This window comes from Schistocerca serialis, chromosome 6 (assembly GCF_023864345.2).
Source record: "Schistocerca serialis cubense isolate TAMUIC-IGC-003099 chromosome 6, iqSchSeri2.2, whole genome shotgun sequence".
In the NCBI taxonomy this organism is placed as follows: Eukaryota; Metazoa; Arthropoda; class Insecta; order Orthoptera; family Acrididae; genus Schistocerca; species Schistocerca serialis.
The window spans coordinates 423,656,267-423,800,445 of record NC_064643.1 but is presented as its reverse complement, the minus strand read 5'-3'; positions in this window follow the sequence as shown (position 1 = coordinate 423,800,445).

Sequence of the window (144,179 nt, the reverse complement as noted above, 5' to 3'; positions counted from 1 at the left end):
TTCTCTAAGTCTGCAAATGCTAGAAACGTAGGTTTGCCTTTCCTTAATCTTTTTTCTAAGATAAGTCGTAAGGTCAGTATTGCCTCACGTGTTCCAATATTTCTACGGAATCCAAACTGATCTTCCACGAGGTCGGCTTCTACCAGTTTTTCCATTTGTCTGTAAAGAATTCGCGTTAGTATTTTGCAGCTGTGACTTATTAAACTGATAGTTGGGTAATTTTCACATCTGTCAACACCTGCTTTCATTGGGATTGGAATTATAGTATTCTTCTTGAAGTCTGAGGGTATTTCGCCTGTCTCATACATCTTGCTCATCAGAAGGTAGAGTTTTGTCAGGACTGGCTCTCCCAAGGCCATCAGTAGTTCTAATGGAATGCTGTCTACTCCTGGGGCCTTGTTTCGACTCAGGTCTTTCTGTGCTCTGTCAAACTCTTCACACAGTATCGTATCCCCCATTTCATCTTCATCTACATTCTATTCAATTTCCATAATATTGTCCTCATGTACATCGCCCTTGTATAGACCCTCTATAGACTTCTTCCAGCTTTATGCTTTCCCGTCTCTGCTTCGAATTGGGTTTCCATCTGAGCTCTTGATATTCATACAAGTGGCTCTCTTTTCTCCAAAGGTCTCTTTAATCTTCCTGTAGGCATTATGTATCTTACACCTAGCGAGATAAGCATCTACATCCTTCCATTTGTCCTCTAGCCATTCCTGCTTAGTCATTTTGTACTTCCAGTCGATCTCATTTTTGAGACGTTTGTATTCATTTTTGCCTGCTTTATTTACTGCATTTTTATATTTTCTCCTTTCGTCAATTATGTTCAATATTTTTTCTGTTACCCAAGGAATTCTACTAGCCCACGTATTTTTATCTACTTGATCCTCTGCTGCCTTCACTACTTCATCCCTCAGAGATACCCATTCTTCTTCTACTGTATTTCTTTCCCCTTTCCTGTCAATTGTTCCCTTGTGCTCTCCCTGAAACTCTGTACAACCTCTGGTTCTTTCAGTTTATTCAGGTCCCAATCTTCTTAAATTTCCACATTTTTGCAGTTTTTTCAGTTTTAATCTACAGTTCATAACCAATAGATTGTGGTCAGATTCCACATCTGCCCCTAGAATTGTCTTACAGTTTAAAACCTGGTTCCTAAATCTCTGTCTTACCATCATGTAGTCTACCTGATACCTTCTAGTATCTCCAGGATTCTTCCATGTATACAACCATCTTTCATGATTCTTGAACAGAGTATTAGCTATGATTAAGTTATGCTCTGTGCAAAACTCTACCAGGCGGCTTCCTCTTTCATTTCTTAGCCCCAATCCCTATTCACCTACTATGTTTCCTTCTCTCCCTTTTCCTACTCTCGAATTCCAGTCACCCATGACTATTAAATTTTCGTCTCCCTTCACTACTTGAATAAGTTCTTTTATCTCATCATACATTTCATCAATTTCTTCATCATCTTCAGATTTAGTTGGCATATAATCTTGTACTACTGTAGTAGGCGTCGGCTTCTAGTCTATCTTGTCCACAATAATGCTTACCCGCACTCCTATTTTATTATTCATTATTGAACCTACTCCTGCATTACCCTTATTTGATTTTGTGTTTATAAACCTGTATTTACCTGACCAGAAGTCTTGTTCCTCCTGCCACCGAACTTCACTAATTTCCACTATATATAACTTTAACCTATCCATTTCCCTTTTTAAATGTTCTAATCAACCTGCCTGTTTAAGGGATCTGACATTCCACACTCCGATCCGTCGAACGCCAGTTTTCTTTTTCCTGATAACGACTTGCTCCTCAGTAGTCCCCGCCCGGAGATCCGAATGGGGGACTATTTTACCTCCGGAATATTTTACCCAAGAGGACGCCATCATCATTTATCCATACAGTAATGCTCCATGCCTTCGGAAAAATTACGGCCGTAGTTTGCCCTTGCTTTCACACGTTCGCAGTACCAGCACAGCAAGGCCGTTTTGGTTAATGTTGCAAGGCCAGGTCAGTCAATCATCCAGACTGTTGCCCCTGCAACTACTGAAAAGGCTGCTGCCCCTCCTCAGGAACCACACGTTTGTCTGGCCTCTCAACAGATACCCCTCCGTTGTGGTTGCACCTACGGTACGGCTATCTGTATCGCTGTGGCACGCAAGCTTCCCCAGCAACGGCAAGATCCATGGTTCATGGGGAAGGAGCTTTGTCTTAAAGGTCATGTACTTTGTGTAAATAAAACGACGGTGATTTGCGTACGCCATGATGGCGCTAGGTAGCCCAACCAGTCCCTTACTATTTAATAAAGCGCCTCTGGTAACTGAGACATAAACCTGAGTTCACTAAATGCTCCTCAAACCCCTGTAGCACGGTTCTGGCTCCGAGACATGGATAGTTACACTGCGGATGGATGATATCGCCGTCGTGGAAGCCATCAAGCATGAAGAGTTGCATGTGGTTCGCTGCTGTCAACGTGTTTTCGATTACTACCAGATGTCCCATGCAAGCTCGGGAAAATGTCTGCCATAGCTCGCGTCTAGAACAGCCATTCACTTCGATGATGGCGTTTGTGGAGACATCATCCACCTAACATTGTTACAATGTGATTCATCCGAAAAGCCGTTGATCGATGGTCAAATTCCGATGGTCTCGAGAGCATTTCAATCGTAACTACCATGTCTTTGGGTCAACTGTCATCACGTGGGGGTGGTGTGCTGTGTAACTCCGTGATCAACAATGTACGATAAACCGTGTGCTCCGAAACACTCGTGCGTGCACCAGCGTTGTGCTCTTTCAGCAGAGATAGCACAGATCACCCTCTATCCTACTTTACTGTGTAGTCAAGCCTCCGAAAGTCATTTTCTGTGAAGAGTCGTGTATGTCCAACCATTTAGTGCCTAGTGGAAGTTTGATTGTCCCCCTGCCTCTTTCCGTAGATGCTCATGACAGTAGCATGTAAACATTGGACCAACTTCACAGTTTTCGAGGAATTCGTTCACAGCCGCTGCGTAACAAAAATTTGCCCTTTGTCAATTTCACTTATTGCAATGAATTTCCCAACTTGCAGTCCATATCTTCTGTAGAGTGATCTCACGTCCATGTTTGCTCCATGTACAAACTTTTGTTAAATGCAATTGGAACGCCCTATCCTGACAATGTTAAATTTAGTGACTTGGCTTCCATGTATTTCAGAAACCACTGTAGCCATTGGCATGAAACTTTCACAGGACATCAAACTGTGTGTTCTGAGTCTACTGAACTATAAAATTGCATTTTAGACACTGTTTAAGGAAATACTGTAATTTAATTACACGGTTAAAATTGTGTACTTTTTCTGTACATTGTGCAAAATACTTTTAATTATACGTAACATTATGATCTTCTTTTAATTTAGTAGAATCAGGATACGTTTCTTATTACTCTCTGAAAATTTGAATACTCTACTCGAAGTGATTCCTGAGATTTACGGGAAAAACCAACAGAAAATGTAAATTTTCAGGAACCGCTTTTAAAGTTTCAGAAGACTGTAACTCAATACAAGCTTAATTTTTTTTTATTTTTAGTCACTCAGAAGCACCCTGCACTATACTGTGTATCATCCGCTTGATATTTGTCCAAGTTTTTATTCTTTTCTTATTCCTGGTCTCCTTAGTGGCCAATTGCGCTGCCTACTCTGCTTTATAAATGCGAACCTTGTCCAAACGTTCAAGTTCTGTGATGAAGTTTGCTCCAGGATTCATTCCCATATCCTGTAGTACTTTCACCCTACCAGTGTTGCCATCATTAAAAGCAATAACAGCATCACTGACCCCACCGTTTAGTGTCTTCATTTCAACAAATACATTTTTTGGTAAGCGAGTCCATATAAGATTATTGAACGACTCGTTGGGATTTTGAATCTGACTAAGCAGACAATTCTTCAGTAATTCAGGATTTGGCAGGTCCCTGTACATAGGTCTTATGATATCCACAGCTGCTGCTGGCATGGAATGTTTTTGGCTATACGAACGGTTTGAGTACTGGGCATTGCGGTAATTGCACCATGAATCAGGTCCAGGAGGGCAAAGAATGTGTACTGGTTTTTTATCACTTGGCCGCCTGTGGAAGAAGGTAGTCCATACCGCCTACTCCATTTTCAACAAATCCTCTGTATTATTTCTGAATTCTGTCTGACAGCCTGCCTCTTTTGGTTTACCATCAGAAAGTTTCTTCTCTTTCAAACTTTGTTTCAGCTTCGTCAACCTGGTTCCCATCATCTTCTGGACATGACCAACACTTTCCAGTTTTATGTTAATCTTCTCACCATAATTTTTAGCGGCTACTACAATGTTATATGCTTTTGAGTCTCCATCACTTAATAACTTAGTGTAACACTCTCCCCTTTCGTTCAAAGATCGACTAAAAATTTCAGTAGCTGAAGAGGCGTCCATACCGCCACTTGTTCCTTCATAATTTCTGTCACATATATGCCCTTCTTCATTCCCTGATTTACAGTTATAACAATGTTTGTTTAAAATTCGGAAATATATTAGCTTTCCAGTATCCACACCTATCAAAGTAGCAACGGAGTTCTTAGAATTGTAGCCTCGCTTCTGCCAAGTGCCATCAAAAGCTATCGGTATGTCAGCCATACCATCATTTATTTCAACAGCTTCCTTTGCTGCATCCTTCACTGACTCACATGCAACAGATTCCAAAGCAGCTCCAATAAATCCTGGGTACTTGTGGATTTTACAAGGTGGTCGTAGCGTATTCAACACAGCACACATTGTTTCTGCTGCAGTGTGTCGTTTGCCAGTAGCTCTCAATCAATAAAACCACCTAACATTTACTTCAAAATAATTATCTTCACACTTATCAGATATCCATAAGGAATGAATATATCTACAACTGGCATAATTAATAAGTTTCCTGGCTAATCCATTTGATACCTCGCTGTCTTCATGTAAACTAATCGGCCCTCCACATATTTTACAACACACATATTCCCATAACACCCTCCTTAGAACATGTAAATCTATCTTCACACTTATCAGATATCCATAAGGAATGAATATATCTACAACTGGCACAATTAATAAGTTTCCTGGCTAATCCATTTGATACCTCGCTGTCTTCGTGTAAACTAATCGGCCCTCCACATATTTTACAACACAAATATTCCCATAACACCCTGCTTAGAACATGTAAATCTATAAGAATATAGCCTAATCAACCATTAACATCACTTTCGTTTTGGGTAAACTGTGTATCGCAACATTTTATTTTAATCTTCGAAGCACTGATGGGTGTTTCTCTAGATACTGACGAGTTTGCCTGTTTTTCATTGTCTGTAACGCACTGTTTCATAAAAACATTAGTTTTGGAATCATAATTTACTTTTTGAGAGATTTACCAATCTATTCGCCACTTTTCGACGAAAAATGTTAGCACTTGCAATGCGTGTTCATACCACGAACTGATACGATACTGTTTTTGCTAGTGCTTCCAATACAAACACGTGATTTAACCTTTATTACACAGCAATCCACAGCCTTCTATGTAAAAATTTACCGATTTTACTAGATCTTGAAGTAACGCACGTAAAAATTTAAAATTTTCAACCGGTGTAGATTAGATTTAAAAAATAAAATACTTATATATACATAGTGGTCCATTGATCGTGACTAGGCCAAATATCTCACGAAATAAGCGGCAAACGAAAAAACTACAAAGAACGACATTTGTGCAGCTTGAAGGGGGAAACCAGATGGCGCTTTTGATGGCCCGCTAGATGGTGCTGCGATGGGTCAAACAGATATCAACTGCGTTTTTTAAAAATAGAAACCCCCATTTTCTATCACATATTCGTGTAGTACGTAAAAAAATATGGATGTTTTAGTTGGACCACTTTTTTCGCTTTGTGAAAGATGGCGCTGTAATAGTCACAAACGTATGGCTAACAATTTTAGACGAACAGTTGGTAAGAGGTAGGTTTTTTAAATTTAAATACAGAACATGGGTACATTTGAATGTGCACCTCTGGCGGTACTTTGCAATTAGTACCGCCCTTCGATTCGTGCCTGTCACTAATTGAAGTGTTAGGGTTGCAGGTGTCACCCAGCCAGCCAGCCAGCAGCAGTCCAGCCAGCCAGCAGCGGTCCAACTGAGCAGCAGCAGCAGCAGCAGCAGTAGCAGCGGTCTAGCCAGCCAGCCAGCCAGCCAGCAGCACCAGTCGAGCCAGCCAGCCAGCCCGCCAGCCACCCAGCCAGCCAGCCAGCCACCCAGCAGCAGCGGTTCAGCCAGCCAGCCAGCAGCAGCGGTTCAGCCAGCCAGCCAGCAGCAGCAGTCCAGCCAGCCAGCCAGCAGCAGCAGCAGCTGCCCCAGCCCCGGCCCCATCCGCGGCAGCAGCAGCTGCAGCGTTCCTGCCAGCCGTCGCCTGCGCCTGCAGCATGGGACTTTAGTCCTCGTCTTCATCCATCTTCATCTGCCTTCGTCAGTCCCCAGTTTTTTCTCTCTCTTTTTCGTCCTGTACTGTCTTAGTTCCTCCCTGTCGTCATGTCAGCCCCCACCACCACTGCCACTACTACCACAACTGCCATAGTTTATACTTCGCCCTCTGCCACCACCACCACCATTACATGATGTGCCCAGTTGCCCGCCCCCCTCCTTATACCCCTGCTCTTCTCTCGCTCCCTTCGCCCTCGCTCTTTTCCACCCCCTCCCCAGCTTCTTCCTCCTGCTCTTCTACCTCTGATCCTTTCCCCCCACTCTCCCAGGCTGTCACTGCAGCTCCGGCTAGGGTGGTGGCCCGACAGGCCACCAACCATGCCCAGCTCTCCCCATCACCTTCGCCATCACCATCATCGACGTCGCCGTCTCCTTCACCATCGCCATCTCCAGCGCTGACTACTGCATCCACGCCGGGACCTGCCACTTCCCGCCACCTCCCTGTAGCTCCCGTCCTTCATGTCACCACTCACCCTTCTGCCACCCTTAAACGCCCTAGTGACACCACCACCTCCTCCACTCCCAAAAAGCCCTGCCCCATCTTCCTTCCCCCCACCCCAGGATGCCATGGACATCTCCCTGCCTGGCCCTGCTCCCCCCGCGTCCTCCTACTCCCCCACCTCTTCCTACAAATACCAAATACCTCCTCTCTCATCCCGATCCTTCCCTCCTCAAGGCCTGGAACCTCTCCCTCCTCCTCCGCTAACACATTCCTGGAGCTCCCATCTCCCTCATCACTCCCAGAGGGGACTCAGTTCTCATCTCCTCCCCCAGCCCCACCCTCCATGCTGACATCCTCTCCCTGATCCCCATCACCCGGTTTGGCCCCAATGCCTCCCTCACCCCTGCTCCTTCCCTGTCTCCTACCCGCCAACCCCAACCCCCACGTCGCCCGCCGACCCTCACCGCCGTGATCAATCGGCTTAGTCTGATGATCTCGGAGGAGGAGGTGTTGGCGGAGCTCAAGGCGCATCCGAGGAGTCGGTGGTCTGCCACATTTCTAACTCTGCCAGGCCCACCCGCCTTATGCGGGACACTCCCTCCATTGACTGCCTCCTGAAGGAGGGTGTCATCCTCTTCAACCAGAGATAAAAGGTCTACCCCTCCCATTCCCCTCCTCACTCCCTGCACTGCCAGAGGTGTCCACACTACAAAGCACACACAACAGCTGAGTGCCACAAGGCCCCCACCTGCCCACATTGTAAGAAAGCACACTTCCTCTGGCAGTGCCTTAACCTTCAGTCCCCTCCATCCTGTAATACCTGTAATCTCCCACATCCCACCTACTCCCAAAAATGTAAAGCCCAATCCCCTCAGACCACTCTGGAACTCACTGTCCCTTTCCGCCCTCCCTCTGGACACCCCCACCCTTCCTGGTAATTCCCTTCGTCCCCCCCTCCCCACCGCTGAGACATCATCAGGTTCCTCACCATTGTCCTGCAAAATGTCCATCCTTTCCAGCGCCCTCACACCCTCCAACAGATATCCCTCGCCGCCCATTCCATCTTCCACCTAAAAATGTATGCCACCTACTCCCACAACCAGGCCCATTTCACCTTCTCCCGTCTTGACACCCTCGTCTAAATCCCTGTCATGGTGGGACAGCACCGTATCCTGTTCAACAACATCTGTTCCCTTCCTGCCAACAAGAACCTCTTCATGCACACCCTTGCCACCCACCGCGTGGATGCCTTCCTCCTCAATGAAACCTTTCTTCAGCCCCACCACACCCTCCACACTTCGCCCTACCTCCTTCACCGCTCCAACAATCCCTTTCTGATAGCACGTGGCAGAGTTGCTATTGGTCACCACCACCGATCCCAGTTTGGCTCCAACCTCTCCTTCCCAACCCCACTGAACACCTGATCCTTGGTCTCTTCTTCCTTGGCCTTACCATCACCTGTGACACCATCTATGTCTACTCCAACACCCCTATTCCTTTTGACTTCCTCTCCCACATTGAACATACCTTCTCCTCCTATGTGATCGACGCCAACCTCAACATCCATAGTTGTTCCACCACCCAGTTATGGCAGTGGCATCAGTTCTTCTCCTTCCTCCAAGGCGACCTCGTCCCCATTCACCAGCACACCTGCCCCGAATGCTACTCCACTCTGATGTCATCCTCTCCTCCCCTAACCTCCTTGACCGCATAACGATGGATGTCCTCGACCCCTTTGGTAGTTACCATCTCCCTGTCCTCCTCACCACTTCAGACGGTCATCACCCCCACCCTGACCCCCTTCATGACCCTCCCCCGAAGTTCATCCATGATTATTCCTGTGCTGACTGGAATGCCTACCAGGATACCCTCTCCACCCAGGTCGACGGTCACTCATTCACCTACCACCACCCTGACGATATTACCCATGCCACCTCCTTTCTCCAGCAGACCTTGTCTGAGGCTGTGGTGGCCCACATCCCATCTGTCACTATCCACCCCCACCCCCATCCTACCTTACCCCCGCAGGCTGTCCTCCTCCTCCATGAATCCCACCATCTCTACCGTGCCTTCCTCCGCACACCTGACCCGGTCACACTATGACGCCACCGGCAACTCCAAAGACACATCCGTAAGTTGCTTGCGGCTAAGAAACGCCGGGACTGGCGACAGACATACACCCATTTAAACGCTATCCTTCCTATCAACTTGTCCAAGTACTGGTCAGCCTTCCGCCACCTTACCGGATCTAACCCCCCCCCCCTACTATCCTCTCCTTCATGACAACCAACCCTTCCCTGACGCCATTAGTAAGGCCAATCACTTTGCCTGCTACCTCTCCGATGTCTTTACCATCCCTGACGATCCCCAGTTCGATTACTCCCTCTTCCTAGATGTCCGTGATCAAACTGACACCTCTATCCCTCCTTTTGCACCTGGTTTCCAGTACTTGCACAACATTGCACACACAGAACTCAATGCCCCTATCACTACACAGGATCTCATCGCTACACTCCGCACGAAATGCAACACCGCTCCTGGTCACGATCGTGTCACTGATCGCCACCTTCATGAAGCTCCTGCCTCTTACCTCTCCACACTGGCCAGACTCTACAATGTAGTCCTGTCCACTGGCTACTACCCCAACTTGTGGAAAATCTCTCGTATTCTGATGTTCCTTAAACCCGGTAAACCGCCATCCGCTGTCTCCTCCTACCGTCCCATCAGCCTTACCTAGGTCTTCAGCAAAGTCCTGGAAACCATCCTCACCCAACGCATCCACCAGCATTTCCACCAGCACCGCCTCCTTCCTGTTACCCAGTGTGGCTTTCGGCCATCCTTCTCTTCCGATGACCTTCTCCTTCACCTCACTCATCTCCTCTCCGAACAGCTTAATTGCCATTGTTCCGCTATCTTCCTCTCCCTTGACCTTGAACGAACTTATGACCACGTGTGGCATTTCACTCTCCTCTTCAAGCTCCAAACCTTCGCCCTTCCAATTAACTACGTCTGTATGATCGGCTCCTTTCTTTCCCAACGTCCTTCCTACTTCACCATCCAGAACATGGATTCCTACACCTTTTCCCCCTAGGCCGGTGTGCCCCAGGGTTCCGTCCTCTCCCCTCTTCTGTACCTCTTGTATACGCCGGACATACCACTGCCTTCACCCTCCATTCACTTCCTCCAGTATGCCGATGACACTGCCTTCGTTGCCGTTGCCCACACCCTACTGCGCTAAAAACACCTTCTCCAATCTCATCTTGACCGGTTCATCGCTTGGAGCAACCAGCAGTTGCTTGAGGTCAATCCTGCCAAAACCCAGGCGATCATAGTAGGCAAAACCACCCTTACCTTCCGCCTCCTCGATTTCTACACCACCATCTATGGCCATCCTATCTCCCTCACCCCCACCCTTAAGTACCTTGGTGTCACCCTCACCATCGCCTCTCCTGGACCCTCCACCTCCGGACAATCCAAGCCAAGGCATGCTCCCGCCTCTGTCTCCTCAAACTTCTTTCCAGCCGAACTTGGGGTCTGGACCCCTCTACCATCCTCCATACCTATAAATCCCTCATTCACCCTATCATTTGCTATGCCCACCCTGCCTGGATCTCCTCTCCCCCTACCTTTTACAAATCCCTTCAGATCCTAGAACACAATGCTCTTTCCCTCGACTATCGCATCTGACTCCCCTCGCCCACAAAGATCCTGTATGACCTAATTCCCTTCCCCCACCTCCTCCTTTTCCATGAATGAATACGGATCCTCTACACCTCCCGCAAACTCGATGCTCCTCACCTGCTGGTCTCTCCAATCCTCTCCCATCCTCATCTGCTGCCACGCCTGTTCTTCCATGTCCCACCTGCTCTCCATCTCTCCACTCTCCACTTCCTCTCCCAAGGTGGCTTCCACCAGCTCCCTCCTCCCCTGAATCTACCCCTCCTGCCAACTTTGATCCTCCATCCCTTTCCTGCATTCCTCTGGGCGCCCTCTCTCCCTTCTCTCCCCCTTCCCTCTATCCTCCATTTCTCCCCACTCCTCCCCAGGCTTCCCCTACCCCCATCCCTCCACTCCTCCTCCCATCTTCTCTGCCATTGGCATCTTTGTTCTCCCCTCTCCCTCTCCCTCAGGCTTCTTCCCCTCTTGGCAGGTCCCCGGATTAGCACACGTTACGTGGAAATTCGCGCGTCGTGTTTTGTGTTTAGTGTTCACCGTTCGCTTCATCGTTCACATGTGCCATCGAAATCATCTGTGTTTGTGCGTCGTGTCAACAGTTTGTAGCGTGTTTTATCATCGAGTGTGAACGACTCCATGTTTTGTATTTTATGTCTACTGATTTTTACCCGCCATTCTGTCAATTATGTGTATTCTTTCTGTTCTTCTCATTGTCTACTCTCAGGCTGAAGAGCGGCGTAGAATGCTGCTGCCAGCCTACCTGTTGATTGTATCAGGTATCAAAATTACAATAAAGGAAATAAAATAAGTTTGAACATTTTTTTTTAGTTGTACCAATGTGATACATGTACCTTTGTGAACTTATGATTTCCGAGAACGCATGCTGTTACAGCGGATTACCTGCAAATACCACATTAATGCAATAAATGCTCAAATTCATGTCTGTCAACCTCAATGTATTTGGCAATACGTGCAACGACATTCCTCTCAACAGCGAGTGGTTCGCCTTCCGTAATGTTTGCACATGCATTGGCAATGCGCTGACGCATGTTGTCAGGCATTGTCATTGGCTCACGATAGCAAATATCCTTCAACTTTCCCCACAGAAAGAAATCTGGGGACGTCAGATCCGTTGAAGGTGCGGGCCATGGTATGGTGCTTCGATGTCCAATCCACCTGTAATGAAATATGCTATTCAATACAGCTTCAACTGCACGCGAGCTATGTGCTGGACATCCATCATGTTGGAAGTACATCGCCATTCTGTCATGCAGTGAAAGATCTTGTAGTAACATCGGTAGAACATTACGTAGGAAATCAGCGTACATTGCACCATTTAGATTGCCATCGATAAAATGGGAGCCAATTATCCTTCCTCTCATTATGCTGCACCATACATTAACCCACCAAGGTCACTGATGTACCACTTGTCGCAGTCATCGTGAATTTTCCGTTGCACAATGGTGCATATTATGGCGGTTTACGTTACCGCTGTTGGTGAATAACGCTTCGTCGTTCAATAGAACGCGTGCTAAAAGGCTGTCATCATCCAGTAATTTCTCTTCTGCCCAGTGGCAGAACTGTACATAACATTCAAAGTCATGGCCACGCTATTCCTGGTGCATAGAAATATGGTACGGGTGCAATCGATATTGATGTAGCATTCTCAACACCGACGTTTTTGAGAATCCCGATTCTCGCGCAATTTGCCTGCTACTGATGTGCGGATTAGCCATGACAGCAGCTAAAACACCTCATTGGGCATTATCATCTGTTCCAAGTCGTGGTTGACGTTTCACATGTGGCTCAACACCTCCTGTTTCCTTAAATAAAGCGAACGGTCCGAACACTTGCATTATGTCGTCCAGGATACCGAGCAGCATACATAGCACACGCCCGTTGGGCATTTTGATCACAATAGCCATACATCAACACGACATCGACCTTTTCCGCAATTAGTAAACAGTCCATTTTAACACAGGTAATGTATCACGAAGCAAATACCGTCCGCACTGACGGAATGTTTATTTTTTTCCTTCTTTAATGAGTTTCGAATCCCCCCGAAGGGGGCGGGCTGACAGCAGCTTAGTACGTCGCTCTTCAGCCTACAGAATTTGATTTAAAAAGATGAAGACAATAAATAATAAAAACATGCGTTAAAGTCGAAGACTTAGATCGTAATATTTCGGAAAATCGTGGAACTTAAAACATAGAACAAAAGGTTGATGATGCTAATAAAATACATATGAAGCAGACAGGTAAAATAATAGACAATTAAAAAAACACGGTGACAGTCTGGTTTCTGTTCGCAAGAGACATAACATTCACATCCAGCAACAGCATGATTTCTGTTCACAACACTTTGGAAAGACGAACAACACTTAAAATTCACTTGAACACTACACAAAAAAGTTGGCACAAATATGACATACCACAGCCGACGGCAGACGGGGGGAACCTGGGGAGATGATGGGAAAGAAAGGGGGGGGGGAGGGACAGGAAAAACGAAGAGGGGCAGGGGGGAAAGGAGCCGATGGAGGAAGAGGACCCATAAGAGGGACGGGGTGCTGGGCAGACGCAACAAGGAGTAGGGAAAGGCAGAGGAGGGAAATACAAAAGGACTCAGGGGTGTACAGAAGGGAGGCAGGGAGAGGTTAGGCATGGAGAAAACAGGGTGGAAGGGATGGAAGAGAGAGCCCAGGGAAAGGACAGATGAAAGGTGAGGGGGGGGGGGTTAGCTTACTGAGCCCGCATTTATCGCGAATCTCTTGCCCAAGGTAAAGTCCCGAGCGACTGGAAAAAAGCGCAGGTGACGCCTGTATATAAGAAGGGTAGAAGGACGGATCCTCAAAATTACAGACCAATATCTTTAACATCAGTTTGTTGCAGGATTCTCGAACATATTCTCAGTTCGAATATAATGAATTTCCTTAATACAGAGAAGTTGCTGTCCATGCATCAGCACGGCTTTAGAAAGCATCGCTCCTGCGAAACGCAAGTCGCCCTTTTTTCACATGATATCTTGCGAACCATGGATGAAGGGTATCAGACGGATGCCATATTCCTTGACTTCCGGAAAGCGTTTGACTCGGTGCCCCACTGCAGACTCCTAACTAAGGTACGAGCATATGGGATTGGTTCCCAAATATGTGAGTGTCTCGAAGACTTCTTAAGTAATAGAACCCAGTACATTGTCCTCGATGGTAGGTGTACATCGGAGGTGAGGGTATCATCTGGAGTGCCCCAGGGAAGTGTGTTAGGTCTGCTGTTGTTTTCTATCTAAATAAATGATCTTTTGGATAGGGTGGATAGCCACATGTGGTTGTTTACTGATGATGCTGTGATGTACGGGAAGGTGTCGTCATTGAGTGGCTGTAGGAGGATACAAGATGACTTGGACAGGATTTGTGATTGGTGCAAAGAATGGCAGCTAACTCTAAATATAGATAAATGTAAATTAATGCAGATGAATAGGAGAAATAATCCTGTAATGTTTGAATACTCCATTAGAAGTGTAGCATTTGACACAGTCACATCGATTAAATATTTGGGCGTAACATTGCAGAGCGATATGAAGTGGGACAAGCATGTAATGGCAGTTGTGGGGAAGTCAGATAATCGTCTTCGGTTCATTGGAAGAATTTTAGGAAGATGGTTCATCTGTAAAGGAGACCACTTATAACACATTAATACAACCTATTCTTGAGTACTGCTCGAGCTTTTGGGATCCCTATCAGGTCTGATTGAGGGAGGACATAGAACAATTCAGAGGCGGGCTGCTAGATTTGTTACTGGTAGGTTTGATCATCACGCGAGTGTTACGGAAAAGCTTCAGGAACTCGGGTGGGAGTCTCTAGAGGAAAGGAGGCGTTCTTTTCGTGAGTCGCTACTCAGGAAATTTAGAGAACTAGCATTTGAGGCTGACTGCAGTACAATTTTACTGCCGCCAACTTACATTTCGCGGAAAGACCACAAAGATAAGAGATATTAGGGCTTGTACAGAGGCATATTCGCCGTCATTTTTCCCTCGTTCTTTGGGAGTGGATCAGGGAGAGAAGATGCTAGTTGTGGTACGAGGTACCCTCCGCCACGCACCGTATGGTGGATTGCGGAGTATGTTTGTAGATGTAGATCAGAGGGGATAGGAGGAACAAATGGAGGGAGAGAGGGCATCATCCATTAGGCGGAGTTGACGGAAGCCACCTTTGGAAAGGAGATGAAGGGTGTAGAGATGGAGGGTAGTGGGGACACAACAAAGAGAGTGTGGCAGAGGGCGGGGATGATAGAGGAGAGGAGTAACTAGGGGTGAAGGGGATCAAGGTGGCAGGAGGTGTAGAGTATGCGGATATGTTAGAGGAACAGGAGTGTATGGGGGAAAGGAATAAGGTCGTAGAGGAGCCGCGTGGGGGACGGGAGGCATATACGGAAGGCGAGGTGGGGTGCGTGGTGCTCGACGATCTGGAGTGACTTATAGAATTTGGGGATTTCCAGGCAGGATTGGCATAACAGAGGATGGGACAGATTAAGGATTTGTAGTTATGGAGGATGGTAGAGGGGTGCAACTCCCATGTCAGGAGTTTGAAGAGTTGGAGGCGGTTGTGGGCTTTGGATTGGATGGAGTGGACATGGGGGATCCAGGTGAGGTGACGACCAATGGTGAGGCCATGGTAGGTGAGGGTGGGATAGAGGTGTACAGATCGGGTGCAGATGGTAAGGGAGAAATCCAGGAATCGAAAGGAGCGAGTGGAACGACCAACAATGATTGCCTGCGTCTTGGAAGGATTTATTTTCAGGAGCTAATGGTTATACCATGTGGCAAAAAGGTCAAGGTGATTCGGGAGAAGGCTTTGGGACCGTTGGAGGGTAGGAGTGAGGGCAAGCAATGTGATGTCATCGGCATACTGCAAGAAGTGTACTGGAGGGGGTTGGGGCATTTCTGCCATGTACAGAAAGTAGAGGAGAGGGGACAGGACAGAGCCCTGGGGCACACCTGCAGAGGGGTACAAGGTGCGGGAATTGGCATTATGGATGGTAATGTAGGAGGGGCGGTGGGAGAGGCAGGAGGCCATCAATTGGATGTAGTTCACAGGAAGGGTGTAGGTTTGGAATTTAAACAGGAGACTGGGATGCTAGACAAAGCCGAAGGCCTTTTCGAGGTTGAGGGAGACAAAAATGGTGGAGCATCGGGAGAGGGAGAGGAGATGAGTGAGGGGTAGGAGTTGGTCATCGGCAGAGAAGGAAGGTAGAAAGCCACATTGGGTGTTGGACAGGAGGTGGTTTCGGTGGAGGTAGTGATGGATGCGCCGGATAAGAATGGATTCCAAGAGCTTGCTGAACACGAGGTGAGACATATAGGACGATAGTACGAGGCATACAATAGAGGCTTGCTGGGTTTGGAGAAAATCATGATACGGGAGGTTTTCCACAGGTTGGGGTAGAAGTCAGTGGCAGGGATGACGTTGTAGAGGTTGGCAAGGACTGCAAGGAAGCAGGGAGGGCAGTGTTTGAGGTGGCGGTAGGTAACGCGGTCGTAGTTGGGAACAGTGTTGCGTTTAGTGCGGAGTGCGAGGCTGATGTCCTGTGTTGCGATGGGAGCGTTAAGTTCAGATGGTGGTGTGTGGCCCAAGTACTGGAAGCTAGGAGCAAGGGGAGCAATAGAGGTATTCGTACGGTCGATGACGTCAGGGAAGAGGGAATAATCCCACTGGGGATCATCTGGGATGGAAAAAGCATCGGAGAGGTGAGAGGCAAAGTGGTTGGCCTTACTGAGATTGTCAGGAAAGGGACGGTCATCAAGGAGGACGGGGTACTGGGGGGTGGGGCGGTTCCCAGTAAGGCGGTGGAAAGCAGACCAATACTTGGAAGAGTTTATGGGCAGCGTGGTGTTGAGTTGTGTTCATGTCTGGCGCCAGACGTGGCGTTTCTTTGCAGTAAGCAGGTTGCGGATGTGTCGTTGTAATTGCCGGTGGCGGGTACGTTTGTCCCGGTCACGAATGCGGAGAAGAGAGCGGTAGAGGCGGCACGGAATGTTAAGTGATACCGCGTACTTATACGTTTGTGACTATTACAGCGCCATCTATCGCAAAGCGAAAGAAGTGGCCCAACTAAAACAATTATATTTCTTTACGTACTACAAGAATATGTAATTAAAATGGGGGTTCCTATTTAAAAAACGCAGTTGATATCCGTTTGACCTACGGCAGCGCCATCTAGCGGGCCAACCATAGCGCCATCTGGTTTCCCCCTTCAATCTAGACTAGTTTCGTTATTTGTAGTTTTTTTCGTTTGACGCTTATTTCGTGAGGCATTTGGCCCAGTCACGATCCATGGACCACCCTGTATAACTCACATGGGAAATATTTTATTTTATTTTTTAAATATAATCTACACCGGTTGAAAATGTTAAAATTTTTACGTGCATTACCTGAAGATCTAGTAAAATCGGTAATTTTTTATATAAAAGGGTGAGGATTGCTGTGTTATAAAGGTTAAATTATATGTTTGCATTGGCAGCGCTATCAAAAACACTATCGTATCATTTCGTAGTGTAAACACGCATTGTATGTCGAAGTGCTATCGTTCTTCCGACGAAAGTGGCGAATAGATTGCTAAATCTCACAAAAAGTAAACTATGATGCCAAAACGAATGTTTTTAAGAAACATGGGTTTCGTGGTAATAGATTTTCGAATTTGGCGTGTGAAGTTTTATTCGGAAAACTGCAAATTTTATAATGAGTTAAAACTCCGAAAATATGAATTTTTTTCCGTTCTAACTTTCTAACTCCCCTTAACGCCTCACTTGCCTGTGAAGCTACCGGGTGGAGAGCAGTGGTCATACGTCTTGGCTTTCAACGTACCTTTCCTATTACGTGGAATAGTTCGCACAAGGTTGGCTCTCCAAAATCTCTTAATCATGGAATGCCAGCGGCCTTGCCGCCATGGTAAGATCAGTTCCATTCAGGTCACCGTCCTGTCGGGCTTGGATAGCTTTGAAAGTGTGACCATCCAGTCTGCCTAGCGCTGTCGGCAACTGGGGTGCAAAAATGGTTCAAATGGCTCTGCGCACTTTGGGACTCAACAGCTCAGGTCATAAGTCCCCTAGAACTTAGAACTACTTAAACCTAACTAACCTAAGGACATCACACACATCCATGCCCGCGACCATAGAAGTCGCGCGGTTCAAGACTGAAGCGCCTAGAACCACTCGGCCACCATGGCCGGCAACTGGGGTGCACTCAGCCCTTTTGAGGCCAACTGATGAGCTACTTGATTGAGAAGTAGCAGCTCCGGTCTCGTAAACTGACATACGGCCGGGAGAGCGGTGTGATGACCACCTGCCGTCCATATCCGCGTCCGGTGACGCATGGGCTGAGGATGACACGGTGGCAGGTCGGTACCGTTGGGCCTTCGAAGGCCTGTTCGGACGGAGTTTAGTTACGATGATGGAAAGTTGTTCACAGCAGGTGCCTTGTTTTAACATTGGTCTTTTTTTGCTCGGTAAAATTCTTCTCTTCTTATCACGTTTCGCATCTCTCCTTCATCTATTTCTTCTTGCCTGTATATAAATTTGTCTTTAAATACGTATTCCGTGTGAAGAAATTCCGTATATTCATTCTAAGAATCAGATATCATTTCTTTGCTCAGTACTGGCTTACCATCTGAGCTCTGAATATTCATATAGCTCCCTCTCTCTTCTCTAAACTCTCTCGTTTGCCCATAGGTGTGTCTATCTTTCACCTAATTATACGTGCAATAACGACTGTACATTTGTCCTATAAACATCCCTGTTATCCGTTTTATCCTGAGTATATTTGGGTAGTTAATGTTTTCAGTGATAATGTTTCTATACAGTAGAAGATTTATAGATTTATGTGCGATAGTTACATTTATATACGTTCACGCCAACCTCTCAATCACTGCACCTATCACCAAGCTTCCGTAGGTATTCCTAAAATTCGCTACAACTTTATTACAGACAACTGCATCATCACTCAACATCTTATGCTTACATCTAAACCAACGTCCAGCTGTACAATTGATGCCAGAAGTGGTGGGGGGTCGGAGGTGGGGGAGTGGGAGGTACATTGTAGTAGTAGTAGTAGTACCGATTTTCTTTCTCATTTCACTCCAGCATACTGAAACAGGAGAAACAATATTCTATACGCCTTTATTTATGCCCTAATTTCTCTTATGATCGCTATGGAAGTTATACGACGATGGTGACATAACGGAATCACAATCGCTGAATGCGTTCTCTCTCAATATTATTTCGTGAAATGTACGTCATCTTTCTTACGTTACTAACCCATGGATTACACATATAGTCTTGCACAGTAAAGCTATACCTACAACTAATGTCCATGTATCTACGCGTTTTTTTATGATTGTGACTCACCCTTCCATGTGGTGTCCCCAAAAATTCCATAGGGTTCACGTTGCCCCTCTATCTGTGTGCCTGTGCGTGTGAGTGTGTATGTATGTGTATGTGTGCGTGTGTATATGTTTGTGTGGGTGAATATGTTGTTACAAATACTACCACCTGTTACACAACAATATCTAGGTTACATGAAACAGCAGGCAAAAGAATGCGAAACATTTAGAAGAAGTATGTAACTATTAATATTGTTTGTCCTTGTCCAGCACATTGATGTCGTATGGGAAGCGTATAGGGTAGGCTTCATAGAGAAGGACAGAACCAATATACATCCCCCGTCATTACATAACTCGCAGTTACACATGCTCTATAAAAAACGTCCTAGAATACATTATTTTATACAAATGCACCAACTATATGACTTTGTGTCAACACTTCAATGGTAATCATATCTGGCGACGTAGCTCTCAAGTTATTGGATCGGGAGGCGACACATAGTGTACCGTTACGAAAAAAAAGGTTCGACAAATACTCATAAGTTATACAATGTGATACGTGTTGCTGTGACCCAATTTATGAAATATGTGAAAATGTGATAAATGTTCGAGCCGTGCGCGGCTCGTGTTCATGCCATTTCTTGCTTGACAGCTCCTCTTTACGGAACTGTTGCCTCGTTTCTTAATCGAGTTACTGGCGTCACTAAGTTGCTGGCTTACCTGTCCGTTAGTGGTAGCAGCAGCGCGTATCGATAAGAGCATTGTCGTATTATCTTTGAAGCGACCGCTAATATTTCCGGCTCGTCGTGTGTCGGGTTCAGTGGGGACGCAACGCCAGTGAGGTCCGGACAGCCAGTAATCACCAACCGCTTGCGACACACGTGCACTGTCCGACGGAAGGAGGATGGAGCGGGAACGACCATTGGTTGGTCGTTCGGTCGGTCGTCTCATCGGACGACGTATATTTGGTCGCCGACCTCTTCGGGTTCTCTGTGTGTGTCGACTTGTCATTAGTCCTGGTTGTAACACAGTGATTCCTTTTACGATTGTTCGAGTTCTTGTGGAAGTATTTTCGTGGACCTGTGTCTAGCTGTGTAAATTCGACTGAGCAGTAATGTTAACGCTGTCTGCGTACTGGAGTAGGCAGTCGGTCGGTTGGGACAGTGCAGCGACGAAGTCTCCGCGACGAGGGCATTAGCGTAGTGTTCTGCAGTGTGTTTTTCCTCGGAGTGTTGATGCTGTCCGTACCACGTGTAGTTTGACAGCCTTTGGTGGTGTTCATATTTTTGAGTGGTTATTGTGCCTTGGCTGTTTCTGGAAGCCAATTTTGAAGACGTAGTGCTGCTTGCATCTTCGGCCTCGGCTGATATTTTCCGTTTTCTTGCCGTTGGTCGGCGAAGCGGATTTGATTACGTTGTTGGTCGGTCCTTCAACAGTCCCTGGGTCGGATTGCCATCTGATTACTTAATGTTAGTCTTGGCTGCCTATCTCACCTAACCTGACATTAGAGTTACCTCCTCGGGCTCCCTTGCAGCACTTATGAGCACGTTTGTTTTAATTTTGAAATAATGCCTTCAGCCGTCTTAAGTTAAAACTTTGAAGATTCTTGTTTGAACTAAAAATTTTTAAAACAAAGAAGAGGAATTTTGCTATATTGCAAATCCTAGTTACCCAGGCCTTAAGCTGTGAGCTGTTCTATGTTCTGTGTGTGGCCTTCAGCCGAGCTTTTATGCCAAATATTTTTAAGATAAGGCCTTCAGTCGTCAAATTAAAATTTGAAAATTCACTTGTTTAAAACCTTTTAAAATTTTCTTCTCTATTGCAAATTCTTGTTATTCAGGCCTTAAGCCCCAGTTTTTCTGTGTCCAGTGTGTGGCCTTCAGCCGAGTATATACGTAAGATTTTCTTTTTTAAGTAACGCCTTTAGCCGAGTGTATTCCTTAAAGCAATTGTAACAACTTGTGTTCGGGCCTTCAGCCGTACTGTTTTGAATCCTTTTAAACACATGTGTGATTTAGTGCTTTTAGGAAAATAAAGTTTGTGTGTTTTGTGCAACTGACAGTAACTGATTTTGGCCCCTTTCCACAGCCATAACCTGATCCGCTCTGTCCTGCGAAACAATATTTCAATGTATTTAATGACATATTGACAAGAATAATGCATTTGAAACTAAGAATAACTATGTTGGAATGTTGCAGAATATGGACAGTGCTGTCGTTGTCAGAGAACTGTGTGTATGTAATGCAAGTAAATTAATTATAATAATCTCATATATTACAAGTTGCTGTATGTGTGGTATTTCATCACACAGATTATTAGGTTTTCCTGGGTAAAGATGTGACTCAACAGAGCTTAACTGTCTTTTTCATTTCCGAAGTAGTGTAGCATGTAAGCATGTAAACCAGTTAGTATTGCAACATGCCACAGTGCTACCACATTTTATTACAGGAACACTTAAAATAAAATGTCTGAAGACTGCTAAAGAGAGTTTGCATACATTATGTTTACCATTGTACGCATACTGATACCCGCAACCCCAGTCGTTTCAGTAAGTGAACCAGGTCCGTACTGCATCTCTTTTTTTTCAGTTTTCTCAGTAGTTTGATGCAGCCCGCAATGAATTCCTCTCCTGCGCCATCCTCTTCATCTCACAGGTGCACTTGTAACCTACAGAGTCAATTATTGGGTGAATGTATTCCAATCACTGTCTTGCTCCAAAGTTTTTACCCTCTGCAGCTCCCTCTAGTACCATAGAAGTCATTTCCTCATGTCTTAACAGATGTCCAACCATTCTGTCCCTTCCTTATGAGTGTTTTACATATATTCCGTTCGTCTCTGATTCTGTGTAGAATCTCCTCATTAATTACCTTATCAGTCCACTTAATTTTCAACATTCGTCTCTAGGACCACATCTCAAGTGGATCGATTCACTTTTGTTCCGGTTTCCCCACTGTACATGTTTCACTATCATATTTTGCTGCGACCCAGACGTACATTCAAAGAAATTTTTTCTCAAACTAAGTCCTATTTTTCATACTAGGAGACTTTACTTAGCTAGGAATGCCTTTTTCCCACTGCTTATCTGCTTTCGATGTCCTCCTTGCTATGCCCGTCACTGGTTATTTTGCTGCCTCGGTAGCAGAATACCTTAACTCAGTCTGCTTCGTGATCAGCAATCCTGATGTGGTTTCTCGCTGTTCTCATTTCATCTATATCTCATTACTTTCGTCTTTCTTCTGTTTATTCTCATATTATATTCTCTACTAATTCTACTCAGATGAGCCTGCAATTCTTCTCCACTTTCAACTGAAGATAGCAATGTCATCAGCGAATCTTATCATTGAGATACTTTCACTTTGTATTTTAATTCCACTCTTGAAGCCGGCCGGAGTAGCCGTGCGGTTCTAGGCGCTACAGTCTGGAGCCGAGTGACGGCTACAGTCGCAGGTTCGAATCCTGCCTCGGGCATGGATGTGTGTGATGTCCTTAGGTTAGTTAGGTTTAATTAGTTTTAAGTTCTGGGCGACTGATGAACTCAGAAGTTAAGTCGCATAGTGCTCAGAGCCATTTGAACCACTCTTGAAAATTCCTTTCATTTCCACCGTTGTTTCTTCAGTTTATAGATTGAACAGTAAGGATGCAAGACTACGTCTCCGCTGTACATCCTTTTAAATCGGAGCACTTCATTCCGCTCTTGTTATTCTCTTTTGCCTCTTGCACATGTTATATACTCCATGTCGCTTCCTTTGATCCATTAGCCGTTAAGCTGATTGTGCGATAATTGTCGCAGTCGTTAGAATTGTTTAGATAACGTTTTACGAAAATCTGATGGTATATCGCCGAACTCATACATTTACACACCAACGTGAACATTTACTTCTTTGCCAGTTCCCCCCATGATTTTAGAAATCATGATGGAATGCTGTCTATCCCTTCTGCCTTATTTGATCTTAAGACTTCCAAAGCTCTTTTAAATTCTAGTTCTAATAATGGGTCCCGTATCCCATCTCTATTGACTCCTGTTTCTTCTTTTTTCATATCAGAGAGATCTTGCTCCTCACAGAGGCATTCTTTCCACCTATCTGCTCTCTCCTCTGCATTTAACAATGGAATTATCGTAGCACTCTTAATATTACCTTCCTTGCTTTTAATTTCAGCGAATGTTTATTTGACATTCTGTACGCTGAGTCAGTCTTTCCCACAGTCAGTTCTGTTTCGATTTCTTCACATTTTTCATGCAGCTATTTCGTCTTTGCTTCCCTGCTCTTCCCATTTATTTCATTCCTGAGCGCCTTGTTCTTTCTGTATTCCTGAACATTTTTGTGCTTCCTTGTTTCATCGATCAACTGAATTAATTCTTGTTTTACCCATCGTTTGTTCGAAGTTATCTCCTTTGTAATTATGTTTCTCTTACCAGCTTTTGTGATTGTTCTTTTTTAAGGATGATCATTCCTCTTCAACCGAACTTCCTACTGAGCTATTCTTAACGCCACATCAGTAAACTCAGAAAACTTCAAGTTTATCTCGTCGTTCCTTAGTACTTCCGTATCCAACTGCTTTGTGCATTGATTCTTCATGACTAGCTTCAGCCCACTTTTCATCACTGCTGAATTGTGTATTGAGTCTATATCTGCTCCTGGATACGTTTTACAATCCAGAAAATGTATTTAGGAATCTCTACCTGACCGCGATGCTATCTATCTGAAATCTTCCAATATCTCCTGGGCTTTTCCAAGTATACCTTCTAATCTTGTGATTCTTCAACAGAATATTCGCTATTGCAAGCAGCAATTAGTCTTGCGCCTCTCTCGATACTAGTACCAAGTCCATATTCTCCCGAAATACTTTCTTCTAATTCTTCCTCTACAACCGCACTCCAGTTGGCCATGACTATTAGAATTTCTGCTCCCTTTACATACTGAATTTCCTGATGAATGTCCTCCTCTGAACTCTCTTTATATCCTCATCTTCGGTTTGTGACGTCAGCATGTGTATCGGAACAATTGTTGTTGGTGCTTCTTTGCTGTCAATTCTCATGAGAACAACCCTATCACTGAACCATTCACAGTAACACACTTTCTGCCGTACCTTCCTATTCATAACGAATCCTACTCCCGTTATATCATTTTCCTCTGCTGTTGACATTATCCTATACTCATCTGATCACAAATCGTTGTTTTCTTTCCATTTCACTTCACTGAGCCCTACTAGATCTAGAATGAACCGTGGCATTTCCGTTTTCATATTTTCTAGCGTTGCTACCACGTTCAAACCTCTGACAGTCTATACCCCGACTCGTGGGACGGTATCCATTCGTTGTTTATTCCATCTTTCCCTCATGACAATTTCCCCTTAGGAGTCCCCTTCCAGAGATCCGAATTAGGAACTGTTCCGGAATCTTTTGCCAATAGAGATACTTTTGTAATTATAGGCCACATTCCTGTGGATGGAAGTTATGTGTCTTTAATACAGTGGTTTCCATTGCCTTCTACATTCTCATCCCGTTTATCGTTGTTGTTTCTTCCTCCTTAAGGGTCAGTTTTCCACCCCAAGGCCAAGGGAGTGCCCTCAACTTCCTTCCGCACCTCTGCCCGCTTAGACACAGCCGTTGGCAGAATGAGGGTGACTTCTTATGCCGTAAGTCTTCGGCTGCCAATGCTGATGACTGTTATTCAGAATTTAAGGGGTGGCGGGGTTCGATCCCTGGGCCGAGAACGTTTTCATTACCAATCAAAGACACTACCCCCAGATAACGGGTCTTGCAGAACAGTTAAGTTATGACAGTAGTATTGCACATAAACTTTACACTCGCAATCTTTAACAGTAATGAATTAAGTCTGTTCCTACATTTATTGCTTTTCTCAAGACCTCTGGGAAAACATTGTTTGTAGGAAACAGCCTTAATTCGTTAATACCTATTGACGACGTCATGGCGAAGAAATGTTTCTCCCAGCAGATTAAAACTGTGTACCGGACCGAGACTCGAACTCGGGACCTTTGCCTGCAAGGTTCGCAGGAGAGCTTCTGTGAACTTTGGAAGGTAGGACACGAGGTACTGGCGGAATCAATGCTGTGAGGACGGAGCGTGAGTCGTGCTTGGGTAGCTCAGTCGGTAGAGCACTTGCCCGCGAAAGGCAAAGATCCCGAGTTCGAGTCTCTGTCCAGCACACAGATTTAATCTGCCAGGAAGTTTTATATCAGCGCAGACTCCGCTGTAGAGTGAAACTTTCATTCTAGAAAGGGTACAATAATTTATTATATTTTATTTGTTGTTCATTTTATTCTTATGTATTTATTTGTAATCCTTTTTTGTTCTATTTTTCATTTTATCGTGGGTGTTCACAACAGCCAGATGGCGGGATGTCCTGGCCGCGTTCTCCTTCAACGAGTGTGGAACCACCTAGAATTACCATTGACGTCTCTGATCAATCCATCATCTGCAATCTCTCATTCTCTTCTCACACTTGGTACATCACAATGGTCTGGAGGGCGCGTAAACAACGACCCCAAGTAATTCGCAAAGAGCGTACCATACGAAAGCACTGCGCTGTAAAATCGTGTAGTTACTTGTTAAATAGTTCCATAAATCTAACAACCCTGCAACACTCTCATTAAAAAAGTATGACAATGCCATACCCTTAACCCACACCGTGGTATCATGACAGGGAAGTAAGTGACGTCGCGATGGATAAGCTCGGTGGGCTCTACGGACTGAGGCGTCCGTCACAGCAACAATGCCAACATGCGCCGTGTAAGGAGCCAGCAGTCGGCAGCCGTGAAACAAGTGAAACGGTGCATGTCGGTGACGACAGTGGCGCATCTGGGCCAGAGAGGATTCTCGGCAAGATGGATCATGGGTAAACGTTGTCGGGTGGGGAATTTTTCAGTCGTTATCACATGCCACAGCGCCCTGACCGTGGTGGGAAGGAAAGGGGAGTGTATGTTACTCCCCACCAGTCTCCAACCAACCGCCGGATGTCGACGTTCAACAACATTAGCAGGCAACGTCCGTTGAAAGTAGCGATAGAAGTCCTTGGTGCTAGGATCCCGCATGATAGGCAGGGCATCCAACAGGTAACTCAAAAAAAAATGGCTCTGAGCACTATGGGACTCAACTGCTGAGGTCATTAGTCCCCTAGAACTTAGAACTAGTTAAACCTAACTAACCTAAGGACATCACAAACATCCATGCCCGAGGCAGGATTCGAACCTGCGACCGTAGCGGTCTTGCGGTTCCAGACTGCAGCGCCTTTAACCGCACGGCCACTTCGGCCGGCCAGGTAACTCATGTCGACCAGATATGTGGGAGTGTGACACAGTGCTGGCGTGATATGTCCAACAGGAATCGGCGGACGGAGGGATTGAGGCAACACCTCCTGAATCAGTGGACCAGGGAGGGTAGCCTTGTCCGAAGTACGTAGGCGATGCATCGTCCGCAGGAAGAGAGCGCACATCCTGTTGCGTACGTTTATCATTCCAATGCCGCCTGCGTGTGTAGGCAACGTTAGCGTCTCGTAACGGTCTTTGAACACCCTACTCTTGCTGAAAAATGACCGAAGGCCACCTGGAACTTGGTAGCTGCCGTAGCTGCCATCGGGAGAATGTGTGTGTAATGATTGTTTCGGAGCGAGGTAGACGTTGACAAAAAGTACCCGCATGATCAAATCAAATGATAGAAAGTTATGGAGATGAACTCGGGTGTGGATCACATCATCTGCGATACGCGTATGCTGCTGTACGCTGCACATTCCCATGAAAAGTCACTCCCAAACACTTCGACACTGGGACTTTGGTAATGAGCACTGGCGTACTCATTTGCTATGCTCTGCCCACATCCATGTAGTGCGACTTTGGCAGGTTGATACGGTTCCCGGCCACCTCTCCGTATTGATGAAGCCATGCGATCGCCGTACATATATCTTCTGCCGACATCGCCAGGAATACTACATCGTCCGCATAGGCACAACACTTAAAATGCACATCGCGGAGGCGAATTCCCTCCAAACGCTGACGTAGACCATGAAGTGCAGGCTCGAGGGCGACGGCGAAGAGGAAGCCTGACATGGGACGTCCCTGTCGCACTGAGCGCTCAATAGTGAACGGTGGCGAGCGGTAGCCATTGACCAGAATTGTGGAAGGGGCTCCGTGGATGAGACGGAGAAGCACACCTGCCGATATTGCGGACGGTCCCATCTTCTCTAAGAAAGCCTGCAAGAAATGGTGTTCAGCTCGGTCAAATGCGTGGTCTAGGTCAACCGCCACGTGGGCGCCTTCTAAGCGGCATGCCGACATGAGCGCCACCACATCTCTATAAGAGCTTAATACCTTGTGTATATTACTGCCACCTCCGAGACATGTTTGGTCGGCATGAAAGGCATCTTTGACAATAGCGAGGAAGCGAGCATGAAAAATGCGGGCGAACAGCTTGTAATCCGAATTCAATAACGTCAACGGCCGGAAGTCTGGCGGTCTGCACCCCCCGTTTGGTTTTGGCACGGGGATGCTCATGTCCTCCCAAAATTGGGGGACGGGTGGGGGGGATGGCGGTCGGGGGAGGGGGAGGGGGTGCGGAAGTTCGGATCCAGGAGTTTTCAGCACATCTGCCATCAAACTTCTCCAATCAGGTCAGAAAAAGTGCTATAAAATTCAAGCGGAAGATCATCAGGTCCTGGTGATTTGTTCTTCGCGCCCCGCGACTGGGCCATGCGCATTTCTTACCACGTGACGGCCTCCAAGAATGCAGCTTCGCGTTGCGCCCTATCCGAAGGAGGCAGGTCGTGCAGGACGTCCTCAATGTCATCGTCACGCCGTTGGTCTGCTATATAGAGAGTGCGGTAATAATCTGTGAGGGCACGGGATATGTTGGTGTGTGCCTCTGCGCGTTGAACGTCCGCAGAAATAACTGCCGTGATGAGTCGACTCTTACGGTGTCTCCGTTCTCTGACGATGTGATAAAGAGAGGCACGTTCCTCTGGGATGGAATCTTGCAGTCTCGATCGAACCCGCTTGCCGTCCAATCTGTCAGCCGTGATCTGCAGAAGCCGTACCTGTGTCCGGTGGACGGCCATTTGGCGCTGTGGTGAATGTTGTTGCGACGCTAGTTTCCACACGGCCGTGTAGTAAAACTCAGAGGTGGAGCGGAGCCAAAGCGCCCTGACACGTACATATGCCATGAGCGTGCGTTGATGAGCTGGTTTGGCGCAGTATGTCCACCATCGTGTCGTGGAATCATAGGTATGACGTCGTCGCTCACATTTGTGCCAGGTATCATTTACGACTATACGGCAAGTCTCTTCCCGGAGAATGTTAACGTTAAGAGTCCAAGGTCCTCTACTACGGCTCGTCTGTTGTCGTGGCAGAGTCACGGCGCAGCTGAAGCCCTGATAGTCTGTGAATGCAGTGGGCCACAGCTCAGCACCGACAGTTGCTGCCCGAAGACCTCGGGAGACATAAATCCTGTCCATCTTGCTGGCCGAGTGGCTGGTGAAGTGTGTATATCCGCTTCGGTCACCGTGGATTAGCTTCCATGCATCATGCAAAGCGAGATCTCTGACAATAGCATGTAGGGCTGGACATCGGACATGGTGAGGAATCTGATCCTCAGGGCGCAAGACGCTGTTTAAGTCCCCGCCCACCAACAGGTGCTCTGTAGCACCTTGAAACAATGGATCTACGTCAGTGGAGTAATAGAGTGTTCGCTCTCGACGCTTCACTGTACCAGACGGGCATACAGATTCACAAGAGGGACCACGTCGATGGTGAGCGCAATGCCTCTCGCTGATGGCAAAAACTGAATATCCGTCGGTTCGATGCCATCGCGTAGTAGTATGGCCGTACCACCACCACCGTCGAAAGTTTTATTGACGTAAGACGCGTATCCATAAACATCCAGGCGCTGATCAGGCCGTACCTCTTGAAGAAATACGTTATCAATGTGCACCGCTCGAATCATGTCCTTGAACAAATGAGTTTTGATCGTGGAGCTAATGCCGTTGACATAGACTGTACCTATCCGATGCACCTGGGTCATTTGATAGTACGATGACGTGTCCTACAGTCGTTTAAGCCAGTATGCACCGCATCGTCCGTCCGACCTTCCCTGTCACCCGCACCGTATATGTTATTGATCGGCTGAGACATGATGTCCGTCCGACGATTCACTGGCTGCGGAGTCTGATATCACTCTTTCCATCTCCATCTCGGATGCCCTATCACCAAGTTGGAGATGTGGTACGTTAGGCGACGCATGACGTTCTTCCGATGTCTTAGCCGGCAAAATCTCCAGGGGGCTCGTCGGTGAGCTGAGCATCGTCAACTTGACTTTGTCCTTGGCTGACGTTACCAGCAGCGAACCAGGAACCGTTGGTGTGAGGTCCACAGCCCTGGCCGCAGACGGATTTTCCTCATCCTCCTGCAACGTGTCACCATCTCGAGAATCATTTCCTGCAGACAGCCTTCTCTTCATTCGTCGCTTGGGTGACATCTGCTTGAATATATGCGTGTCCGCGTCCTGTGGTTCACGACAAAGAGTAGGCACCACCCACATCTCGGTGTCCGAGCTCGAATCGATTTGCTGATGCTCTCCTTCCTCACGCGGCTGAGTTGCAGACGTAGTCGCTGCTATCGAGCACGGTCACGTTTTCGTTGGGGGTTCGTCGTTGTGGGCCCGGAAACCGGGCCCGCGGGGATCGGCAACTGGAAGGGAGCAACGTCCACGTCCGACATGTTCCTCGCTACCTCAACGTATGTAATAGGCAGCGTTGTCGGTTGCGATATAGGCGTCGTGTCTGCACGTGGTATCTGGACTATGCGTCACTGTCGCACCATGAACAAGTCAGCGGTTGACCGTCATAAATGTCGATCGCTCTACAGCCACCAACGGACGCATACGATTGGATGGGTTTACACAATTCGATTCGCACCTGTCGCACTCCATTCGGTACAGGATACGTCTCGAACGTATTCCACTTTTCTTCCACGGACTTAGTACTTCCCCGTAAGGCCGCAGCGCGTTCACGACAACCGTGGGCGGAACTCCAAACGGTTGGTTCAAATGGCTCTGAGAACTATGGGACTTAACATCTACGGTCATCAGTCCCCTAGAACTTAGAACTACTTAAACCTAACTAACCTAAGGACATCACACAACACCCAGTCATCACGAGGCAGAGAAAATCACTGACCGCCCGCATCTCGTGGTCGTGCGGTAGCGTTCTCGCTTCCCACGCCCGGGTTCCCGGGTTCGATTCCCGGCGGGGTCAGGGATTTTCTCTACCTCGTGATGGCTGGGTGTTGTGTGCTGTCCTTAGGTTAGTTAGGTTTAAGTAGTTCTAAGTTCTAGGGGACTTATGACCACAGCAGTTGAGTCCCATAGTGCTCAGAGCCATTTGAACCAAATCACTGACCCCGCCGGAAATCGAACCCGGGAACCCGGGAACCCGGGCGTGGGATGCGAGAACGCTACCGCACGACCACGAGCTGCGGACAACTCCACACGGCAGTTCGAAGATTAGTAGTCTGTGTTCCGAACGCCGAGTCCAGCGTGGTCGACAGTCACCAGACCATGTCCATTATAATTATCCGGGCTGTTATGCCATGGTCGGTTGATGAATTCTGTGTCGATTCCCAACGATTCGTCTCCGACTGCGGGAGACATCTTCAAGGGGGTCCGTAGCTCAATGGAAGGTCCAACACACCCACTGGCTCGCTACTGACTGCCGCTTAATCCCGTGTCCGCGCGCTCCCACGCCGCGGCGTGACGTCACGTGTTTTGAAAACATCAGTGTAATTGGCCGCTATCCGTCGCCGTCGGTCACCGTTGCCATCACCCAGTAGTGGGCGGGTGGTACACATCTTCTTTAACACCGGCATCCATATGCCGTTTAATTTCACACCCTCCCCCTTACGGTTGAAATTATTAGGGTGTTTAGCGATTTCGATTGCCTCCCTGTAGAGCCTTTCGTAATATCCGCTTGTGGCCGCTAGTACTTGCGTCTCCTCGAAACGAATATTGTGGTTCCCTGGCTGGAAAGCGTGCTCTGCAACAGCTGATCGTTCCGTTTCTCCTCTTATGCAATTTCCCTTATGCTCTTCCAAACGTTTAGAAACTGTTCTTTTAGTGGTACCCACATAAACATCACCACAGCTGCATGGGATCCTATACACTCCAGCTTTTTTTCCAGTGGTTTGCGAGCGTCCTTGGCAGGCTTAAGGTATTCCTGTATCTTCCTGGTGGGCTTGTAAATTACGGTAATATTCCGCTTCGTCAAGATCCTCCCTATTCTTTCCGTTACATTTTTAACAAACGGCAGGAAAACCTTAGATTTTGCAGTAGCCTCTACGTCAGTATGATTTCTGCGTGGGTGCCTCAACGCACGTTTTATTTTGGCGGACGAATATACGTTCTTCATTAGTGCGTTGTGGAGATGTTCCATCTCAGCGTCGAGCAACTCAGGTTCACAAATATTTCTAGCTCTGTCCGCTAACGTCTTGATAATACCCCGCTTCCGTTGTGGGTGGTGGTTCGAATCCCGGTGCAAATAACGGTCCGTGTGCGTGGGTTTGCGGTATACTGAGTGGCCCAAACTACCATTTTCATTTCTAAAAACAAGCACATCGAGGAAATGTAACTTGCCGTCTACCTCCTCCTCCATTGTAAACTGAATTCTCGAGTTTATACTGTTCAGATTGTCGTGTAACCGGCTTAGTTCCTCCCTACCATGTCTCCACAGCACAAACGTGTCATCCACGTATCGGAACCATACATTTGGCTTTTTGCTGGCAGTACCTAAGGCCTGTTCTTCGAATTTCTCCATAAAGAAGTTTGCAATTACGGGACTTAGGGGGCTTCCCATAGCCACGTCATCCATTTGCGCATAAAACTGTTCATTCCACTTGAAGTATGTGGTCGTCAAACAACACTTAAACAGTTCTGAAATATCGGCAGGAAAAATTCGATCCAGCTGTTCCAATACATCATTAAGTGGAACCATGGTAAACAGCGATACCACATCGAAGATGAGGACCACTATGCCATTCAATCTGCTGATGAAATGTGTCGAATTCTTCATATAAGAGTCCGAACGGCCCACATGTGGTTTTAGCAGCGTTGTCAAAAACTTGGCTAACGAGTAGGTGGGCGAACCAATGGCACTTAGTATCGGTCTTAAAGGCACATTTTCTTTATGAATTTTGGGCAATCCATAAAGCCTCGGTGGTAGCGCAACCGAATTGCAGAGACCTTTCTGTACACTCTCTTCAATGGAGGACTTTTTTTTATTAACCGCGACACAGTTCTGAGAACGCTGTTAGTGGGGTCCTTATTCAGCATCCTATATGCTTGCGGATCCAGCAGATCAGTAATTTTACTCCGATAGTCGGCCACATCCATAACCACCGTTGCGCTTCCTTTGTCAGCTGGGAGAACCAAAATACTATCGCCGTCATTCAGGAGTTTTAAAGCTCTTCTCTCATCCACAGTTACATTACTTTACGGCGGTTTTGCATTGGCTAATATTTTTACTGTTTCTATACGGATTTCTTCAGCTGTTACAGAATCCACACTGCGAATTCCTGCTTCTACACTGGTTATAATTTCTTCCGTGGGCACAAAACGCGGACTAACAGCGAAATTTCCTCCCTTGCCAAGTACAGATGTCTCATCGTCAGATAACGAACGTTTGGACAAATTGATAACGGTCCGGGAAACGTCTAAATGCCGAACAGTCTGATTAGGTTGATGAATTCTGTGTCGATTCCCAAAAACGCTCTACTTTGTATGCCTTACGTCGTGCGTACTAGGCATCGAACGATACTTTAATCGTGGCCTTTCAATAAGAAAGCGCCATCGTCGTTCTAGGTGATCTGTTGACACTACAATACCACTACCCGCGCGAGTAAACACGGCCCGCTGGCGGAGTGCCGCACAGAGCCCCGCGCGCGTCCTCTCCACAACACGGCTGAGAGCCGATTGTTCTGAGCCACCCAAGCACGACTCACCACCCGTCCTCAGCCTCAGTTCTGCCAGCACCGCGCTGTGAGGACGAGTCGTGAGTCGTGCTTGGGTGGCTCAGTTGGTAGAGCAATTGTCCGCGCAAGGCAAAGTTCCCGAGTTCGAGTCTCAGTCCGGCGTGTAGTTTTAATCTGCTAGGAAGTTTCATATCAGCGCGCACTCCACTGCAGATTGAAAATCTCATTCTGGATGTTTCTCCCACTTTAATATAGCACTTCCGTGTTGCCAGCTTCTAATACAGTTGGACAGTCCTTCCACAGGGACAAGCGTGAACAATCCAGCACATAGTTATAAATCATACCTTAAAATCATGTGCTTCACTTCTGAAAGATGTAAAATTTTCTACCAAATGCCTATCAGAGCATATATTTATCCGCAGGCACTTTATCTGATATAAATTATTTTATATGCACATGCGGAAAAGAAACTCAGCACCAAAAAAAATATTGTAGAATAATGAAATTTCGTGAATGACATTGTCTAGGTAACGTTACAGGATCACAGGTTAATGTGAGCGTGAGAAACGTCTTTGCCAGTGTGAAATGCTGGTGCATTACTACTTTGTGTAATCGCGACAATGTTGAATGCAAACATGTTAACATTGATACATTGTGTTGTACAGATGCCAGATATCAGTTTATGGAACGGAATTCCATGTCTGTTGCAATTGGTCGGACAGTACAGGGATGGTTAGTGCTGTTTGTGGATGACGCAACAGTGTCGTCCAATAATCTCCCATGTGTGGTCGATTAGAGACAGATCTGATGATGGAGCAGGCAAAGGCAACATGTCAAGACTCTGTAGAGCATGTTGGGTTGCAACAGCGATATATGTACGAGCTTTCACCATTTGGAATACAGGGTGAGTCACCTAACGTTACCGCTGGATATATTTCGTGAACCACATCAAATGCTGACGAACCGATTCCATAGACCGAACGTGAGGAGAGGGGCTAGTGTAATTGTTTAATACAAATCATACAAAAATGCACGGAAGTATGATTTTTAACACATACCTACGTTTTTTTAAATGGAACCACGTTAGTTTTGTTAGCACATCTGAACATATAAACAAATACGTAATCAGTGCCGTTTGTTGCATTGTAAAATGTTAATTACATCCGGAGATATTGTAACCTAAAGTTGACACTTCAAACCTCCGACGTTCAGTTGCATGTCGTAACAAACACGGGCCACGGTCGGCGAGCAGCACCTGCAGGGACATGTTTACGATGACGACCGTGTTTACGATTGTGGCTGTAGTGCACTGTTGTGGTTTGGTCTAGCTGCCGCAGTGTCCCCATGTAGCGCTTGCTGTTATTGTTATTCTGTATTCGTCTCCGGACGCAGACCAACTGTAGTACACCGTGTTACCAGACGTCTGTGATAGTGTAGTGTTGTAGGAACTGTGACCATGGTGTATTCGAACTCTGAAAAGGCGGAGATGATACTCTTCATTGGCGAGTGTCGACGAAATGCAGCTGAAACCTGCAGGGTGTATGCAGAACGGTACCCGGACAGAAAGCATCCAACGTGCCGCACATTGCAAAACATCTATCGCCAACTGTATGCAACAGGTATGGTCGTACCACGCAAACGGGTCCGTAACAGGCCCGTCACAGGAGAAGCGGGTGCAGTTGGTGTGTTAGCTGCTGTTGCCATGAACCCACACATGAGTACACGGTACATTGTGAGAGCCGGTGAACTGAGTCAAAGAATTGTCATGCGCATACTGCATCGTCACCGCTTTCACCCGTTTCATGTGTCGCTACATCAGTAATTACATGGTGAAGACTTTAATCATCGAGTGCAATTCTGTCAACGGGCATTAACAGAGAATGCGTTGCAGTTCTACCTGTTTACCGATGAAGCGGGTTTCACAAACCACGGGGCAGTGAATCTACGGAACATGCTTTACTGGTCCGTGGACAATCCTCGCTGGCTCAGACAGGTAGAGCGGCAGCGAGCGTGAACTGTAAATGTATGGTGCGGAATCGTTGGCGACCACCACATTGGTCCTCACTTCATTGCAGGGTCCCATACAGCTGCAACATACATCGCGTTTCTACAGAATGATCTGCCAACGTTGCTCGAAAATGTCCCACCGGAAACGCGTCGACGTATGTGGTATCAGCATGATGGTGCACCTACACATTCCGCAATCAACACTAGGCTGACTCTTGACAGGATATTCGACGGGCGTTTCATAGGACGTGGAGGACTCATAAATTGGCCAGCCCGTTCTCCTGATTTTACATCTCTGGATTTCTTTCTGTGGGGTACGTTAAAAGAGAATGTGTACCGTGATGTGCCTACAATCCCAGAGGATATGGAACAACGTATTGTGGCAGCCTCCGGCGACATTACACCAGATGTACTGCGACGTGTACAACATTCATTACGCCAGAGATTGCAGTTGTGTGCAGCAATCGATGGCCACCACATTGAACATCTATTGGCCTGACATGTCGGGACACACTCTATTCCACTCCGTAATTGAAAACGGAAACCACGTGTGTACGTGTACCTCACCCCTCATGGTAATGTACATGTGCGTCAGTGAAAAAGACCAATAAAAAGGTAATATTCTTCTCGGGTATGCAGCCGGATCATAACGTCTTCATGACACAATATTTCCGCGGTCCAACTGGCCGCCATCTTCAGGTGAGAGGGCTGGTGCACGATCTCGCCGGAACTGACTTCCTAGCGCAAGCTGCGGCCCCTATATAGGCCGCAGAAGACCCACAACGTGTGCGCGAGAAGGTGCCGTAACTGCCCTCTAGCGCAGTAAACATACGGCGCCGCCAGTGGTGGAAATAGGCGAAATCGAGATATCACTGTCAAAAATTAAAAAATTTTTATTCCGACGATCTAAACACAGATCGTTGTTTTTTGATGTCAGATAACACCAGGTCCCAAGTCTTGCTTAAAAGATAGCCCTTGTCTCTATTAATAAGATTGTCAGATAAACGAATCTCTATGGATTCTTTTAAAACACAGTCCCAATAGCGAGATGCAGGGGCAACCATTTGTGTCTTGTCATAAAGCATTCTGTGTCCCTCGGTGAGACAGTGCTCCGCCACTGCAGATTTCTCAGGTTGAAGCAGCCGTGTGTGCCGCTGATGCTCAACACATCGGTCCTGAATGATCCGGATTGTCTGCCCAATATAAGCCTTCCCACAGTGGCAAGGGATCTTGTACACACCGGGCTTCCTCAAACGCAAGTCATCCTTTGCAGAGCCAAGGAGCGCTCTAATCTTGGCTGGCGGACGAAAAATACTTTTTATATGGTATCTTTTCAGAATTCTTCCTATCTTCGAGGAAATGCTCCCAGCAAAAGGCAGAAAAGCCACCGATTTGCAGGTATCTTCTGGTGGTTCAGGCGAAGGTCCAATTTGGAAAGCACGACGGATCTGTTTATCTGTATAGCGATTCTGCTTGAACACAATCTTAAGATGGTCCAATTCTTGTGTCAAGCTTTCTCCATCTGAAATGGCTTAAGCTCTTCTCGCCAACGTCCGCAGGACCCCCGTACGCTGGAACGATGGATGACAGCTAGAAGCATGCAGGTAACGGTCCGTGTGCGTAGGCTTTCGATAAACACTGTGTCCCAGTGTCCCATCATCCTTTCTGTACACCAGAACATCCAGAAACGGAAGCTTTCCATCACTTTCTACCTCCATGGTAAACTTGATGCTAGGATGCAGGGAATTAAAATGATCTAGGAGGCGGTCAACAGCTTCTCTCCCATGAGGCCACACCATAAATGTATCGTCAATGTACCTCCAGAAACAAGTTGGTTTTTAGGACGCCGTTTTCAGCGCCATGTCCTCAAAATCTTCCATAAAAATATTGGCGACTATTGGGGACAATGGGGTCCCCATAGCTACTCCGTCAGTCTGTTCAAAATATTTGTCATTAAATAAAAAGTACGTCGACGTCAGCACGTGGCGACAAAGCCTGGTTGTTTCCTCATCCAGTTTCTCACCAATTAATTGCAAGGATTCTTCCAGAGGAACCCGGGTAAAAAGCGACACGACATCAAAGCTCACAAGTAAATCTGAGGGACTAAGAGACAAGGACTTCAATCTCTGAATAAACACCATAGAATTGGAAATGTGATGTTCGCATTTACCGACGTGAGGGCCAAGAACAGATGCTAAATACTTGGCTAGCTTGTAGGTAGGAGCACCCAAATTACTCACGATCGGACGAAGCGGGACCCCTTTCTTATGAATCTTGGGTAGACCGTATAATCTCGGTGGCACGGCAGCACCAGGACGAAGTTTTTTGAGAACGTCGTCAGGTAACGAACTCTTCTTCAGCAGTGAAAGCGTCTTCCGTTTTATCCGTTCAGTTGGGTCGTCCTGCAATGTTCTGTATGCTGAGTCTTCAAGTAAGAGATCCATCTTTCCCAGATAGTCATCACGTGACAGAAGAACCGTTGCGTGGCCTTTGTCTGCTGGTAGAACTATCAGATCTTCGTCTTCGCTAATGGACCGGACGGCTGCCCTTTCGAGAGAGATGTTACTCCGTGGAGGCGGCGCCCGCCGCAATGTATCTCTTCAGCTTTGGTCCTCCGCAATGCTGGACACTGCTTGTTCGACTGCGCAGATGATTTCGGTGATAGGCACATTCCTCGGTGTAGGGGCGAAATTCAGGCCTTTCTCCAACACTGACAGCGTGGCGTCGTCCAGTTCTTTCCTCGTGAGGTTAATCACTGTCCGTCGACGGGTGTCGTCATCAGATGTCGTGGGTCGAGAAGAAAGCCGTTGAAACTTCGAAGACTGTTTCATGACGGCGCTCCTATGCGTCCAATCTGATAGTGCCCAAGAAGAACTATCCACCCATTCCCTGGATGCGTCCGACAGCAGCGACTATAACTCCAAGTGCAAGAAAAGTAAATCCTTGGATATGAGATCCAGTTGTCTTCGAGTGTGCCGGCCGGTGTGGCCGTGCGGTTAACGGCGCTTCAGTCTGGAACCGCGTGACCGCTACGGTCGCAGGTTCGAATCCTGCCTCGGGCATGGATGTGTGTGTGATGTCCTTAGGTTAGTTAGGTTTAATTAGTTCTAACTTCTAGGCGACTGATGACCTCAGAAGTTAAGTCGCGTAGTGCTCAGAGCCATTTGAGCCATTGTCTTCGATTGAAGCGAATGCGCTCCTTGACTAAGGCGAAACTGGCACGCTTCTTGGTGTTGTTGGCCGTTTTCGTATCAATACAATGCACAAATCTAGCAAACTTAGGTATTACTCTTCCATCGCGGCATCTCAGCAAAAAGGGGAGGGCACTCAGCAACTTGCCCTTCTTCTTATGAAGTTTATCAAACTTCTTCACACGTTCCACCATCTCCTCCCCGTAGAGGCTTCTGATGTGACTACAAAGGCTTTCCCGGCGTAATAATTGATAATATTCTTCTCGGGTATGCAGCCGGATCATAACGTCTTCATGACGCAATACTTCCGCGTTCCAACTGGCTGCAATCTTCAGGTGAGAGTGCTGGTGCACGATCTCGCTGGAACTGACTTCCTAGCGCAAGCTGCGGCCCCTATATAGGCCGCAGAAGACCCACAACGTGTGCGCGAGAAGGTGCTGTAACTGCCCTCTAGCGCAGTAAACATACGGCTCCGCCAGTGGTGGAAATAGGCGAAATCGAGATATCACTGTCAAAAATTAAAAAATTTTTATTCCGACGATCTAAACACAGATCGTTGTTTTTTGATGTCAGATAACACCGGGTCCCAAGTCTTACTTAAAAGATACGCCTTGTCTCTATTGATAAGATTGTCAGATAAATGAATCTCTATGGATTCTTTTAAAACATCAGCGGCACACACGGCTGCTTCAACCTGAGAAATCTGCAGTGGCGGAGCACTGTCTCACCGACGGACACAGAACGCTTTATGACAAGACACAAATGGTTGCCCCTGCATCTCGCTATTGGGACTGTGTTTTAAAAGAATCCATAGAGATTCGTTTATCTGACAATCTTATTAATGGAGACAAGGGCTATCTTTTAAGTAAGACTTGGGACCCGGTGTTATCTGACATCAAAAATCAACGGTCTGTGTTTCGATCGTCGGAATAAAAATTTTTTAATTTTTGACAGTGATATCTCGATTTCGCCTATTTCCACCACTGGCGGCGCCGTATGTTTAATGCGCTAGAGGGCAGTTACGGCACCTTCTCGCGCACGCGTTGTGGGTCTTCTGCGGCCTATATAGGGGCCGCAGCTTGCGCTAGGAAGTCAGTTCCGGCGAGATCGTGCACCAGCACTCTCACCTGAAAATTGCAGCCAGTTGGACCGCGGAAATATTGTGTCATGAAGACGTTATGATCCGGCTGCATACCCGAGAAGAATATTATCAATTATTACTCCGGGAAAGCCTTCGTAGCCACCCAATAAAAAGGTGTTAGCATGTGGACGTAATGTGCTGTTCCAGTCTCTTCTGTACATAAGGTCCGTCACCGTTCCCTTTGGATCCCTACGTAATTCGGTGCTCTCCGATACACACGATCGAACAGCGGAGGAGTGGTACTCAAGCGTCAACTTTAGGTTACAATATTTCCGGATGTAATTAACATTTTACAATGCAACAAACGGCACTGATTACGTATTTGTTTATATGTCTAGATGTGCTAACAAAACTAACGGGGTTCCGTTTAAAAAAACGTAGGTTTGTGTTAAAAAACATACTTCGTGCATTTTTTATGGTTTTTATTAACCAATTACACTAGCCCCTCTCCTCACGTTCGGTCTGTGGAATCGGTTCGTCAGTATTTGATGTGGTTTACGAGACATATCCAGCGGTAATGTTAGGTGACCCACCCTGTATAGTCCCTGTTAATGAATAGCAGCGCAACAGGTCGAATCACCGGAGAAATATAGTTTTGCAGTCATGGTGTAGTGGATAATCACTAGAGTGCTCCTGCTGTCAAACGACGTCGTACTGCAGACCTTAACTTCAGTGTTAGGCCTAGTATGTCCAGCACGCAGATACGTTGGTTGCAGGCCCTCAACTGGCCTCCTTCTAATCAACACACGGCCATCACTGGCACCAAGGTAGAACCAGCTTTCATTATAAAACAACACAGAACTCTACCCTGCCTTTCAAAGAGCAAACCGCTGAAGTTTGGTGTCAATGGAATGCACGCAACAGGACACCTGTCCCGGAGCTCTCCTTGAAGTAACCGATTTGCAAGAGTTCGTTGTGTCACTGCAGTGCCAACTGCTGTTTAAGTTTCTGCTTCCGATGCAGTACGACGCGCAAGAGCAATAAGCCGAACACAGTGGTCTTCCCTCTCGGTAGCGACACGTGACCATCCTAAGTTCCGTCTTCTTGCGACCTTACATTCTCATGACCACCGCAGACACCAATCACGTACAGTGGTTACATTCCTGACAAGTCTTTGAGCAATCTCGCAGAAGGAACATCCAGCATGTCGTAGTCCTACATACCGCTTCGTACAAACTCAGTCTTCGTCGACTTAAAGGCATTCTTGACTAACGTTAAATTATCAGGTCCAGTCTCAAATGTGACTAAAGCTGTCGACCGTTACAGAGTGTATTTGAAGCAAACCAGTTTAGCATCCCTATCAGGGAGCTACTAGCATTACTCTTATGCGACTGGCACGAAATCTGAATAGACATCATCTTTCAGATGTAGAAATACGGCTACTAACTTTAGTCTATATCGAACCACTCTTTCTCGGTGTTGCGATTTTTTTCCGTCGCTGCATTTGGAGCTCGCCCACGTTACACAGCCTTTACAATAACTTTGCTATTGGCCTGGCTGTCTCCTTCTCGCACAGAGAATTCGAGTATCGATACTGATAGTCACACGTATCCATTGTGTTATGATTTTTTATCAATTCTTCCGCTACATCCTAATCCATAAGTTAATAGACATCTATATGACACTGATGCAGAAGTCCATTTTAGCGGTAGCCAGTTCAGCTATATATGGACTTCTAATATTTCCTCAAAATAGGCTCCTACGCTCCCTAGTTAATTTTCCCAAATATGCCGCTTGCTGCTGCAGTATTGCTCCTATGTTGAAGAAATGCTACTTTCGTCAAGACACGTTGCGTGTAGAACGATTTCCCAATCAAACTTCACGCACGAGGTGTCATCGCTCTGCTGTATCCACTACTCATATTCAAGTCCTGCAGCGTCTGCAACAAATTCCGATTACTCCCTTCACAGATGCTTTTTTAAATTTCCTTCAGATTCCGCAGCAAAAACCTGTTATGAAAGTCCTTCATCTTCTGCAGAAAATTCAGATTACTCCGTCCATATGCTGCTGTTCTATGAGTATCTATAAATCAGGTTGTGCTACGAACTGTAATTGTTATGCAACAGAGTCGGCGAATTTTCCATGCAAGAAAGATTACGCATTTCATTTGAAACAATATAGAGACAAAATGCATCCAACGACTACGATTCCATTACGTTGCCACCATCGTGTACCCAGCGTACTGCCCGTAATGCGTAATGCATGTGTAGATTAATACAGTATATCATTTTTTTCCTCCATCTATATGTTGGAGTTTAACGTGAAAGAAAATTGACAGTGCTGACGAGTTCAGGCCCAGAAGTCGTCATTGGAAAGTGGCGAGTCGGGTGACACGAAACGTGTTCTTCTTGACTGTCAATGTTGACTGTCAATGCAAGGAAACAGTTTGTATTATAATAATAATTGACACCTGGAAAAAGGATGTACTCTTATGATATGAGAATAATAATTGACACCTGGAGAAAGATAGTAGTCTTATGATGTGAGATCATTCTGTAACCGAACTGACAACTTACAAATGATTTAAAAGGCTGAAAAATGTTTACAAAAGATTTCATTAACAGGAATGGGCGATTATGTTCTCTGTTACCCAATAACACTGTAAATGAGATAAAAATAGTTATTGTTTTACAAAATAATTAATTTTCAAAATGATACAACTTCTAGCAGCGAGGCTTGATGAAGAAAAAGAAACTCCTGATAAATATTAGATATGTTACTTTTTAACAGAAGAAAATAGGAAAATACATAGACAATTAAGAGACTAGCAATAAGTTAATATTCTGTGATTTTTTCAGTTCTTTAATATCGTTGAACCATAACATTTTGGTTCAGCAGACATCACACATAATAACCGTTTAAATATTTCCACTTGACATTAAGAATAAATACACGAAGTCCACAGTGCTCAATATGAAAAAATATGTAACGGGTGCCGTGTTTCATCATTTACAATCTTGAATAACACGCAGGATTCCTAAAACGATTACGATAAATGATATCATGTTATACGGTAATGATGGAATTTTAAACTGAATTCTGAAGCGTCGTTCCGACTTGATAAGTGAAGTCCTTAGTGATATATGTAATGCATCGCTGGTACAATGAAATATTCTGCACGGATTAAAATATGTAACTGCTGAACCTCTTCATAAGATATGTCAGACGAAAAATAAATAATTATCTTCCATTATCATTACTGACATGTTTTTGCAAAATACTGGAAAAAGCAGTGCAGTCAATCGTAGTCGAAAGCTTAAGTAGAAACAATTTACTAAGCTCAACGTAGTTTTTACCTCAGAAGGTTTGCTCCACTGATAATGCTATTATACATTCATTCATCAAATTCCACGTTAATAACAAAACACCGCTGATTGGTAATTTTTGTGTTCTTTCCAAAGTGTTTAATTTTGTTAGTGGTGTTGCATGCAATCAAAACCTGAAGAGTCATAGAACTGATGACTTTACACACAACAGGCTTGAATCATGGCGAACAGGCAGAATCTAAAAATAAGTGTTGAATAACGGTAGAAGGGTAGAAAATTTTGTGACTGTGGAGAAATTACAAAGGGAGTCACACACGATTGAAATTTGGGACCACTAGTATTCCTTAAATTCTTGAATGACCTTCCCCTTAACATTCAACATTCAGAACTGTTACATTTTTGAGATTATACTAGAAATTCTACCAGAAAAAAAGCCATATAAGAGTTTAATAATGGTGTTCTTCAAAGAATTCTTAGTGGTTCTCAGAAAATAGGGTATTGTTCCAATTTTAGTGTGTATATATTGATGAAAACTTGAATTGGATGGGACATATTACTGAATTTCTCAATCAATTAAGTAGAGCTGCTTTTGCTTTTCCAATAACTGATACTTTGGAAACAAATGTGTGAACCTACTGACAGATTATACATAATTCCACTCAATAGTGTCTTAAGGAATAACTTTATGGGCAATTCATCATTTCGAAAGTACTGATTTCACAAAAGCGAACAGTAGGAGTATTATTTTTTTCTCACTCACAGTCGTCATGTAGGTGTCTGTTCCAGAAGTTAAGCATTTTCTCTGCTCCGTCACGATAAATATATTCACTGATGAAATTCATCCTAAATATGCCGTCACAGTTTGAAAAAGACAATGATGTCCATAAGTACAACACAAGAAGGAAAATGGCATTTACTACCTATTATTAAGGCTGTCAGTGGCTCGGAAAGTGGGTCAGTATACAACAAGAAAAAATTTTGATCATTTTCCACACAATGTACGAGTAAAATGTTACTTTTGCGACTCAGGTCAGTACTGTTGTTCCAAGCGTCATCATCGTCATCCGGATAGTGCATTATCTGAAAATGGCCTACTACTGGAGGCCGAAACTGGTATGTTTTTAGTAAATGACTGTGTGATCAAGATGGTTTTCCGGTAAATTTACTTTAATAACAGATGGCTGTTCCCAATAATGTCACTGTAAAAAAAATACTTCATTAATTGTATCTGTATGCACAGGAGTAAAAAATAGTGTGTTCAATACTGTAAACACTCATCAAGTATACATACACTCTACACTAACTGTTCTACATCATTTTGATAAAGGAAGCGTGAAATGATCTATGGAACATATATTAACTAACTAGGATATCACGCTTGTCTCATGCATCTTTCATATTAGATGGAATAGTTTGTACATGGTTGGCTCTCCAAAATCTCTTAATGATTTTGATGAAATGGAGTTTCCTCCACGTGCGTTGTTTTAACTTTGGTCTTCTCAGATTATCGTATGTCTTCTTCTTCTTCTTCCCTGTCTATAAATGTGTCTTCAAGTTCTCTCCCTGTGGAAAGCACTCCTGCATATTCGTTGCTTCGTAGTGGCTTGCCATTTGTGCTCTGGATATTCACATCACTTTTTCTCTACTGTGTAAAGAATCTCTTTCGTTTTCCCATAGTTGGATGTATCTTTCAGCTAGCTATACATGATGTTACAATTTTACATTTGTTCTGTAATCATTCCTGCTTACTAATTTTGCACTATCTGTCAGCATCACTTTTTAAGTGTCTGTATTCCATTACGGCTGCTTTACTTCCTTTATTTTTATGGTTTCCTTTCCTTTAATTAAATTAAATATCCGCTTTTTGATCCAAGGAACTACATTGTACTTTTGACTATTTAAACCTCAAGACGATCAGAAAATACTTGTAAAAATTCCTCTAATAGTTGTCGTTTTGCCGACTTCTTTCGTAGATGATGATTTACCTTCCCCTTCTAAGATTCCTTCAAATAAATCCGACCCCCGAAATACGCTTTTAGCTGATTCCACATCCTTACTTCTGGGTATTTTCTTGTAGTTAATGTTTCCAGCGATAGTGTTTTTACACAACAAAATTTTGTACTTTTATATACGCTCAGCCCAAGCGCGAGAACAGCCAGTCACAGCATCTGTCACCTGTCTTCCAAAGGCATTCCTGCAATTTACCACAGCCTTGTTGCACACAACCGCATCATCGCTCAACTTCTTACACCTACGTCTAAACCAATGTTCTGCTGTACAATGGATGCCGAAGGGTATATTGCACTAGTAGTACTGATCTTCTTCCCAATTTCGCACAAGCGTACTGAAAGTGGGAACACAATAATCTACATGCTTCTGCATATTCCCTGCTTCCTCTTATGATCGTTTCGCCGATTACGCGATGGTCACTAAATACATTCTCTCTCAGTTTCGCGAGATGTACGCCAGATTTTCTACGCTAAAAGTCTGCGCATTAATATTACACATTTATCCTTGCACAGTAACATATACCAAATTTTCATGTGTCTACTACATTAACTTTTATGTCCGTCATTCCCGTACACACAAATACCCACGCCTACTACAGTAGTACAACAAGTTTATATGCCAACTAGCTCCGCAGATGACGAAGATATTGTTGAAATGTACGATGAGATAAAAGAAATTATTCAGATGGTGAAGGGAGACGAAAATTTAATAGTCTTGGGAGATTGGAATTCGATAGTAGGAAAAGGAAGGGAAGGACACGTAGTAGGTGAATATGGAATGGGGGTAAGAAATGAAAGAGGAAGCCGCCTAGTAGAATTTTGCACAGAGCATAACTTAATCACAGCAAACACTTGGTTCAAGTATCATGAAAGAATGTTGTATACATGGAAGAAGCCTGGAGATACTGGAAGATCTGAGCTACATAATATAATGGTACAACAGAGATTCAGAAACCGGGTTTTAACTTGTAAGACATTTCCAGGGGCAGGTGTGGACTCTGACCACAATCTATTGGCTATGAACTGCAGATTAAAACTGAAAAAAAACTGCAAGAAGGTGGAAATTTGAGGAGATAGGACCTGTATAAAATGAAAGAACCAGAGGTTGTAGAGAGTTTCAAGGAGAGTATTAGGGAACGATTGACAAGGATGGGTGAAAGAAATATAGTAGAAGAAGAATGGGTAGCTTTGAGAGATGAAATAGTGAAGGCAGCAGAGGATCAAATAGGTAAAAGGACGAGGGATAGTAAAAATCCTTGGATAACAGAAGATACATTGAATTTAATTGGTGAAAGGAGAAAATACAAAAAAGCACTAAATGAAGCAGGCAAAAATGAATACAAACGTCTTAAAAATGAGATCGAAAGGGAGTGCAAAATGGCTAATTAGGGATGGCTAGAGGACAATTGTAAGGATGTAGAGGCGCATATCACTAGGGGTAAGATAGGATACAGGAAAATTAAAGAGACCTTTGGAGAAAAGAGCACCACTTGCACGAATATCAAAAACTCAGGTGGAAACCCAGTTCTAAGAAAAGAAGGGAAAGCAGAAAGGTGGAAGGAGTATATAGAGGGTCTACACAAGGCCAATGTTCTTGAGGACAATATCATGGAAATGGTTGAGGATGTAGATGAAGCTGAAATAGGAGATATGATACTGCGTGAAGAGTTTCACAGACCACTGAAAGACCTAAATCGAAACAAGGTCCCACGAGTAGACAACATTTCATTAGAACTACTGACAGCCTTGCGACAGCCAGACCTAACAAAACTCTACCATCTAGTGAGCAAGATGTATGAGACAGGCGAAATACCATCAGAATTCGAGAAGAATATAATAATTCCAATCCCAAAGATATCACGTGTTGACAGTTGTGAAAATTACCGAACTATCAGTTTAAAAAGCCACGGCTGCAGAATACTAACACGAATTCTTTACAGAAGAATGGAAAAACTGATAGAAGCCGACCTCGGGCAAAATCAGTAAGGATTCCGTAGAAATGTTGGAACACGCGAGGCAATACTGACCCTACGACTTTTCTTAGAAAGTAGATTAAGGAAAAGCAAACCTACGTTTCTAGCATTTGTAGTCTTAGAGAAAGCTTTTGTCAATGTTTACTGAATACTCTCTTTCAAATTCTTAAGGTGGCAGGGGTAAAATACTGGGAGCTGAAGGCTATTTACACTTTGTACAGAAACCAAATGGCAGTTATAAGAGTCGAGGGGAATCAAAGGGAAGCGGTGGTTCGGAAGAGAGTGAGACAGGGTTGTAGCCTAACCCCAATGTTATTCAATCTGTATACTGAGCAAGCAGTAAAGGAAACAAAAGAAAAATTCGGAATAGGAATCAAAATCCACGGAGAAGAAAAAAAACATTGAGGTTCTCCGATGACATTCTATTTCTGTCAGAGACAGCAAAGGACCTGGAAGAGCAGTTTAACGAAATGGACACTGTCTTGAAAGGATATAAGATGAACATCAACGAAAGCAAAACGAGGATAATGGAATGTAGTCGATTGAAGGCGGGTGATGCTGAGGGAATTAAATTAGGAAATGAGACACTTAAAGTAGTAAAGGAGTTTTTTTATTTGGGGAGCAAAGTAATTGTTGATGGTCGAAGTAGAAAGGATATAAAATGTAGACTGACAATGGCAAGGAAAGCGTTTCTGAAAAATATAAATTTGTTAAAATCGAGTATTGATTTAAGTGTCAGGAAGTTGTTTCTGAATGGCCATGCATGGAAGTGAAACGTGGACAATAAATAGTTTGGACAAGAAGAGAATAGAAGCTTTCGAAATGTGGTGCTACATAAGAATGCTGAGGATATAGATGGGTTGATCACATAACTAATGAGGAGGTATTGAACAGAATTAGGGAGAAGTGAAATTTGTGTCACACCTTGACTAGAAGAAGGGATTGGTTGGTAGGAGATGTTCTGAGGCATCAAGGGATCACCAGTTTAGTATTGGAGGGCAGCGTGGAGGGTAAAAATTGTAGAGGGAGACCAAGAGATGAATACACTAAGCAGATTCAGTAGGATGTAGGTTGCAGTAGGTACTGGGAGATGAAGAAGCTTGCACAGGATAGAGTAGCATGGAGAGCTGCATCAAACCAGTCTCTGGACTGAAGACCACAACAACAACAACATTCTCCTAGACACGTGGTACCCCACCAAATACGTGGGGAACATGTAGCGTTTGTGTGTGTGTGTGTGTGTGTGTGTGTGTGTGTGTGTGTGTGTGTGTGAATGTTCTGCTAGAAATACTGTCACCCGCTACACATCAGTGTGTTGAATATGTAGAACAGCAGGCTAAAGAATGCGGAACACGTAGAAGATCTATCAGACTACGAATCTTGTGTGTCCTTGTCTAGCATGTTGTTTTGCACTATGGGAACCTTATCGGGAAGGTTACATAGAGACGGACAGAACCAATATACAGCTCCATACTTACGTAACCTACTCTTACGCATGCTCTGTGGCAAACGCCAGAGAATACATTATTTTCCACGAGTCAACCAACTACATGACTTTGTTAACCCCTTCAGTGATAGCCTCATTTATTATCACAACTCTCAAACCATTGTTGTTTCCGTAAGAGCGTGCAAAAATTGCACAGGACATAGAGGTTGCTCCACTGACCAATTTGAGGCAGGGAACCTGGGACGGAGAAGCCAGTTTACATAGATAATAGGAATAAAATCACAGTGCTGTGTTTACATTAGTTACAGCTAACTGCAAATACCATTGCTGACACAATGACCGTAACATTTGTACCTTATCTTACAAAATGTGCTGACACTGACGGCCACCAACCTCAGTGCAATCATGACATCGGCGAACAAGATTCATACTCATCCTGACAAATGTCCCTGGTATGTTACGAATCACATTACAGGCAGCTACAATTCTGGCAGCTAACTCCATCTCCCAATCCACTGGGGTCTCATATACAAGCGACTTTAGATCTCCACGAAGGAAATAATCAAGGGGATTCAAGTCAGGTGACCTCGCAGACCATGGAACTAGACCTCCTCTTCCATTACTGTGAGCAGAGAATCCTTCCTGCTAGTTAGGCTCGTCCTCCCTGTTTCCTTGCAGAAAATAAAGAATGTACATGTAAATAAGCATCACAGTACACGTAAACTAGCACGCATGCTAGTTTTAAATAAGCTGGAAAACAGTATTAATAGACAAAGCTGTAGACAAATTTACTTCCACATCTCCTTACGCTGGCTACCTCAAATTTTTCATTGGAGGATTCCCTATGTCCTGCTACATTTTTGCACACTCTTACAGAAACACCCTGTTTAGTGTACTGTTAAACGAAAAGTGTTACAAACATCCAGACGTTATACCATGTGATATATTTTGCTGTTGACCGAATATATACAGTAAGAGAAAATTTGAAAAAATGTATTCAATTATATTTTGAGAAGTATAGTGCATGTGAAAAGAAGAACAATGGCTTTGTTGTAATGTTGCGGTATGTGGACAGTGTTGTCGCTATCAGAAAACTGTATGTATGTATATTGAATTAAATTACTCGTAATAAATGGATATTATCACAGTTTGCTATATGTGTGAATTCCATGAAACAGATTATAGTGTTTCCCTAGGTATGGATGTGTCTTAACAGAGCCTCATAGTCTCTTTCATATCAGAAGTACCATGTAAATTAGCTAACATTGCCAAATGCCACAGTACAGTACAGTTCCTAGCTATTTAATAAATAATTTGTTGTATTCAGAGAGACCCAAAACACTTCCAAGCGACGAACTGGGAACAATTATTGATAAACTGAAAAACAGTGCCGAAGAGACTGCCTCTGTCAGAAGAAGAAAGAAACATGCCTTGTGGAATGAAGAATGTGATAAAGCAATACAGAAAAGGCACAACGCATCGCCGAATGACCAGTAAAAGAAAACTGAAAAATCTCGAGAAGAGCTAACCATTGCCAGAAGACAAACGGCCAAGTAAATCAGAAGAATCAGACCATCAAAAAGAAATCCTAAACATCATAGAGGAATCATTCAAATAACATAAAACAAGGGACTATTATAGGGCATTCAGAAAATATCAATTTAAGTATACTCCAACCACACTCATGATGAAAAATAAAAATGACAAACTACCGCACAATAATCAAGACAGTGCCAACATTCTAGCTGATCAAAGAATTACTAAATGTCGAGGAACCAAAAGAATACCTAGATTTCGAACTACATTCAAAAAACAAATTACATCCACAGAAGATTACACCAGCAGATCTCAGTGAAGTTATCGAAGCAACTAGGTGGCTCACGAACTAAGAGAATCAACTGGTCGCAGAGCTGTAGAAGAACGCTAATAAACAAACACTTCAGAACCTCCATAAGCACATAATAGACATCTGGAATTCTGGAAAAATGCCAGAAGAGTGGAATACAGCTATGATCCACCCAGTACACAAAAAGGGTGATAGATCGGATCCAAACAATTGTCGGGGGATTTCGCTGCTTGCTGTCACATATAAGATCTTATCTAGAATTATCTTTACGGGAATTCAGGAACAAATCGACCAAGAACTTATAGGATATCAAGGAGGATTTCGTCCTGGAAGAAGCTGTGCAGATCAAATTATCAGCCTTAAGTTGATCATGAAACATCAAAGAGTGAGAAACAAGAATTTGTTCACCACTTATGTTGACTCCAAAAGACCACATAACCTCGTGAGTCATTACTTAAAATCCTCGCGGAATTTGCATCGCACCTGAAACCTGTTAATCTTATTCTACTCACCCTTAAGAATACTAAATCGCAAATTAAATTGAGATGGGAACTATCTGAATCATTTGAAATCCGGACGAGGCGACAGGGGGATGGTTTCTCACCACTACTATTTAACCGCGCACTGGAGAAAGTCACGCGAGATGCAATACTAAATGCTAACCAAACATGAAGATTGCCAGAAATATCAAACTCAGTTTCCTGGCCTTTCGTGATGATCTATAGCTGCTCGCAAATAGCGTGGAAGAGGCTAAACACCAAATTGAAGAACTCGAGAAAATAGCAGCAAAAGTCGGACTACAGATTTAGTTTGAAAAGACAGAAATGATGTCATCGTTCAAGATTGAAACACCAGCCATTATACTGAATGATAACAAACAAATTCAAGCTGTAAATAAATTCAAATATTTTGAGGAGGTTACAAGTTGTCATTCAAACGAGAAATGTCAGTAGAAAGCAAACAACTAACCTGAAACAAGCGCAAAGCATCACCTGGCAACATACAAGAAGAAATATCCCTCGATAAATGCAAAACTCAGACACTACCACTCTGCTATTAAACCTGAAGCAACCTATGCTAGTGAAACGCAGTTCAAGATGGACACCAAATCAGCCACTGACAAACTACAGAAGGCAGACAGAAGAATCCTAAGAACAATTATAAACAAAGAATACCAAGTAGAGAGACAGTGGTGACTATTACCTAACGAAGATATATACCCAAAAACTGAGTCAATAACTGACACAATGCGGAAAGGGAGGGTTGCTTTTTTCTGCCACAATTCCAGACTACCAGAAACCAGGCTACTGAAACAACTGTGTACCTAGTTTTGGAAAAGTTCCATGTTCAAAGACGTCCAAGGCGATTTGGACGATATAGGCTTGAAAATGCAACAAATTGAAGGCGGAGAAGAGAAGAAGATCTGGAAACACAGTGACACGAGATTTAACGAAGGATATTTACATGCAAAAAATACACGATAACTGATGAAGAAAGGACAACCAATTTTTGTAATTTTTTTTTATTTGCAATCAAGACGGATTTTAAGTAACAAGGACAACCAAGTCGGAAACGTTGAAGAAGTCTTGGAAACAGAAGAGGAAAGCCAAATCTACAACTAGTATTAAGACTTAAATGTATATGTGCTGAAGAAAGTGCTCCAACGTGCGCGTAAAATACGTAAATAAATAAATAAATGCAACAGTACTACTGCATCTTATTATAGGAATACTTAGGATAAAATGTATGACATCTCCTAAACATAGACTACATACTATACGATTACCATCTTATGCATACTTACATCCTCTACACCACTGGTGTCAAATCAAATGGCTCTGAGCACTACAGGACTTTTAAGGTCATCAGTCCCCTAGAAAGTAGAACTACTTAAACCTAACTAACCTAAGGACATCACACACATCCATGCCCGAGGCAGGATTCGAACCTGCGACCTAGCGGTCGCGCGGTTCCAGACTGTAGCACCTATAACCGCTCGACCACCCCAGCCGGCCCCACTGGTGTCAATAAGTGAACCACGTGTATTTCTGTACTGAGATGGAACAGTAAAGTTATTATTGTAGTGCTACATATATATTTTAGGCTCAGAATCCCCAGTAGTGAATGAATTGTCTGTTCCACCCATTGGTACCTTTTCTTAAGACCTTTGTAGTAATATCGTTTGTAGGAAACAGTGCAAATTCGGAAATTAAAAAAAAAAGTTTTCCTCACTTTAAGATAATACTTGTATCTCAAGTCTCTAAAACGTTTCAGACAGTCCTTCCCCAGTGTCTAACACGAATAATCCACTCCATATTAATGCACCTTAAAACCACATGACTTACTCTAGGAAACTGTGAAAGTTTCTACTACATGCATATCAGAGGATATTATAAAATGATTAGCACACTTCCGCGTTTTACTATCCGTCTAGAGTAAATTTCCGCCGTATTGAGTATGGATAAAAACTGTGATTCCTGTATTCAGATGTGAGCTGATTTGGTAACCCTTCGCTTATAGTTCAAGATGGTGTTCACATTGGTCATGCAGCTTGAGACTGTTGCCAATGGGCATCACTGCGGCTCAAATTAGCGGATCCGAGGAACGTCAAGCACATCACATGTGATCAGTCCACTTCTCCAGCTGTCCCATGCGTTTTCCACCTTAGGTTGCTTTACACGTGGTCGAGTGGAAGGTGGTTCCAAGATGTAGCAGACAGCGAAAGACTTCCTGAGGGATCGATTAGAAGGCGCTCCAGGATCGTCTGACGCACAGGTTTCTATCTGTGGCTGAGCTTCATGCAGTTGCTCGACCTTTTACAGAGGAAGCCTATTAGCCTATAAGGTCTGAGCATTCACACAGGGTAGGATTACTTGTGGATGGGAACTCCAACGTTAGGCACGTAATACAGACCATTAGGGGTATACCTGCCACGGATGGGAAGAAACCAAGTATGCATTCCATGTGCACAGTGAGAGGAGTCATTCCAGATGTGAGATGAGTGGTTCCAGATGCCATGAGGGACACAGGGTGCAGCCATCTACAGGTGGTGGCTCATGTCGGTGCTAATATTGCATGTCGCTTTGGAACCGTAGAGATCCTCTCTGCTTTTGCTCCATTAACTGAAGTGGTAAATACAGACAGTCTTGCTGGCGAGATGAAGGCAGTGGTCATCACACGTACCGCCATCGACAGAACTACTACGGTGATTTGGCACAGAGCCGAACGGATGATCTGAATCAGAGGTACAGACGCTTCTGAGAATGTGTAGGCTGCAGATTCTTCGACTAACGCCATAGTGTGGTGTTTCTCCAGGTTCCACTTAATAAGTCAGGGGTCCACTACACACAAGAAGGGGCTACATGGTGAAGTAGGTTCTATGTGGAGAGGAGTTGGGGATGCTTTTACGTTAGAGGGTCTCGATAACCTTCAGACAGAATGTCAGTATAGAAGAGTGCAGGGCAAGCACAAGACGAAAGCAACTAGCAACAATCGGTGTCTATGTGATCAAACCACCTGGCTGAAAATAACTTACAAGTTCCAGGCGCCCCCCATCGGTAATGCTGGACTTCAATATGGTGTTGGCTCACCCTTAGCCTTGATGACGGCTTCCACTCTCCCAAGCATTTGTTTAGTTAGGTGCTGGAAGGTTTCTTGGGGAATGGCAGTCCATTCTTCACTTAGGGCGGTACTGAAGAGAGGGATCGATGTCGGTCGGTGAGGTCACGATTCTGTGCAGATCTGTCCATTACAAGGAAGTTATTTTCATGTAACCACTCCGCCACGGACCGTGCATTATGAACAGGTGCTCGATCATGTTGTAAGATGCAATCGCCATCCCCATATTGCTCTTCAACAGTGGGAAGCAAGAAGTTGCTTAAAACATGAATTTAGGCCCGTGCTGTGATAGTGCCATGCAAAACGACAAGAGGTCAAGGAGTCGTCCACGAAAAACACGACCACACTATAACACCAGCGCCTCCGAATTTTACTGTTGGTACCAGACACGCTGGCAATAAATTGGCTCTGAGCACTATGGGACTTAACTTCTGAGGTCATCAGTCCCCTAGAACTTAGAACTACTTAAACCTAACTAATCTAAAGACATCACACACATCCATGCCCGAGGCAGGATTCGAACCTGCGACCGTAGAGGTTGCGCGGTTCCAGACTGTAGCGCCCAGAACCGCTCGGCCACCCCGGCCGGCAGACACGCTCGCAGATGACGTTCACGGAGCATTCGCCATACCCACACCCTGCCATCAGATCGACACATAATGTAACATGAATCGTCTCACACACACACAACATTTTTCTACTGCTCAATCGTCCAATGTTTACGCTTCTTACACCAAGCGAAGCGTCGTTTGGTATTTACCGGCGCGATGTCTGGCTTATGAGCAGCTGTTCCACCATGTATAACACTACCGTCTGCTACTGCTATGTCATAACCTTAAAAGTTAGAGGCAGGTCGTGAAATAAAACTATCTTGTTAAAGCTATTATGGTATAAAGCAACAGAGCAGTGTTACCCTCTGAGAGGAATTTTGTTACGTTGACCGTGTTGTACCTAACGAAGGTGGCTTATCGGAAGTGAAAGTCAGAATTACGTAAATATGTGAACAGTAACAAACAATACTTTTGCCTAGCTATACTTTTTAAAGAATAAGGAAAACGGTCGCCAGCCTAATTAGGCAAGAGAAAGATTAACGTTCTCGTTTAAGAAAGTAGGTATGAGTAACTTTAACGGACAAACCAACCTATACTTGGCCACACGCGAGTGCAATGAACTCTGACACATACGTATGATTACGGTAAGATTGAAGCTAACAGCTAGAGCAGCACAAACTATTTGCAAAAATATAATAGATACCGAAACACACTATTACTTTCAGGGATTGTTCAAACTGAATGGTCTTTATAACATTACTATTAACATTCATGCAGGATCAAAAATTGGACATAGGTTAAGTCTCTCTGAGTTAAATATTTTACTGTTTAAAATGAAAGTCAATTGGAATCCATTAACAGGTTGCTTCTCACTATCTTTTGAATAAGGAAATTATGGTTTTCATAGATAGTGTCTTCCCGTTACTTGTTACCTCGCATTAGCTCAATAGACAAACTGTGGATCCAGTTATATTATTAATATGCACTTCCAATACACAAGAGAGACAAACACTTAGCAAACATGAACATATAATTTTCTGCTATTGCAGTTATCCTTTTTTACTACAATGAAACACAATGTTGACAAATTTGCAAGAAACTGATTCACCTTTTAAATTTTACTATAGGTAGCACTATGATCATTAACTAAGCAAACCTTTATAAGCCTCAATTTTAAGAACTTTAATTTATAAAAGAAACAGCAAATTTTTTTTATTACCACAGTCTTCCACTTTGAAGTAAATTATTAAACAGGTGACTTTGAAACTTCACAAAACTACATTTACTGCCTCCCACAATTTCACTAAATCCACAGTAAATTTGAATATTCCCTTTTCATCAAAGATCAGACAACATTGTGTAAATAACTGTCTAATTTTGCGGTTTTTATTTTTTCCACAAAATAGGACACTCGGTAATCATAGTTCAAATGGAGAGGAACCTGAGAGGTGTTGTGATAGGGAAAAAGTCAAGGTAGGTACATAAATTCATTTATAAGTTACCTTATATTTGGGCATACTAAATCACCCAATAAGCTGATCCTTCACTATACATGATTATAGTTCTCCTGTACAGTGATTGCGCAATGTTGTGGCTACTGCATTTTGGCAGGCGGATTTGCAGACAGAATTTCTGGACTCCGGCCCTTCTTGGTGGCGATGATGAATACCAATTCCAGAACCGTTCCAGCTATTTATCCATCCACCCGAGGCATTGGAAAGTAGCAGAAAAAGCCACTCTCGCACGCGTTACACAGTTCCGTTCCCTAGGGGAACCACAACATCTTTTACATCAACATTACTAAGAATCCTAAGTGAAGGTCAGCAGTTTAAGTAACAGTAAACAAACATTTTAAATAAAACAGAATATTTGCACATATAGGTATTTCTACAAAAAATTATTCATGCAGAAATTGCATTTATATACAGTGAGTTTTGTTCCCTCCAAATGGGACAAAAAAATTAAATGACATATATACTACATTGCATAGAATCAAAGCATGATACCAAAGTTTTAACAAAGAAAGGAGTATACAATTTTATGTTTATCAATTCAGTCAAACACATTTACAGAAGCTCAACGATGTAACATTAAATAAAACAAAAGGCCAAATAAATCAGTAGAGTATTAGAGCTATGGTGTTACACATGAAATGCAGGTTTCCTCACATCACACCTAACTGTCACAGTACTTGCAGTGGATCCTGATGCAGTTTGTAATTCCTGTGTGATGGTCTGGATAGATGTCTGCCTATTACACATTACGACCCCCTTCAACTGTCGGCGGTCTGTGTCATTCAACATACGAGGTCGGCCTGTACGCTTTTGTGCCGTACGTGTCCCATTATGTTTCCAGTTCACTATTACATCGGAAACGGTGGGCCTACGGATGCTCAGGAGTGTGGAAATCTCACGTACAGATGCATGACGCAAGTGACACCCGATGACCTGATCTCGTTCGAAGCCCGTGAGTTCCGCGGTGCGCTCCTTTCTGCTTTCTCACGATATCTAATGATTACAGAGGTCGCTGATATGGAGTTCCTAGTAGTAGGTGGCAACACAATGCACCTAATACGAAAAAGTATGTTTTTGGGGGTGTCCGGATACTTTTTATCACATAGTCTAGTTGTAAATGACGTAGTTTTGTTGGGAAGAAATTAGAACACAAAATGCTATTAGAAAGCACTGAAGATACAATCGTTATTGGTACAGAAACCAGGCTAAGGCTGGAAATAATTTGAGCCGAAATCTTTACGAAGTACCTAACTACGTTCACAAATGACAGAGTAAATACAGTTGGTGGTGGAGTGCTTATTACTGTTGGAAGTAGCTTAACTTGTAATAAAATTGAAGTAGATACTTCCTCTAGGTTGATATGGATCGATGGTATAGTTGAAAACCGGAAAAAATTAATAATCGTTTCCTTTTACCGATAACCATATTCTGAGTTGCTGAACAGTTCCATGAAAACGTGACTCTTATTTCAAACAGGTAATTCCCTCATACCATCATATCCACATCTATATCTACATCTACATCGATACTCCGCAGGTCACACTTCGCAGAGGGTTCATCGAACCACCTTCACAATAATTCCCTGTAATTCCAAACTCGAACAACGTGCGTCGAAAACGAACACCTATATCATTCCGTGCGAGCTGTGACTTCCCTTATCTTATTATGATGATCATTTCTCCGTGTATGGGTAGGTGTCAACAAAATATTTTCGCATTCGGAGGAAAGAGTTAGTGACTGAAATTTCGTGAGAAGTTTCCGCCGCAACGAATAACGCCTTTGTTTTAATGATGTCTACACCAAAACCTGTGTCATGTCCGTGACACTCTCCCCTATTCCGCGATAATACAAAAAGTGCTGCTCTTCTTTGCTTTCTCGCTGTACACCGTTTACTCTATTTGGTAAGAAACCCACAATGCGCAGCAGTATTCCAAAAGAGGACGGAAAAACGTATTGTAGGCAGTGTCTTTAGTAGATCTGCTATATTTTATAAGATTTCTGCGAATAAAAGGCAGTCTTTGGTTTGTCTTCCCCACAACATTTTTTATGTGTTCTTTCCAATTTAAGTTGTTCGTAACAGTCTTTCCGAGGCATTTAGTTGAATTTACGGCCTTTAGATTTTATTGATTTGTCGCATAATCTGAGTTTAACGGATTCTTTTTAGCGCTCATGTGGATGTCCTCACACTTTTTATTATTTGTATAAATAGCAAATTTTCGCACCAAACACATATCTCTTCTAAATCGTTTTGCAATTTGTTTTCATCATCTGATGACTTAAATAGACGATAAATGACAGCATCATCCAGAAATAACCGAAGACGGCTGCTCAGATTATCTCCTAAATCATTTATATAGATAAGCAACATCAGACGGGCTGGAACACTACCCTGGGGAACGCCAGAAATCATTTTTGTTTTACTGGATGACTTTCCATCAGTTACTCCGAACTGTATCCTCCATGATAAGAAATCACGTCTCCAGTCACATAACTGATACAGTATTCCATAAGCACGCAAATTCACTGCAAGTCGCTTGTGTGGTACAGTGTCAAAAGGTTTCTGAAAATCAAGAAATACGAAATCAATTTGAATTCTCTTGCCAATAACACTCAGTACTTCGTGTAAGTAAAGAGTGAGTTGTGTTTCACGAGCACGATGTGTTCTAAATCGTTGGTAATTGTGTGTCAACAAACCGTTCGCTTGGAGCTAATTTATGACGTTCGAGCACTATATATGCTCCGAAATTCTGCGACATATCGGTGTAAATGATATGGGCCTGCACTTTGGTCGATAACTCCTACTACCTTTTTTGACCATCGGTGTGACTTGGTCAACTTTCCAATCATTGGGTATGGATCTTTCGTCGAGTGAGCGATTGTATACGATTGTTAAGCATAGAGCTTCTCCATCAGCATACTCTGAAACAAAACTAACTGGTTTACAGTGTGGACAGGAAGAATGGCTTTTTTTAAGTGATCTAAGTTGCCTCACGATTCCGAGGATATCTACTTCTAAGTTACTCATGTTGGCAACTGTTGTTGATTCATGCTGCTGAATATTTACTTCATCCTTTTTGGTGAAGGAATTCCAGAAGTCTGTGTTTAGTAATTCTGCTTTGGCAGCACTATCGTCGATAGTATTTCCATTGCTATCGTGCTGTGAATGCTTTGATTGTGTCTTGCCGCAAGCATACTTTAAATACGATCATAATCTCTTTTCATTTTCTGCCCGGTTTCCAGACAAAGTTCAGTTATGGAAAGTATTATAGTCATCTGGCATTGAAGTCCGCGCTAAATTTCGAGCTCCTATAAAATCGAGTGTTGAAGATTTTGCATTCGTTTAAATTTGGCATGCTTTTTTCGCTGCTTCTTCTGCTCTGATGTGTTTTGTGTACCGTAGGAGATCATCTCCGCCAATTGTTAATGGTCTGTTCTTACTTTATTAATTTGGAAGGAGTGGAAATTGTCTCTCAAGAAGGGATCAAGAAAATTTTTATCTGGTTTTTCAAGTAGGTATGTGTTTCGTTCACTTTTGGAGGAGCTTTGAGTTACAATATTCAGTATCGCTACGACAACCCAGTGTTTACTAACCCCTCCATCCATTTTGATGCTGGTCATTAGCTGAGGGTTATTTGTTGATAAGTGGTCAAGTGTTTTTCACAACCGTTTGCTACTCGCGTGGGCTCTTGAAGTAACTGCTGAAATAATTTTCAGATAATGCATTTAGCACAATTTCGGATGATGTTTTATTCGTACCTCCGGATTTAAACATTAATTTTCGCCTACACACCACCTATAATTGTATGAGTCGGGTACGTGTTTGATATTAAACTCAACTCTTCTTTGAATATTCCAGAAATTGTATCATCTGAGTTGGGAGGTCGGTACAAGGATTCAGTTATTATTTTATTTCGGTCGCCAAGAATGACTGAATGATCACTGCCCATACTAACTCACAGGAACTATTTACTTCAATTTCGCTACAAGATAAACTACTTCTAACAGCACGCTACCGCCAACTGTATTTAGCGTGTCCTTTCGGAACACCGTTAGTTTCGTCGCAAAATTTTCGGCTGAACTTATCTCCGGCTTTAGTCAGCATTCAGTGCCTACTACGATTTGAGAATTGGTGCTTTTTACTAGCGCTTTGAGCTCTGGTACTTACCCAACACAGCTTTGATAATCTACAACTATTATACGAATGGTTCCGATATCTACGTTCTTCCTGTATTCGACCTGCACCCTTGGAGACTGAAGCCATTTTTGTGTTTCCCCGAAACCCTCTAATCTAATTAACCGCCCAGCCCAGTCCATGCTGCACAGCCCGTGCTAATTGGTGGTAATTTAACTAAACTCGACAAGTTGTCGAAAATACATATTTAAAGTCGGTGGTGGACGTGAAACGTCGTCCTAAAACGCACTGAATGCCTTCTCAAAAATCTGTTTCTGACAATTAGTTCTGAGCCCATTTGAAGTGTAAAGGTTTGCGAAAACAATTTCTTACTACTAAATAATCCCAAGCAAATAGGGGATTAGTGACCACAGGAACGTTGCACGGAGAATGATTATTATAACATCCAAACCACCCAAACGTAAATGGAAAATATATCTGCTTAGAAAAGCAGGTAAATTTCATTTGACGCCTTTCTGCGAGACAGTTTCAAATCCTTTCATTCTGGTCATGCGAGCGTAGCCTAGAAGTGGTTTGGTTCAAGGAAATAGTATCGACGGCAGTTAAGAGATACATACCGAATTAATTAATTACAGACAGAACTGATCCCCATTCGTACACAAAACAGTTCTGAACACTATTGCAGAAGCCACAGAAAGAGAATGTCAAATTTAATGCAACAGAAAATCCCCGAGATTGTCAAACTTGTACAGAACTTCGAAATTTACAGCGAACTTCCATGCATTGTGCCTTTACAAATTTCCACTATGAAAATGTTTCGAAATACGGCAGAAAACCCCAACAGTTTCTTGTCACATGAAAATTGCACCAGTTGCAGATTAGTAGCAAATACGTTCTTGGAAGTGTTGTTATAAATGATTTTGTAAGCATTTGCTACACGTTCCAAGAAAAATTACATGTTCCAAATACCCAAAGCTGTCATTGACAGCACACTCGATGGCCAAGCTGGCGCACCTCGAGTTTTTGTTCCTGCTAGTGTGAGCACTCTCCAGTACTCTCGCCGTTGTATATTTTCTTAGGTAGTCACAAATATCCCATGAGGCTCTCTTGGGGAATACATATTGCATGAGAGCCTCGTGGGATATTTGTAAATTTTATGTTTAGAGTTATAAAGAAATTAATATTTTTTTGTTATTGATAAATGTATTGATAATTATTTGGCTCTCATACCATAGATTCATTAGAAAAGTATTTAACACTGAGAGACAAAAGAAGATTTACACTTTCGTTTATTAGTTTTAGTAATACTTACCTTTCGTTGTTCTCATATCCTGCTGATAAGTCGTATAAAAGAAGCGCTCTGTAACTTCAAGTGAAATCGTGCTAAATAATGAAGCAACTTCTGAAACAATACGATTTTTTCAGTTACGATACCATGGATCCCAGCTCCTGTAACTCTGGAAGATTATTATTATTTTAATTTTGTATTTAGAATTTAGTTGGAGGCGATGATCTTCACGACGACGCTGCTCAACAATAGAGGTACGTGAATGTGTTCATCTCTTTCCCTTGTGGTCGCCAATGTCAATGTCAATATTTAGGACATATCTGCCACTGCATCCAGAACCTGGAATCTTTCTTTTCATTTAATTACGAACTCCGATTATGTTCTTTCTCAGATGAATAAATACATTTTAACCGCAATTCTGTTTAAACAGACCACGGGATATGATAATACTTAGAACGTAGGTGCCTCTATCCCGATCGTACGTTCGCATACAGCTGAGTGTGTAGCGACGTAACTATACTTACGATCCATTTCTCTAACAGCATTAATTCTTATTTTGAACCACTCGCTCGCGTATGTACGTGCCCTCTTATTTTGCGTAGTCAGTTGGGTGTATTCCTTAATAAGGTTACTTTTAATATTCAGTGGCTTAGTTTCCACAATTGAGCTTTGCCTCTGTAGCAACGGCGCTTCACGCGAAATATTTATTACGTACGTTAATACTAATCCTCATTTCAAATTTACGACATCGGCTGACAAGTTGTTAACAATTTACCAGGGCGATTACACAGTGCAGTTAATACGTACCGTCCGCAGCTCGTGGTCGTGCGGTAGCGTTCTCGCTTGCCGCGCGCGGGTTCCCGGGTTCGATTCCCGGCGGGGTCAGGGATTTTCTCTGCCTCTTGATGACTGGGTGTTGTGTGATGTCCTTAGGTTAGTTAGGTTTAAGTAGTTCTAGGTTCTAGGGGACTGATGACCATAGCTGTTAAGTCCCATAGTGCTCAGAGCGATTTGAACCATTTTTTGGTACGTATCAGTACTATGCTAAATGAATACATAACACCTCCACAGCATATAAGATACGTAATAAGAGTGTATTTGTTTAAATATTGTCCTGTGGGAATTGTTTTAGATGAGATATATGGTTTCAAACCATAGTCAGACTGTGTTTTGGTGAAGTCAAAAGTGTTTTACTACGTTATTTGTGGAAAATACTTGTTATAGTTACGTGTGCATCACAACACCTCAGCTTGCTGCGGAGAATGAAAGTGCTTGCCACACGAAAACACGACAAGCTACCTGTACTAATTAACACTCAAGTGATCCAGAAAATTCGTGGACACCAAATGTAAAGAATAAATAAAGGCGAAAACCCACTGATGATGGCACAGTGGTGTCGAAACATGTTTGGGTACTGAGAAAAAACCGTGTTTTGCATAACTGGCAGACCTCATATCCAACAGTTTTAACTGCAAACACGACCAACACAAGGAGCTGCATATCAGAATGATGTATAAATTAGAGCTTTGGGAGCTCGAATAATACGCGAAAGTCGTGAAAGATAATTTTTGACAATTATAAAACAAGAGCAATTACCATAAAATTAATGCATATTTTACATAATGATGATGAAAGCTGACAGAAACGAGGCCGCCCTTGTAAAATCTTAAAACTGAATCACAGAAATCATTTACCGGATAAGCACGAATCGTTCCAGAGACCGTTACTACCCATAAAGTTTCTTTTTAGACTTGCACCAACAAATAATTAGCATAAATTTACAAGTTCACTTACACTGTTACTGTTACGCTGAAACTTGTGATGTGTGACACATGCTGATAGTACGTGCAATTGTTATACTTAAGTGTTCTGCTTTCCTTTACGTATGTTTCCTACACTGCTTTTGTGATACCAACTCTGTCCGAGATTGCATACACTACTTCATCAAATTATACGGATATCCCTGCTAATGCAGAACTGACCTCTAGATGTCAGCAGAGGTGGACCCATCTGATTAAAAAGGCGGCAGGGAGTAGTGTGTTGTTAGTAAAGAAACAGTAAGAGCAGAGTGGCTAGGTCAGGAGAGCTTAGTGCTTCGAACGTGGACTAGTCTTTGAATGTCGCTTGTGAGCCTTGAGCGAGTTGCTATCGATACCTGCCTCTCATTAAACTTCTGTGTAGTTCGCATCATAGCAACGAACTCGCTGGCATCCCGTCTAAGGCAGGGCAGCCCTCACCTACTATATTTAACCTCGATTATCCTTTCAGCTGGGGATTGTTTTGCTTGTTGATCGACGTGGTAATTAAGTTTTTTTCGGTTCGTTACGTTACGGATGGTGACCGGTAACTGTGAAATTTGTGCCTAAAACATTCAAATACTTACTGCCTCCCACTGCCTTCAAGGTCGCAAGTTCGTGTCTTCAGAGTCGACACGTTTCTCATTTCTACTGCTTTGATTTGCAGATGCCTAGCTCCCAGTATTTACTACGTATACAGGCCAAAGACGGACGTGGAAAGAAAATGGTGGGCACATTTTGTTACACGTGGCTAAAGTACGGCTTGGGAACCGCGAAAACCCCTGTCTTTCATGTTGGCTTTATTATACGTGTAAAAACCAGTACCTTGTTAAACTGAAACTCTTTTACTATGTGGTGCAGTTTTAGCTAATTGTGTAAATGAACCATTTTTAAATTGTGTGTTTCCTTTGTAAAGACTTGTCTTTTAAAACTGTCAAAGATGCTTAATCTTTCTGAATTGCTTATTTCCTTTTAAGAGCACTTGGGTTAAATTGCTGCTGTTATGTTTCATTGTTCACATTTACTGAGCCGAAACATATAAACTTACTTCGTTTACTGTTAAAGCCTGGAAGAGCCTTATGAAATCTTACGACGTGTGCTCTGTAACACATTTCTGTTGCTGTCATCTTGTGGCTATACGATTTTAATTTTTATTCTGTGTATGTTTTACAGTACCTAACCTGAGCTGAATGAAAGGACTGAGCGATGTGTGGGTTAAACCCAAGAAGTTCACCTTACGTCAACACCTGAGTAATAACAAATTTATTTGTTTTCATCTCTTTGAATTGTGATTTAATACTGTTACTGTTTTGATTGTTTAATTATGAACAGGGCATTTTATTAACTCATTTATTGGATAACAGAAAATTGTTGTGAAATTTGAAAATTCTGTTCATACCGATTCTCTCACTTTTTATGGGACTCCTGCCCAAGTCAGCTGTTGATAGTGCAATTGTAAAGTGGAAACGCAAAGAAACAAAACCAATACCAGGAATATCTCATATACTGACGGATATTGGCCATTCAGAATGAAAGAGTACAAAATCAGTGATAGGGATTACTCCTGAGTTTCAAACTGCTACCAGAAGTACATCTAATACAATCGCTGTGTCCAATGGAAAGGTTTTGGTTTTGTGTTGGTCGCCTGGAAAACGTTACATGTCATCATGTGTAGCGGTAACAGTGAAGTAGGAACGAAGTGGTGCTACGGTAGGGGGTAAATTTCGTGGTTAGTGTGTGGCCCTCTTATTGTAGTCAAGAAAACGCTAAATTCTGAAGGATATGAAATATTTTACAACGTTGTCTAGTAGGAACAGTTCGGAGACGATACATCCTGTCATAAAGAAGAATCTGTGAGGCAGCGGTTTATGAACAAAAAAATTTCTAAAATGGACTAGCCTGCCCAGAATCCCGACATGAACCGTTTTGAGCAACTTTAGGATGAGATATAGCGGCCACTTCACTCCAGATCCCACCGTCCTACTTTACTATCTTCTTTGGTTTCGGGTCTTGAGGAAGTATGAGCTGTTGTTCCTTCACAGACATCCAAACTCCATTCAAAGCGTCCCCAACCGATTTCAAGCCGTCATAAAGGCGAACAGAGGACACACCCCATATTAATGTCCACTAATAGAGATATGGCTACTTTTCATCAGACTGTGTATTAAAGTGGTTGTTTTCAAGAGGGCCTGCAGGGGGAACGACTGTTAAATGTAAGTTCTTGAAAACGGCCGCAAGTCCTTCTGTGAAGTTTTTATTTACCGGTTCCGCTCTTCAAATGAACAAGAGCATCATCAGAATGTATAATATATCAGAATAAATAGAGTATATTGGCTAAATAGCATTACAAAAAAGGGTTTACAGTTGGCTGACAGCTCTATAAATTAAACTGGCTGTTATATAGGCCTTACTTACGTTTAGAATACGTTTAAAGTACAGTAGTAAATTATGACATTTGCAGCCCCAAAGATGAAATTGATAACATTTTATCTTATGCGCTGTCAGTGTCATCATTTACTGCTGTACTTCAGATGTACTTCAAACGTAAGTGCTACATTACAGCGAGGTTAATCTATACAGCTGTCAGCCAACTTTAACGCAACTTTAATGCTGTCAGATAATTTGAACTATGTATTCTGATGATGCTCTTGTTCATTTGAAGAACGAAATCGGTAAATAAAACTACAAAGTGCGACTATTTGCTGGTTTCAAATACTTGGTCGTTTTGTTTATCGTTAATGCCTTAGGACTAGGACGAAGACACATCCAGTTTTTTTTTTAGTAAGTCGATGACACAAGGTTAGTGTCGGTTCATACAGGCTGGTGGTGGACGTAGTGAAAGCTCATGCATTGGATGCAAGCAGAGCTTGCAGTCCATAGCATTGTTTCTAGAGTTGATTGGGTCCTTTGATTTGGAGCCTAGTGGGGGACTGCATTGACTGCAGATTTCTAGACCTACGTTATGGCAAGGACAATTGTAGGACTCCCCTTGATAGGTGCACTACACAAAGGAAGCAGCTACTCGGGTGGCATCGTACTTGTAGAGTGCGCAGATTTGTCAGACTAGGTGGTAGTTGGAGGTACTCTGATGAAAACTCGCCGGCTGACATTCCGACCGGGACATCAGACTGTCTTCAGAATAAAGACACTTCGACTGTCAAAATTTTATCAGTAAACTTTTGACGTACTCCTAACAATGGTACCAAATTTATTGCCCTCGAGGAAATTTCTCACGCTTAAACTATTCTTGGGACCGAGAGGTGGATAAAATCTGACGTAGAAACTTCTGACGTATTTAGCAACCCATAGAACGTTTACCGGACGGACAGATTAGACGCAATACAAGGCCATATTTTGATTGCAGTTGACCAAAATATTCTTTTTAGTGAGAACCAAATTCAATTAACATAGAGAAATTATGAACGAAGTTTAAACAGATTGTAAATCGTGTTGTGGAAAAGTATGTGCCTAATAAGTCGATTAAGGACGGAAAAGATCCCTCGTGGGTTATCAGTGAAATTCAAAAAAGAACGCGCGAATGACGACAGGCAAAAGTTATTAGGGATTCGTGTGCCTTTGAAAAGATGTATGGGCCAAGCATACAACAACTGTCTCCGTCATACCTTAGCAGATGATCTGGCAGAGCACCCAAGAAAATTCTGGTCCTATGTAAAGTCGCTAAGGCATCCATCCAATCGCTCCTTGACCAGTCTGGTATTCAGTTGAAGATAGACAAACTAATGCCGAACTATTAAATTCCGCGTTTAAGAAATCGTTCACGCATGAGAATCGTACAGACATACGTCGTTTGACAGTCGCACGGAGTCCGATGTGGACAACATAGCACCAGATCCGGAAGTAAACCCAGTTCGTTTTTACAGCAGTTTGCTGTATCCGACCGGTTCTAGGCGCTTCAGTCCGGAACCGCGAGATCGCTGGGGGTCGCAGGTTCGAATCTTGCCTCAGACACGGATGTGTGTGGTGTCCTTAGGTTAGTTAGGTTTAAGTAGTTCTAAGTTCTAGGGCACTAATGACCTCATATGTTATGTCCCATAGTTCTCAGAGCCAATTGAACCATTCGGTTTTACAAAGAGCAATCTGCGACATGGTCTCCTTACTTAGCTTGCAATTATCGCAAATCTCTCGCCCAGAGCAAAGACCCTACTGTTTGGAAAAAAGCGTAGGTACCCCCAGTGTACAAGACCAGTATCCCTGGTTTCGGTTTCCTGCAGAATCCTTGAACATATTCTGAGCTTAAAATTAATACTTATCCTAGATCGAAAAACTTCTGTCCTCGAATCAGGACGATCCTAGAAAGCACCACTCATGTGAAATTCAGCTTGCCTTCTTCTCACATGATATACTGTGAACTATGGATGAAGGGCTACAGACACACTCCATGTTCCTAAATATTCGATAGGTATTTGACATGGTACCCCACTACAGACTGTTAACGAAGGTACGAGCATACAGAATAGGGTCCCCGATATGTGACTGGCTTGAAGACTTCTTAAGTAATAGAACCCAGTATGTTGTGCCAGATGACGAGAGTTCTTCACGGACAAGGGTTCCTCAGGAGGGCCGTCGGGAAGTGTGGTAGAACGGCTGCTATTTTCTATATACATAAATGATAGGGCGGACAGGGTTGGCAGCAGTCCACAGTTGTCTGCTGATGATGATGTGGTGTACGGTAAGGTGTCGAAGGCGAGTGATGATACAAGATGACTTAGGCAAAATTTCTAGTTCGTGTGATGAATGGTAATTGTTTCTAAGTGTAGAGAAATGTAAGGTACTGCCGATGAGTAGGAGACAGAAAACCGAAATTTTGGTGTACAGCGTTATTAGTGTCTTACTTGACACCGTGACATCGTTTAGGTATCTGAGCGTAAGGCTGCAGAGTGACATTAAATGGAACGAACATATGAGAACTGTGTTAGGGAAGGCGGGTGTTCGACTTAGATTTAGTGGGAGAATCCTAGGAAAGCGTACTTCATCTGTAAATGAGATCGCATATAGGACGCTAGGGAGGGAATGAGACGTTATTTTCGAGGAACACTATTGAGAAAATTTAGAGAAGCTGCATTTGACAGTAGTTTTTCCCTCGCTCCGTCTGCGAGTGGAACAGAAAAGAAACTAGTAATAATGGTACAGGGCCAAGCACACCATGGTGACTTGCGGATTATATATGTAGATGTAGATACCGGCATTTAGCTCACTCCGTTTCTACAAATAATCGGAAACTTAGATGTAGATTCCTAGAGGGGAATTAGAACGATGTTTCTCTCAAATGCCAGTCTAAAGAATGATCTCTGCAAATGCCTCAGAAGATACTGTTTTCGGTGACAAGAAAAGTGGTGCGATAATACACAATTATTAATTTTACAATTTATTTTGTTCGAACACGGTATCTTTCATGACGAACTGTTGCCCACAGGTTCTAAACATCATTACAACATGTACAAACATCAGAATGAAATTTTTGTCAACTTTTGTACTGCGTTACTTATAGAAATATATAGCCTCGATTACCAAGACTTAATAAATATATAGGAGGAGGCGGAAGATTAGTACTTAACGTCAGCGGCGACAACGAGGTCATGAGAGACGGACCATAAGCTCGGATTAGGGAATGATGGGGAAGAAAATCGGCCCTAAACTTTTCAAAGGACCCTCCGCGACATTTGCCTTAAAACAATTTAGGGAAATCACGGAAAACGTAAATCAGTATGGCCGGGCGCGGGTTTGAACAGTCATCGTTCCGACTTCGAGACCAGTGTCAAAACGGCGTAAGAGAGTTATACAGGGTGATTCAAGAATGTGAGCACAAATTAAAGGAACTGATATGATTCATAATACAACAAATTTGGAATAGAAATTTATGGCCTTGGAAGTAATCCTGAGGCAGTGAATGCTTTGGGAAGTTCGCGACAACTACAAGTAGGAGACTCTATGAACATGCACCTCAATTTCAGCAATTACAATGTTCAATTTACTCAACAATGTTGCACATTGTAGAAGGTGTTGAAAATGAGGACCACAACAATTAGAAGAAGATTCAAAACTTAGCAGAAAATTCTGGCGCACTCTACCAAGTTCACGAGGTGTGGCAAGAACCTCATCAGACACTGCAAGTATTCCAGGAAGAAGTGTTACTTTATCGTGAGCTGATGTCGCATATACGAGTCACTTGATATGACACACAAACAGTTGTACGTACACAGAAAGAGTACATTACCTTCGCTTAACTTAGGGCACGTATGCATTGATCATCTTCCTTGCTCCAAAAATTTCAAAGCTTTCACTGACTCAGAATTACTTCGATGTCATCATGCGCTGATAATAATACCCATTATTAATTAAATACTCAGAAGTACCTGTACTATTTATCAGTCAGTTTCAAGGACAGTGCTTTGTAGTGAGGGGATCAGGTGCTATTGACATTGCAGTGTGCCGCGCGGAGGCGCCATGTCACGGATTATGCGGACCCTCCGCCGGAGGTTCGAGTCCTCCCTCGGGCATGGGTGAGTGTGTTGTTCTTAGCGTAAGTTAGGTTAAATAGTGTGTAACCTTAGAAACCGATGACCTCAGCAGCTTGGTCCCTTAGGAATTTAGACACATTTCAACATATTTAGAACATTGCGGTGTACATGACGTCATTGCATGTTCCGCAAAATGTCAGTCGAAGGGCACCATGTCCACAAATTGGTACATCTGTAAGAATGGCACTTTGGTGTGACTCCGAATCCGAAAAATGATGAACTGGCAGAACAGACCAAAAGGTAGACGCTCCAGCAAAAAAAATAACTAGCGGATATGTAACTACATCCGTTTCTACAAATGCGCATTAACATTAGTATATTCGAGTGCTGTGCATTCACGACTGCTGAACTGCTGGCGTCCATTCGAGTTGCAATGAGAGACAGGATTAAGAAAACGGAGAGGTCGGATACTTTGACACCGCAACTTGTGTCACATCATAGCAGTTCCACGAAAAGGAGGTAAAAAGTGAGGTAAGTTACTTCGACACTACAGTGTGTGTGAATCTACAAAAAAATTGTTAGTCGTCTAGGTGAATTGTGTATCACTGAACCTAAATATGGTAGCCCATTTCATCGTAAGTAATGATTTGCGGATCTTTTAGCAATGCACTGGGCATTTCCTGTAAACAACCGACAAATATGGAGACTGTTTAAAGCATTTACATCAAATTTTCTGGTGCTGTGAATATGCATTCGCGATCCCCTATGTTGGAGTATTTGTTCGACGTAATATGTCGAATAGATGGCAGCAAGCCTGCATTCGCATATTTTGTAAGTCTGTGCCTGGCCCTACACACAAGTACTTCTACGGAATGGATAACTGCTAAAACTATTGACAAATTACTTTCTCAACCCCACTTTGTCAGGACGAACTTTCTGCCTTCTGCAGTGTGTAAACAAGCAACTAAGTTGCTTCTCAAACCTTATATTATTGTAGAGAGAGAAACATATTTCTTTTATTGCAATACCACCATCGAGCAATGTTTCTTCGTAGGTCTTAAGAGGAAGAATCAGTGAATCAAACTATTGTCTACTTGTTTATAGTTTTAATTATTTAACAAGGAAGTCGAAACACTGTTGTATAAGTGGTCGTATCACATTTTTCGGCCTTTGGTTGATTTATACAGGTGTTCAAGGTTAAACCAACAAACGTAAATTTTGCGAGGTTGGGTTTATTTTGCCTCAAAACAGTATAAACAGGTGATTTAAATGTAGGAACAATGTAAACAATACAGACCATAAACTGATGCAACATGCATAACGGTAGACGAAAACGTTCTTCGTTTTTTACTACTTAGTGGATTTGCACACACATTCTGACAACTGGCTAATTTGCTCAGAACGGCGTGTGACCACCTCGGGCAGCAATGCACGCCCGACAATGACGGGGCATGCTGTGAATGGCATCATCACTCTCATCCCAAGACAATGACGCCTGTTCTTCCTGCAGAGCTGCTAGTCTAGGAGTGTGATTGATGGATGCTGACGTAATGCAAGGCGTCTCCCTGGTACATCCTAGACATCCTCTATGGGATTCAAATCAGGAAAGCGAGCAGAATCGGCCATGCCAACAATATCTTCGGTTTCCAAGAGAACATCAATCAATCTGCTCTATAAGGTCGAGCATTATCATCCATAAATACGATTTCTGGGCTCACAGCACATCGCAACAGCCATAGATGATGTCCAATGATCTTTTCACGATACCTGAAAGCACTTAAACCTTACCAGTTCACCTGTACAATTTTATGGAGAGGTGTTTGAGTGGAAACACAGTCCCTGCCCACACCATTAGGGATTCTCCTCGATATCGGTCCCTTTCCACAATGTTTGGGTCCCGAAATCGTGTTCCATGTTCCCTCCTGATGCGAATCCATTGAGAATCACATCACTCTCCGGACAAAATCAGGACTCATATGTGGAAACAACATTGGTCCACTGTTCGACCGCCCAGGTGACGTGTTGATGACTCCGCTCTAGACGTTTCCTGCCGTGGAGACGCGTGATAGGTAGACGTACAGTCGGTCTCCGACAATAAAGGTCACTCTGCCGAAGCCGTCTGCACACCGTATGCCTCGATACTACACGTTCATCGGATGTTGCAAGCTCGCACGTCAGTTGCCGTGCAGTATTAAGGCGGTACTATCGCGCCCTTACAGCCAAGTAACTGTCCTCTTCTTCCTTTTCTCTGAAGCACACGTGGTCGACCTTGACCTGGTATTCTAGATACAGTTTAGGTCTCTATAAACTGTCGCCACATCCGAGAGACAACAGAGTTAATTCCGTAAAGCAATCGGGTCAAATCAGTGTGTTTCCTTTATTCTATGGCCCTCAACTGCAGAGAGTATGGTAGGCATCTTCTCTGTGCCACACTGCACCGTCTGTGACTGTGGATATGGGACTGCCCGACGAACAGTATTTCGTTTCATAGGTGCTCTGACGTCATCGTTGGCATCGTTGTCAGTTGACCAGAATACCATCTTCCGTGTAGAGCTCGATCGTACGGACATCTGGTTGATAGTTTGTATGATTATATCGTGAATTAGACATAGGACGTGGAAATAGCGGTTTACGGCTTTGATTTTGAAAAGAAGTGTATTTTGTATGTTAAGGTTCGATTTACAACTACAATGTTTGCTCCACACATGCGAAGGAGACATTAATTATTTAACGTCGTCCTTCTGGGTTTATTTAGATATTGCACTACCTAAGTGCGATAAACCTAAAATGGATTTGAAATATCAAGTCATAAATCGTGTAATAGACTAAAGTGCAAGCATAAAAAATTTTTGGAATTTGTTAGCTGATGTTAAAATAACACAACTCCTATTGAATAATTCCATGACTGCCTTGCACTAAGTACCCTCCATCCCGTCCAACGACCACTAAATTGTGGTTTAACAATTGAAACAGCTAACAGAACGTTGGATTACAAACAAAGATACAGCAATAACTGTCATAGTAGTCCATGCATAACCGCAAATAAATAAATGCTAACTGTCTAGTGCCCACGACCATTACAGTGTATCTAAACTTGCATCATCTCAATAATTTCGCTCAGTTCCCTATGTGACTTCGGACACCTTGCTTCTCTGCTCGCGTTACAACTATGTTGCTACATCATTAAATACGCAATAATAGCCTGTACGTTAGATTACATTCTGTTTGTAGGAGGGATGGCTAGAGTTTAACACTTCCATCACACCAAGACGGTAAAATACTTTGACTTTACAATATGTACAAAGGGACGACATCATGGCATGTTATGCAAAATAACGGAAAAATCTGAAAAATTTTTCCAGTATGGTGGAAGGCCAACATATTCACCACAAAACATACGCTGCTTCTGAGTACGATTCCTTCGAGTTACTTTGAAACATGGCACATAGTAATGTCGTCATATGGGAATTAAACGATTGTAACTTTCCTTTCAGCTTCCGTTTCGACTACTTTCCAAGGCCACCCAACTACCCTATTCCCCATTCAAAAGTTTCCTATTTACGATGATCTAAATGTATATCTGCTGCATGGCGAAGCGTGTAGTTGGGTGACCTTGAAAAGTAGTTGACGTCAGGTATTTGAAAGTAAAGCAGCCGTTGTATTTTACGTATACGAAAAATTTGTCCAGTATGTTGATCACCAATGCCAGTATATGCGTTACAAAACCATGACCGTTACTAAATGTGATTCTTGCGAGTTACTTAATTACAGTGTGTCTACGTATTAAACACGTCATGGCATGTTGTGCGTTTAGTCTCACATATTAACTTAAGATACTTTGGTATTACAATGTGTTAAATTAACGACATCGCAGCATATTCTGAAAATGACAGTAAATTTGCTAATATTCTCAAACACACATGGAGAGATGACTTTAGACATCCTAATATTACCAACTAAGAGCACAGAATAAAATCCAAATAAAGTTGTCAATGTTTCCACCGCCTAAAACCTACGGAGAACTAATCCACTCCCGAATACTGTGAAACGTCCCCTTAGAAAAATTATGAATGACCGTGCTGGTAAACCTCTTACGTTATTTGATTTTCAAACACCTGAGCAAAACTGAACGTACGCAGACGTTTCGGTCTTTACTTATTCTGATCATCACTAAACTGACACACAATATTTTTAACGCAACGCAATCTGACTTCCAATAATCCCCATAAAGTATGGCCCTCACTAACAATAACCGATACCTTTCATGAATCACATACCTCACAAAAATCTTCGTTACTCGAACTACTGCAATACAGCGAGCGCCAATACTGCCAGCTAAATAAAATATTCCAGCTTCTGAAGGCACTAACTACTTATAGGCATAGGTAGCAAATGAAAGATTTTGATAGAGTACAAACAATGTATTTACCTTAACAATGTTCAGAAGCCATTATATATCAGTTCATGACATCCATATTTACAAATTTCCTTTTTCTGGCGGACACACGTCCGGACCGTCCGTTCTCAAAACTCTGGCATCTCTCTCTCCACATCCACCACTGCTGACGGCTCACCTCCAACTGCGCAGCACTACCCGCTGTTCACATCCAACTACCCAACACTACAACAGCGAATATTCTAACAATGCCAACCAGCTACAGACTACGCACAGCAGAGTCAGTGATTTTCATTCAGAGCGCTACGTGGCATTACCAACATAAAAACCTAAAGAGCCTACTTACAACTGTTCCAAATGTGACGCAGCGGAATTTTTTCAGAATCCTATCCTGAATGGTTGGGGAAGCCCGTGAGTCATCTATGCCTTTTTATAGCAGGATAAAGTCAGTTCCTCGAGCATTATTACTTTTTTGCATCTGTTACATCAAACATATACTTTCAGCCCTGATTGCTCTAGTTAGACTGTAGTCTTTAATGATAGAAAATAAAAATATAAATTGATGTCATCGCTGTTGTCATGTGGCCATGGATAGATATTTAAGACAAGGATTCAGGACTCCTTGTATCTATTAGCATCCAGTCCACCACATTCAGATACAACATAACCATTCGTTTTAGCAGATGTCGGTGGGAATGTGGCTCTGTAAAAAGTTTTTTCGACTGTACTTTAATTGGAGTGTGTGTGCTCCAATCCACTGTTTTCCGTCTGGACTCTTAACAAACGGCCAGTTGTCCAGATTTCTCCGTACACTGTGTTTAAAGCATTTTGTTAGTGTTGCCTGCAGATCTTCAGTAGTTTCTTATTTCCAATAGCAGTCTGTATTCCTATTTCGCTACAATTATTTTTGCCATGTACTCTACATAAACTTTCTTGAGTCTTCCTATTTCCTTTCCAGTTTTCGTTTTCATACAAACCACGCATTACGTTCAATTAACGCCATAGAAGACTGGCAATAAGAATTTGTTCATGCTTGTCTGTCTCATGGCATTAACAAGAACGTAACCTGTTAACAAATTCCTTACATCGCTTTCGGCCAATTAGTATAATAGATCTACAACACTATATTTATGTTAATATATACAGCCTGTTATTCCTCATTCCCTTTGTTGTTCCGCTCGTAAATGTCCTGTAATTGAGCTATGTGTGTGTTGTTGATACGATAAAGTGAGTTCCATGAACATTATTATTGTTTCCACCTTCTAAATACACTCCTGGAAATTGAAATAAGAACACCGTGAATTCATTGTCCCAGGAAGGGGAAACTTTATTGACACATTCCTGGGGTCAGATACATCACATGATCACACTGACAGAACCACAGGCACATAGACACAGGCAACAGAGCATGCACAATGTCGGCACTAGTACAGTGTATATCCACCTTTCGCAGCAATGCAGGCTGCTATTCTCCCATGGAGACGATCGTAGAGATGCTGGATGTAGTCCTGTGGAACGGCTTGCCATGCCATTTCCACCTGGCGCCTCAGTTGGACCAGCGTTCGTACTGGACGTGCAGACCGCGTGAGACGACGCTTCATCCAGTCCCAAACATGCTCAATGGGGGACAGATCCGGAGATCTTGCTGGCCAGGGTAGTTGACGTACACCTTCTAGAGCACGTTGGGTGGCACGGGATACATGCGGACGTGCATTGTCCTGTTGGAACAGCAAGTTCCCTTGCCGGTCTAGGAATGGTAGAACGATGGGTTCGATGACGGTTTGGATGTACCGTGCACTATTCAGTGTCCCCTCGACGATCACCAGTGGTGTACGGCCAGTGTAGGAGATCGCTCCCCACACCATGATGCCGGGTGTTGGCCCTGTGTGCTTCGGTCGTATGCAGTCCTGATTGTGGCGCTCACCTGCACGGCGCCAAACACGCATACGACCATCATTGGCACCAAGGCAGAAGCGACTCTCATCGCTGAAGACGACACGTCTCCATTCGTCCCTCCATTCACGCCTGTCGCGACACCACTGGAGGCGGGCTGCACGATGTTGGGGCGTGAGCGGAAGACGGCCTAACGGTGTGCGGGACCGTAGCCCAGCTTCATGGAGACGGTTGCGAATGGTCCTCGCCGATACCCCAGGAGCAACAGTGTCCCTAATTTGCTGGGAAGTGGCGGTGCGGTCCCCTACGGCACTGCGTAGGATCCTACGGTCTTTGCGTGCATCCGTGCGTCGCTGCGGTCCGGTCCCAGGTCGACGGGCACGTGCACCTTCCGCCGACCACTGGCGACAACATCGATGTACTGTGGAGACCTCACGCCCCACGTGTTGAGCAATTCGGCGGTACGTCCACCCGGCCTCCCGCATGCCCACTATACGCACTCGCTCAAAGTCCGTCAACTGCACATATGGTTCACGTCCACGCTGTCGCGGCATGCTACCAGTGTTAAAGACTGCGATGGAGCTCCGTATGCCACAGCAAACTGGCTGACACTGACGGCGGCGGTGCACAAATGCTGCGCAGCTAGCGCCATTCGACGGCCAACACCGCGGTTCCTGCTGTGTCCGCTGTGCCGTGCGTGTGATCATTGCTTGTACAGCCCTCTCGCCGTGTCCGGAGCAAGTATGGTGGGTCTGACACACCGGTGTCAATGTGTTCTTTTTTCCATTTCCAGGAGTGTATATATAGGACCATATATCATACTGAGCATTGACAACCCCAGTTGGATTGTATTCTGCATCAGTAATAGCCAACAGCAAAGCCTAAAAGAATGTCATCGTTGTTGTTACATGGTCATGGACTGATATCTAAGTCAAAAGTCAGAAGTCAATACTCCATGCGTATTGCAGCATATACACAGTAGCAGTTAGCCTTGATTAATTTTCCGTCATTTTGCACATTATACCATGATGCCGTTCATTTATGCACACATAATGCCAAAGAGTCTTATTTAAGGTTTGCTGCAATTTGCAGAATACGCCATGGCGTCATTAATGAGACACAAACAAACACAAGCGTTTCAGTCTCAAAATAGCTCGTAAGAATCAAATTTACAAGCAGCGTCATGCTTTGTAATGGATATGTTAGTCTTCCACATAACTGGATTTGTTTGTGTAATTTTATCTGCGTTTTGCATAAAATGCCATAACATCATTAATTTGTACACATCGTAATGTCACCGGATCTTATGTCTTGACGTGAAGAGGGCGTTAAATTCTAACCATCCCTACTATAAACAGAATACGTCCTCATGAGCACGGTAGCACTGCATTTTTAATCATGTAGCGACATAGGAGCACTTGAAAATTTCTCGGGTATTCAGCCAGGTGGCGTCGCCCAACAGACGCCTTATGGAACCTCAGATCACACAACATAGGAGTAGATATAGGCACAGCTCACAATGTTGTAGTGATGAGGAGTCGGCTGAGGTTTAAGAGATTAATCAGGAGAAATCAATACGCAAAGAAGTGGGATACAGAAGTACTAAGGAATGACGAAATACGCTTGAAGTTCTCGAAGGATATATATACGGCAACAAGGAATATCTCAGTAGGCGGTATAGTTGAAGAGGAATGGACATCTCTGAAAAGGGCCATCACAGAAGCTGGAAAGAAAAACATAGGTACAAAGAAGGTAACTGCGAAGAAGCCATGGACAACAGAAGAAATACTTCAGTTGATCAATGAAAGAAGGAAATACAAAAACGTTCAGGGAAGTTCAGGAATACAGAAATACAGGTCACTAAGGAATGAAATAAATAGAAGTGTAGGGAAGCAAGATAAAGATGCATAAAAATTTGAAGAAATCGCAAAATAAATTATTGTCGGTAGTCCTGACTCACCATTTAGGAAAGTCAAAACAACCTTCGATGAAATTAAAAGCAGGGGCGGTAACATTAAGACTGGCGCCGGAATTCCACTGTTAAATGCAGAGGCGAGAACAGATAGGTGGAATGAGTGGGAAGATTTATCATCTGTGATAGATGAAGAAACAGGACTCGATTTAGAACACATAGGGGACCCAGTATTAGAATCAGAATTTAAGAGAGCTTTGGAGGATTTAAGATCAAACAAGGCTGAAGGGATCAATAACATTCCATCAGAATTTCTAAAAATCGTTAGAGGAAGCGACTATCCAAGTTGGTGTGTAGAAATATGGGTCTGGCCACATACCATCAGACTTTCCGAAAAACATCATTGATACAAGATGTGTGGATCACAAGTTCGAGGTGTAGGGTAAATATTTTAGTTATAAATTTAAGTGTAACATATAAAATACGTCAACCATATGTTCCAAGACGTGATGTCACCATCTATACAATAGTGTCTCAACTTCTTCATTAACTATTTACAATTATAGGCAGGCAAATATTAGTTTGATTTTGATATAGTGGTTCTTTTTCTTAAGACCTAGGAAATAACATTGCTTGATAGTGTTTTGGTGAAAGAATTTGTATGTCTTGCTACTTAAATGCAACTCATGTCTGTGGCTTAGGTGTTGGTTTCTACTTGGCAACAGGCAGAATTTTCTTTCTGACGAGCTGTAGCTTGCTAAATTATTTACTCAACACTCCTAGCAGTCACTGTCTCTATAGAAATGCATGTGAGTAAGAACAGTCTAAGACTTTTAAAAAACTGTATGTGCAGATGGCTGCTACTCAACATTATCAGCACAGGTACACTATAGACGAACAATGACTCTGTAATAACTGGGGGACAGAACACTATAAGAGGAATGAACTCTCCTTGTGAATTGATCTATGGGAAGCAGAGTACCTGAACCCACATAAAATACATGCTCAGTAATATATTCAAATGGCTCTGAGCACTATGGGACTCAACTGCTGAGGTCATTAGTCCCAGTAATATATTCCTCATGTGGTAGCTGTGGGCAGCTAATGGCTATCCAAATGACAACATTGAGCATGCAGTGCAAGGCGAAGTCTGCTGCAGTTTAACTCCTTAACCTTGCATGAGCACTGGCATTCTCTGCTTACTCCTAGCAGCATGTACACATTTAGAAGGTCTGCCACAGTACATGCACTACTTCACTGAACTACAGGATTCCAGCTCCCTCATGAAATACTCTGGCTTATATCGTAAATCCTTTCCCCATGAAAAGACCATGTAGGGCCGAAAATAGTTTTCTTGGGTCGCAGACTCCACTGTTTACCAAAGGAGGCAATACTAATTCCGCTGGCCCTGTTAGAAGGCAGGAAGGATATTGCGGTTGCGGATAGGTGGGCCCATCATTGGTAGTGGTGATGAGGCATTCTCCATCGATAAAGGGGAAGAGGGGAGTAGGAGGCAAAATGGAAGGTAGGTGGGATGTAATCCATGAGCTCTAGTTTATGAGGGAAAGGCAGGAGCTTCAATGGGGTCCAAGGCTGGTGGCAATGGGAGGAAGGTTGAGAATACAGAGACAATGTCAATGATAAGGAAGCCATTGGATGTGGAATCCCACAGCTGGAACAACCTCGCGATCAACCTTGCCACTAAGCTTACTAAAAGGCCACAGTGTCGACCTCCAAAAGGATGTGGGTTCAACTGATTACCGTGGCAGGTCATCTGCTCCCCGTCGCCAAACACCACAAGCGACTTCCAGTCTCTGTGTCAATGCCTGACGAGCTGCAGCTAACCCAGTCACCAGTTTAAAGCACAGGCCGAAACTGCAGCCCTAGAAGAAAAATGCAGTGTCTCACAGTCCAGAAAATCCAGAAGACTCCACAGATGGTACCCATGCACACGTTCCACTGAACTGTACATAGTATCTATCCAGAGGATCTCGAAAATGCATCATCGTAAGAAAAGGCAGCTGAGGACTTTACCATTTGTGTCTTGAGTGTATGCACAAAGCACCCCACCACCAAGTTAGAAATATGAAAGGCAGAAGTAGTCAGATGCAAAAGTATTGAAACTCCTGCAGCTCAAACTGCCTACCATTAATTATCAGACACGACTGTTCTAGGGGACAACTGAGAATGTATGGACAGTTGCCATCGACAGTGTATGGACAGCTTGGCTACATACAGAAAATTCGACAATGCATCAACCACAAACAACAATAAGCTGCCCAAAAATGGACCTGTGAATTCGACATGTCCTCTGTCCCAAGGGTATCCCAAGACCAGCTAAGGAGACAACTGGTTCAGCGGTAGAGCCTGGTTCTGTGCACATGCTCTCAAGCCCGCTCCACGAGTGTGATTTCTCAATCTATCGCCAGTCAGTAGAGGTGATGTCGCACCAGTGTCGTTATCTGAGTCATACCCCAGTGCAACAACGGAGCGACTGAAGTGTGTGAGGACGCAAGGCCAGGTAGAGAACCACTCGGCAGCATTGCTCCTATGTGATGAGCATGATTATCTCATCGAAAACATTGAGTCGGTCACGCTGGATCCATACTCGAAGACACATGTTCAAACCAGCCCATCTGGACTGCTGAATCGATTTTCTGGAAAAGCGGGTCGACAGGTGTGACGGTCGCGATCTCTCATGCTATCAACACGAAATTCGACTGAGTTTGCTGCAAGGCATCATCCAACATAAACACGGCAGTATCCTGCAAATGAAACTCCACATTCGTCAGCACCGATAACTGAAATAACGTAGGAGCATGGGCAAGCTGTGTGATGGGGCAGTAACAGTTACTGAGAAAGAGCGTTTGCTGCTGCAGATGGTGGGCAGACCTATGCAGTAACTTGATGCAAATTCCAAATAAAGAAACGAGTGGCTTTTTGTCAATGATGAACGAGAATCTCGACCTTTTAAGGTTCAAAAAATGGTTAAAATGGCTCTGAGCACTATGGGACTTAACATCTGAGTTCATCAGTCCCCTAGGACTTAGAACTACTTAAACCTAACTAACCTAAGGACAGCACACAACACCCAGTCATCACGAGGCAGAGAAAATCCCTGACCCCGCCGGGAATCGAACCCAGGAACCCGGGCGTCGGAAGCGAGAACGCTACCGCACGACCACGAGATGCAGACACCTTTTAAGGAATTGACATACTTTCCAACCCCAAAAATAATATCTAGCGCCCCTTCTCCATTTGCGAATAAATACATTGTGCAGCTGATTGCTTCTTCAACGTTTAAACGGTGAGTTTTCAGTGCTGTCTGGGTTCCAGTGGGACAGGACAGTATCCCTACCCTACTGGGATATGTCACAGGCCAGGATAAAAGGTTACCCTAGCTTAAAGGAAGCAGAACATAAATATTGCTGACTGTCTGCAGATTCTGCTGAATGCCTTTCTGCCAAAGCCGGTTAAGAGACGGGCTCATGTATGCATCCTAGGGGACGAAGTGAGTACAAAACATAACCTTATCTAAAAAACGAGTGTAGCTCCTTCTGGTTCCTGGGAACTGGTAGGTTTACAAGGACTTGTTGTGGCTGTCCATGGGAACGAGACCATCTTTACTAAGCACATGATCCAAAATATGCACGTCCAGGGAAAAAAACCTGCACTTTCCAGCTTACAAACTACGCCTTGCTCCTGAAGGCATTGTAAAACATAATTGAAGGTTTTGTAAAAGTTCCTCGTGAGCAAAGCCATTGACCCATATGTCATCATGGCAATTAAGGGAAAAGGGTACATCCTGAATCAACTACTCCCAGTACTGTTGACAAATTACCAGCACAGATGAAACTGCAGAAGGCCAGCAATTAAACAGGTAAAGCCTAAAGATGATTCTGAGGCCACAGAAAGCGTGATAAACCATGTCAAATGGTAACTGCAGATAAGTATCGTGCAACTCTATGTGAAAGGAAACTGGTCCCCAGCAACTTTGCTGACAACTCCACCTTTCATAGAATGAGTTATCGATATATGACACATTGTGCACTGACAATCTGACTCACCGTGAAGGCCATAGGATCACCACCAAAGGGAGGGCCCACTGATTCGACGAAACACACTGTAATACGGACAACAAAGCAAATATATTACAAGGAAAAGATAGTCATATCAGACAACAAAATTAAGGCAATATGGGATATAGTGAAGGAGGAAACCGATAGAACCAGACATGAAGAGGGACAAATAGCATTAAGAGTAAATGATACATTGGTGACAGACGTGTATAGTGTTGCAGAACTTTTTAACAAACATTTTATAACTGTTACTGAAAAAATGTGGTTGTCAGGTTCTGTAGATGTTGCTACGGAATACCTCAGACAAGACATTTCAAGTAACTTCCATAATATGAAGTTGACCCCCACTACCCCAGTAGAAATAATGTCCATCATAAAATCCTTAAAATCAAATACATCTAGTGGGTATGATGAAATATCAACAAACCTAATAAAAGAATGTCATTCTGAGTTAAGTGACATATTAAGCTATTTGTCCAACCAGTCGTTTATCAGTTGAATATTTCCTGAATAGTTAAAATATGCTGAAGTTAAACCACTGTTTAAGATGGGAGATAAAGAAATGGCATGAAATTTCCGTCCTATTTCACTTTTGCCATCATTCTCAAAAATTTTAGAAAAAGTAATGTACAATCGGCTTGATAACCATATTATCTCCAATAACATACTGTCAAAGTCACAGTTCGGACTTCTAAAGGGTTCTTATATTGAGAAGGCTTACAGTGAAAATGTGCTTAATTCATTAGACAAAAAATTGCAGGCAAGTAGAATATTTGGTGATCTGTCAAAGGCATATGACTCTGTAAATAACAATATCCTTTCAAGCAAATTAGAATACTTTAGTGTAACAGGATATGCTGCAAAATGGTTCAAATCTTATATCTCTGGTAGGAAACAAAGGTTGTTATTCGGAAAGAGGCACGTATCAAGCTATCAGGCATCGTCCAACTGGGAACTAATTACATGTGGGGTCCCATAACGTTCCATTTTAGGGCCCTTACTTTTTCTTGTGTGTATATCAATGACCTTTCATCACTAACATTACCAGATACCAAGTTCGTTTTGTTTGCCGATGATACAAACATTGCAATAAATAGAAAATCAAGTGTAGTCTTAGAAAGATCAGGTAATAAAATATTTGTGGACTTTAATCACTGGTTCCTAACCAGTTCTTTGCCACTAAACTTCGAAAAAACACTCTACATGTAGTTCAGAACTTGTAAAGGGTGTCCCACGAGTATATGCCTAACATACTACGACAAGCAGGTAGAAGTGGACAGTGTTAAATTCTTGGGATTACAGCTTGATAATAATAAACTCGGAAAAGCACACCACAGAACTGCTGAAGCGTCTTAACAAATTTCTATTTGCAATGCGAATTGTATCAGACATAGGGGATTTAAAAATGAAAAAGTTGGCGTACTATGCTTACTTTCATTCCATAATGTCATATGGGATTATTTTTTGGGGTAATTAATCAAGCAAAGCTAAAGTTTTCTCGGCACAAAAACGTGTAGCAAGAGTTATATGTGGTGTGAACTCAAGAACATCCTGCAGAAGCCTGTTTAGGGAAGTAGGTATACTAACTGCTGCTTCCAAATATATTTCTTTTTTAATGAAATTAGTCATTAAAATATATCACTTTTTCAAACCAACAGCTCAATTCATGGAATCAGTACTAGAAATAAGAATAATCTTCACAAGGATTTAAAGTCACATAGTCTTGTACAAAATGGTGTGTATTATTCAGGAACACACATTTTCAATAACTTGCCAGCAACCACAAAAAGCTTAACAACGAATGAAATTCAGTTTAAGAGAAGTCTAAATGATTTATTGGTGGCCAACTCCTTCTATTCCATAGATGAATTTCTTAGTAGAACCAACTGATTTTATATATATATATATATATATATATATATATATATATATATATATATATATATATATATATATATATCTTGTGGACTTCAGTAATGAGACTGGTTTGATGCAGCTCTCCATGCTACTCTATCCTGTGCAAGCTTTCTCATCTCCCAGTACCTACTGCAACCTACATCCTTCTGAATCTGCTTAGTGTATTCATGTCTTGGTCTCCCTCTACGATTTTTACCCTCCACGCTGCCCTCCAATACTAAATTGGTGATCCCTTGATGCCTCAGAACATGTCCTACCAACCGATCCCTTCTTCTGGTCAAGTTGTGCCACAAACTTCTCTTCTCCCCAATCCTATTCAATACTTCCTCATTAGTTATGTGATCTACCCATCTAATCTTCAGCATTCTTCTGTAGCACCACATTTCGAAAGCTTCTATTCTCTTCTTGTCCAAACTATTTATCGTCCATGTTTCACTTCCATACATGGCTACACCCCATACGAATACTTTCGGAAATGACTTCCTGACACTTAAATCAATACTGGATGTTAACAAATTTCTTTTCTTCAGAAACGCTTTCCTTGCCATTGCCAGCCTACATTTTATATCCTCTCTACTTCGACCATCATCAGTTATTTTGCTCCCCAAATAGGAAAACTCCTTTACTACTTTAAGTGCCTCATTTCCTAATCTAATTCCCTCAGCATCACCCGACTTAATTAGACTACATTCCATTATCCTTGTTTTGCTTTTGTTGATGTTCATTTTTCATCCTCCTTTCAAGACACTGTCCATTCCATTCAACTACTCTTCCAAGTCCTTTGCTGTCTCTGACAGAATTACAATGTTATCGGCGAACCTCAAAGTTTTTATTTCTTCTCCATGAATTTTAATACCTACTCCGAATTTTTCTTTTGTTTCCTTTACTGCTTGCTCAATATACAGATTGAACAACATCGGGGAGAGGCTACAACCCTGTCTTACTCCCTTCCCAACCACCGCTTCCCTTTCATGTCCCTCGACTCTTATACCTGCCATCTGGTTTCTGTACAAATTGTAAATAGCCTTTCGCTCCCTGTATTTTACCCCTGCCACCTTTAGAATTTGAAAGAGAGTATTCCAGTCAACATTGTCAATAGCTTTCTCTAAGTCTACAAATGCTAGAAACGTAGGTTTGTCTTTCCTTAATCTTCCTTCTAAGATAAGTCGTAAGGTCAGTATTGCCTCACATGTTCCAGTGTTTCTACGGAATCCAAACTGATCTTCCCCGTGGTTGGCTTCTACTGGTTTTTCCATTCGTCTGTAAAGAATTCGTGTTAGTATTTTGCTGCTGTGACTTATTAAACTGATAGTTCGGTAATTTTCACATCTGTCAACACCTGCTTTCTTTGGGATTGGAATTATTATATTGTTCTTGAAGTCTGAGGGTATTTCGCCTGTTTCATACATCTTGCTCACCAGATGGTAGAGTTTTGTCAGGACTAGCTCTCCCAAGGCCGTCAGTAGTTCCAATGGAATGTTGTCTACTCCAGGGGCCTTGTTTCGACTCAGGTGTTTCAGTGCTCTGTCAAACTCTTCACGCAGTATCATATCTCCCATTTCATCTTCATCTACATGCTCTTCCATTTCCATAATATTGTCCGCAAGTCAATCGCCTTGTATAGACCCTCTATATGCTCCTTCCACCTTTCCGCTATCCGTTCTTTGCTTAGAACTGGATTTCCATCTGAGCTCTTGATATTCATACAAGTCGTTCTCTTATCTCCAAAGGTCTCTTTAATTTTCCTGTAGGCAGTATCTATCTTACCCCTAGTGAGATAGGTCTCTACATCCTTACATTTGTCCTCTAGCCATCCCTGCTTAGCCATTTTGCACTTCCTGTCGATCTCATTTCTGAGACGTTTGTATTCCTTTTTGCCTGCTTCATTTACTACATTTTTATATTTTCTCCTTTCATCAATTAAATTCAATATTTCTTCTGTTACCCAAGGATTTCTACTAGCCCTCGTCTTTTTACCTACTTGATCCTCTGCTGCCTTCGCTACTTCATCCCTCAAAGCTACCCATTCTTCTTCTACTGTATTTCTTTCTCCCTTCCTGTCAATTGTTCCCTTATGCTCTCCCTGAAACTCTGTACAACCTCTGGTTCTTTCAGTTTATCCAGGTCCCATCTCCTTAAATTCCCACCTTTTTGCATTTTCTTCAGTTTTAATCTACAGGTCATAACCAATAGATTGTGGTCAGAGTCCACATCTGCCCCTGGAAATGTCTTACAATTTAAAACCTGGTTCCTAAATCTCTGTCTTACCTTTATATAATCTATCTGATACCTTTTAGTATCTCCAGGGTTCTTTCATGTATACAACCTTCTTTCATGATTCTTAAACCAAGTGTTAGTTATGATTATGTTGTGCTCTGTGCAAAATTCTACCAGGCGGCTTCCTCTTTCATTTCTTAGCCCCAATCCATATTCACCTACTATGTTTCCCTCTCTCCCTTTTCCTACACGCGAATTCCAGTCACCCATGACTATTACATTTTCGTCTCCCTTCACAATCTTAATAATTTCTTTTATTTCATCATACATTTCTTCAATTTCTTCGTCATCTGCAGAGCCAGTTGGCATATAAACTTGTACTACTGTAGTAGGTGTGGGCTTCGTATCTATCTTGGCCACAATAATGCGTTCACTATGCTGTTTGTAGTAGCTTACCCGCATTCCTATTTTCCTATTCATTATTAAACCTACTCCTGCATTACCCCTATTTGATTTTGTGTTTATAACCCTGTAGTCACCTGACCAGAAGTCTTGTTCCTCCTGCCACCGAACTTCACTAATTCCCACTATATCTAACTTCAACCTATCCATTTCCCTTTTTAAATTTTCTAACCTACCTGCCCGATTAAGGGATCTGACATTCCACGCTCCGATCCGTAGAACGTCAGTTTTCTGATAACGACATCCTCTTGAGTAGTCCCCGCCCGGAGATCCGAATGGGGGACTATTTTACTTCCGGAATATTTTACCCAAGAGGACGCCATCATCATTTAATAATACAGTAAAGCTGCATGCCCTCGGGAAAAATTACGGCTGTAGTTTCCCCTTGCTTTCAGCCGTTCGCAGTACCACCACAGCAAGGCCGATTTGGTTATTGTTACAAGGCCAGATCAGTCAATCATCCAGACTGTTGCCCTTGCAACTACTGAAAAGGCTGCTGCCCCTCTTCAGGAACCACACGTTTGTCTAGCCTCTCAACAGATACCCCTCCGTTGTGGTTGCACCTACAGTACGGCTATCTGTATCGCTGAGGCACGCAAGCCTCCCCACCAACGGCAATGTCCATGGTTTAAGGGGGATATATATATATATATATATATATATATATATATATATATATATATATATAAGTACAAAATAGCTTCTGCACAAATTCAGTGCAGTAATGTGTTCATTGTAAATAAGTATTACAGTAGTTGTACTACACGTTTATTACCTTATAAATAAATAAATAAACTATTTTATTTTAAATTCAGTGCATTAGTATTTGTAAAATGATCCTTTTATGTAGTGTTCATTAAAAAATGACGATCATTCCACTTGGGACCTGTTGAATGGTACATTAGCTTATTTGTTTGAATTGTAAATATCTGTCATGTATTGTTGTTTTTCTGGCGTGTTCTACATCCTGGAGGACCTCCTCACTACGGATCTATTGGAATGAAAGTAAATCTGATCGAATCTAATCTAATGGTGCACTGATCCTGCCAACGCTGCAACTCAGTCCTCATCTTTTCGCGGTTGGAGGAAGGAATGGGGTGGCAGAGACGAAATTTAGGTAACGATAGTGGCTTAAGAGAAACTGTAAGTAGCCTGTTTATATATTTGTATGTAGGCACCGCGATATACTGCATTAATAAGTCTGACTGCGCTGTGCACCTAGAGACTATGGTTAGAAGTGAATAGCCAGAAGAGATGGAAGTTGGGAATGAATAGCCAGTTGTGATGGAGGTTGGAAGTTAATAGTTAGCAGTGATAGACATTAGAGGTCTCAAGTGTTAGCGCAAGCAGACGTTCTGGACGTATGTCCATTATGGAAATGTAGCATTGTTGATGATCGTATAGTTTTTGGAACTGGATGTCACGGACGATTATATCATTTTTTGAACTGGATGCCACATTCTTAGGGTAAAATTTTTTAAATACATTGTTTGCTCTTCAACAAAATCTTTCCTTTGCTCACCACATGCCTATTAGTAGTTAGAGCCTACAGTAGTTGGAATAATTTATTTAGCTGGCTGTATACGTGCTTGCTGTATCGCTGTAGTTCGTGTAATGAAGATTTTCTGTGAGTAAGCGTCTTGTGAAATGTATAGGTTATTATTGGGATTTCTTCTAATTCAGAGCCATTATTTTGTGTTAATTATTTAAGCAGTGAGATTACGTTTGAGTTGTATTTGTCAGGAATAATTCTGTAGGTCAGATATGAAATGATAAACACAAGCAAAGAGCAATTTCACTCAGCAGCTTCAGAATTAAAATTAAGTAGTTTCACCTTCTCAATTATTTCAGCTGAAGTAAAAATTAAATAAAGAAGTTTCAAAACATGTGCCTGGAAATTTTCTGTCTGGCACAGAGTATTCCCTACCAGCAGGCTGTATGACTGCAGTAACGCGCCAAATCATGAAAATGGATGGGCCAAAATACTAAATTCACCTCCTGAATGATCTGAAAGCCAAAATCGAGAAAGCGTCGAGCTCAAAGATCTTTTACTCCTAAGGTTAATGGACCACTAGCGATGAAAATTGCTGGTCCCCGTTCTTGTAACATGTTGGTATGGGATATTTGCCCCACAAGGCAATGCAAAATTTACTGTAAGATAGAACCTAAAGGTGTGGCCACTCCAAATCTGGGCACCCCAAGAACATGTACATGTCCAAATTAAAGAGGCTGACCGAAAGTCGAGCGATCGGCCATCCGCTATCATCGACTGCAAATAACGCTGGCGCAGCACGTATAGGGCAGTAGGGAGAGCTCCAAAGTTCAGGGAAAACTGTGGGGAGTCCAACGATGCACTCTCAACTTCCTGACTGTCACAAACACTTGTCAAATGACGTATTTGATGGTACATCTCACACATGGCCTCCGCATGTAGGCAGTCTCTGCGAACATGTAGCAAATGACAATAAAGGCGAGGCTGGTGCCTCGTCCAGTGAGTGGGAGGAGAACGACCCATATTCCAACACTCGTCATAAAGTGCAAAGCAAGGTCCACGATGGCGTTACTCTGTATGAGCATGCTCCACATACTACCGTTACAATTAAATACTTCCGTCAGTGGGTCTGCTCATACAAGGCAATGCGTGCACTATGCATGGCAGGCTTCCAAACTACTTTACCACGCCAGCTAAACCAATCTGAGTGGCAGTGTCCATTGGTGGAGATATTGATAAAAATATCCTTTCAGGCCCGCTTCTGCTGCTTAATCGACATGTGTCTCGAAAAAAGATTCTAACAAACGCAGTCACCAATGAATATTTAATGTAAATGCATTATGTAGTCCCAGTATTTGTGGAGAGATTATAGATAATGTCCAGCACTTTGCTGCTAGATACAAAAGCCGATAATTATTTTAATACCTCTTGCCATTTTTAGGCTGAGTCACACACTGTTTGTTTATACGATTAACATTTTTGTAGAATTCACACACACTGTAACGTCACTGTATCTTACTGCAAGGAGGCGTGGTTTAAAAACAACAACGTAAGCCTAGCATGCGAAGCAATAATACCAGAGTGCCCTCCCAGCTAAAATAATGACTAGGGTAACTTATGACAACTAAATGAAGCACGAATTACAATAACTTTGAATTTCCCTGTTAAGGTCATTAACAAAACAAATGACAGGCAGTAGCAACATTAATACAATAAGGCCTTGGCACAACTGACGTAGGGATCAGGACATGGATGCTAATACTGAAGCAAGTGAATTAATTGTAATGACGAAATGCCCAGTGATTGTCATGACGTTAACTGACAACAGGAGGTGGGAGTTGAAAGAGTAGTATTCGTTGATGTTGAAATACAAGTCTCCAGAGTAAAGCTCGAGGTCATCGTATTACTATTAAATGATTTTAATGTCCATAAGCATCATCTTGCGGTTGAGACTTGATCTCACCGTAATACTGTAGATAGCAGCTGAAACGTCAGTCATTCAGTCATTGGCGACGCCAATGACCCTCGCCAAAGACTCAGTGTGGATCAGCTCGAAATTTCTCTACGTCCTAATACTTCGGCTCAGGAGGCGTAGCAGGCAATCGACGTTGGTTCTCATCGTGGAGGTTCAGGGTGGAGATCCCTGACGATCGAGTGAGTTCTAGTCGAATGTTAATTACAAGGAAACCCCGCATTGCCGCGTTATGCGTCTCTTACTAGACTCTTACGGCTGGGCTCCAGATCAACCATTTTCACATTACCATCTTCGACAGAAATAAGTCGCTTCACTCTCTGTGAACACTGAGGTGGTCTTCGGCTTCACCGTCGCGTCTCTAACCTGTTGTTTATTTACGTTAGCCAATGCCGGTGGTTCTTAAATGGTGTAAACATTTTCTTTCCAGTCATTATGTTCAGCAGTGTCTAACGTCCTCAGAGGTCCTAAACTGCTGGACTACAATACGTCCTCCAGGTGTTTATCTGTGATTCACGGAGCTTTCTGGAGAAAGAATCAGCTTCCTATATTTCAGAGAACTAGTTCCTTCTGTTAAAAAGCAAAGCTTTTCTCTCCACTCCCGTGTTGCAAAATGTTTTCGTCTGGAGTTGGTGAGACGGGAGATCTTATCTGTGTTCGTTTAAAATGAAGTGCGACCCTCTCCTTTCCTTCTGCAGGTCTTCTGCGGATTCGCTCTAGGGGCGGCAGCTGATTGGACAGCTTCTGGCAATCAACGTGTTTTTTTTTTTCCAACGCTCAGAATGCTTTCGACTTCCTTTCTTTAAGGCACGTAAATCCAAATTGAGATTAAAAGAAAATTGAGATTGCATTAGGCATGTACCGACAATGAGTAGTACTACTGTACTGTATATCATATATCTCAGCATCAATTAAACATTCTAATCAATACTGTCTTTTACTATGAATTTGCATACAACTCGTGACTATTTTAGAAAAAACTGTCAGGTAGCGTCGCCCTTTGTTTCTGGTTTTTAAGTTTATGCCAATGCAGTTGTGCTCGAACCATGTCAAAGAACAAGTGCAGCATGAAAACTTTGGTGATATTCACTATTGGGGTCGTATGCTCAACTGAGACACTATTGAGATACGGGTAGTGCCAAGGTAACATGTTTCATATTTTATTGTTTCATTCCTAATCAACCTACCAAACCATTCCTGATTCATCCACCAACTTTTCAAGTGATCAGAACTTGTATTTTACATTACTGTGCCAGCTTATTTACAATTAGTGGCTAGAGGTATTTAGCGAACTAACAGCTCAGTTCTCTGCACAATAATCGTAGGCGTCCAATAAAAACTATACCATAATTGACAAATTATTACTATCAATATTGTTCCTCGAAAATAATAACACAACAAAATTAATGTCAGTTGAAGGCACCAATAGTTCGTCACATGAGAAGCATAGTGTCACAAACAGGTCACGAGAGGTACACTGTTTGTGTGGATGATCATGTTGATTACATGTCTGTTATTTTATAGGACCACATGGTCTTAATTCGACATGAGGAAACCGAGTGGCGACAAAGTATAGCCCACAGCGTAATGTTTTTCTTTAGCTTATTGCACAGACACACACACACACACACACACACACACACACATACACACACACACAACTCAATTGCTCAAAGTGTAGATGACCTACACCTGCTTAATATGGTCAATCCTATGAACATATCACAGCTGGGTACATCGAAATTTGCAACTGCTGACATTGAATGATTTAAGTAGTGCTTTTCAGTGTTGAATTAAGTAGTGTGTCTTAATACTGAAGGGTAGATACCCTTCTCCACTAAATGTTATGAGCTGCGACCATTCATGACTCAAGGAACATGGTAGATATGTGTTTTTATTCAACGACTGTCTATGAGTTTATTGGTGTCATATTACAGAGTCGCATTGTGATTGCAGTTTGAAATGTAGATTCATTTTGTCTGGGTACATTCAGTAAAGCCCACCCGATTAGCCGTGCGGTGTAACGCACTGCTTTCCCGGATGGAAGGCGTGCTGGTCCCCAGCACGAATCCGATTGGTGTTTTAGTGTGCCGGCCAAACTGTGGATGGTTTGAAGGCAGTGTTCCATCTGTCTAGGCGGATGCAGGCTGGTTCCCCTTCTCCTCCTCAGTTACACTATGTCGGCGATTGCTGCTCAAACATTTTCACCACGGGCGAGTACACCATAATTGCTCTACCACGCAAAGATTGTGGTTACACTCGTCTGGTGTGAGACTTTCCCCGAGGGGGGATCTACCCGGCTGCTTGCGTGAGGCTGGTGGTCGGTGCTACTAACCTCCCAAGTCCATTGTAATGGGTTTCAGCTATTGGCACCCTGACCTTCCTTCAGCTAGCTGTTCCAAGTGATGTGACACAACTGCAGCTCCATGCACAGTAATGCGGCCTACTGGCCCAGTTTTGGGAGTTGTACTATGTTCATCCAGTCTTCTATGCCATGTTCCACCAAATTTCTTTGTGCCTAGTATGGTTTATGGAACCTCAAATAAGTTTACAAAGCAATATTTAGTGATACAGTTTCCACAGACACAAACACATAGAAACATCTCTTACATATATTCAAAACCAATCCTAACATGTTCAGACTAATACTTTACTTTTCCCTTGTGTTACATCAACATTCAACATGTTAAAATTATTTTTTTATTTCTTCCCCAGACTATATCCAGATTTGATTGTTTTTGCTAAAACTATTATGCTTAGTTTTCTTCAAATACGTCAACATTTAATCACATTTATTGAAACTATTGCTCTTGTGACAAGATGACTTCTAATAAAATCATTCTATTGAAAATTGACTACACAACATTATATAATTTTTCATTATGATTCTGTTTATTATTTTCTCTTCCACATAGTACCATTATTCTCAAATTCTTTTTGTATCTTGTTAAATTATTATCTTTAAAATTTTTAAACATTCTACAGAATTTATTTGAATGGGAACTAGGATATAGGCATCTTAATGTTTCCATTCTTCAAGCACTTGTTTTGTTTGTTTGTTTTCGGCTTTCATGTTTTCGTCATACTAGAGACACCCAGTGATACTCAGCGTTTCTCTCCCAGTTATCAACGATTGGTACAAATTATCCTTCACATCTAAACTACTGTCACCACGTAAAAGTTTTTAACCCTGATTCTACCTGTTCCGGTCGCCAGGCTTTCCATGTATCATCTATAAAATTCGACATCCATTCTTCTATCTCATCACGTCCTTCTTTGCTCATTGTGGCGTCCCGCTAAAATTTGAGATCGCACATCTGTAACAAAAGGATCACAAGCCTAATCTGACTAATAATACAGAGAAAATTTATTGTACATTAGTGCATTGTATTTTCTACATCTTTACATTTCCTGTTCCTTTTACTTACCTTTCTTCATATTTTTGTTTTAACTTTTACCACACTGCACTTTTATCTGACGTCTGTCCCCATATTTACTGGTAGGTCCGACATTTATAAACACACCTTGAGGCAATACACCACCGTACTATTTTCTCTTCCCATCCGTTTTAATTATGGTAGATGGGTATCGTTTCGTTCAGAATCCTGTCACATCATTAGTACTTGAAATACAACAAACCACTACATCACAGTTTCATTAACTCATAAATTACTCATCTTAATTATCATACTGAACTCCATACATCCTCCACATATAAGGGGCGTTCGAAGGGAAACGAGCTGGAGGCATAATCACGGAAATGAGTACCTGTATGTTAGAAGTATTGACGCTGGCTGTTTAGACACTTGACCCACTGCGACACAAGGCGGTGAATGGCTGTCTCATAAAATTCCCGAGACTGCAGTGTTAACCAGTTCCGCACATACAGCTGGAGGTGAATCGTTTGTTCCGCAGAGCCTTTTTCAGGGGACCAAAAATAGCATAATAACAGGGAGAGAAGTCCGAACTGTATGGAGGGAGGCCGAGAACCTACCATTTGAATTTCTGCAGGAGTGCCACCACTTTCTAGGCCGAATGAGGCTTTGCATTGTCGTGGAGCAGAATGACCCCATGTTTAGATTGCCTGGTCGTTATGATTTGATCGCTTGGCGAAGGGTTTTTAAGGTCCGCGAGTAACCCTGGCCATTCATTGTTTTCCCGTGCTGTAGGAAGTGAGCCGGACGCTGTGGCCGAGTGGTTATAGGCACTCCAACCCGAAACCGCGCTGCTGCTACGGTCGCAAGTTCGAATCCTGCCTCGGGCATGGATGTGTGTGATGTCCTTAGGCTAGATAGGGTTAAGTAGTTCAAAGTCTAGGAGACTGATGACCTCAGATGTTAAGTCCCATAGTGCTTAGAGCCATTTGAACCACTTTTCTGCAGGAATTGAATTAGAAGGGAGCCATCTTGGTCCCCTTGAAAAGGCTCTGAAGGGCAAACGGTTCAGCTCGGACGACGACGTTCAGCTGTAGGTGTGGAACTGGTTAACATCGCAGCCTCGGGAATTGTATCAGACAGCCGTTCACCGACTTGTGTCACAGTAGGACAAGTGTCTCAACAGCTAGGGTCAATAGTTCCAAAACCACGAGATACTGGTTTCTGTAATTATGCCTCCGGCTCGTTTCCTTTTCAACGCCCCTGATAAAATCACTCACAACTGGCAGCGACTCTATAAGTACGCTAAAACTCTTAAGTGCCTTTTTTCATCTGACAAATCCTAACGACGCAGCGTCCCTTGACGCCTGCCAAAACCTAACTTCGCGGTGTTCCTTCACGTTAGCTAACAATTCATTAAGCACCAGGGCTTCTTGCTCAGTGGATCATTGCATCTCGTATACGTATAGAAAAAGACTATCAATATCTTTCGTTTCTCCATCAAGGCAACTACGGCCAACGAGTTTTCCCATGTTCGTCTTCTCTGTATCTCCCACATGTCTTCTTGACTGTTTCTAATAACAACGTTGTTTACCCATTCAGGCCTTCTTCTGTAACTGCATATTTATTCTACTCCGTAGGATCATCTGACAGTTACGTTACTCCTTCTTCTTTAATGACAGACTGGCGACTAGAAATTGTGTCTCAGTTCGGTTTCTGATACTTCTTATTCGTTAAATACTTAAATGTGCGAAATATGGTGCTTCGATGTTAATTTATGACTCCACTAAATTTCCAATTCCATGTTACGATGAAAAATGCTTCGTACTCGAAAAGGCCCACAAAATACATGGAGTCATTTCCTGTTCAGATACTACCCATTCTTTGATCTTTCCCTGGATTCCATTATAATTTTATCGAAACTTTAGCTCCCACAATTATTCTTGCTTTTCTGTATAACCCACTGGTCGTTTATTTCACTATTGCTATTACCTTACATTATATGAAACTCTTGAGTTGGTGAGACTACACAATATTCTTCGTGTTTCTGAGGTCGCCAACACTCATTCTTCATTTGTTTCTTCGTTAAATAAACCATGCCAGCTCTCGTCAGTATCGTGATTTAACCTTTCCTAATTCTTGAAGAAGGTTATCCCTTCTTCTATTGCTGCGCGAAGTGGCTGCGCGGTTTGAGGCGCCTTGTCACAGATTGCGCGGCCCCTCCCGTCGGAGGTTCGAGTCCTTCATTCGGCAGGGGTGTGTCTGTTGTTATTAGCATAAGTTATTTTAAGTAGTGTGTAAGTCTCGGGACCACTGACCTCACCAGTTTGTCCGCAGCTCGTGGTCGTGCGGTAGCGTTCTCGCTTCCCGCGCCTGGGTTCGATTCCAGGCGGGGTCAGGGATTTTCTCTTCCTCGTGATGACTGGATGTTGTGTGATGTCCTTAGGTTAGTTAGGTTTAAGTAGTTCTAAGTTCTAGGGGACTGATGACCACAGATGTTAAGTCCCATAGTGTTCAGAGCCATTTGAACCATTTTTTAACCTCACCAGTTTGACCCCTTATGAATTCACTCATATTTGAACATTTTCTTGTTCGTTTCCCTTACCATCGCGTATATGCTCATATAGACTAGAAACTCAGTTATCTATACTAGGTATACACAGTAATGACGTACTGTTAGGGTACTCGAATATCTCTATCTCTTCTTCCGTTCCTAATAATATATGCTCAATTTCTTCGAAGTCTATGTACAAAGTCGTAGCTACTCTACTGGGTAGAACTGTTGAAGAGGATCTCTAGTCATACTGTGCATCGTTCCTATCTTCTTCATTCCTGGTGTTCTGTCTGAGGTCAGACTCTTTAACTTCGACGATGTCCACTCTTCCCTCTTTTCTACCCTCCCTCCGGTCAATATCTCTTCTGTCATCGTCACTCCAGTTATTTCGGTGGTTATATGGCCGATAATGCGGTCTCCAGTGACGGTTGTTATTCCTTCTCTCACATCCATTACCGTTCCTTCTTGTTGGGTGGGGCATTCTTCAGGTCTGGTTGTTTGTTGGTTGGAGTACTGGTGGAAAATTTGTGTGTACAAAATGTACTGTAGCCTCCTCTTCTCCGCTTCTATCATAGCCTAACTCATCCAAGAGCTGGTGGAACCTTTTGATTACGTGCGTGTTCCTGCCATCGACCAGTATTTTTCTTTGATTCTGACGTGAGAGTTTAATAATTTCAGATGTTTCATAAGCACATCTAAAAATCTGTTCCTCCCTACCATGTGATTGAACTAGCACTGCTGTCTCGATAATATGTAGTTCTCTGCCATCGCCATTCCTAGTTGCACTTGTTTTGTTTCCCTTTCTTGTTGTTCTTGTTCCCCTTCTAAAAATGTATTTGTAAGTTCTCTGTTTGTCCCTCACTGACCTGCGGTCTCTCGCATTTTCATCGCAGCCTCTCCTCTGAAATCAGCACACACAAATCAAATCAACAGAATCTTCCGTCGGTTCTTGGTAGAACAACATTATAATAATAAATGAAAAGCACCAGTTTGCTTTTGTTCTACAATATTACTTTTATTGCTAACCGGTTTTCTGCTTACAAGGCCATCTTCAGACATTTACTGAGTATTATCACCAAAGAAGTTAAATGTTAGCGGACAACATTGGAAGAGAAGTAACACATCTATCGTGAAGTAGAAACATACAGTAAGTAACATCTTTGCAATGAAATAATATAAACTGAACAGTAAATAAATAACAATGGGGTAGACAGGAAAACCTTAAACACATAACAGGAACAGCATGCCTACGTAACAGTTTCCATTGATAAACAAAACTAATAAAATAAGATAAAATTAGTACTAGACAAGGCTGCATCAAGAGGTATAAAACATGGAGAGTGATATACAACCAATTAAAAAAGAAGAGACAATTGTCAATGTAAATACAGAATACATATGGAACTTAAGCAATATCAATAAGATAAACAGAAATTAATAAATGCAGGAAAATGGAGGAGTTTGAGGGAACCTACAGTTTGAGAGTGTGGCTGTTTTAACATTAACATTATAATCAAAGCAGTGGCTGTGTACCAATATTCATTAAATAAATGAGCAAAGTAAAATATGAACAGTATTTGATGAGACAACTACAAGGGGAGTTAAACATGGACAGCAATACAAGTACAAGTTAAAAGGAAACCCTTAACTAATGAGCATGTACTGAGTGTTACAACTACCAGCCAGTGTCCCATGTACTTCTCTTAGCAAACAAAGGCCATAAACTCCACCCGCTGGAAGCTCTGGAAATTAACAAATATCTTGCCCACAGTCCAGATCTCATATTAAATGACCAGACACAAATCAACACTTCCCCTCTCCTAAACTACATATAATCATCTTTGTTGTTCAATAATTCCCACACTCTTTCTTCCTCCATATTCCCATTTTCCTGTGGTCATTAAGTTGGTTTATTCGTTGCAGTTGTCTTTGTATTCCATATAGGCTGTAGTTTCAATAGTTAAGGGTTTCCTTTTAACTTGTACTTGTATTACTGTCCATGTTTAACTCCCCTTGTAGTTGTCTCATTAAATACTGTTCATATTTTACTTTGCTCATTTATTTAATGAATACTGGTACACAGCCACTGCTTTGATTATAATGTTAATGTTAAAATGTAGTACCACCACACTCTCAAACTAAAGGTTCCCTCAAACACCTCCATTTTCCTGCATTTATTAATTTCTTTTTATCTTATTGATATTGCTTAAGTTCCATATGTATTCTGTATTTACATTGACAATTGTCTCTTCTTTTTTAATTGGTTGTATATCACTCTCCATGTTTTATACCTCTTGATGCAGCCTTGTCTAGTACTAATTTTATCTTATTTTATTAGTTTTGTTGATCAATGGAAACTGTTACGTAGGCACGCTGTTCCTGTTATGTGTTTAAGGTTTTCCTGTCTACCCCATTGTTATTTATGTACTGTTCAGTTTTTACTATTTCATTGCAAAGATGTTACTTAATGTATGTTTCTACTTCACGCTAGATGTATTACTTCTCTTCCAATGTTGTCCGTTAACATTTAAATTCTTTGGTGATAATACTCAGTAAATGTCTGAAGATGGCCTTGTAAGCCGAAAACCGGTTAGCAATAAAAGTAAAATTGTAGAACAAAAGCAAACTGGTGCTTTTTATTTATTGCACACAAATCAAATTTTCAAAAGAAGTAACCAAAACGTCTCAGTTAATTCTTTGATCTGAGCGCGACGGCTCTCCTCTGATACGGCATAATCTTTCAGTGAGATCACGAATCTCATTTCTTCTCTGTTCCGTTTTGCTTTGGGCCGACTAGTCATGTGTTCCCACACACCAGTGTTCGTTAAAAATCTACTACTTTCTTTCTCTTTAGTGAGTGCTTCCAGGGTCTCCTTGCTCCTGCAGTTTATGGTGTCCTGAGCATTCTTAAAGTGTACGAAATTTCATGTCTCGGTGTGTTCACTAAGATTTTTCGGTACCGTTTTATCAAACGCTGTTTCCTGACGATATGACTACGCTCCACAGTTGTGCTTAGTATTTACACTTGTTCTGCTATCTTCTCTACAATCTCTGTCTGTTCTTCCGTCCATGATTTCATTCCTTCAGTGTTTTTACTATTGGCATACACACCTTTTACTCAGTTTCATCATTTTGTTGTCAAGGAACCAGCAACTTCGTTAAATTTCTTATTTATTAACGATTCTATCAACACTGTCAGTATTTGTATTAGGCGTCTAATTTCAAACCTTACACATTCATTGCGGCTTATTGAGTCTGAATGACAGCGCCTGATCTCAATAATAAAGATAAAAGTGGTAAAACGATTTTTATAACACGTTTGCAGAATGAATGTCACAGTCCACGTGTGCCTCTTAGCATGTCAAAATCAAGCTACTGAATCTCGCATCACCCTCGGCAGCCCTTCTTTTATGGTTAACGTATCTGCATTTTCGTCTGTTGTACCAAATAGTTTTGTTCTAGATTTCGCAGGCTACGAAGCTGCCTTTCCTATAGTCCAGCAGCGCTGAGAAGCCGCGCGGTCTAGGGCGCCTTGCCACGGGCGCCCAGCTCCTCCCGTCGGAGGTTCGAGTCCTCCCTCGGGATGGTGTGTGCATTGTCCTTAGCGTAAGTTAGATTCAGTAGTGTGTAAGCCCAGGACCCGATGAGCTCCGCAGTTTGGTCCCATAGGAAATTACCACCGCCAATTATTTCCAGATTTGACGTCCTGCCAAATTCCCAATTTGACAGCCAATTTACCAGTTTCCAGATTTTCCGTCCTAAAAATATACCAATTGTACAGCCGATTTACCAGTTTCTCAATTTCGTATCCTATCAGTTTGCCTACTCTACAGTTAGTTTACCAATGTCTGTATTTGGTGTTCTACCAGTTCGCAATTTTACAAGCAATACTTCCCCTCCTATCAGATAGAGACCCTGCTGCTGCAGATTCAACTGCTGGAACATTTCAAACTTCAGGTGTTGTTACCGATTGGTAAGGGTGCCCCCGGGGTCTAGGGGTAGCGTATTTGGTTCATAAGTCCTGGGTTAGAATTCCGCCGCTGCTTAAATTTTGATTAATAATCAGCACTGGCGGCCGAAGACTTCCGGCATAAGAAGTCCCCCTCATTCTGTCAAAGGCCTTGTCAAAGAGGGCGGAGGAGCGGACAGAGGTTGGGGTCACACTCTTGTCCTAAGGGTCGGAAACTGCCCTAAAGGTGGAAGAATCAGCAATGATCAACGGCATGAGGATGCAAAAGGCGATGGAAACCACTACATTAAAGACACGTAACGTGTATCCACAGGATTTGTGGCCTCTATTTGAAGAAGTGTCATGAAGATCTCTCCATTGGCAAAAGATTACGGAACAGTCCCCCACTCAGATCTCCGCGAAGGGTCCGCCAATGGGGAGGTTTCCATGAGAAAAATATTGAATAATCAACGAAAGAATAACTTTCTACGAGTCGGGGCGTCGGATGTCAGAATCTTGATGGTTGGGAAACTAGAAAACCTGAAAAGGGAAACTCAAAGGCTCGATCTAGATATAGTAGGAGTTAGTGAAGTGAAGTGGAAAGAAGACAATGATTTCTGGTCAGATGAGTATAAGGTAATATCAGCAGCTGCAGAAAATGGTTCAACCGGAGTAGAATTCGTTACGAATAGGGAGGCAGGGCAGATAGTGTGTTACTGTGAACAGTTCAGTGACAGGATTGTTCTTATCAAAATCGCCAGTAAACCAACACCGACAACGATAGTTCAGGTATACATGCCAACGTCGCAACCTGAAGATGAAGAGATAGGGAAAGTATATGAGGATTCTGAAAGGGTAATACAGCATGCAAAGGGGGATGAAAATCTAATAGTCATGGGAGACTGGAATGCAGTTGTAGGGGAAGGAGTAGAAGAAAAGGTTAAAGGAGAATATGGGCTTGGGACAAGGAATGAGAGAGGAGAAAGACTAATTGAGTTCTGTACCAAGTTTCAGCTAGTAATAGCGAATACTGTGTTCAAGAATCACAAGAGGAGGAGGTATACTTGGAAAAGGCCGGGTGATGCGGGAAGATTTCAGTTAGTTTATGTCATGATGAGACAGTGATTCCGAAATCAGATACTGGATTGTAAGGTGTACCCAGGAGCAAAGGTAGACTCAGAACACAATACAGCAGTATCAGCGCCCGTAGAAATTCCCAAACTTTGCTCAGTCCAATCTCGCCAATTTCATCGTCAGTGAATGATGATGATGTGATGAGGACAATACCAACACCGACTCATCTCAAGGCAGGTGAAAATCCCTGACTCCACCGGGAATCGAAACCGGGACCCCGAATGCGTAAAGAAGTGGGATACGAAAGTGCTAAAGAACGACGAGATACGGTTGAAGTTCTCTAGGGCTCTACATATAGTAGTAAGGAGTAGCTCAGTAGTCAGTACAGTTGAAGAGTAATGGACATCTCCAAAAAGGGCCATCATAGAATTTGGGAAGGAAAACATAGGTAGAAAGAAGGTAAATATGAAGAAACCATGGGTAATAGAAGAAATAGTTCAATTGATGATTGAAAGGAGGAAGTATAAAAATTTTCCGGGAAACTCGTGAATACAGAAATACAAGTAGCTGAGAATGAAATAAATAGGAAGTGTAGGGAAGCTAAGAAGAAATGGCTGCAGGAAAAATGTGAAGATATCGAAAAAGAAATAACTGTCAGAACGAAAGACTCAGCATACAGAAAAGTCGAAACAACCTTCGGTAACATTAAAAGCAAGGGTGATAACATTAAGAGTGCAACGAGAATTCCACTGTTAAGTGCAGACGAGGAAGCGGATAGTTGGAAAGAATACATTTAAAGCCTCTATGAGGGGGAAGATTTGTCTTATGTGATAGAAGAAGAGAAAAGAGTCGATTAAGAAGAGGTAGGGGAAGAGCTTTGGAGGACTTCAAATCAAATAAGGCAGAAGGGATAGATAACATTCCATCAGAATTTCTAGTATCATTTGGGGAAGTTTCTACAAAACGACTATTCACGGTGGCGTGTGGAATGTATGAGTCTGGTGTCATAGCATCTGACTTTCGGAAAAGCATCATCCACACAATTCCGAAGACAGCAAGAGCTGACAAGTGCGAGAGTTATCGCACAATCTGCTTAACAGCTCATGCATCCAAATTTCTTACAAGAATAATATACAGAAGACTGGAAAAGAAAACTGAGGACGCGCTAGATGACGATCAGTTTAGCTTTAGGAAAGGTAAAGGCACGAGAGAGACAAATCTGATGTTACGGATAATAATGGAAACAAATCTAGTGAAAAATCAAGACACGTTGATAGGGTTTGTCGACCAGGGAAAAGCGGTCGACAATGTAAAACGGTGCAAGATGTTCGTACCTGCGACCGTAGCAGTCGCGCGGTTTCGGCCTCCGCATCCGGTGAGAACAGCGAGAAACTTAACATCAGGATTGATGGTCACGTAGTAAATGAAGTGAAGGAATTCTGCTGCCTAGGGAGTAAAATACGGACGGAGCAAGGAGGACTTCAAAGGCAGATTAGCAATGGCAAAAACAGCATTCCTGGCCAAGAGAGGTCTACTAACATAAAATATTGGTCATAATTTGAGGAAGAAATTTCTGAGAATGTACGTCTGGAGTAGAGCATTGTATGGTAGTGAAACATGGACTGTGAGAAAAACGAAACACAAGAGAATCGAACTATTTGATATGTGGTGCATCAGATGAATGTTGAAACTTAGGCGTGTGGAGGATCTACGCAGAATAGGAGAGGAAAAGAACATGTGACAAACACCGATAGAGAGAAGGAACAGGATGGTGGGACATCTGTTAAGACATGAGGAAATGACTTCCATGGTACTAGGGGAGGGCTGTAGAGGGCAAGAACTGTAGATGAGGTGAAATGTAGGATGAGGTGAAATGTAGGATATATTTATTTGCCGCATAGTGTGGGGCTTGACATACTTTCAGCGTTTGTATGGCGTATGTACTGTGTAACTGCAATGTTTGCAATATAATTGCTATGTATGTGCAACAAATTTCCATCGTATTGTGTTATACAAGCGGCGTATTTTGTGATATAATTGTGGTGTAGCTAATTGCAGCGTATGAGAGGTACTTGTGACATACAGTGCTATAACTGTCGTATATACATGGTGTAATTGTGGCGTAATTACAGCATATGGAGTGTGATTCGCAGAATATGGAGTGTAACTGCGGTGTATGCGCTCCATATGGATAAACGTTTATAGTAAATAGATTTGGTAGAGGCCTCTTTGCTTAACGTAAGCTTCTGTTTAGTTGATTACATGAGACCTAGAACAATGTGCACAGCGAAGAAATGACACTGCTCACGCAATATAGTTATAGCGAATAAAGTTTCTCGAGTGGTTGTGTGTGCATAAGCCAGCACGACATTGGCCGGGATGTCCTTCTTTGGAGTTCCCAGTCAATTTATTGACTCAGAGCACAATGATGTCAACGCACATAAGTGACACTGTTGGCCACAGGGGATTGAATTCCAGGATATGGGGAGGGCAGTGAATTCTAAGAATGCTGCTGACAACATTGGCGTTTGCAATAACGCTTATGCTGATGTCACCGGTTCTGCGAATGCTGATGCTGATGTCACTCATCCCATGAATGTTGATGCTGATAAAAGCGAGTACAAGAATTCTGATTCTGAAACATTAGAAAAATAAATTAATCTGGAAAACTCTCTAACACTCAAGCTTGCCTTAAAAACAATTGATAAAGAAAGAAAGCGTATGACTTCATAAAAATAGATCACAAGGAAATCAAATATCATAGTTAAACAAAACTGAGGCTGATAATAATGTTGGATATTGCTGAAGCGTCTTTATGTCTCAGCGGAAATTCTATACACACTACACATTAATACAGAACGACATTAAGTGCTTTCATACAGGTAGTTAGACCGTGCTTAGCACCTATGGGTACATTTCTGAAGAAAAGAAAATGTATGTTAATGAAGAACACGACCGGCAGAAAAAAATACAATATTCATATCAAATGATCAGACATATAAAAGTTTGTCTCTAACACCCGGAAAGAAATGCAATTTGTTACTAACTGTAGCAGTGACAACGCACAATTATTAATAATGTAAGACGAGAACAGTGCATTTATCTGACTTCACAAAAAATTCCCTGACGCCCTTTCCTAGCAGTAATGTCGACAGTTGAAAGTTATCTTTAATAATGATTGTTGTTATTCATTAAAAGTTTTTCTTGTTCGTAATGTAAGCTATCTGTAAGTTTACGTAAACTTTAAACATAGGAGTTCGTGAACTCTGAACATAGGAGTTCGACTGCGAGATTGTGTTGCGAAGTCTGATAGGAGAAAGTAATTTGAACGTGCATATCTGGTTTTCTGTGTGTTTTAACATTCGTAATTGCAAGAATAACGTCTGAATTCAACACTTTGAATCGTGAATTTTTTTAAATGAGAAACTGGCCCTGGAAAAACTCAGTGTTCTCTTTTCTTATTCTTTAATTTTGGCTTTCCTGTTGCACAATAGAAACACTGTGACACTGCTCTTGTCTTGAAAGCTCGTCACAGTTGCTGAGCTGGAACTAACTACTGAGATAGCCTGGTACAATGCACCCTCTTTTTAAAAAAAAGGCAAAGCACACTTGGTTAATAGCAACTTTGAATAAGTAAAAATGATAGCTCATATTTTCGCTTGGACTTTGTATGAGGACAAAGACTTAGGATCAATTATAAAATCAAATGTAATTACTATTTTGATTAGAAAAATTCTGTATTGAAAAATTATCTCTGTCCTTGCTTCACATTAATAGACAAGGAAAATTAAGAGTTCTTGAGTGGATAAACGTAACTAGTCTCTAACATGAAGTGAAATCTTCCCAAAAATGCAACTCATAATAATGACGTTAAATATTCAGCTGTCGTTCCTACCCCCAATTTGAAATTGAAAATTATGAATAGCTGCTTATGTTTTCGTATACTCAACTCTCTGGATGCTTCAAACAAAAACACGTAACTACAAGCTGACGCAATAAAACACAAACTCTAAAATCAATTACTTTAAATTAAATCCTCTTCTGTTACTCATCAAAATAAGCATAATAAAATATTCTTCTCAAAATTCTTCATCCTCCTTCCTCGTCTCAAATAACCAATCATTAAATCAATGTGTTGCACTCCGTCAGTATACAACTGCAACGGCACTACTCGGTAAACGCCGTACCACTACTTATGACACACCACTGCGGACAACTGTGTCTCCACATCTCACGATTAACGGTGCGCATCATCTCTTCGGCATCTATCAACACAGAGATGATCCAAGCAAGCCTCCAGCCGACACAGCATCTCTGATGACAGTGTGTGCTTATAATTTCGAACAGTACAAAGGTGCTTACGCATTCACGACATCCAATTCCTAGAGAAAAGCCAATGAAATTATCTACGGTCCCGTATCAACCTCAAATCATAACACTTCAACCACAGAAGTTTCTGCTCATTCTTACTTGCTGCTCCGCTCGCAAATCATGTCAATAACATTGAAATTTTTCCAGACCATCTAAATTACACTTCTTCTCGTCACAGAAGATCACTTTATCTCTTTCTCAAGTCCATGGTATATGAAACTTCCTGGCATATTAAAAGTGTTCGAGTCTCGGTCGGGCACACAGTTTTAATCTGCCATGAATTTTCATATGAGTGCACACTCCGCAACATACATCCGTTAGACTACATCCACCAGTTCACTTTTTCGTAACCACCTACTTGGCAAATCACACACCAATTAGAATTTATTTGCAATTGTTTGGAAAGAGAAACAGCAACGAGAGCGAAACCAACTGCACGACACTGTTTTTCAGTTTAAGAATTTCATAGGGCATTCCTTGCAGCATTCTGGTCTAAGACAACAAGGCTTGGAGTCAATAACCAATTTCTAAATTTACCAATCTTTGAAAATTGGCAATCTGAAACGCTCACACAATTTTTTAAACACATAATACAACAAAACAAAGATTTGTTAGAAAGTTATCCTTCTACGCACCGATTTTTGGTTTTTCATCGCATGGTAACTGTTTTTAGTGGCAGTGTCACAGTCTTGGTTTGAGTGCGCAATATGCACTGTCACTAGTGCTGTCCGTTTTCTTTCTGCTTAAAAGGTTCTTATACACACACAGTGACGATGCACAGAATTGACTGCCTTCATACCTAGTTCATCAAAAATGGTTCAAATGTCTCTGAGCACTATGGGCCTTAACTTCTGAGATCATCAGTCCCCTAGAACTTAGAACTACTTAAACCTAACTAACGTAAGGACATCACACACATCCACGATCGAGGCAGGATTCGAACCTGCGACCGTAGCGGTGGCGCGGTTCCAGACTGTTGCGCCTAGAACGGCTCTGCCACCGCGACCGGCACCAAGTTCATCCCCCACTACCTAAATCGTTGATGTCTTGTTATACACTCCACTACAGACATCGAATATGATACCATTTGACTGTGTTTTAAAGTGTACTGGGTCTCATGCTACTGCATATACACTGTGAACAACTATTCCACCCGACAACGTTAACTTTTATAGAAATATTTATGCCTTTTTATTGATTTCCACTACTCTACGTTTTAGAGTCGATTATGTACTGTGCTATATTTAATAAATAAATAGTGTTTTGAGCGTATTAATATATTTTTCAGTGTTCTTTTAATTCTATTGGTAAATTTGTTTCATATTGAGCTTTCTTTGTTTTCGTTTGTTCTTAATATGGCAACGTTTTGTGGAAGGACGTGACTAGTGGGTGTTACATGTGCTCAAAGTATTAAAAGTGTGTATTATATTATTCAGATTAACTGCAAGTACGTTTGAGCTCACTGGTAATTATAAATCATACGAAAGTGAAATTTCTATGAGTAAAAATAAATGTTCTTGAAAGAAAAAAGAAAAACCTCGAAATACTACACTGTGTTATCAACAATTTAAACAGTAATTTTTTTAACAGCAACCATATAATCTTTCAACTGTTACAAACAATACAAGGGAATGGACCCATGGTACAGCGGTTGTTATCTGACCACCAAGATTACAGCTCAACGTCAATATATAACCGGCATATTCGCCTAGAGTTTCATGTGCAAAAAAGGGATTGGCAGACGCGGAGATCTGGCTGGGAGCTTCAGGAGAAAATGGCCCATGCTTGCTGGAATCGGAGTTAATTTTCGTTACGTAATCTGGCGCATCTCGCAAGAAGCCGTTTACCAGCCGCTACGTCCCCGACGGAGGAGACACTGGCCTCACATACTCGGCTGCATTTTGTATAAAACACGTTGACTGCAGCAGTAGTATCTGTGAGCATGTCTTCCCCTTCAGAGGCAGACAACCAAGAACACCGTCCCGGCAGAATTAAGTGAAGCCGTGGCTGTTAGAAAGTGCCTGGCGGCACGCCGCCCCCCTGGCCGGGTCACGTGATCGCCTGCCGAGCGGGCGGGCCGCCTGGGCCAGCAGCTGCAGCGGCTGCTGCAGTCTGCCGGACTCTGCACTCTGCATCAGGCACCGGGCACCAGGTACGGTACACACACGTCCCCTGCGCAGACACGCACCTGCTGTCGGCAGCCACGAGGACTCCCAGCCATGGTAAGCGGGCGCGCCAAGGGCGTAGCAGCTCGACCAGCCATGTCTCTGCAATATCCTCATTTACAAGCACCAGTCGATTCCAAATTTAAGACTACACAATCGCTATATTCGCCCGGCTTTAACTGCAGTGTTGTGGTGTACAACACAGCAATACATTTCAGTGTGACAGTGGCTTTTCCGAAGCGTGATGTTAATAGCTAGATTACTCCATGTGACTGTAAGACTGTTTCTAATAGCAGGGTTTTATTAAAATCGCGAAATATTTAAGAATGTCTTAGTGGGTTTTCAGGAAGACCCCACAAGAAATATAATAAACTTGAAACGTAATCTATGAGCCCATTATGTCGATAATAAAACACTGAAGAGTACTTTTAAATTTGTTTTCTCTACTTTCTCTTATTGTTTCGCGAAAACTAATCTCCATTCACTGCTTTCATGGCACCTGACATCTGGCTCTACACTTGCTCGCTTATATCAGCATCATATACATTTAAACATCGAAAGGCGTCGTGTCATTCAGACATGGAGGTCATATTCGCTACTACGCAGAAGGACGAAGTAATAAACTGCTGCTAACGTGTGGAAAGAATCCTTTCGATGTTACTTACAAACTGACGTCGGAAAATATTGCGGCAACTGGGCAGTATCATGAACCACAACCAATACGAGTTCATCCATTTAAAGACTGTGAAACCCCGTGTATAGTTTTGCAAACATTGAGTTTGTTGTGTTCGGAAAAAAACATGAATTCGTAATTTGTGTTATTAATTTAAAGATGATCACACTCAGTTCCTTCTAAAATACACATGGTATGCTAAATTTTTAATAGAGCTCATGATTATAGGTTGTAAACTCTAGAGCTCAATAAAACGGAAGTTTGGCTGACACTGAAAAAAGACGATACTGCATATTCAGTTTCTCGTTTTTCTCGTTTCTTTTTTTTTTCAAAAAAAGATAAAAAACAGGAATCACCATTCCTTGTGCCATTCAAATAATTTTTAAACGTTTAAGTACTTTATTCACTCGAAAATTGGGAATTTTGCACGCAATCTAGTATTAAGATTACCAAAACTGTCTCTAGCAACAACTTAGGATAGTACTGAGGATTTTAATGTCACTAGGTAACACATAATTGGGCATCACTTTTTCAGTAGGCCTACTGATCTATTATTAAGTACAATACAAAGTTTTCAGTTGTGCTGGGAGGTATGGAGAGTCACAGCAAGCCCGACAGAACCTCTATTCATTACACACCTTATTACAGTGTTACATTTTTATCATAAAGCGGAACTAGACTTGACGTCGTATCAGTACCTTAGGCATACATTTATGAAAACACTAATCTTAATGAGGAAAAAGACTGATGACAAAATGTGGTCAAGGTACTTCTCTCGACAGTTAAATTCTTCGCATCTTATTCACATTCTCGTCACTAAGTGACTTCCCGTTATTTCTGTAATGGTCCTCAACAACAATTATAACATGTTCTCTATGGAACATGCATTACGTCGATTTGTCACAAATTAACCTCGTGGAGAACACTTCGGGAGTAAGCAACTATATACTTTAGTTTCAACAAATAATGTTGACCATCCCGAAATGGAAGAAATGTGAGAGATCAGACATTTTTCTTATCTGTTTCAGAGAAGCAGCTGTTGAAAGCTTTGAGGAATAAGAATGACTTTAGTGACAGTACAACAGCATAGTTATTTGTACAGTTTTGTTGCCTTTAAATATGAGTATCACACACAAAAGAGGGCCCCTCTAGTTACAAAGCACTTTGCAGCTATGCTGGTAAATTCTATTCATTGCTCATTCCTCAACTATTTTGCTCACGAACTGAAAACTCAGACAGGCTATTATATTCTTTGACGTCCTTTCGACGTCCGACTTCAGTCTTTAACATAACCTCGCCAACAATGGACTCGTAGAGAACCAGCATGTGGCTTTGTAACAAATCCGATGCGCCCTTCTGACGCACAGAGGAGTTCCATTGGCATAGTTTGCAACATGTTTTAAGGAATATATAGCATTTTTCAATATGTGATACAAATGAATTTTGCAATGAAACAGAAAAATCCTTTTCTTTAGGATATCCGCAGTTACCCTCCTTAAGGCTATTTCAGATACGTAGCAGCCCCCGTGAAACTGGTAAGAACAGTGTCTCTATTTGCCTATGGTTTTCCTTCAAGAACGTCCTTACCACAACGTATGTAATGTTCCTCTTAAAACACGTTTGATGGGGGAATAACAAGGAGCTAATATTGGCGTCTTCAGAGACGACAGTTAACACTTTTCTGTAACTCTCGTCTGTGATTCTATTTTCTCAGAACGGGAGGAGATAACCCTACGTTCTATGGGGCCCTTTCATCTTACTTTTGAGATGATGATACTTACACACACACTCCCCCCCCCCCCAAACACACACAAATATTACCGTCAAAAGATGAAATAACATGTTCCTAAAACATCTGTACCTTGTCTCTTACAACAGCGCAGAACATTTAAGATATAATTTTTGTCATATTTGAATAACGACCTATTATCATTGCAACAAGCGTCGTTCCGCAGTTGCTTCTATATTCATAAGGATACATCCCGTCTTCAAACTCGAACGAAAAGCAGTATGTTTTGTGGCATAAGCGTTTCGTTTCTTTTACTTGAAAACATCTTCAGTGACCTGTAACACATGTCTGTTTTTAAAATGATGATAGCGATGTCTAGAATTCCACATACATAATGTGATCAAAAGTATCCGGACAGCAGCAAGAGCATACGTTTTTCATATTAGGAGCATTGAGCTGCCACCTACTGCCAGGTACTCCATATCAGCGACTTCAGTAGTCATTAGACATCGTGAGAGAGCAGGATGTGGTGCTCCGCGAAAGTCACGGAATTGCAACTTCGGCAGGTGATTGGGTGACACTTGCGTCATCTGTCTGTACGCGAGATATTCACACTCCTAAACATCCCTAGGTCCACTGATTCCGACGTAATAGTGAAATGAAAACGTGAAGGGACACGTACAGCACAAAAGCGTACAGGCCGACCTCGTCTGTTGACTGACGGAGACCGCCGACCGTTGAAGAGGGTTGTAATGTGTAATAGGCAGACAGCTATCCAAACCATCACACAAGTATTTCAAACTGCATCAGGATCCACTGCAAGTACTGTGACAGTTAGGAGAGAGGTGAGAAAACTTGGATTTCATGGTCGAGCGGCTGCTCATAAGCCACACATTGCGCCGGTAAATGCCTAACGGCGCCTTGCTTGGTGTAAGGAGCATAAAAATTAGACGATTGACCAGTGTAAAAACATTGTGTGGAGTGACAAATTACGGTACACGATGTGGTGATCCGATGGCAGCTTGTCGATATGGCGAATGCCCGGTTAACATCATCTGCCAGTGTGTGTAGTGCCAACAGTAAAATTCGGAGGCGGTGGTGTCAGGGTGTGGTCGTGTTTTTCATGGAGGGGGTTTGCACCCCTTGTTGTTTTGCGTGTCACTATCACCGTGCAGGCCTACAATGATGTGTTAAGTACCTTCTCACTTCCCATTGTTGAAGAGCAATTCCGGGATGGCGATTGCATCTTTCAACACGATCGAGTACCTGTTCATAATGCACGGCCTATGGTGGAGTAGGCCGGCCACTGTGGCCGAGCTCTAGGCACTTCAGTCCGGAACAGCGCTGCTGCTACGGTCGTAGGTTGGAATCCTGCCTCGGGCATGGGTGTGTTCAAATGGTTCAAATGGCTCTGAGCACTGTGGGACTTAACATCTATGGTCATCAGTCCCCTAGAACTTAGAACTACTTAAACCTAACTAACCTAAGGACAGCACATCCATACCGCCAGTCATTCCTCATTCCCTTTGTTGTTCCGCTCGTAAATGTCCTGTAATTGAGCTATGTGTGTGTTGTTGATACTATAAAGTGAGTTCCATGAACATTATTATTGTTTCCACCTTCTAAATATTTATAGGACCATATATCATACTGAGCATTGACAACCCCAGTTGGATTGTATTCTGCATCAGTAATAGCCAACAGCAAAGCCTAAAAGAATGTCATCGTTGTTGTTAAATGGTCATGGACTGATGTCTAAGTCAAAAGTCAGAAGTCAATACTCCATGCGTATTGCAGCATATACACAGTAGCAGTTAGCTTTGATAAATTTTCCGTCATTTTGCACATTATACCATGATGCCGTTCATTTATGCACACATAATTCCAAAGAGTCTTATTTAAGGTTTGCTGAAATTTGCAGAATATTCCATGGCGTCATTAATGAGACACAAACAAACACGAGCGTTTCAGTCTCAAAATAGCTCGTAAGAATCAAATTTACAAGCAGCGTCATACTTTGTAATGGATATGTTAGTCTTCCACATAACTGGATTTGTTTGTGTAATTTTATCTGCGTTTTGCATAAAATGCCATAACATCATTAATTTGTACAAATCGTAATGTCAACGGATCTTATGTCTTGTGATGAGGGCGTTAAATTCTAACCATCCCTACTATAAACAGAATACGTCCTCATGTAGACGGTAGCACTGCATTTTTAATCATGTAGCGACATAGGAGCACTTGAAAATTTCTCGGGTATTCAGCCAGGTGGCGTCGCCCAACAGACGCCTTATGGAACCTCAGATCACACAACATAGGAGTAGATATAGGCACAGCTCACAATGTTGTAGTGATGATGAGTCGGCTGAGGTTTAAGAGATTAATCAGGAGAAATCAATACGCAAAGAAGTGGGATACAGAAGTACTAAGGAATGACGAAATACGCTTGAAGTTCTCGAAGGATATATATACGGCAACAAGGAATATCTCAGTAGGCGGTATAGTTGAAGAGGAATGGACATCTCTGAAAAGGGCCATCACAGAAGCTGGAAAGAAAAACATAGGTACAAAGAAGGTAACTGCGAAGAAGCCATGGACAACAGAAGAAATACTTCAGTTGATCAATGAAAGAAGGAAATACAAAAACGTTCAGGGAAGTTCAGGAATACAGAAATACAGGTCACTAAGGAATGAAATAAATAGAAGTGTAGGGAAGCAAGATAAAGATGCATAAAAATTTGAAGAAATCGCAAAATATATTATTGTCGGTAGTCCTGACTCACCATTTAGGAAAGTCAAAACAACCTTCGATGAAATTAAAAGCAGGGGCGGTAACATTAAGACTGGCGCCGGAATTCCACTGTTAAATGCAGAGGCGAGAACAGATAGGTGGAATGAGTGGGAAGATTTATCATCTGTGATAGATGAAGAAACAGGACTCGATTTAGAACACATAGGGGACCCAGTATTAGAATCAGAATTTAAGAGAGCTTTGGAGGATTTAAGATCAAACAAGGCTGAAGGGATCAATAACATTCCATCAGAATTTCTAAAAATCGTTAGAGGAAGCGACTATCCAAGTTGGTGTGTAGAAATATGGGTCTGGCCACATACCATCAGACTTTCCGAAAAACATCATTGATACAAGATGTGTGGATCACAAGTTCGAGGTGTAGGGTAAATATTTTAGTTATAAATTTAAGTGTAACATATAAAATACGTCAACCATATGTTCCAAGACGTGATGTCACCATCTATACAATAGTGTCTCAACTTCTTCATTAAATATTTACAATTATAGGCAGGAAAATATTAGTTTGATTTTGATATAGTGGTTCTTTTTCTTAAGACCTAGGAAATAACATTGCTTGATAGTGTTTTGGTGAAAGAATTTGTATGTCTTGCTACTTAAATGCAACTCATGTCTGTGGCTAAGGTGTTGGTTTCTACTTGGCAACAGGCAGAATTTTCTTTCTGACGAGCTGTAGCTTGCTAAATTATTTACTCAATACTCCTAGCAGTCACTGTCTCTATAGAAATGCATGTGAGTAAGAACAGTCTAAGACTTTTAAAAAACTGTATGTGCAGATGGCTGCTACTCAACATTATCAGCACAGGTACACTATTGACGAACAATGACTCTGTAACAACTGGGGGACAGAACACTATAAGAGGAATGAACTCTCCTTGTGAATTGATCTATGGGAAGCAGAGTACCTGAACCCACATAAATACATGCTCAGTAATATATTCCTCATGTGGTAGCTGTGGGCAGCTAATGGCTGACCAAATGACAACATTCAGCATGCAGTGCAAGGCGAAGTCTGCTGCAGTTTAACTCCTTAACCTTGCATGAGCACTGGCATTCTCTGCTTATTGCTAGCAGCATGTACACATGTAGAAGGTCTGCCACAGTACATGCACTACTTCACTGAATTACAGGATTCCAGTTCCCTCATGAAATACTGTGGCTTATATCGTAAATCCTTTTCCCTTGAAAAGACCATGTAGGGCCAAAATAGTTAGGCTTGGGTCGCAGACTCCACTGTTTACCAAAGGAGGCAATTCTAATTCCGCTGTCCCTGTTAGAAGGCAGGAAGGATATTGTGGTTGCAGATAGGTAGGCCCATCATTGGTAGTGGTGATGAGGCATTCTCCATCGATAAAGGGGAAGAGGGGAGTAGGAGGCAAAATGGAAGGTAGGTGGGACGTAATCCATGAGCTCTAGTTTATGAGGGAAAGGCAGGAGCTTCAATGGGGTTAACGGCTGGTGGCAATGGGAGGACGGTTGAGAATACAGAGACAATGTCAATGATAAGTAAAGCCACTGGATGTGGAATCCCACAGCTGGAACAACCTCGCGATCAACCTTGCCACTAAGCTTACTAAAAGGCCACAGTATCGACCTCCAAAAGGATGTGGGTTCAACTGATTACCGTGGCAGGTCATCTGCTCCCCGTCGCCAAACACCACAAGTGACTTCCAGTCTCTGTGTCAATGCCTGACGAGCTGCAGCTAACCCAGTCACCAGTTCAAAGCATAGGCCGAAACGGCAGCCCTAGAAGAAAAATGCAGTGTCTCACAGTCCACAAAATCCAGAAGATTCCACAGATGGTACCCATGCACATGTTCCACTGAACTGCACCTAGTATCTATCCAGAGGATCTTGAAAATGCATCATCGTGGGAAACGGCAGCTGAGGACTTTACCATTTGTGTCTTGAATGTATGCACAAAGCACCCCACCGACAAGTTAGAAGTCATATGAAAGGCAGAAGTAGTCAGATGAAAAAGTATTGAAACTACTGCAGCTCAAACTGCCTACCATTAATTATCAGACACGACAATATGTTGCCCAAAAGCGGACCTGTGAATTCGAAATGTCGTCTGTCCCAAGGGTATCCCAGGACCAGCTAAGGAGACAACTGGTTCAGCGGTAGAGCCTGGATCTGTGCACATGTCCCTCAAGCCCACTCCACGAGTGTGATTTCTCAATCTATCGCCAGTCAGTAGAGGTGATGTCGCGCCAGTGTCGTTATCTGAGTCATACCCCAGTGCAACAACGGAGCGACTGAAGTGTGTGAGGACGCAAGGCCAGGTAGAGAACCACTCGGCAGCATTGCTCCTCCGTGATGAGCATGATTATCTCATGGAAAACATTGAGCCCATCATACTGGATCCATACTCGAAGACACATGCTCAAGCCAGCCCATCTCGACTGCTGAATCGATTTTCTGGAAAAGTGGGTCGAGAGCTGTGGCGGTCGCAATTTCTCGTACTGTCAACACGAAATTCGACTGAGTTTGCTGCAAGGCATCATCCAACATAAACATGGCAGTATCCTGCAAATGAAACTCCACATTCGGCCGCACCGATAACTGAAATAACGTAGGAGCATTGGCAAGCTGTGTGATGGGGCAGTAACAGTTACTGAGACAGAGTGCTCGCTGCTGCAGATGGTGGGCAGACCTATGCAGCAACTTGATGCAAAGACCAAATAACGAAACGAGTGGCTTTTTGACAATTATGAACTAGAATTTCGATCTTTTAAGGATGTTGACATACTTTCCAACCCCAAAAATAATATCTAGCGCCCCTTCTCCATTTTCGAATAAATACATTGTGCAGCTGATTGCTTTCCCAACGTTTAAACGATGAGTTTTCAGTGCTGTCTGGGTTCCAGTGGGACAGGACAGTATCCCTACCCTACTGGGATATGTCACAGGCCAGGATAAAAGGTTACCCTGGCTTAAAGGAAGCAGAACATAAATATTGCTGACTGTCTGCAGATTCTGCTGAATGCCTTTCTGCCAAAGCCGGTTAAGAGACGGGCTCATGTATGAAGCCTAGGGGACGAAGTGAGCACAAAATATAACCTTACCTAAAGAAATATTGTAGCTCCTTCTGGTTCCTGGGCACTGGCAGGTCTACATGGACTTGTTGTGGCTGTCCACGGGAACGAGACAATCTTTACTAAGCACATGATCCAAAATATGCACGTCCAGGGAAGAAAACCTGCACTTTCCAGCTTACAAACTACGCCTTGCTCCTGAAGGCATTGTAAAACATAATTGAAGGTTTTGCAAAAGTTCCTCGTGAGCAAAGCCATTGACCCATATGTCATCATCGCAATTAACGGAAAAGGGTACATCCTGAATCGACTGCTCCAAATACTGTTGACAAATTACCAGCACAGATGAAACTGCAGAAGGCCAGCAATTAAACAGGTAAAGCCTAAAGATGATTCTGAGGCCCAGGAAAGCGTGACAAACCATGTCCAATGGTAACTGCAGATAAGCATCGTGCAACTCGATGTGGGAAGGAAACTGGTCCCCCAACAACTTTGCTGACAATTCCACCTTTCATGGAATGGGATATGGATCTATGACACATTGTGCACTGACAATCTGACTCACCGTGAAGGTCATAGGATCACCACCAAAGGAAGGGCCCACTGATTCGACGAAACACGCTGTAATACGGACATCAAAGCAAATACACTCCTGGAAATGGAAAAAAGAACACATTGACACCGGTGTGTCAGACCCACCATACTTGCTCCGAACACTGCGAGATGGCTGTACAAGCAAGATCACACGCACGGCACAGCGGACACACCAGGAACCGTGGTGTTGGCCGTCGAATGGCGCTAGCTGCGCAGCATTTGTGCACCGCCGCCGTCAGTGTCAGCCAGTTTGCCGTGGCATACGGAGCTCCATCGCAGTCTTTAACACTGGTAGCATGCCGCGACAGCGTGGACGTGAACCGTATGTGCAGTTGACGGACTTTGAGCGAGGGCGTATAGTGGGCATGCGGGAGGCCGGGTGGACGTACCGCCGAATTGCTCAACACGTGGGGCGTGAGGTCTCCACAGTACATCGATGTTGTCGCCAGTGGTCGGCGGAAGGTGCACGTGCCCGTCGACCTGGGACTGGACCGCAGCGACGCACGGATGCACGCCAAGACCGTAGGATCCTACGCAGTGCCGTAGGGGACCGCACCGCCACTTCCCAGCAAATTAGGGATACTGTTGCTCCTGGGGCATCGGCGAGGACCATTCGCAACCGTTTCCATGAAGCTGGGCTACGGTCCCGCACACCGTTAGGCCGTCTTCTGCTCACGCCTCAACATCGTGCAGCCCGCCTCCAGTGGTGTCGCGACAGGCATGAATGGAGGGACGAATGGAGACGTGTCGTCTTCAGCGATGAGAGTCGCTTCTGCCTTGGTGCCAATGATGGTCGTATGCGTGTTTGGCGCCGTGCAGGTGAGCGCCACAATCAGGACTGCATACGACCGAGGCACACAGGGCCAACACCCGGCATCATGGTGTGGGGAGCGATCTCCTACACTGGCCGTACACCACTGGTGATCGTCGAGGGGACACTGAATAGTGCACGGTACATCCAAACCGTCATCGAACCCATCGTTCTACCATTCCTAGACCGGCAAGGGAACTTGCTGTTCCAACAGGACAATGCACGTCCGCATGTATCCCGTGCCACCCAACGTGCTCTACAAGGTGTAAGTCAACTACCCTGGCCAGCAAGATCTCCGGATTTGTCCCCCATTGAGCGTGTTTGGGACTGGATGAAACGTCGTCTCACGCGGTCTGCACGTCCAGCACGAACGCTGGTCCAACTGAGGCGCCAGGTGGAAATGGCATGGCAAGCCGTTCCACAGGACTACATCCAGCATCTCTACGATCGTCTCCATGGGAGAATAGCAGCCTGCATTGCTGCGAAAGGTGGATATACACTGTACTAGTGCCGACATTGTGCATGCTCTGTTGCCTGTGTCTATGTGCCTGTGGTTCTGTCAGTGTGATCATGTGATGTATCTGACCCCAGGAATGTGTCAATAAAGTTTCCCCTTCCTGGGACAATGAATTCACGGTGTTCTTATTTCAATTTCCAGGAGTGTATATTACAAGGAAAATGTAGTCACATCAGGCAATATGGGATATAGTGAAGGAGGGTAGAACCAGACATGAAGAGGGACAAAAAGCATTAAGAGTAAATGATACATTGGAGACAGATGTGTATAGTGTTGCAGAACTTTTTAACAAACAATTTATAACTGTTACTGAAAAGATGGAGTTGTTAGGTTCTGAGGATGCTGCTACGGAATACCTCAGACCAGACATTTCAAGTAACTTCTACAATATGAATTTGACCCCCACTACCCCAGCAGAAAATCAAAAACATCTAGTGGGTATGAGTAAATGTCAACAAAGCTAATAAAAGAATGTGATTCTGAGTTAAGTAACATATTAAGCTATCTGTCCAACCAGTCGTTTATCAGTTGAATATTTCCTGAATAGTTAAAATATGCTGAAGTTAAACCACAGTTTAAGATGGGAGATAAAGAAATAGCATCAAATTGCCGTCTTATTTCACTTTTGCCAGCATTCTCAAAAATTTTAGAAAAAGTAATGTACAGTCGGCTTGATAACCGTCTTATCTCAAATAACGTACTGTCAAAGAAACAGTTCGGACTTCTAAAGGGTTCTTATATTGAGAAGGCTATCTACACTTAACAGTGAAAATGTGCTTAATTCATTCGACAAAAAATTGCAGGCAACTAGTATATTTTGTTATCAGTCAAAGACATTTGACTGTGTAAATCACAATATCCTTTCAAGCAAATTAGAATACTATAGTGTAACAGGAAATGCTGTAAAATGGATCAAATCTTATAGCTCTGGTAGGAAACGAAGGGTGTTATTAGGAAAGAGACACGTATCAAGCTATCAGGCATCGTCCAACTGGGAACTAATTACATGTGGGGTCCCACAAGGTTCCATTTTAGGGCCCTTATTTTTTCTTGTGTATATCAATGACCTTTCATCACTAACATTACCAGATGCCAAGTTCGTTTTGTTTGCCTATGATACAAACATTACAATAAATAGCAAATCCAGTATAGTCTTAGAAAGATCAGCTAATGAAATATTTGTGGACATTAATCACTGGTTCCTAACCAATTCTTTGTCACTAAACTTTGAAAAAACATTCTACATATGGATCAGAACTTGTAAGGTGTATCTCACGAGTATATGCCTAACATACTATGACAAGCAGGTAGAAGAAGTGGACAGTGTTAAATTCTTGGGATTACAGCTTGATAGTAAATTCAACTGGGAAAAGCACACCACAGAACTGCTGAAGCGTCATAACAATTTTCTATTTGCAATGAGAATTGTATCAGACATAGGGGACTTAAAAATGAAAAAGCTGGCATACTATGCTTAATTTCATTCCACAATGTCAGATGGGATTATTTTTTGGGGTAATTAATCAAGCCAAGCTAAAGTTTTCTGGGCACAAAAACGTGTAGCAAGAGTTACGTGCGGTGTGAACTCAACGACATCCTGCAGAAGCCTGTTTAGGGAACTAGTGATACTAACTATTGCTTCCAAATATATTTATTCTTTAATGAAATTTGTCATTAAAAATATACCACTTTCTCTAACCAACAGCTCAATTCATGGAATCAATACTAGAAATAAGAATAATCTTCACAAGGATTTAAAGTCACATAGTCTTGTACAAAAAGGTGTGCATTATTCAGGAACACATATTTTCAATCACTTGCCAGCAACCATAAAAAGCTTAACAACGAATGAAATTCAGTTTAAGAGAAGCCTAAAGGATTTATTGGTGGCCAACTCCTTCTACTCCATTGATGAATTTCTCAGTAGAACCAACTGATTTGTGTGTATATACATATATACACTCCTGGAAATGGAAAAAAGAACACATTGACACCGGTGTGTCAGACCCACCATACTTGCTCCAGACACTGCGAGAAGGCTGTACAAGGAATGATCACACGCACTGCACAGCGGACACACCAGGAACTGCGTTGTTGGCCGTCGAATGGCGCTAGCTGCGCAGCATTTGTGCACCGCCGCTGTCAGTGTCAGCCAGTTTGCCGTGGCATACGGAGCTCTATCGCAGTCTTTAACACTGGTGGCATGCCGCGACAGCGTGGACGTGAACCGTGTGTGCAGTTGACGGACTTTGAGCGAGGGCGTATAGTGGGCATGCGGGAGGCCGGGTGGACGTACCGCCGAATTGCTCAACACGTGGGGCGTGAGGTCTCCACAGTACATCGATGTTGTCGCCAGTGGTCGGCGGAAGGTGCACGTGCCCGTCGACCTGGGACCGGACCGCAGCGACGCGCGGATGCACGCCAAGAACGTAGGATCCTACGCAGTGCCGTAGGGGACCGCACCGCCACTTCCCAGCAAATTAGGGACACTGTTGCTCCTGGGGTATCGGCGAGGACCATTCGCAACCGTCTCCATGAAGCTGGGCACGGTCCCGCACACCGTTAGGCCGTCTTCCACTCACGCCCGAACATCGTGCAGCCCGCCTCCAGTGGTGTCGCGACAGGCGTGAACGGAGGGACGAATGGAGACGTGTCGTCTTCAGCGATGAGAGTCGCTTCTGCCTTGGTGCCAATGATGGTCGTATGCGTGTTTGGCGCCGTGCAGGTGAGCGCCACAATCAGGACTGCATACGACCGAGGCACACAGGGCCAACACCCGGCATCATGGTGTGGGGAGCGATCTCCTACACTGGCCGTACACCACTGGTGATCGTCGAGGGGACACCGAATAGTGCACGGTACATCCAAACCGTCATCGAACCCATCGTTCTACCATTCCTAGACCTGCAAGGGAACTTGCTGTCCAACATGACAATGCACGTCCGCATGTATCCCGTGCCACCCAAGGTGCTCTAGAAGGTGTAAATCAACTACCCTGGCCATCAAGATCTCCGGATCTGTCCCCCATTCAGCATGTTTGGGACTGGATGAAGCGTCGTCTCACGCGGTCTGCACGTCCAGCACGAACGCTGGTCCAACTGAGGCGCCAGGTGGAAATGGCATGGCAAGCCGTTCCACAGGACTACATCCAGCATCTCTACGATCGTCTCCATGGGAGAATAGCAGCCTGCATTGCTGCGAAAGGTTGATATACACTGTACTAGTGCCGACATTGTGCATGCTCTGTTGCCTGTGTCTATGTGCCTGTGGTTCTGTCAGTGTGATCATGTGATGTATCTGGCCCCAGGAATGTGTCAATAAAGTTTCCCCTTCCTGGGACAATGAATACACGGTGTTCTTATTTCAATTTCCAGGAGTGTATAAGTACAAAATTACTTTTGCACAATTTCAGTGTAGTAATGTGTTCATTGTAAATAAGTATTATAGTAGTTTTACTACACGTTTATTACCTTACAAATAAATAAAAAAACCTTTTTATTTTAAATTCAGTGCATTGGTATTTGTAAAATGATCCTTTCATGTAGTGTTCATTAAAAAATGACGATCATTCCACTTGGGACCTGTGGAATGGTACATTACCTTATTTGTTTGAATTGTGAATATCTGTCATGTATTGTTGTTTTTATGACATGTTTTACATCCAGGAGGTTCAAAAATGGTTCAAATGGCTCCACTATGGGACTTAACTGCTGTGGTCATCAGTCCCCTAGAACTTAGAACTACTTAAACCTAACTAACCTAAGGACATTACACACATCCATGCCCGAGGCAGGATTCAAACCTGCGACCGTAGCAGTCGCGCGGTTCCGGACTGAGCGCCTAGAACCGCTAGACCACCGCGGCCAGCCATCCTGGAGGACCTCCTCACTACGGATCAATTGGAATGAAAGTAAATCTGATCCAGTCTAATCTAATGGTGCACTGATCCTGCCAACGCTGCAACTCTGTTCTCATCTTTTCGCGCTTGGAGGAAGGAATGGGGTGGCAGCGACGAAATTTAGGTAATGATAGTGGCTTAAGAGAAACTGTAAGTAGCCTGTTTATATGTTTGTATGTAGGCAGCGCGATATACTGCATTAATAAGTCTGACTGCGCTGTGCACCAAGAGACTTGTGTCGATGGTTGGACTGGCAGTTAGAAGTGAATACAGAAGGGATGGCAGTTGGGAATGAATAGTCAGTTGTGATGGGGGTTTTAATAGTTAGCAGTGATGGACATTAGAGGACTCAAGTGTTCGCGCAAGCGGACGTTCTGGGCGGGTGTCCATCATGGAAATGTAATATTGTTGATTTTCATACAATTTTTTGAACTGGATGTCACATTCTTAAGGTAAAATTTGCTAAATACATTGTTTGCTCTGCAACAAAATCTTTCCGTTGTTAACCACATGCTTATTAGTAGTTAGAGCCTACAGTAGTTAGAATTTTTTATTTAGCTGGCTGTATACGTGCTTGCTGTATCGCTGTAGTTCGTGTAAGGAAGATTTTCTGTGAGTAAGTGTCTTTTGAAATGTATAGGTTATTATTGGGATTTCTTCTAATTCAGAGCCATTATTTTATGTTAATTATTTAAGCAGTCAGATTACGTTTGAGTTGTATTTGTCAGGAATAATTCTGTAGGTCAGATATGAAATGATAAACACAAGCAAAGAGACAGTAAGTTCTATTTCACTCAGCAGTTTCAGAATTAAATTAAGTAGTTTCACCTTCTCAAATATTTCAGCTGAAGTAAAAATTTAGTAAAGAATTTTCAAAACATGTGCCTGGAAATTTTCTGTCTGGCCCAGAGTATTCCCTACCAGCAGGCTGTATGACCGCAGTAACGCGCCAAATCAGGAAAATGAATGGGCCAAAATACTAAATGCACCTATTGAATGATCTGAAAGCCAAAATCGAAAAAGCGTCAAGCTAAAGATATTTTACTCCCAAGGTTAATGGACCACTACCGATGAAAATTACTGGTCCTCGTTCTTGTAACATGTTGGTATGGAGAATTTCCCCCACAAGGCAATGCAAAATTTACTGATAGATAGAACCTGAAGGTGTGGCCACTCCAAATCTGGGCACCCCAAGAGCATGTACATGTCGCAATTAAAGAGGCTGACCGAAAGTCGAGCGATCGGCCATCTGCTATCATCGACAGGAAATAACGCTGGCGCAGCACGTATGGTGCAGTAGGGAGAGCTCCAAAGTTCAGGGAAAATTGTGGGGAGTTCAACGATGCACTCTCAACTTCCTAACTGTCACGAACACTCGTCAATTGACGTATTTGATGGCGCATCCCACACATGGCCTCCGCAAGTAGGCAGTCTCTGCGAACATGCAGCAAATGATAATAATGGAAAGCCTGGTGCCTCGTCCAATGAGTGGGAGGAGAACGACCCATATGCCAACACTCGTCATAAAGTGCAAAGCTAGGTCCACGATGGTGTTACTCTGTATGAGCATTGACCTGCTTCACATACTACCGTTCAAATTAAATACTTCCGTCAGAGGGTCTGCTCATACAAGGCAATGCGTGCACTATACATGACAGGCTTCCAAACTACCCCCAGCTTTACCCATGCCAGCTAACCAGCCTGAGTGGCAGTGTCCATTTTTGGAGATATTGATAAAAATATCAGTTCAGGCCTGCTTCTGCTGCTTAAACGACATGTGTCTCGAAAAAAGACTCCAACAAACGCAGTCACCAATGAATATTTAATGTAAATGCATTATGTAGTCCCAGTATTTGTGGAGAGATTATAGATAATGTCCCGCACTTTTCTACTAGATACAAAAGCCGTTAATTATAGTAATACTTCCTGCCATTTTTAGGCTCACTCACACACTGTTTGTTTACAGGATTAACATTTTTGTAGAATTCACACACACTGTAATGTCACTATATCTTACTTACGTGGTTTAAAAACAACAGCGTAAGCCTAGCATGTGATGCAATAATACCAGAGTGCCCTCCCAGCTAAAATAATGACTAGGGAAACTTATGACTACTAAATGAAGCACGAATTACAGTTACTTTGAATTTCTCTGTTAAGGTCATTAACAAAACAAATGACAGGCAGTAGCAACTTTAATACAATAAGGCCTTGGCACAACTGACGTAGGGGCCAGGACATGGATGCTAATACTGGAGCAATTGAATTAATTGTAATGACGACGTGCCCAGTGATTGTCATGACTGACAACAGGTAGTTGGAGTTGAAAGAGTAGTGTTCGTTGATGTTGAAATACAAGTCTCCAGAGTAAATCCCGATGTCATCGTATTACTATTAAATGATTTTAATGTCCCTAAGCATCATCTTACGGTTGAGACTTGATCTCGGCGTAATACTGTAGATGGCAGCTGAAACGTCAGTCATTCAGTCATTGGCGACACCAATGAACCTCGCGAAAGACTCAGTGCGGATCAGCTCGAAATTTCTCTACGTCCCAATACTTCGGCTCAGGAGGTGTAGCAGGCAATCGACGTTGGCTCTCATCGTGGAGGTTCAGGGTGGAGATTCCTGACGATCGAGTGAATTCTGGTCGAATGTTAATTGCAAGGAAACCCCGCATTGCCGCGTTATGCGTCTCTTACTAGACTCTTACGGCTGGGCTCCAGATCTTGCGAGTGCTCATCGATAAAAATTCTTCTTATAAAGCACTAATCTCCATTCCTCTAACTGGTTAATCAACCATTTTCACATTACCATCTTCCACAGAAATGAGTCGCTTCACTCTCTGTGATCACTGAGGTGGTCTTCGGCTTCACCGTCGCGTCTCTAACCTGTACTTTATTTACGTTAGCCAGTGCCGGTAGTTCTTAAATGGTGTAAACATTTTCTTTTCAGTCATTATGTTCAACAGTGTCTCACGTCCTCAGAGGTTCTAAACTGGTGGACTACAATACGTCCTCCAGGTGTTTATCTGTGGTTCACGGAGCTTTCTGGAGAGAGAATCAGCTTCCTATATTTCAGAGAAATAGATCCGTCTGTTAAAAAGCAAAGCTTTTCTCTCCACTCCCGTGTTGTAAAATGTTTTCGTCTGGAGTTGGTGAGACTGGAGATCTAATCTGTGTTCGTTTAAAATGAAGTGCGACCCTCTCCTCTCCTTCAGCAGGTCTTCTGCGGATTCACTCTAGGGGCGGCACCAGATTCGACAGCTTCTGGCAATCAACGTATTTTTTCAAACGCTCAGACTGCTTTCGACTTCCTTTTTTCAAGGCACGCAAATTCAAATTGAGATTAAAAGAAAAGTAAGATTGCATTAGGCATGTACTGACAATCAGTAGTAATACTGAAGTGGACTGACAAGGCAGCCAGTCCACAGTGACGGGTAGCCGATAGAAAGGCACGCGTACACACTCACGCCGACGGGCGTCAGTTCTGGAACAGGGTAACTATTGAATGGTAGCAAGAAAAGTACGTAGCTGCTTTATACTTAACTTTATTATTTGATGACTACAGCATTCTTCTTGAGACATTTATACTATAACTCTCAAAGTAGGTAAGGCTAATGGCGCCTTGCTAGGTCGTAGCCATGGACTTAGCAGAAGGCTATTCTAACTGGCTCTCGGCAAATGAGAGGAAGGCTTCGTCCGTATGGTCGCTAGCAATCTCCTCGTACAACTGGGGCGAGTGCTATATCGTCTCTCGAGACCTGCCTTGTGGTGGCGCTAGGTCTGCGATCACACAGTGGCGACACGCGGGTCCGACATGTACTAAATGGACCGCGGCCGATTTAAGCTACCACCTAGCAAGTGTGGTGTCTGGCGGTGACACCACAACTACTGTACTGTATATCATATATCTCAGCATCAATTAAACATTCTAATCAATACTGTCTTTTACTATGAATTTGCATACAACACGTGACTATTTTAGAAAAAACTGTCAGGTAGCATCGCCCTTTGTTTCTGGTTTTTAAATTTATGCCAATGGAATTGTGCTCGAAACATGTCAAAGAACAAGTGCAGCAGGATAATTTTGGTCACATGCACTATTGGGGTCGTATGCTCGACTAAGACAGTACTGAGATATGGGTAGTGCCAAGGTAACATGTTTCACATTTTATTGTTTCATTCCTAATCAAACTACCAAACCATTCCTGATTCATCCACCAACTTTTCAAGTGAGCAGAACTTGTATTTTACATTAGTGTGCCAGCTTATACTCATTCATGCATCTTCAAACTTTGCTTTACAGTTGATTCGTGGTTAATCCACCTTCACACGGAAAGACTTTGTAATCCACATGACATAATTTAGTCTATTCACTTACACATCAATAATTTGAAACACAAGCACTCATCCCCCATTTTAGAAAACTATTAGTGTCCATTCATCTCCTAACCCTTTACTTTTTACTACACCAACACTATCAACAAACCTATAGTGTCTAATACCGTGACAAACTTTAAAGTTTTACATCAAGTCATTAGAAAAACCTACACATCGCGCGATAAAACTACCAGTATAAAACACATAAAAGTTCAATATTAAATCATCATAAACAAAGCCAATATTAAACTAGCACAAAAGATAATACTTGTACAGAGTCAAACAATAACTCATGAAAAATAATGTACGTTGAAGCTTAAAATCAAATCATAACCCCATATGAAAAATACAACTGTGTCACTGGCTGTGAATCAATGTAAAAGTTTGTAAATGCGATTTAATTAACATGTCTATTTACAATTAGTGGCTGGAGGTATTTAGCGAACCAACAGCTCAGTTCTCTGCACAACAATCGTAGCTGTCCAGTAAAAACTATACCATAATTGACAAATCATTACTATCAATATTGTTCCTCGAAAGTAATAACACAAAAAAAAAAATTATGTTAGTTCAAGGCACCAATAGGTCGTCACATGAGAAGCACAGTGTCACAAACAGGTTAAGAGAGGTACACTGTTAGTGTGGATGATCATGTTGATTACATGTCTGTTATTTTATGGGACCAGATGGTCTTAATTCGACATGAAGCAACCCAGTAGCGACAAAGTATAGCCCACAGCGTAATGTTCTTCCTTAGCTTATTGCACACACACACACACACACAGCTCAATTGCTCAAAGTGTAGATGACCTACGCCTGCTTAATATGGTCAATTCTATGAACATATCACAGCTGGGTACATCGAAATTGGCAGCTGCTGACATTGAATGAATTAAGTAGTGCCTTTCAGTATTGAATTAAGTAGTGGGTCTTCATACTGAAGGGTAGATATCTTTCTCCACTAAATCTATGGGCTGCGACCAGTCATGACTCAAGGAACATGGTAGATACGTGTTTTCATTCAACGACTGTCCATGAGTTTATTGGTGTCGTATTACAGAGTCCCATTGTGATTGCAGCTTGAAATGTAGGTTCATTTTGTCTGGGTAAATTCAGAAAATCCCGCCCGATTAGCCGTGCGGTGTAACGCACTGCTTTCCCGGATGGAAGGCGTGCTGGTCCCCAACACGAATCCGCTTGGTGTTTTAGTGTGCCGGCCAAACTGTGGATGGTTTTTAAGGCGGTGTTCCATCTGCCTATGCAGATGCAGGCTGGTTCCCCTTACTCCTCCTCAGTTACACTATGTTGGCGACTGCTGCTCAAAAACTTTCACCACGGACGAGTACACCCTAATTACTGTACCACGCAAACATTCTGCTTACACTCGTCTGGTGTGAGACGTTCCCGGAGGGTGCATCCACTGGGGGTCGATCCGCACAATAACCCTGGGTTCGCGGTGTGGGGCGGCGCGGAGTGGTGAGTAAGCTGTTCTAGCCGGTTGTCTACCACTGCGGCTAAGGTGGGCACGAAGCCTCTCCGTCTTTTCTAGGTCCCAGTCCCATAGAATATAATACATTCAGTAAATAGTCAACATCATAGCTAAAAAGTTTCTTCGCATTGTAAAAAGTGTATCTGTGAATGCCACTACGTTAGCTAGCTCGTTTGCGTGGTGGCGAAGCGGCAAGGCTCCCCACGTCGGCATCAGCAAGTAAGGGCCTCCCGGCTGCTCGCGTGAGGTTGGTGTTCGGTACTGCTAACCTCCCAAGTCTATTACAGTGGGTTTCAGCTATTGACACTCGGACATTCCTTCAGCTAGCTGTTCCAAGTGATGTGACACAACTACAGCCACGTGCACAGTAATGCGGCCTAGTAGCCCAGCTTCGGCCGTGGTGCTACGTTCATTCAGTTATCTGTACCATGTTCCACCCAATTTCTTTGTGCCTAGTATGGTTTATGGGACCTCAAATAAGTTAACAAAGCAATATTTAGTGATACAGTTTTCTCAGACACAAAATAACTAATAGTTTACTTTTCCCCTTGTGTTACATCAACATTCGACATGTTAAAATTATTACTTTGAGTCTTCCCCAGACTATATGCAGATTTGGTCGTTTTTGCTAAAAGTATTATGCTTAGTTATCTTCAAATACGTCAACATTTAATCACATTTATTGAAACTATTGCTCTTATGTCAAGATGACCCCAAAATCATTCTATTGAAAATTGACTACACAACATTATACAATTTTTCATTATGATTCTCTTTATTATTTTCCTCTTCCACATACTACCATTATTCTTAAATTCTTTTTGTATCCTGTTAAATCATTATCTTCAAAATTTTTAAACAGAGTACAGAATTTATTTGGATGGGAACTAGGATACGGGCATGTTAATGTTTCCATTCTTCATGCACTTGTTTTGTTTGTTTGTTTTTTGCTTTCATGTTTTCGTCATACTAGAGACACCCACTGATACTCAGCGTTTCTCTCCCAGTTATCTACGCTTGGTACAAATTATCCTTCACCTCTCAACTACCGTCGCCACGTAAAAAAATTTACCCCTGATTCTACCTGTTCCGGTGGCCAGTCTTTCCATTTATCATCTATAAAATTCGACATCCATTCTTCCATCTCATCACGTCCTTCTTTACTCCTTGTGGCGTCCCGCTAAAATTGGAGCTCGCACATCGGTAACAAAAGGATCATAAGCCTAATCTGACTAATAATACAGAGAAAATTTATCCTACATCAGTACATTGTACACTACTGGCCATTAAAATTGCTACACCACGAAGATGACGTGCTACAAATGCGAAATTTAACCGACAGGAAAAAGATGCTGTGTTATGAAAATGATTAGCTTTTGAGAGCATTCACACAACGTTGGCGCCGGTGGCGACACCTACAATGTGCTGAGATGAGGAAGGTTTCCACCCGATTTCTCATATAAAACCAACAATTGACCAGCGTTGCCTGGTGAAGCGTTGTGATGCGTCGTGTAAGAAGGAGAAATGCATACCGTCACGTTTCCGACTTTGATAAATGTCAGATTGTAACCTATCGCGATTGCGGTTTATCGCATCGGGACATTGCAGCTCGCGTTGGTCGAGATCCAATGACCGTTAGCAGAATATGAAATCGGTGGGTTCAGGAGGGTAATACGGAACGCCGTGCTGGATCCCAACGGCCTCGTATCACAAGCAGTCGAGATTACAGGCAACTTGTCCGCATGGCTGTAACGGATAGTGCAGCCACGTCTCGATCCCTGAGTGAACAGATGGGGACGTTTTCACGACAACAACCATCTGCATGAACAGTTCGACGACGTTTGCAGCAGCACGGACCGTCAACTCGGAGACCATGGCTGCGGTTACCCTTGACGCTGCGTCACAGACAGGAGCGCCTGCGATGGTGTACTCAAAGACGAATCTGGGTGTACGAATGGCAAAACGTCATTTTTCGGATGAATCCAGGTTCAGTTTACAGCATCATGATGGTCGCACCGTGTTTGGCGACATCGCGGTGAACGCACATTGGAAGCACGTATTCGTCATCGCCATACTGGCGTATCAGCCGGCTTCGGTCACCTCTTCTTCACATTGACGGCACTTTGAACAGTGGACGTTACATTTCAGATGTGTTACGACCCGTAGCTCTACCTCATCATTCGACCCCTGCGAAACCCTCCATTTCAACACGATAATGCACGACCGCATGTTGCAGGTCCTGTGTGGGCCTTTCTGAATACAGAAAATGTTCGATCGCTGCTCTGTCAGCACATTCTCCACGTATCTGCCCAATCGAAAATGGCTGGTCAATGGTAGCCGAGCAACTGGCTCGTCACAATACGCCAGTCATTACTCTTGATGAACTGTGATATCGTGTTGAAGCTGCATGGACAGCTGTACCTGCACACGCCATCCAAGCTCTGTTTGACTCAATGTCTAGGCGTATCAAGGCCGTTATTACGGCCATAGGTGGTTGTTCTGGATACTGATTTCTCAGGATCTATGCACCCAAATTGCGTGAAAATGTAATCACAAGTCAGTCTAGTATAATATATTTATCCAATGAATAACCGTTTATCATCTGCATTTCTTCTTGATGTAGCAATTTTAATGGCCAGTAGTGTATTTTCCAAATCTTTAGATTACCTGTACCTTTTTCTTGCCCTTCTTCATATTTTTGTTTTAACTTTTACCACACTGCACTTTTATCTGACTTCTGACACCATATTTAGTGGTAGGTCCCAAATTTATAAACACACCTTGAGGCAGCAGACAACCGGACTATTTTCTCATCTCATCTGTTTTAATTATGTTAAATGGGTATCCTTTCGTTCAGCATCGTGTCACTTCAGTAGTACTTTAAATACATCAAACCATTACATCACAGTTTCATTAACTCATAAATTACTCATCTTAATTATCATACTGAACTCACATACATCCTCCACATATAACGGGCGTTCAATGAGAAACGAGCTGGAGGCATAATTAAGGAAATGAGTATTTACCCTGGCTGTTGAGACACTTGACCGGCTGCGACACAAGGTGGTGAATGGCTGTCTCATAAAATTCCCGGGGCTGCGACGTTAACCAGTTCCGCACGTACAGCTGGAAGTCCTCGTCCGAGGTGAATCGTTTGTTCCTCCAGAGAGAGGACCAAAAATAGCGTAATCACAGGAGAGAAGTCCGAAATGTATGGAGGGAGGCTGAGAAACTACCATTTGAATTTCTGCAGGAGTGCCACCACTTTGTTGGTCGTATGAGGCTTTGCACTGTCGTGGAGCAGAATGACCCCATGCGTAGTTTGCCTGGTCGTTATGATTTGATCGCTTGGCGAAGGGTTTTCAAGGTTCGCGAGTAACGCTGCGCATTCATTGTTGTCCCGTGCTGCAAGGAAGTGAGCCGGCCGATGTGGCCGAGCGGTTATAGGCACTTCAGTCCGAAACCGCGCTGCTGCTACGGTCGCAAGTTCGAATCCTTCCTCGAGCATGCCAGGGGACTGATGACCTCAGATGTTAAGTCCCATAGTGCTTAGAGCCATTTGAACCATTTTTTTGTAGGAACTGAATTAGAAGGGAGCCATCTTGGTCCCCTTGAAAAGGCTATGAAGGGCAAATGATTCACCTCGGACGACGACGTCCAGCTGTACGTGCGGAACTGGTTAACATCGCAGCCCCGGGAATTTTATCAGACAGCCATTCACCGACTTGTGTCGCAGTAGGACAAGTGTCTCAACAGCAGGGGTCAATATTTCTAACATACAGGTACTGGTTTCTGTAATTATGCCTCCGGCTCGTTTCCTTTTCAACGCCCCTTATAAAATCACTCACAATTGGCAGCGACTCTCTAAGTATGTTAAAACTCTTAAATGTACAGTGCCCCTTTGCGTCTGACAAATCCTAACTGTGCAGCGTCCCTTGACGCCTGCTAAAACCTAACTTTGCAGTGTTCCTTCGCGTCAGCTAACAACTCATTAAGCACCAGGGCTTCTTGTTCAGTGGATCATTGCATCTCGTATACGTATAGAAAAAGACTATCAATATCTTTCGTTTCTCCATCAAGGTAACTACGGCCAACGATTTTTCCCATGTTCGTCTTCTCTGTATCTCCCACATGTCTTCTTGACTCTTTCTAACAACAATATTGCTTATCCCATTCAGACCCTCTTCTTTAACTGTATGTTTATTCTACTCCGTAGGATCATCTCACGGTATTGTACTGCTTCTTCTTTAATGACAAACTGGCGACTATAAATTATGTCTCAGTTCGGTTTCTGATACTTCTTATTAGTTAAATAGTTAGATGTGCAAAATATGGTGGTTCGATGTTGATTTATGACTCCATAAAATTTCCGATTCCATGATGTTACGATGAAAAATGCTTCGTACTCGAGAAGGCCGACAAAATACGTGGAGTAATTTCCTGTTCAGATATTGGCCATTCTTCGCTCTTTTCCTGGATTTCATTAAAATTTTATTGAAACTTTAGCTCCCACAATTATTCTCGCTTTTCTGTATAACCGACGGGTCGTTTCTTTCACTATTTTTATTATCTTACATTATATGAAACTCTTAGTTGGTGAGACCACACAACATTCTTCGCGTTTCTGAGGCCGTCAACACTCATTCTTCATTTCTTTCTTCTTTAAATAAACCATGCATGCTCTCGTCAGTATCCTGCATTAACCTTTCCTAATTCTTCCGGAAGTTAATCTCTTCTTCGATTGCCGCGCGGAGTGGCCGCGCGGTTTGAGGCGCCATGTCACAGATTGCGCGGCCCCTCCCGCCGGAGGTTTGAGTCCTCCATTCCGCATGGGTGTGTGTGTTGTTCTTAGCATAAGTTATTTTAAGTGGTGTGTATGTCTCGGGGCTGCTGACCCCACCAGTTTGACCCTTTATGAATTCACTCATATTTGAACATTTTCTTCTTCGTTTGCCTTAGCAGAAACATCGCATATATGCTCATATAGACTGGAAACTCAGTTATCTGTACTAGGTACACACAGTAATGATGTACTGTTAAGACAAGGTACTCGAATATCTCTATCACCTCTTCATAGATGCTTACTTTCTTCGAAGTCTATATACAAAGCCCTACTCGCTCTGCTGTGTAGAACTCTTCCTTCTGAAGGGATCTCTAGTCATACTGTGCCTCGTTCCTCTCTTCTTCGTTCCTGATGTTCTGTCGGGGGTGAGGCTCTATAACTTCGACAATGTTCACTCATCCCTCTTTTCTACCATCCTTCCGGTAAATATCTCTTCCGTCATTGTCACTCCAGTTATTTCGGTGGTTATATGGCCGATAATGCGGTCTCCAGCGACGGTTGTCATTCCTTCTCTCTCATCCATTACCCTTCCTTCTTGTTTGGTGGGGCATTCTCCAGGTCTGATTGTTTGTTGGTTGGTGTACTGGTGGAAAATTTGTGTGTACAAAATGCACTGGAGCCTCCTCTTCTCCGCTGCTATCATGGCCTAACTCATCCAGTAGCTGGTGGAACCTTTTAATGTCGTGCTTGTTCCTGCATCGGATTTTTCTTTGATTCTGACGTGAGAGTTTAATAATTTCAGATGGTTCATAAGCACATCTAAAAATCTGTTCCTCAATGTCATTGAACTAGCACTGCTGTCTCGATACTATGTAGTTCTCTGTCATCGTCATTCCTAGTTGCACTTGTTTTGTTTCCCTTTCTTGTTATCTTGTTCCCCTTCTAAAATTGCATTTGTAAATTCTTTGTGTTACCCTCAGTGACATGCGGTCACTCGCATTTTCATAGCAGCCTCTCCTCTGAAATGAGCACACACAAATCATATTTTCAAAAGAGGTAACCAAAACGTCTCAGTGAATTCTTCGATCCCAGCTTCTGGTGTAAACATTTCACGGTGTCTGGAAACAGTAAAAATTTCCGTACCGACAGGAATTGCTTCCTGAGTTCCTCTTCACCCATGTCGCATGTAACGTATCAGCAGTCATTGTGGTAACTTTGGTGGATCTGAGCGCGACGGCTCTCCTCTGATACGGCATAATCTTTCAGTGAGATCGCGAATCTGATTTCTTCTCTGTTCCGTTTTGCTTTGCGCCTACTTGTCATGTGTTCCACACACCACTGTTTCTTGAAAATCTACTACTTTCTTTCTCTTTAGTGAATGCTTCCAGCGTCTTCTTGCTCCTGCAGTTTATGGTGTCCTGCGCATTCTTAAAGTGTACGAAATTTCTTGTCTCGGCATGTTCACTAAGATTTTTCGGTACCGGTCTATCAAACGCTGTTTCCTGACGATATCACTACGCTCCACAGTTGAGCTTAGTATTTCCACTTGTTCTGCTTTCTTCTCTACACTCTCTGTCTGTTCTTCCGTCCATGATTTCCTTCCTTCAGTGTTTTTACTATTGGCATACACACCTTTTTTTCAGTTTCAACATTTTGTTGTCAAGGAACCAGCAACTTCGTTAAATTTCTTAAAGCGTTTATTAACGATTCTATCAACATTGTCAGTACTTGTATTAGGCTTCTAATTTCAAACCTTACAGATTCATTGTGGCTTATTGAGTCTGAATGACAGCGTCTGATACAATAATAAAAATAAAAGTGGCAAAACGATCTTTATAACACGTTTGCGGAAAGAATGTCTCAGTTCACGTGTGCCTCTTAGCAAGTCAAAATCAAGCTACTGAATCTCGCATCTCCCTCGGCAGGCCTTCTTTTTTGGTTAACGTATCTGCATTTTCGTCTGTTGTACCAAATAATTTTGTTCCAGATTTCGCAGCTTACTAAGCTGCCTTTCCTATAGTCCAGCAGAGCTGAGTAGCCGCACGGTCCAGGGCGCCTTGCCACGGGCGCCCAGCTCCTCCCGTCGGAAGTTCGAGTCCTCCCTCCGGATGGTGTGGGCGTTGTCCTTAGCGTAAATCAGATTCAGTACTATGTAAGCCCAGGGCCCGATCACCTCCGCTGTTTGATCCCATAGGAAATTACCACCACCAATTATTTCCAGATTTGACGTCCTGCCAAATTGCCAAATTGAAAGCCAATTTACCAATTTCCACATTTGCCGTCCTAAGAATATACCAATTGTACAGCCGCTTTACCAGTATCTGAATTTCGTATCCTATCAATTTGCCTACTCTACAGTTAGTTTACCTATGTCGCTATTTGGTTTTCTACCAGTTCGCAATTTTACGAGCTATACTACCACTCCTATCAGATACAGACGCTGCTGCTGCAGATTCAACTGATGGCACATTTTAAACTGCAGATGTTGTTACCGACTGGTAAGGGTGCCCTTGTGCTCTAGGGGTAGAGTCTTTGGTTCATAAGACCTGGGTTCGAATTCCGCCGCTGCTTAAATTTTTATTAATAATCAGCATTGGCGGCCGAAGACTTCCGGCATTTGAAATCCCCCTCATTCTGTCAAAGGCCTTGTCAAAGAGAGCGGAGGAGCTGACACAGGTTCAGGGCACCCTCTTGTCCTAAGGGTGGGAAACTGCCCCTAAAGGTGGAAGAATCAGCATTGTTTAACGGCATGAGGATGCAGAAGGCAATGCAAACCACTTCATTAAAGACACGTAACGTGTATTCACAGGACAAGTGGCCTATATTTGAAGAAGTGTCATGAAGATCTCTCCATTGGCAAAAGATCACGTAACAGCCCCCAATCAGATCTCCGGGAGGGGTCCGCCAATGGGAAGTTTCCAAGAGAAAAATATTGAATAATCAACGAAAGAATAACTTTCTACGAGTCGGGGCGTGTAATGTCAGAATCTTGATTGTTGGGAAACTAGAAAACCTGAAAAGGGAAACGCAGAGGCTCGATCTAGATATAGTAGGGGTTAGTGAAGTGAAGTGGAAAGAAGACAATGATTTCTGGTCAGATGACTGTAGGGTAATATCAGCAGCAGCAGAAAATGGTACAACCGGAGAAGAATTCGTTCCGAATAGGAAGGCAGGGCAGATAGTATGTTACTGTGAACAGTTCAGTGGCAGGATTGTTCTTATCAGAGTCGACAGTAAACCAACACCGACAACGATAGTTCAGGTATACATGTCTACGTCGTAAGCTGAAGATGAAGAGATAGAGAAAGTGTATGAGGATATTGAAAGGGTAATGCAAAATCTAATAGTCATGGGAGACTGGAATGCGGTTGGTTGGTTGGTTGTTTCGGGGAAGGAACCCAGACAGCGAGGTCATCGGTCTCATCGGATTAGGGAAGGACGGGGAAGGAAGTCGGCCGTGCCCTTTGAAAGGAACCATCCCGGCATTTGCCTGGAGCGATTTAGGGAAATCACGGAAAACCTAAATCAGGATGGCCGGACGCGGTATTGAACCGTCGTCCTCCCGAATGCGATTCCAGTGTCTAACCACTGCGCCACCTCGCTCGGTGGGAATGCGGTTGTAGGGGAAGGAGTAGAAGAAAAGTTTATAGGAGAATATGAGCTTGCGACAAGGAATGAGAGAGGAGAAAGACTAATTGAGTTCTGTACCAAGTTTCAGCTAGTAATAGCGAATACTCTGTTCAAGAATCACAAGAGGAGGAGGTATACTTGTAAAAGGCCGGGTGGATTTCAGTTAGATTACGTCATGGTCAGACAGAGATTCCGAAATCAGATACTGGATTGTAAGGTGTACCCAGGAGCAGAGATAGACTCAGCTGATAATATAGTAGTATCAGCGCCCGCACAAATTCCCAAACTTTGCTCAGTCCAATCTCGCCAATTTCATGAATGATGATGATGTGATGAGGACAATACAAACACCCACTCATCTCAAGGCAGGTGAATATCCCTGACTCCGCCGGGAATCGAACCCGGGACCCCGAATGCGTAAAGAAGTGGGATACGAAAGTACTAAAGAATGACGAGATACGGTTGAAGTTCTCTAAGGCTATAGATATAGCAATAAGGAGTAGCTCAGTAGTCATTACAGTTGAAGAGGAATGGACATCTCCAAAAAGGGCTATCACAGAACTTGGGACGGAAAACATAGGCACAAAGAAGGTATCTGCGAAGAAACCATGGGTAATAGAAGAAATAGTTCAATTGATAGATGAAAGGAGAAAGTACAAAAATGTTCCGGGAAACTCATGAGTACAGAAATACAAGTCGCTGAAGAATGAAATAAATAGGATGTGTAGGGAAGCTAAAAAGAAATGGCTGCAGGAAAAACGTGAAGACATCGAAAAAGAAATAGTTGTCAGAAGGAAAGACTCAGCATACAGAAAAGTCGAAACAACCTTCCGTAACATTAAAAGCGAGGGTGATAACATTATGAGTGCAACGAGAATTCCACTGTTAAGTGCAGACGAGGAAGCGGAGAGGTGGAAAGAATACATTGAAACCCTCTATGAGGGGGACGATTTGTCTTATGTGATAGAAGAAGAGACAAGAGTCGATTAAGAAGTGATAGGGGAAGAGCTTTGGAGGACTTCAAATCAAATAAGGCAGAAGGGATAGATAAAATTCCATCAGAATTTTTAGTATCATTTCGGGAAGTGGCTACAAAATGACTATTCACGTTGGTGTGAAGAGTGTATGAGTCTGGCGACATAGTATCTGCCTTTCGGAAAAGAATCATCCACACAATTCCGAAGATAGCAAGAGCCGACAAGTGCGAGAATTATCGCACAATTTGCTTAACAACTCATGCATACAATTTTATTACAAAAATAATACACAGAAGACAGAAAAAGAAAACTGAGGATGCGCTAGATGACGATCAGTTTGGCTTTAGGAAAGGTAAGAGCACGAGAGAGTCAAATCTGACGTTACGGTTAATAATGGAAGCAAATCTAAAGAAAAATAAAGACACGTTCATAGGGTTTGTCGACCAGGGAAATGCGCTCGACAATGTAAAACGGTGCAAGATGTTCGAAATTCTGAAAAAGTACGGGTAAGCTATAGGGAGAGACGGGTCATCCACAATATGGTTCAAATGGTTCAAACGGCTCTGAGCACTATGGGACTTAACAGCTGTGGTCATCAGTCCCCTAGAACTTAGAACTACTTAAACCTAACTAACCTAAGGACATCACACACATCCATGCCCGAGGCAGGATTCGAACCTGCGACCGTAGCAGTCGCGCGGCTCCGGACTGCGCGTCTAGAACCGCGAGACCACCGCGGCCGGCTACACAATATGTATAACAGCCAAGAGGGAGTAATAAGAGTGGATGACCATTACGAAGTGCTCGTTTTAAGAAGGGTGTAAGACAAGGATGTAGCCTTTCGTTCCTACTCTTCAATCTGTACGTCGAGGAAGCAATGATGGAAATAAAGGAAAGGTTCAGGAGTGGAATTAAAATTTAAGGTGAAAGGATATCATTGATACGATTCGCTGATGACATTGCTATCTTGAGTGAAAGTGAAGAAAAATGACATGATCTGCTGAACGGAATGAACAGTCTAACGAGTAAAATGTATGGATTGAGAGTCAATCGAAGAAAAACGAAGGTAATGGAAGTAGTGGAAATGACAACAGCGAAATAAATTGTTCAAACGGCTCTGAGCACTATGGGACTTAACATCTGAGGTCATTAATCCCCTAGAACTTAGAACTACTTATACCTAAATAACCTAAGGACATCACACACATTCATGCCCGAGGCAGGATTCGAACCTGCAACCGTAGCATTCGCGCGGTTCCGGACTGAAGCGCCTATAAACGCTCGTCCACCGCAGCCGGTAAGAACAGCGAGGAACTTAACATCAGGATTGATGGTCACGTAGTAAATGAACTGAAGGAATTCTGCTACCTAGGAAGTAAAATACGGACGGAGCAACGAGGACATCAAAAGCAGACTAGCAATGGCAAAAAGGGCATTCCTGGCCAAGAGAGGCCTACTAACATCAAATATTGGCCATAATTTGAGGAAGAAATTTCTGAGAATGTACGTCTGGAGTAGAGCTTTCTATGGTAGTGAAACATGGACTGTGGGAAAAACGAAACAGAAGAGAATCGAACTATGTGAAATGTGGTGCAACAGATGAATGTCGAAACTTAGGCGTGAGGAGGATCTACGCAGAATCTGAGAGGAAAATAACATGTGGCAAACACCGATAAAGAGAAGGAACAGGATGATGGGACATCTGTAAAGACATGAGGGAATGACTTCCATGGTACTAGGGGGGAGCTGTAGAGGGCAAGAACTGTAGATGAAGGCAGAGATTAAATGCATCCTGCAAATAATTGAGGACGTAGGTTCCAAGTGCTGCTCTGAGACCAAGAGGTTAGCACAGCAGAGGAATCCGTGGCAGGCCGCATCAAACCAGTCAGAAATCTGATAAAAAGAAAGAGGTGGAATGTAGGATATAATTATTTGCCGCATAGTGTGGGGCTTGACATACTTTCAGCGTATGTATGGCGTATATACTGTGTAACTGTAATGTGTGCAATATAATTGCTATGTATGTGCAACAAATGTCCATCGTATTGTGTTATACAAGCGGCGTATTTTGTGATATAATTGTGGTGTAGATAATTGCAGCGTATGACAGGTACTTGTGACATACAGTGGTATAACTGTCGTATATAAATGGTGTAATTGTGGCGTAATTGCAGCATATGTAGTGTGATTTGCGGCATATAGAGTGTAACTGCGGTATGTGCGCTCCATATGGATAAATGTTTATAGCAAATAGATTTGGTAGAGGCCTCTTTGCATAACGTAAGAATCTCTTCAGTTGATTACATGAGACCTAGAGCAATGTGCACAGCGATGAAATGACAGTGCTAACGCATTATAGTTATAACGAATAAAGTCTCTCGAGTAGTGGTGTGTGCATAAGCGAGCACGAAATTGGCTGGAATGTCCTTCTTTGGAGCTCCCAGTCAGTTTATTGACTCAGAGCGCAATGATATGTCAACGCACATAAGTGACGCTGTTGCCCACAGGGGATTGAATTCCAGCATATGGGGATGGCAGTGAATTCTAAGAACGCTGCTGACAACATTGACGATTGCAAAAACACTGATGCTGATGTCAGCGATTCTGTGAACGCTGATGCTGATGTCACTGACCCCATGAATGCTGATTCTGATAACAGCGAGTACAAGAATTCTGATTCTGATGTCAGAAACCCAGAATGAAACGTTAGAAATAAAAATTAATCGGGAATACTCTCTAACACTCAAGCTTGCCTTAAAAAACGATTGATAAAGAAAGAAAACGTATGACTTCATAAAAACATCACAAGGGAATCAAATATCATGGTTAAACAAAACTGACTCTGGTAATAATGTTGGATATTGTTGAAGGGCCTTTATGTCTCAGCGGAAATTCTACACACTCTACACATTAATATAGAACGACATTAAGTGCTTTCATACAGGCAGTTAGACCATGCTTAGCACCTATGTGAACATTTCTGAAAAAAAAAGTATCTTAATAAAGAACACGACCGGCAACAAAATGTGTTCCACGTACTCCTCTTTACAATTTAATTAGACCCTTTTTATTCACACTCATACCTCTGTTACGGATTACCCATCTTCTTTGCATTAGTTCTACGTTTATTTACAAGCTAATAAGCTCAATCTCTCCGTAATGCACAAGTGTCTGGTCTTAAAATTAAAATGAAGGAAAATCTGTTACTACCTAACCTTGTGTAGGATATTTTAGGAACCAAGCGGGCATTTACCGTAATTTCGCATGAGAAAAAAAGAAAACAGTGTCAAGGGGGAAAAGGGTATAGACGCGAGTTCTGTTCTTAACGGTTTCGGAGTGATACTGTGTCATATGTGAATCTTACGCAGTAACATGTGTATGGACTGTTCTTACATATCAAAACGCTTCACTGCTGTTTATTTTTATTTTTGATAGTATATGTATTAAATGGTGTGGATGACGTTGGATGCGATTACAACAACATGTGGCAACCAAGACCGTCTTTCTCCAGAGGTTCAATGTCAACGTGAGGGACGATCCTCAGTAACTACGCTACATTGAAGCCATTGTTTATTACACATCATTTAACGTAATATATGAAATTATCTATAGGAGATTGCCCGATGTCATTCTGTTTGTATAGCATTTTTCTGCTTATCACTCATTTCTCCTCAGTGTATTTGGTGCAACATCAGCTGCGTAAATATTGTAAATGTTGAAAGGAATACTGGAAAAGCATTGCGCGTCAACAGTATGCATCTTGTTTATACGAGTCCTAATACGAAAATCAGTTTTACCCGCAGGGAGTAAAAACACTTAAGACATTAGCAGCGATACTGTAGTGACTCATAGCAAGCCTAAATTTACTTCTGGAGGTGGTGGGAAAGAAACTTAATACACACAGAATGGTAGATCACTTTGTGAAAGTTTTAACAATATAAAATGCTTAACATGGACAGAATCAGTGATCACAGGAATGTCTATGTATTTGTCACCCTCGCTGAACACTTTATCTTATCGCTTGATACAAAGCAGAATGACAGTCTCATTTCAGTGTTAAATTCACTGGAAACTTCGGTATACAGATCTGGCTTCCACATTTCTCCTCCTCACACCTCCATACAGTCGTCTTGGAATGCTGTGACTAGTGACGACGGCATGGAAGGACTGAATGCCGACGTAAATGACCAGAAAGTAAGTGTAACGACGACCGATGGTAGGCTCCTGTTGCCAGCCCGGTATCCACCACGTTGTTGACCAAGAACACCGATCGAAAAACCGGCAACAGGGTGCACGCCAGCGTCTGCTGATGCAGACGCCGTTTCGGGTCGACTAAAAGCGAAGCTCCAGGGGCATCGTCACGGCTGTGCGGGTGCGACGTCTCCACGGACATCAGTTCAGGCTGATATGCATCTCCATCGGCATCACTCTGGACGGCACCGAGGATGGGATGGGATGACGGCTGTTGGGGAAGCCAGAGGCATGCTGGGTCTGTAGACTTCAATTTTCACACTGAATCACTGACATGAGAGCGGGTGATGCCGCTGCCGGCAGAGGAACTTCGAAGCACGTAAGACCCAAGACTTGTGCTCCCAACGCGGTTTCTTGCCAAAAACTTGAATACAAAACTTCATCTTGCGACTGAAACTTTGTCTGAGCCTGCGGAACGAACTGTTTGGGCGGCAGCTGCAGAAGATGCACCAAGGCACGATTACAAGTTGTTAATATTGTTGTGGTCTTCAGTCCTGAGACTGGTTTGATGCAGCTTTCCATGCTACTCTATCCTGTGCAAGCTTCTTCATCTCCCAGTACCTACTGCAACCTACATCCTTCTTAATCTGCTTAGTGTATTAATCTCTTGGTCTCCCTCTACGATTTTTACCCTCCACGCTACCCTCCAATACTAAATGGGTGATCCCTTGATACCTCAGAACATGTCCTACCAACCGATCCCTTCTTCTAGTAAAGATGTGCCACAAACTTCTCTTCTCCCGAATCCTATTCAGTACCTCCTCATTAGTTATGTGATCTACCCATCTAACCTTCAGCATTCTTCTGTAGCACCACATTTCGAAAGCTTCTATTCTCTTCTTGCCCAAACTATTTATCGTCCATGTTTCACATCCATACATGGCTACACCCCATACAAATACTTTCAGAAATGACTTCCTGACACATAAATCAATACTCGATGTTAACAAATTTCTCTTGTTCAGAAACGCTTTCCTTGCCATTGCCAGTCTACAATTTATATCCTTTCTACTTCGACCGTCATCAGTTATTTTGCTCCCCACATAGCCAAACTCCTTTACTACTTTAAGTGTTTCATTTCCAAATCTAATTCCCTCAGCATCACCCGACTTAATTCGACTACATTCCATAATCCTCGTTTTGCTTTTGTTGATGTTCATCTTATATCCTCCCTTCAAGACGCTGTCCATTCCGTTCAACTGCTCTTCCAAGTTCTTTGCTGTCTCTGACAGAATTACAATGTCATCGGCAAACCTCAAACTTTTTATTTCTTCTCCATGGATTTTAATACCTACTTCGAATTTTTCTTTTGTTTCTTTCACTGTTTGCTCAATATATAGATTGAATAACATCGGGGAGAGGCTACAACCCTGTCTCACTCCCTTCCCAACCACTGCTTCCCTTTCATGCCCCTCGATTCTTATAACTGCCATCTGGTTTCTGTAAAATTTGTAAATAGCCTTTCGCTCCCTGTATTTTACCGCTGCCACCTTCAGAATTTGAAAGAGAGTATTCCAGTCAACATTGTCAAAAGCTTTCTCTAAGTCTACAAATGCTAGAAACGTAGCTTTGCCTTTCCTTAATCTAGCTTCTAATACAAGTCGTAGGGTCAGTATTGCCTCACGTGTTCCAATATTTCTACGGAATCCAAACTGATCTTCCCAGAGGTCGGCTTCTACTAGTTTTTCCATTCGTCTGTAAAGAATTCGCGTTCGTATTTTGCAGCTGTGGCTTATTAAACTGATTGTTCGGTAATTTTCACATCTGTCAACACCTGCTTTCTTTGAGATTGGAATTATTATATTCTTCTTAAAGTCTGACGGTGTGTCGCCTGTCTCATACATCTTGCTCACCAGAAGGTAGAGTTTTGTCAGGACTGGCTCTCCCAAGGCTGTCAGTAGTTCTAATGGAATGTTGTCTACTCCCGGGGCCTTGTTTCGACTCAGGTCTTTCAGTGCTCTGTCAAACTCTTCACGCAGTATCATATCTCCCATTTCATCTTCATCTATATCCTCTCCTATTTCCATGATATTGTCCTCAAGTACATCGCCCTTGTATAGACCCTCTATATACTCCTTCCACCTTTCTGCTTTGCCTTCTTTGCTTAGAACTGGGTTTCCATCAGAGCTCTTGATATTCATACAAGTGATTCTGTTTTCTCCAAAGGTCCCTTTAATGTTCCTGTAGTCAGTATATATCTTACCCATAGTGAGATAAGCCTCTACATCCTTACATTTGTCCTCTAGCCATCCCTGCTTAGCAATTTTGCACTTCCTGCGGATCCCATTTTTGAGACGTTTGTATTCCTTTTTGCCTGCTTCATTTACTGCATTTTTATATTTTCTCCTTTCATCAATTAAATTCAATATTTCTTCTGTTACCCAAGGATTTCTACTAGCCCTCGTCTTTTTACCTACTCGATCCTCTGCTGCCTTCACTACTTCATCCCTAAAAGCTATCCATTCTTCTTCTACTGCATTTCTTTCCCTCATTCGTGTGAATTGTTCCCTTATGCTCTCCCTGAAACTCTGTACAATCTTTGGTTTAGTCAGTTTATCCAGGTCCCATCTCCTTAAATTCCTATCTTTGTTGCAGTTTCTTCAGTTTTAGTCTACAGTTCATAAGTACCGTGTAATAATTTTGCCGCCGACTTCCCGTCACGTGATAAGGAACTGTAGGAGGACAGGGAAATTTTTAATGCTCGCTCCCGTGCTTAGCAGACATAGAGTTTCAGCATGTGATTTTTGAACGTTAGACTGCACAGTTAGACTGAGAGCGAACATGTGCAGTATTTACGTGGTGTTGTCGGCACAAAACTGTTGAAAATCGGCTGACTTGAATTCTGTGTGGTTTGTTGCTGGAGACAAGGTCCTCAGGAAGACCTTCACGATAAAAAATAGAAGACAAAGCCGATACGTTACTAGCATTTGTGGTGGATGTCATGGTGACAACAAGAGGATATATATTGTATGTGTCTATTACCAAAAACCATCGCGCGTTCCAGAATGAACCAGCGACACCAATGGGTATACGTTGTCACGGTATCAGGACTGAAAAAAACGTCGGAGCTCCGCGGATTGATGCTCCGGACACACATTACAAAGAGAGGTCGTTCGCTGAATTTGGACGTTCACGACCTGAGAAGTACAAAGACGTCGGGGAAGTTGCTATGTATGAACTATGCCCCAAAGACTGTGATGCACCAATCACAAAACTACCCGCAGGAGGGAGGGAGGAACTACAACTCATACATCTTCATTCTCTGTGTGCAACAGCAGAGCACATGACAGGGCGGATAGTGTTTGAATATGGGAAATGTAGTTTCTTTCAAACTATGTTTTCGCCCATGGCGCACTTAGCACACTAGCTAAACGACCCGAAGAGTTGGGTCAAAAGCAATACACTGAAAATCGAGAGGCAATTTTGAAGGACTTCACAGTCCTAAGTATCGATTTGATAGCATAGTATAGTGTTTGAGTAGTAAACAAAACGTTCCCCGTCACAGGTTCAACCCCACCATTGCTTAAATTTTAAATAAAAATCATCAGCGATAACTGGCA